Below are 105,419 nucleotides of genomic sequence, written 5' to 3' on the forward strand. Positions count from 1 at the left end.
TAATGGCCAAATTCAATATTCAAATTCAATGTGTGTGTGTGTGTGTGTGTGTGTGTGTGTGTGTGTGTGTGTGTGTGTGTGTGTGTGTGTGTGTGTGTGTGTGTGTGCGTGCTGAGACCCGAGCTCTCCTTGGCATTTAGGGTGTTTCTGTTGTTTTGACAGTGACTGTATCATGCATGACAAGTTGACTTGTCTTGAAACCAGATCTGAACTAATGGAGTTAGTTAGCTTCGGCTTTGATAATAGCACGTCCATGTCCATTTTCTGGTAAATAACATCACTTTTTTTTGCCATTTTGTTGTATTTAGTTGTTTATTTCAGTGGTTAAATGTAAATCAGATTAGTTCCACAGGTCTAGTACATTTCCAACCTGTATATCTCTCTGGCAGATTTTGAGCTGTTTGTTTTGCTTAACAGTGGACTTTCCAACTACTCTTATCAAGCCGGCTGGTTTCCCAACTCTACTGCTGGGAAGTAACGCACCCCACGGGGGATTCACCCCTGAAATTCCTCCCACAGAATGAGCTAATCCTAGACAGGATAAAAGCCAGGGATGGAGAGGGAAGGCACTATTACACACCGAGAATCAGCAGTGGAGATGTGGGTCGGCAACTTGCTGTGTCTGGCCGCTCTGGCTGTAGCCCTCTCCTTACCTACCTTATCTGATGGAGCTGCACTACAAGTGTTGTCAGCTCCTAACCTGCTGCGTGTGGGCAGTAATGAGAACATCTTTGTGGAATCTCAGGACCATGCAGGAGGTCCCCTGAATGTTAAGATCATGGTGAAGAACCACCCTACGCAGAGCAAAGAGCTAGTCTCTAAATCAGTGGTTCTGGATCAAGCAAACAACTTCCAGGCTATGGCACAACTGGTCATCCCAGAGGGGGACCACTTTGTGGATGACCCCAAGCAGAAGCAGTATGTGGTCCTGCAGGCCCAGTTCCCTGACCGCCTCCTGGAGAAGGTTGTCCTGGTCTCCTTCCAGTCTGGATACATCTTCATCCAGACTGACAAGACCATTTACACTCCGGCCAGCACCGTCCACTACAGAGTGTTCTCTATGACTCCTGGCCTGGAACCTCTGACCAGGGAGATATTTGAGGACCAGGAGGTCGCCAAGAACAAAGAGATCGCAGTCTCTGTGGAGATCATGACTCCTGAAAACATCACCATCTTCAGGGAGATCGTCAACCCAGACAAGGGAGTCAAATCTGGACAGTTCAAACTCCCTGACATCGTCAGTTTCGGGACATGGCATGTGGTCACGAGGTTCCAGAGCACACCTCAAAAGACCTTCTCATCTGAATTTGAGGTCAAGGAGTATGTTCTGCCCAGCTTCGAGGTTAGTCTGACCCCAGCTAAAGCCTTCTTCTACGTCGATGACAATGACCTGACTGTTGACATCACTGCCAGGTATCTATACGGTAAGGAAGTGACAGGGACAGGCTATGTGGTGTTTGGTGTCATCACAACAGATAACGAGAAAAAGAGTTTCCCTGCCTCTCTGCAGCGAGTAGAGATCAAAGACGGTAAAGGAGTGGCTTGTCTGAAAAAGGAACACATCACACAGACTTTCCCCAAAATCCATGATCTGGTCAAACAGTCCATCTTCGTATCAGTCAGCGTGTTAACAGAGGGTGGGGGTGAAATGGTAGAGGCAGAGAAGAGAGGGATCCAGATTGTCACTTCGCCATACACCATCCTCTTCAAGAGAACGCCCAAATACTTCAAACCTGGCATGCCCTTTGACGTCTCTGTTTACATTACGAATCCCGACAACTCTCCAGCCATTGGAGTGGAGGTTGAGGTGACTCCAGGTAATGCTAAAGGGGTGACCAGGGCCAACGGTTTTGCAAAAATACCACTTAACACTGTGGCATCAGCCAGAGAGCTGGTAATCACTGTGAAGACCAAGGACCCGGCGATCCTCGACAACAGACAGGCGGAGGCCACCATGAAGGCTCTCCCCTACAGAACTTCCACCAGCAACTTGCTCCATGTCGGGGTTGACTCTAATGAGCTGAAGATAGGAGACCCCATTAAGATCGATCTGAACCTGGGACCCACCACCATACAAAACCATGACCTTACATACATGTTCCTGAGTAGAGGTCAGCTGGTGAAAGTGGGCCGATTTAAAAGACAGGGCAACGCGCTGGTAACACTGTCAGTGCCTGTCTCCAAGGAGCTGCTTCCGTCGTTCCGCATCGTAGCGTACTACCATGTGGGAGCAGCTGACCTGGTGGCAGACTCTGTCTGGGTTGACATCAAGGTCTCCTGCATGGGCTCACTGAAAGTGACATCCACCAGGCCCAAGGCATCCTATGAGCCTCGTAGGGCTTTCAGTCTGACCATCACTGGAGACCCGGGAGCTAAAGTAGGACTGGTGGCTGTAGACAAGGGAGTCTACGTTCTCAACAGCAAACACCGTCTCACACAGGCCAAGATCTGGGACACCATAGAGAAGCATGATACAGGCTGTACAGCTGGAGGGGGAGCAGACAATCTGGGGGTGTTCTACGATGCTGGTCTGGTATTTGAGACCAACACTGCTAAAGGGACTGGGATCAGAACAGACCCCAGCTGTCCTGTTAGTTCTAGGCGGAGACGAGCAGTGACCATCAGTGACGTCATCACTAGTATGGCCAGTAAGTACAATGGTCTGGCCAAGGAGTGTTGTGTGGACGGGATGAGGGACAACACCATGGGATATACCTGTGACAGACGGGCCCAGTACATCACAGATGGGGACGTCTGTGTCAAAGCCTTCCTTGTCTGCTGCACTGAGATGGCCTCCAAGAAGATAGAATCCAAACAGGATGCACTGCTGCTCTCACGCAGTGAGGAGGAGGATGATGATGCGTACATGCGGTCTGAAGACATTGTGTCTCGTAGTCAGTTCCCTGAAAGCTGGATGTGGGAGGACACCAATCTTCCTGAATGCTCTGCCCAAAACAAGCACTGTGAGTCCACATCTGTAATAAGGAACAACTTCTTAAAGGATTCCATCACCACCTGGCAAATAACAGCCATCAGCCTGTCTAAAACTCATGGTATCTGTGTGGCAGATCCGTTTGAGATGATAGTTCTAAAGGAGTTCTTCATCGACCTCAAGCTGCCCTACTCAGCCGTCCGCAATGAACAGTTGGAGGTCAAAGCAATCCTCCACAACTACAGCGAAGACCCCATCATTGTGCGTGTGGAGCTGATGGAGAACGGTGAGGTGTGCAGCTCGGCAAGCAAGAAGGGTAAGTACAGGCAGGAAGTGAACATGGACCCCATGTCCACCCGGGTTGTCCCCTATGTCATCATCCCTATGAAGCTGGGCTTGCACTCCATTGAGGTCAAGGCATCTGTGAAAAACTCCGGCAGCAATGACGGGGTGAAGAGGGATCTGCGCGTTGTGGCTGAGGGAGTACTGGTCAAGAAGGAAACCAACGTACTCCTGAACCCGGCTAAACATGGTGGTAAGCAGACGTCACACATACCCAGTGGAGTGCCCCAAAACCAGGTGCCAAACTCTGATGCTGACACACTGATCAGTGTGACAGCTGGAGAGCAGACCAGTGTGCTGGTGGAGCAGGCCATCAGTGGAGACTCTCTGGGCAGTCTGATAGTTCAGCCAGTCGGGTGTGGGGAACAGAACATGATCTACATGACCCTGCCTGTCATTGCTACACACTACTTGGACAACACCAAAAAGTGGGAGGATATTGGCCTGGACAAACGGAACACAGCCATCAAGTACATCAACATTGGTTACCAACGTGAGCTGGCCTACCGTAAAGAAGATGGCTCCTACGCTGCCTGGATCAGCAGACAGAGCAGCACCTGGCTGACAGCATACGTGGTGAAGGTGTTTGCCATGTCCAGTACATTAATCAGTGTTCAGGAAAACGTGCTCTGTACTGCCGTCAAGTGGCTGATCCTGAACACACAACAGCCAGATGGCATCTTCAATGAGTTTGCTCCTGTCATTCATGCAGAGATGACGGGTAACGTGAGGGGATCAGACAATGACGCCTCCATGACAGCTTTTGTTCTCATCGCCATGCAGGAAGCAAGCTCAGTGTGTGAGCAGTCTGTCAACAGCCTACCAGGCAGTATGGCTAAGGCAGTAGCGTACCTCGAGAAGCGTCTGCCCCACCTGACTAACCCTTATGCTGTAGCTATGACCTCCTATGCTCTGGCCAATGCAGGGAAACCTAACAAGGAGACCCTACTGAAGTTCGCCTCTCCACAGCTGGACCACTGGCCAGTCCCTGGTGGTTACCAGTACACGCTGGAGGCCACCTCGTACGCCCTGCTTGCCCTGGTCAAGGTGAAGGCCTTCGAAGAAGCCGGTCCCATAGTCAGGTGGCTCAACAAGCAGAAGAAGGTGGGAGGGGGATACGGATCCACACAGTCCACCATCATGGTGTTCCAGGCTGTGGCTGAGTATTGGAGCCACGTGAAGGACCTGAAAGACTTTGACTTGAACATCAACCTAGAGGTGGCCGGCAGGGCATCAGCCACCAAGTGGTCCATCAACAACAAGAACCAGTTCCACACTCGTACAGACAAGGTCAACTCCATAGACAAGGACTTGACTGTAAAAGCCTCAGGAAATGGTGAGGCGACCTTGTCGGTGGTGACATTGTACTATGCCCTGCCAGAGGAAAAGGACAGTGACTGTGAAAGCTTTGACCTCTCTGTCACCCTCACAAAGATGGACAAAACAAGTCACGAGGATGCCAAGGAGTCATTTATGCTGACTATTGAGGTGTTGTATAAGAACTCAGAGAGAGATGCGACCATGTCTATTCTGGACATCGGCTTGCTGACCGGCTTCATTGTGGATACAGACGATCTGAATCAGTTGTCCAAGGGTAGGGAGCGCTACATAGAGAAGTTTGAGATGGACAAAGTTCTGTCTGAAAGAGGATCTCTCATCCTATATCTGGACAAGGTGTCTCATAAGTTAGAAGACAGAATATCCTTTAAGATTCACAGAGTGCAGGAAGTGGGAGTTCTACAGCCAGCTGCCGTCTCTGTATATGAATACTACAACCAGAAGCGCTGTGTGAAGTTCTACCACCCACAGAGGGAGGGTGGTACTCTGAGCAGACTGTGTCTTGGAGACGTGTGCACGTGTGCGGAAGAGAGCTGCAGTATGCAGAAGAAAGGTGAGCCAGATGTCCAACGCATAGACAAAGCTTGCGGCGCGGGACTGGATTACGTTTACAAAGCCACGGTGGTGGACTCGAAGCTGACCACACACACAGATACTTACACCGTGAAGATCGATTTGGTCATCAAGCCAGGTACTGACGAGGGAGTGGAGGGGAAGAATCGTGACTTCATGGGACTGGCTTACTGTAGAGAAGCTCTGGGTCTAATGCAGGGGAAAACATACATGATTATGGGGAAGTCTGAAGACCTGCACAGAGTGGAGGATAAAGGACTGTTGCAGTACAAGTATGTCTTAGGTGAACAGACATGGATAGAGTACTGGCCCTCACAACAAGAGTGCACATCCAGAGACTACAGAGAAGTCTGTCTGGGCATTGATGAGTTCATCAACCAGATCACAACCTTCGGCTGCCCTGTTTAGTTTCTCTTCTTGCTTGGTTAAATGTACATTTTTGTAACATTGCAATCCAGGTTGCCTGCCCTGTCATAACTCATTGTAACCTATAGAGTGTATGGAGATGAGCTTTCCCACTTGGAATATATTCTGTTAGAAACTGACCAGTAAATGATGTACACCGTGCATAACTCATTTTTTCTTTAAAGTTAACATGATGATGACGACTGCAAATGGCACATTTATACATTTAAGTGTACCATTTGCAGTTGTCATTGATTACTATGACATGGTCACAGTTCTATGGCTTTATTTTAGCACTAAAATGACCCTGCCTGCTGTAATAAGCATGAAAGAAATTAATTAAAAAACATATTAACTCTAATTCCTTTGTGTGCATATCACCAGTCATTATGGGGATTTAATTGTTTGTTGGTTTTAAACACTAAACAAAGACATTTAAGTTTAAGGTTGAGTGGGATGGTAACTATTTATGTTCACTGAGCACCAAAATGTCCAAATATCTCATTCCTGTCCATATGGCAAGTCAGTCAGAGTACTATATATCTTTCAGCACTTCATTGTTTTTACCAAATGCGATCAGGATTAGCAAACATTTTCTCCTGCCCCTTGTGGCACTAAGCAAATAAGATGTACTGTATACAAATCAGTCAGGGTAATAGACACGTTCATCACTGCTTTTACCGATGTGGAAACTTGTATATAGAAAGAAACAAGAATTTATAATCAGGGGTTAATTTATTATGAGCAAGGTTTTGGCATTAGGGGTGCAGACAAAGGACACTGACCCTTACCAGGAGGAAGTGTGTCTCCGTCATTGAGCTTTTGTTTTACAGACATGTCATCATGGGAGATATGCAGTATGTATTTTAGCAAACAACAGTTGTAGTGGGATCACACACACACAGACACACACACACGAGTGCACACACTCACACACACTGATGCAGAACCTTTAATGTAAGCCTTGGGGAAGACACAGCTAGAGGTCTCTGAGTGTTTGAAGGACATTTCAGTCTCAATCAGTGAATATGAAAGACAAAAATACCAATATTCACCCCACATTAACCATAGCCCAACATCCTCACTCTCTTCCTGAACCCAGATGACAAAGTCTGGTGCTAACATGCGTCCTTTGTCGTGATCTTGTCAACATTCTGATTGTGTCCACATTTTTTGACAGGTGTAGACAATCAAAATACATATTGTGAACTAATTGTATTCAGATCTTTCTGACCACATCCGGAGGTAGTCAGGCATGCATTGAATTTTTAAAATTATTTTTTGGACCTTTATTTAACTAGGCAAGTCAGTTATTAAGAACAAATTCTTATTTACAGTGACGGCCTACACTGCATTGTATCTGGACATCTTACAAGTGTGCAGATCTGGTTGGTCAAACAATTTAACTCATCAGTATACTGTAGCAAAAGTTAAATGAGTGCCTAAGCATGCCATTATTTTGAAACAATAACTCTCTTTAAATTAGATTTATTTAACAAGGCAAGTCAGTTAAAAACAAATTCTTATTTTCAATGATGGCCTAGGAACAGTCTGCCTTGTTCAGGGGTAGAAGAAGTGATTTTTTTTACCTTGTCAGCTCAGGGATTTGATCTTGCAACCTTTTGGTTACAACTCCAACACTCTAACCACGAGGCTACCTGCCCATGGAAGGACCAGGAAATCTGGTCACAATGCCGAGAGAATGGACAGATAACACATTGTAATACTCTTTATTATTTTAATAAACCAAACACAATGGTAAATTTAAGCGCAGGTAATATTGCTACAGGTTCAGGGTTGTGTCTATTTTCCCTATCACAAATATTGGCTCACTTGCTGGAGTTGGCACAAAAGAGCTAGGTTTTGATGAATTAACAAGTTGTGGGTGTGTCGAGGCTTGGCCCCTCACTGGCCAATCAGAACATGCTCCATGGCTAAATATGTGGTTGCTTGAGGTTGTGTATTTACAGTTTTTTTATGTATTGCCATGGAATCAACTCCAATTCTAATGTTAGTCCATTATAGTGTGTTAAATTGCTTACATAAACGAAATAAACTATAGACCTATCCTATCTTTGCCAAATAGGCTAACTAGAACCAGTTTGCACATTGTTCTAAGTAATTGCATGGGCTCAATCTCATTAACACTGAGATTGGGGCTAGGCCTACTGTAAACTGCATTATGGCTGAGCATGGACATGCCAAACATTGTCAATGCCAGGGTAGCCTAGTGGTTAGAACATTGGGCTAGTAACTGAAATGTTGCAAGTTTGAATCCCCGAGCTGATAAGGCACAAAAAGTGTTCAACAAATCTAAATATATTTTAGATTTGAGGTTCCATATTAGCCACCCTTTTCAGCTGTTTGAAGCTGCTGTTCAAAACCAAAAGTTAAAAACAAAACTTAAGCACGGGAAGCATAAAAATAGCGCACATATAACAGATCTACTGCTTCTTAGATTTGCTTTCAATGAGAATGACAGATCTATGACTCATATTTCAAAGTGGATTTGTTCATATATTAAGTTACATAATGCATTCCCCCCCAAAAAATGTGTCTATTAATGAACCCCAGCGTTAATAATGTCAAATTAGCAGAATATATACAGTGGGGCAAAAAAGTATCAATATCAATAACAAAAGTTTATCTCAATACTTTGTTATATACCCTTTGTTGGAGGTCAAATGTTTTCTGTAAGTCTTCACAAGGTTTTCACACACTGTTGGTGGTATTTTGGACCATTCCTCCATGCAGATCTCCTCTAGAGCAGTGATGTTTTGGGGCTGTTGCTGGGCAACACGGATTTTCAACTCCCTCCAAAGATTTTCTATGGGGTTGAGATCTGGAGACTGGCTAGGCCACTCCAGGACCTTGAAATGCTTCTTACGAAGCCACTCCTTCGCAGTGTGTTTGGGATCATTGTCATGCTGAAAGACCCAGCCACGTTTCATCTTCAATGCCCTTGCTGATGGAAGGAGGTTTTCACTCAAAATCTCACGATACATGGCCCCATTCATTCTTTCCTTTACACGGATCAGTCATCCTGGTCCGTTTGCAGAAAAACAGCCCCAAAGCATGATGTTTCCACCCCCATGCTTCACAGTAGGTATGGTGTTCTTTTGATGCAACTCAGCATTCTTTGTCCTCCAAACACGACGAGTTGAGTTTTTACCAAAAAGTTGTATTTTGGTTTCATCTGACCAAATGACATTCTCCCAATCTTCTTCTGGATCATCCAAATGCTCTCTAGAAAACTTCAGACGGGCCTGGACATGTACTGGCTTAAGCAGGAAAACACGTCTGGCACTGCAGGATTTGAGTCCCTGGCGGCGTAGTGTGTTACTGATGGTAGGCTTTGTTACTTTGGTCCCAGCTCTCTGCAGGTCATTCACCAGGTCCCACTGTGTGGTTCTGGGAATTTTGCTCACCGTTCTTGTGATCATTTTGACCCCACGGGGTGAGATTTTGTGTGGAGCCCCAGATCGAGGGAGATTATCAGTGGTCTTGTATGTCTTCCATTTCCTAATAATTGCTCCCACAGTTGATTTCTTCAAACCAAGCTGCTTACCTATTGTAGATTCAGTCTTCCCAGCCTGGTGCAGGTCTACAATTTTGTTTCTGGTGTCCTTTGACAACTCTTTGGTCTTGGCCATAGTGGAGTTTGGAGTGTGACTGTTTGAGGTTGTGGACAGGTGTCTTTTATACTGATAACAAGTTCAAGCAGGTGCCATTAATACAGGTAACGAGTGGAGGACAGAGGAGCCTCTTAAAGAAGAAGTTACAGGTCTATGAGAGCCTGAAATCTTGCTTATTTGTAGGTCACCAAATACTTATTTTCCACCATAATTTGCAAATAAATTCATTAAAAATCCTACAATGTGATTTTCTGGATTTCTTTTCTCTCATTTTGTCTGTCATAGTTGAAGTGAATCTATGATGAAAATTACAGGCCTCTCTCATCATTTTAAGTGGGAGCACTTGCACAATTGGTGGCTGACTAAATACTTTTTTGCCCCACTGTATATATATATGTGTATATGTAGGAATGTTTATGTATGCATATATAAGTATGCATGTATGTATGTATGTATGTGTATGTATGTATTTAGCCAAAGAAAATATGGGGGATTGGAAATGATGCAGACAATTACATTGATGGAAGCAACAATCTATCTGCAATATTAATTCTGATCCACTCCTTTACAAAAAAAATTGAATTAAAGAGGGTTAAGTTAGCGGGACATTTTGGAAGCAATTGAGAACATCTGTGTTGTTGATCTTAGCACTTATTGATGGTTTATAGATGCACTATGCAGAAATCGCTCCTTCATCTCCTTGTTGCTAAAATTGTAATAGTTTGCCTAATTTGAGTTTGTGACAATACATGCAAGCATAGCGTAGAGAATCATTGAGAATCATACATAATGCATCCCCCCAAAAATTATGTCTATTAATGAACCACAGAGTCAATCTAAGCAGCATAATAAAGTTATCAAAATCAAAATCTGTCAGTTTAAACTAGAGATATCTGCATTAAATGCGTCTCAATCCACCGCATCACCTATTGCGGCCCTACCCATCTGCGGTGGAAGGTGGCCGAGCTAGAGTGGTTTGTCGGACCCTGAGACATCCCAAAAATCGATCTTCTCACAAAAATGTCTGGAACGTCCAAACAGTTTGGCCTACAAACTAAGATGATCAGTCTATGGAAAGATGAGACTCTAATGAACACAATGGTTTTGTGGCTACCCAATAAAAAGGGTAAAATATGTATCCCCTAGAATTTTAAGAAATGGGCTATAGTAGTAATGGCCAAATTCAATATTTAATCAAATAGTGTATTTTTAAAACAGATTATATCTTAAGGGATCCTAAAATTTCAGAGCTATATAATAAAATATAATATAAAAATTGTTTTAATTTCTTTACACATATTTAACCACATTTTTTAGGTAGGTACAGAACTACAGAACATCATTATAGTTGTGTGTGTGCGTGCGTGCTGACTCATGATGAGATGCACCAAGCTCTCCTTGGCATTTAGGGTGTTTCTGTTGTTTTGACAGTGACTTGTCTTGAAACCAGATCTGAACTAATGGAGTTAGTTAGCTTCGGCTTTGATAATAACACGTCCATGTCCATTTGCTGATAAATAATATAACTTTTTTCTGACATTTTATATGATTAAGTTGTTTATTTCAGTGGTTAAATGTAAATCAGATTAGTTCCACAGGTCCAGTACATTTCCAACCTGTCTGACAGATTTTGAGCTGTTTGTTTTGCTTAACAGTGGACTTTCCAACTACTCTTATCAAGCCGCACCCCACGGGGGATTCACCCCTGAAACTCCTCCCAGAGAAAAAATTAGCCCTAGACAGGATAAAAGCCAGGGTTGGAGAGGGAAGACACTATTACAGACCCAGAATCAGCGTGGAGATGTGGGTCGGCAACTTGCTGTGTCTGGCCGCTCTGGCTGTAGCCCTCTCCTTACCTACCTTATCTGATGGAGCTGCACTAGTAGTGTTGTCGGCTCCTAACCTGCTGCGTGTGGGCAGTAATGAGAACATCTTTGTGGAGTCTCAGGACCATGCAGGAGGTCCCCTGAATGTTAAGATCACGGTGAAGAACCACCCTACGCAGAGCAAAGAGCTAGTCTCTAAATCAGTGGTTCTGGATCAAGCAAACAACTTCCAGGCTTTGACACAACTGGTCATCCCAGAGGAGGAATTCTTTTTTGATGACTCCAAGCAGAAGCAGTATGTGGTCCTGCAGGCCAAGTTCCCTGACTGCCTCCTGGAGAAGGTTGTCCTGGTCTCCTTCCAGTCTGGATACATCTTCATCCAGACTGATAGGACCATTTACACTCCGGCCAGCACCGTCTACTACAGAGTGTTCTCTATGACTCCAGGCCTGGAGCCTCTGACCAGGGAGATATTTGAGGACAAGTTCGTCGCCAAGAACAAAGACATTGCAATCTCTGTGGAGATCATGACTCCTGAGAACATCACCATCTTCAGGGAGATCATCACCCCAGACAAGGGAGTCAAATCTGGACAGTTCAATCTCCCTGCAATTGTCAGTTTCGGGACATGGCATGTAGTCACAAGGTTCAAGAGCACTCTTCAAAAGACCTTCTCATCTGACTTTGAGGTCAAGGAGTATGTTCTGCCCAGCTTCGAGGTTAGTCTGACCCCAGCTAAAGCCTTCTTCTACGTTGATGACAATGACCTGACTGTTGACATCACTGCCAGGTATATATACGGTAAGGAAGTGACAGGGACAGGCTATGTGGTGTTTGGTGTCATCACAACAGAGAGCGAGAAAAAGAGTTTCCCTGCCTCTCTGCAGAGAGTAGAGATCAAAGACGGTAAAGGAGTGGCTTGTCTGAAAAGGGAACACATCACACAGACTTTCCACAACATCCATGATCTGGTCAAACAGCCCATCTTCGTATCAGTCAGCGTGTTAACAGAGGGTGGGGGTGAAATGGTAGAGGCAGAGAAGAGAGGGATCCAGATTGTCACTTCGCCATACACCATCCTCTTCAAGAGAACGCCCAAATACTTCAAACCTGGCATGCCCTTTGACGTCTCTGTTTACATTACAAATCCCGACAACTCTCCAGCCATTGGAGTGGAGGTTGAGGTGACTCCAGATAATGCTAAAGGGGTGACCAGGGCCAATGGTTTTGCCAAAGTTACACTTAACACTGTGGCATCTGCCAGAGAGCTGGCAATCACGGTGAAGACCAAGGACCCGGCGATCCTCGACAACAGACAGGCGGAGGCCACCATGAAGGCTCTCCCCTACAGAACTTCCACCAGCAACTTTCTCCATGTCGGGGTTGACTCTAATGAGCTGAAGATAGGAGAACCCATTAAGATCGAACTGAACCTGGGATGCACCCCCATACAAATCCATGACATTACATACATGTTCCTGAGTAGAGGTCAGCTGGTGAAAGTGGGCCGATTCAAAAGACAGGGCAACGCGCTGGTGACACTGTCAGTGCCTGTCTCCAAGGAGCTGCTTCCGTCGTTCCGCATCGTAGCGTACTACCATGTGGGAGCAGCTGACCTGGTGGCAGACTCTGTCTGGGTTGACATCAAGGTCTCCTGCATGGGATCACTGAAAGTGACATCCACCAGGCCCAAGGCATTCTATGAGCCTCGTAAGGCTTTCAGTCTGACCATCACTGGAGACCCGGGAGCTAAAGTAGGACTGGTGGCTGTAGACAAGGGAGTCAACGTTCTCAACAGCAAACACCGTCTCACACAGACCAAGATCTGGGACACCATAGAGAAGCATGATACAGGCTGTACAGCTGGAGGGGGAGCAGACAATATGGGGGTGTTCTACGATGCTGGTCTGGTATTTGAGACCAACACTGCTAACGGGACTGGGATCAGAACAGACCCAAGCTGTCCTGTTAGTTCTAGGCGGAGACGAGCAGTGACCATCAGTGACGTCATCACTAGTATGGCCAGTAAGTACAATGGTCTGGCCAAGGAGTGTTGTGTGGACGGGATGAGGGACAACACCATGGGATATACCTGTGACAGACGGACCCAGTACATCTCAGATGGGGACGTCTGCATCCAAGCCTTCCTTGTCTGCTGCACTGAGATGGCCTCCAAGAAGATAGAATCCAAACAGGATGCACTGCAGCTCTCACGCAGTGAGGAGGATTATGATGATGCGTACATGGGGTCTGACGAAATTGTGTTTCGTCGTCAGTTCCCTGAAAGCTGGATGTGGCTGGACACCAATCTTCCTGAATGCCCTGCCCAAAACAAGCACTGTGAGTCCACATCTGTAATATGGAACAACTTATTAAAGGATTCCATCACCACCTGGCAAATAACAGCCATCAGCCTATCTAAAATTCATGGTATCTGTGTGGCAGATCCGTTTGAGATGATAGTTCTAAAGGAGTTTTTCATCGACCTCAAGCTGCCCTACTCAGCCGTCCGCAATGAACAGCTGGAGGTCAAAGCAATCCTCCACAACAACAGCGAAGACCCCATCACTCTGTGTGTGGAGCTAATGGAGAATGACGAGGTGTGCAGCTCGGCAAGCAAGAAGGGTAAGTACAGGCAGGAAGTGAACATGGACGCCATGTCCACCCGGGTTGTCCCCTATGTCATCATCCCTATGAAACTGGGCATGTACTCCATTGAGGTCAAGGCATCTGTGAAAAACTCAGTCAGAAATGACGGGGTGAAGAGGGATCTGCGCGTTGTGGCTGAGGGAGTGCTGGTCAAGAAGGAAACCAACGTACTCCTGAACCCGGCTAAACATGGTGGTGAACAAACGTCACACATACCCAGTGAAGTTCCAAAGAACCAGGTGCCAAACTCTGATGCTTACACACTGATCAGTGTGACAGGTGGAGAGCAGACCAGTGTGCTGGTGGAGCAGGCCATCAGTGGAGACTCTCTGGGCAGTCTGATAGTTCAGCCAGTCGGATCTGGGGAACAGAACATGATCTACATGACCCTGCCTGTCATTGCTACACACTACCTAGACAACACCAAAAAGTGGGAGGATATTGGCCTGGACAGACGGAACACAGCCATCAAGTACATCAACATTGGTTACCAACGTGAGCTGGCCTACCGTAAAGAAGATGGCTCCTATGCTGCCTGGGTCAGCAGACAGAGCAGCACCTGGCTGACAGCATACGTGGTGAAGGTGTTTTCCATGTCCAGTACAATAATCAGTGTTCAGGAAAACGTGCTCTGTACTGCTGTCAAGTGGCTGATCCTGAACACACAACAGCCAGGTGGCATCTTCAATGAGTTTGCTCCTGTCATTCATGCAGAGATGACGGGTAACATGATGGGATCGGACAATGACGCCTCCATGACAGCTTTTGTTCTCATCGCCATGCAGGAAGCACACTCACTGTGTGAGCAGTATGTCAACAGCCTACAAGACAGTATGGCTAAAGCAGTAGCGTACCTCGAGAAGCGTCTGCCCCACCTGACGAACCCCTATGCTGTAGCTATGACCTCCTATGCTCTGGCCAATGCAGGGAAACTCAACAAGGAGACCCTATTGAAGTTCGCCTCTCCACAGCTGGACCACTGGCCAGTCCCTGGTGTTCACCAGTACACGCTGGAGGCCACGTCGTACGCCCTGCTTGCCCTGGTCAAGGTGAAGGCCTTCGAAGAGGCCGGCCCCATAGTCAGGTGGCTCAACAAGCAGAAGAAGGTGGGAGGGGGATACGGATCCACACAGTCCACCATCATGGTGTTCCAGGCTGTGGCTGAGTATTGGAGCCACGTGAAGGACCTGAAAGACTTTCACTTGAACATCAACCTAGAGGTGGCCGGCAGACCATCAGTCACCAGGTGGTCCATTCACAACAAGAACCAGATCCACACTCGTACAGACATGGTCAACTCCATAGACAAGGACTTGACTGTAAAAGCCTCAGGAAATGGTGAGGCGACCTTGTCGGTGGTGACACTGTACTATGCCCTGCCAGAGGAAAAGGACAGTGACTGTGAAAGCTTTGACCTCTCTGTCACCCTCACAAAGATGGACAAAACAAGCCACGAGGATGCCAAGGAGTCATTTATGCTCACTATTGATGTGTTGTATCGTAATTCAGAGAGAGATGCAACCATGTCTATTCTGGACATCGGCTTGCTGACCGGCTTCATTGTGGACACAGACGATCTGAAAATGTTGTCCATGGGGAGGGAGCGCTACATAGAGAAGTTTGAGATGAACAAAGTCCTGTCTGAAAAAGGATCTCTCATCCTATATCTGGACAAGGTGTCTCATAAGTTAGAAGACAAAATATCCTTTAAGATCCACAGAGTGCAGGAAGTGGGAGTTCTCCAGCCAGCTGCCATCTCTGTATATGAATACTACAACCAGAAGAACTGTGTGAAGTTCTACCACCCACAGAGGGAAGGTGGTACTCTGAGCAGACTGTCTCTTGGAGATGTGTGCACGTGTGCGGAAGAGAGCTGCAGTATGCAGAAGAAAGATGAGCCAGATGTCAACCGCAACACTACGTTGGTGTCCTAGGAGAAGAGACATGGATAGAGTACTGGCCCTCACAACAAGAGTGCACATCCAGAAACTACAGAGAAGTCTGTCTGGGCATTGATGAGTTCATCAACCAGATCACAACCTTCGGCTGCCCTGTTTAGTTTCTCTTCTTGCTTGGTTAAATGTAAATTTTTGTAACATTGCAATCCAGGTTGCCTGCCCTGTCATAACTCATTGTAACCTATAGAGTGTATGGAGATGAGCTTTCCCACTTGGAATATATTCTGTTAGAAACTACAGTAAATTATGTACACCATGCATTAAAAAACATATGATGATGACGACTGCAAATGGCACATTTATACATTTAAGTGTGCCATTTGCAGTTGTTATCATCATTGATTACAATGACATAGTCACATTTCTATGGCTTTATTTTTGCACTAACATGACCGTGCCTGCTGTAATATGCATGAAATAAATGTATTAAAAAATGTATTTTCTCTTTCCTTTGTGTGCATTTCACCAGTCATTGTGGGGATCTAATTGGTTATTGGTTTTAAACACCAAACAAAGACATTTTAGTTGAGTGGGATGGTAACTGTTTTTGTTCACTATTTGAGCACCAAAATGTCCAAATATCTCATTCTGGTCCATATGGCAAGTCAGTCAGAGTACTATATATCTTTCAGCACTGCTTTTACCGACGTGGAAACTTGTTTATAGAAACAAGATCATTTATAATCAGGGGTTAATATATTATGAGCACAGTTTTGACATTAGGGGTGAAACAAGGGACACTGACCCTTACCAGGAGGAAGTGTGTCTCCGTCATTGAGCTTTTGTTTTACAGACATGTCATCATGGGAGATATGGACAGACAACAGTTGTAGTGGGATCACACACACGTGTGCACACACACACACCGATGCTGAACCTTTCATGTAAGCCTTGGGGATGACACAGCTAGATGGCTCTGAGTGTTTGAAGGACATTTCAGTCTCAATCAGTTAAGATTAAAGGCAAAAATACCAATAATCACCCCACATTAACCATAGCCCAACATCCTCACTCTCTTCCTGAACCCAGATGACAAAGCCTGGTGCTAACATGCGTCCCTTGTTGTGATCTTGTCAACATTCTGATTGTGTCCACATTTTTTGACAGGTGTAGACAATCAAAATACACATTGTGAACTATTTGTAAACAGATCTTTCTGACCACATCCGGAGGTAGTCAGGCATGCATTGAATATTTTGTATCATTTTTTAAAAACCTTTATTCAACTAGGCAAGTCAGTTATTAAGAACAAATTCTTATTTTCAGTGATGGCCTAGGAACAGTCTGCCTTGTTCATGGGCAGAATAACCCATTTTTTTTTACCTTGTCAGCTCAGGGATTTGATCTTGCAACCTTTTGGTTACAACTCCAACACTCTAACCACGAGGCTACCTGCCCATGGAAGGACCAGGAAATCTGGTCACAATGCCGAGAGAATGGACAGATACAACATTGTAATACTCTTTATTATTTTAATAAACCAAACACAATGGTAAATCTAAGCGCAGGTAATATTGCTACAGGTTCAGGGTTGTGTCTATTTTCCCTATCATAATTATTGGCTCACTTGCTGGAGTTGGGCTGGGTTTTGATGAATTAACAAGTTGTCGGTGTGTCGAGGCTTGGCCCCTCACTGGCCAATCAGAACATGCTCCATGGTGAAATATGTGGTTGCTTGAGGTTGTGTATTTACAGTTTTTTATGTATTGCCATGGAATCAACTCCAATTCTAATGTTAGTCTGTTATAGTGTGTTAAATTGCTTACATAAACAAAATAATAAACTATAGACCTATCCTATCTTTGTTGAATAGGCTAACTAGAACCAGTTTGCACATTGTTCTAAGTAATTGCATGGCCTACTGTAAACTGCATTATGGCTGAGCATGGACATGCCAAATATTGTCAATAGGCAAGATAAAATTCATTACTGATGAGGCCTAAAAAGAGAACAAATAATTTTAATCAAATTCTAATCAAATCTAAACTAATTGTTTTAAATAGGAAAATGGTATATTTGAATCAATGTCATTGTTTCAACGTCATAGCTTGAGTAAAATAACATACAGTACCAGTCAAAAGTTTGGACACACCTACTAATTCAAGGGTTTGTCTTTATTTTTACTATTTTCTAAATTGTAGAATTATAGTGAAACATCAAAACATATATGGAATCATGTAGTAGGCAAAAAAGTGTTAAACAAATCTAAATATATTTTAGTTTCGAGGTTCCATATTAGCCACCCTTTGCCTCGATGACAACTTTGCACACTCTTGGCATTCTCTCAACCAGCTTCACCTAGAATGCATTTCAATTAACAGGTATGCATTGTTAAAAGTTCATTTGTGGACTTTCTTTACTTCTTAATGAGTTTTAGCCAATCAGTTGTGTTGGGACAAGGTAGGGTTGGTATACAGAAGATATTATGGCAAGAACAGTTCAAATAATCAAAGAGAAACAACAGTCATTAAGACATGAAGGTCAGTCAATCCAGATTTTTTAAAACTGCTACCGGGCTGCCCTCAGGCGAGTCTTGTGAGGCTTGTTTTTTTTGGGATGTCTCATGGACTGACAAATACCGCTGCACTGTAGCTAGGCCACCTTCCACCACAGATGTCTCTAGCTTTAAAAGACGGATTTCGATTGGGATTGTTTTGGTATGCCAAATAGTTTTCCACAGGGCCACAGAAATTGACTCAAGACGGTTAAAGGAGCAGGACATTTTGGAATTAATTGAGAACATCAGTGTTATTGATCTTAGCACATATTGAAGGTTTAAAGATGCACTATGCAGAAATCTCTCCTCCATTTCCTGTTTGCTGAAATTGTAATAGTTTGCCTAATTTGAGTTTGTGACAAAACAAGTGAGTATAGTGCAGAAAATCATTGCACCATCTAAATATATTTTCCATATCCAGAAATATTGTATTTTCAGCTGTTTGAAGCTGGTGTTCAAAACCAAAAGTTCAAAACAAAATTTAAGCAAGGAAGCATAAAAATAGTGCACATAGAACAGATCTACCGCTTATAAGAATTGCTTTCAATGAGAATGACAGATCTATGACTCATATTTCTATGTGGATTTGTTTACATATTAAGTTACATAATGCATTCCCTCCAAAAAATGTGTCTATTAATGAACCCCAGCGTCAATCTAAGTAGCATAATAAAGAAATTAAATCAAAATCTGTCAGTTTAAACTAGAGATGTTTGCATTGATGCGTTTCAATCCACCACATACGCGTGTAGCCACACGCGTATGTGGTGGATTGAAACGCATTCAATGCCTTACCCATCTGCGGTGGAAGGTGGCCGAGCTACAGTGGTGTATGTCAGACCCTGAGACATCCCAAATATCGGTCTTCTCACAAAAATGTCTGTAGCATCCAAACAGTTTGGCCTACAAACTAATATGATCACTCTATGGAAAGATGAGACTCTCATGAACACAATGGTTTTGCAGTTTCAGTTGAAATAAATAGGTTTTGTGCCTGCCCAATAAAATGGGTTAAATAGGTATCCCCTAGAATTTTAAGAAATGGGCTATAGTAGTAATGGCCAAATTTAATCTAAAGGGGTCCAGAAATGTAAGACCTATATAAGAAAGCTTAGGAAATCAAATTGTTTTTATTTCTTTACACATATTTAACCCCATTTTTTGGGTAGGCACCTTTGTATTTCCATTCTTTTTCTTAACTGGTACCGATCAACTTCAGACGAGGTCCGTGATACTTGTCGCAGAGCAAAATAGAGGCCACCGTCTTGTTCGTGAAAGTCTCATCTTTCCATTGAGACAGACACTTCAAAACCTTATTCCATATGGTTCATTATTTTTACTGTTTTTGCCATTTATGAATGGGTTATTCAATTAGTTTCTATGAGCTATAGTAGTAAAGGCCCCCCCAACGGCTTGGACTTTTAGAGGTTAACGAGAGATCACCTCAAGATAGAACTGGGGCTAACATAGGCTCAACATAGGCCCTCCATGTTTTTGGTTCTTGATTTGAAACGGGCCTTCTAAAGGCTGTAACTTTGGCAAACATGGAGTCCAACTAATATAGACTGACATTTAAATGGGTATGCTTCGTGAAACAATTGGTTTCAGGCTACTAACAGCCTATCTATTTGCAAAAATATCTAAAACATGTTTTCACCTTGTCATTATGGAGTAATGTGTTTAGATGGGTGAGATTTAAAAAAAATGTAATCCATTTTGAATTCAGGCTGTAACACAACAAATGTGGAATAAATCAAGGGATATGAATACTTTTTGAAGGAACAGTAGTTAATTATAGTAGCCGTGTTGAGTAACCCCCACACATCAGACTTTGCCATATAATCCACCCAATCCCTGTCCCATCACTATCCAACAGTCCCTGTCCAGGATTGTTTAATTATTACATTGAACAGACCCTGCTAGTGCCAGGGGTGAAAAGGTGACGTTGACACAGTGTGTGTGGTTAGGTTCTTCTCGTCACTGACAGGAATAGGTATCTCAGTTTGGCCCATTATCAAACACATGCTGACCCAAAGATAGGGTCTACCCAGGGATGCAAGATTTCCAGGTGGATGTTTCTCGATAGGTCTTGTACTATGCATCTGTAGGCCTTACAAAAGTATTTTACCACGTGTGTGTGTGTGTGTGTGTGTGTGTGTGTGTGTGTGTGTGTGTGTGTGTGTGTGTGTGTGTGTGTGTGTGTGTGTGTGTGTGTGTGTGTGTGTGTGTGTGTGTGTATTCCACATCTGTTGCTATGGGGTAATTATGTTAGGGACAATACAGGATGGTTCACAATAATTGTTTTTCCAAAATAATAGTACGAAATGTACGTTTTGTAATGCCAATCCTGGTTATAGGTAACAATCCTTCGTATGAACTGCCTACATTTTTTTCCTTTTTTTTTTTCTCCCCAATTTCGTGGTATCCAATTGTTAGTAGCTACTATCTTGTCTCTTCGCCACAACTCCCGTACGGGCTCGGGAGAGACGAAGGTTGAAAGTCATGCGTCCTCCGATACACAACCCAACCAAGCCGCACTGCTTCTTAACACAGCGCGCATCCAACCCGGAAGCCAGCCACACCAATGTGTCGGAGGAAACACAGTGCACCTGGCGACCTTGGTTAGCGCGCACTGCGCCCGGCCTGCCACAGGAGTTGCTGGTGCGCGATGAGACAAGGATATCCCTACCAGCCAAGCCCTCCCTAACCCGGACTACGCTAGGCCAATTGTGCGTCGCCGGTTATGACAGAGCCTGGGCATGAACCCAGAGTCTCTGGTGGCACAGCTGGCGCGAACTGCCTACATTTTTACACATATTATCCGTTAGTTGTGGAAATGAAATAAGATATGCTTAAACGTTACACATGCTTAAACAGCATGATCATTACACAGGCGCACCTTGTGCTGGGGACAATAACAGGCTACTCTAAAATGTGCAGTTTTGTCACACAACAAACTCAAAAGGGGTGATGATATTAATTAACAATAATTTTGTTCAAATGTGCCAATTGTTCAAACAGACCCGCAAGGTAGATGGATACTTTTAAATATGTTATTGAACCATAAACAGATTTGGCTCATTAATCTATACGTTTCAAATCATAATGATCAATGCTTCTTTAGAAATATATATAATCAGGGCCTCCCGGGTTGTGCAGTGGTTAAGGGCGCTGTACTGCAGCGCCAGCTGTGCCACCAGAAACCCTGGGTTAGCGCCCGGGAGGTCCGTGGGGCGACGCACAATTGACCTAGCGTCGTTAGGGAGGGTTTGGCCGGAAGGGAAATCCTTGTCTCATCGCACACCAGCAACTCCTGTGGCGGGCCGGGCGCAGTATGCGCTAACCAAGGTTGCCAGGTGCACGGTGTTTCCTCCAACACATTGGTGCGGCTGACTTCCGGGTTGGATGGCGCTGTGTTAAGAAGCAGTGCGGCTTGGTTGGGTTGTGTATCGGAGGACGCATGACTTTCAACCTTCGTCTCTCCAGAGCCCGTACGGGAGTTGTAGCGATGAGACAAGATAGATTACTTTTACAGAATGTCCACGTGGGCAAGGATGTTGTAAAAAATAAATTGGATGACAACCTGATTTTAAACAGGACAGAATATTTTATAACTGACGTTTTCCGACATAACGAACTGTAGGTATAGCAGATCCACTTATTGTATGGGCCATTTTTTTATGTGCCTTTAGAGGCCATGAAATTCACTACTCATCTTTTAAACAAAAGCAATTTAGGTCAAAATAATTCAAAATTACAAAGGAAATAGAGGGACTAACAGTACAGATAGATAGCAATATAAAAACTGTACCACAGAGGCACAGAAATACATTAGAGGAAAAACAAAAAGAAATGGAGGTACTTACTCAAGAAAGAGCAAGTGTAAAATATTATAAAAAATGAAGCAAACTGGATGGAATGTGGGGGAAAATGCACCAAATTATTTTTTCATCTTCAACATAGAAATGCGACCAACATTTTTTCCTATTAATAATGCAAAATCAGCAGAATATACCGTATCTATTGTGAAACATCACAGCACAGTTGAAAAATATATGGCATATAGGACAAAAAATGCTGGTGTTCAGAGATAGATGGGAGGGTTTAACTGAAACTAAAGGGTGTGACTAACAATTACAAGATAACTAATGTTACCCGAGCGCTAGCTCAGGACAGACGGGAGGGAGCAAAGTACACCGGTCTATCCGGTGCCTCCATTTAGGAATGTGTAATTCAATTAGATTCTATGGGCTATAGTAGTAAAGTCCCCCCCCCCACCCCCCAACGGCTTGGACTTTTAGAGGTTAGCGAGATACCAACTCAAGATAGAACTGGGGCTAACATAGGCTCAACATAGGCCATTCACGTTTTTGGGTCTTGATTTGAAACGGGCCTTCTAAAGGCTGTAACATTGGCAAACATGGAGTCCAACTAATATAGACTGACATTTAAATGGGTATGCTTCGTGAAACAATAACCTGCCCAGGGACTGAGGTTGAAAATTAGCTGGCTGGCTAAATCCAGCACTTTTACTGAAACGTTGATTAATGTGCAATGACCCTGTAAAAATAAAATCAACTCAACTCCACAATGGGTTTCAGGCTACTAACACCCCATGTATTTGCAAAAATGTTTTCACCTTGTCATTATGGGGTATTGTGTTCAGATGGGTGAGATGTATTTCTTTTTTAATCCATTTTTAATTCAGTTTGTAATGCAACGTGGAATAAGTCAAGAGGTATGAATACTTTCTGAAGGCACAGTAGTTAATTATAGTAGCCTTGGTGAGTAACCCCCACTCATCAGACTTTGCCATATAAGTATTCCAGGTGGATGTTTCTCAATAGGTCTTGTGCTATGCATCTGTAGGCCTTACAAAATTCTGCAACCACTTGACTGTGCAGATAATGAAGTAAACATGGCAGTTGGTGTTCAGTAAATAGGTACATTGTTTCGGATTGTTTCAGCTAGTTGTTCAACGTTAGTTGATTGCAAGCACTTTCATAGCAAAGCCATGGTAACAAGATTATTTGAGAAATACATCATTATAGTACTGACTGTGTGTGTGTGTGTGTGTGTGTGTGTGTGTGTGTGTGTGTGTGTGTGTGTGTGTGTGTGTGTGTGTGTGTGTGTGTGTGTGTGTGTGTGTGTGTGTGTGTGTGTGTGTGTGTGTGTTGACTCATTATGAGATGCACCGAGCTCTCCTTGGCATTTAGGGTGTTTCTGTTGTTTTGACAGTGACTGTATCATGCATGACCAGTTGACTTGTCTTGATACCAGATCTGAACTAATGGAGTTAGTTAGCTTCGGCTTTGATAATACAAATCCATGTCTATTTGCTGATTAATAATATAACTTTTTTTTGCCATTTTGTATTATTAAGTTGTTTGTTTCAGTAGCTAAATATAAATCACAGTAGTTCCACAGGTCTAGTACATTTCCAACCTGTATATCTCTCTGGCAGATTTTGAGCTGTTTGTTTTGCTTAACAGTGGACTTTCCAACTACTCTTATCAAGCCGGCTGGTTTCCCAACTCTACTGCTGGGAAGTAACGCACCCCACGGGGGATTCACCCCTGAAACTCAAAATATCACTTAACACTGTGGCATCAGCCAGAGAGCTGGCAATCACTGTGAAGACCAAGGATCCGGCGATCCTCCACAACAGACAGGCGGAGGCCACCATGAAGGCTCTCCCCTACAGAACTTCCACTGGGAACTTTCTCCATGTTGGGGTTTGTTCTAATGAGTTGAAGATTGGAGACCCCATTAAGATCAAACTGAACCTGGGATCCACCCCCATACAAATCCATGACATTACATACATGTTCCCGAGTAGAGGTCAGCTGGTGAAAGTGGGCCGATTTAAAAGACAGGGCAACGCGCTGGTGACACTGTCAGTGCCTGTCTCCAAGGAGATGCTTCCGTCGTACCGCATCGTAGCGTACTACCATGTGGGAGCAGCTGACCTGGTGGAAGAGTCTGTCTGGGTTGACATCAAGGTCTCCTGCATGGGATCACTGAAAGTGACATCGACCAGGCCCAAGGCATCCTATGAGCCTCGTAAGGCTTTCAGTCTAACCACCACTGGAGACCCGGGAGCGAAAGTAGGGCTGGTGGCTGTAGACAAGGGAGTCTACGTTCTCAACAGCAAACACCGTCTCACACAGACCAAGATCTGGGACACCATAGAGAAGCATGATACAGGCTGTACAGCTGGAGGGGGAGCAGACAATCTGGGGGTGTTCTACGATGCTGGTCTGGTATTTGAGACCAACACTGCTAAAGGGACTGGGATCAGAACAGACCCCAGCTGTTAGTCCTGTTAGTTCTAGGCGGAGGCGAGCAGTGACCATCAGTGACGGCATCACTAGTATGGCCAGTAAGTACAATGGTCTGGCCAAGGTGTGTTGTGTGGATGGGATGAGGGACAACACCATGGGATATACCTGTGACAGACGGGCCCAGTACATCTCAGATGGGGACGTCTGCGTCCAATCCTTCCTTGTCTGCTGCACTGAGATGGCCTCCAAGAAGATAGAATCCAAACAGGATGCACTGCTGCTCTCACGCAGTGAGGAGGAGGATGATGATGATGCGTACATGCGGTCTGAAGACATTGTGTCTCGTCGTCAGATCCCTGAAAGCTGGATGTGGGAGGACACCAATCTTCCTGAATGCCCTGCCCAAAACAAGCACTGTGAGTCCACATCTGTAATAAGGAACAACTTCTTAAAGGATTCCATCACCACCTGGCAAATAACAGCCATTAGCCTGTCTAAAACTCATGGTATCTGTGTGGCAGATCCGTTTGAGATGATAGTTCTAAAGGAGTTCTTCATCGACCTCAAGCTGCCCTACTCAGCCGTCCGCAATGAACAGCTGGAGGTCAAAGCAATCCTCCACAACTACAGCAAAGACCCCATCATTGTGTGTGTGGAGCTAATGGAGAATGACGAGGTGTGCAGCTCGGCAAGCAAGAAGAGTTAGTACAGGCAGGAAGTGAACATGGACGCCATGTCCACCCGGGTTGTCCGCTATGTCATCATCCCTATGAAGCTGGGCTTGCACTCCATTGAGGTCAAGGCATCTGTGAAAAACTCTGACATCAATGACGAGGTGAAGAGGGATCTGCGTGTTGTGGCTGAGGGAGTACTGGTCAAGAAGGAAACCAACGTACTCCTGAACCCGGCTAAACATGGTGGTGAGCAAACGTCACACATACCCAGTGGAGTTCCCCGGAACCAGGTGCCAAACTCTGATGCTTACACACTGATCAGTCTGACTGGTGGAGAGCAGACCAGTGTGCTGGTGGAGCAGGCCATCAGTGGAGACTCTCTGGGCAGTCTGATAGTTCAGCCAGTCGGATCTCGGGAACAGAACATGATCTACATGACCCTGCCTGTCATTGCTACACACTACCTAGACAACACCAAAAAGTGGGAGGATATTGGCCTGGACAGACGGAACACAGCCATCAAGTACATCAACATTGGTTACCAACGTGAGCTGGCCTACCGTAAAGAAGATGGCTCCTACGCTGCCTGGGTCCACAGACAGAGCAGCACCTGGCTGACAGCATACGTGGTGAAGGTGTTTGACATGTCCAGTACAATAATCAGTGTTCAGGAAAACGTGCTCTGTACTGCTGTCAAGTGGCTGATCCTGAACACACAACAGCCATGTGGCATCTTCAATGAGTTTGCTCCTGTCATTCATGCAGAGATGACGGGTAACATGATGGGATCGGACAATGACGCCTCCATGACAGCTTTTGTTCTCATCGCCATGCAGGAAGCACACTCACTGTGTGAGCAGTATGTCAACAGCCTACAAGACAGTATGGCTAAAGCAGTAGCGTACCTCGAGAAGCGTCTGCCCCACCTGACGAACCCCTATGCTGTAGCTATGACCTCCTATGCTCTGGCCAATGCAGGGAAACTCAACAATGAGACCCTATTGAAGTTCGCCTCTCCACAGCTGGACCACTGGCCAGTCCCTGGTGTTCACCAGTACACGCTGGAGGCCACGTCGTACGCCCTGCTTGCCCTGGTCTAGGTGAAGGCCTTCGAAGAGGCCGGCCCCATAGTCAGGTGGCTCAACAAGCAGAAGAATGTGGGAGGGGGATACGGATCCACACAGTCCACCATCATGGTGTTCCAGGCTGTGGCTGAGTATTGGAGCCACGTGAAGGACCTGAAAGACTTTGACTTGAACATCAACCTAGATGTGGCCGGCAGGGCATCAGCCACCAAGTGGTTCATCAACAACAAGAACCAGTTCCACACTCGTACAGACAAGGTCAACTCCATAGACAAGGACTTGACTGTAAAAACCTCAGGAAATGGTGAGGCGACCTTGTCGGTGGTGACACTGTACTATGCCCTGCCAGAGGAAAAGGACAGTGACTGTGAAAGCTTTGACCTCTCTGTCACCCTCACAAAGATGGACAAAACAAGCCACGAGTATGCCAAGGAGTATTTTATTTTATCGCTACATAGAGAAGTTTGAGATGAACAAAGTCCTGTCTGAAAAAGGATCTCTCATCCTATATCTGGACAAGGTGTCTCATAAGTTAGAAGACAACATATCCTTTAAGATCCACAGAGTACAGGAAATGGGAGTTCTTCAGCCAGCTGCCGTCTCTGTATATGAATACTACAACCAGAAGAACTGTTCTACCACCCACAGACGGAAGGTGGTACTCTGAGCAGACTGTCTCTTGGAGACGTGTGCACGTGTGCGGAAGAGAGCTGCAGTATGCAGAAGAAAGATGAGCCAGATGTCAACCGCAACACTACGGTGGTGTCCTAGGAGAAGAGACATGGACAGAGTACTGGCCCTCACAACAAGAGTGCACATCCAGAAACTACAGAGAAGTCTGTCTGGGCATTGATGAGTTCATCAACCAGATCACAACCTTCGGCTGCCCTGTTTAGTTTCTCTTCTTGCTTTGTTAAATGTACATTTTTGTAACATTGCAATCCAGGTTGCCTGCCCTGTCATAACTCATTGTAACCTATAGAGTGAATAGAGATGAGTTCGCCCACTTGGAATATATTCTGTTAGAAATTGACCAGTAAACGATGTACAGTAAACGATGTATAACAAAAAATATATATCTTTAAAGTTCAAATATGATGATGACGGCTGCAAATGGCACACTTATACATTTAAGTGTATATCGTCATTGATTACAATGACATAGTCACATTTCCATGGCTTTATTTTTGCACTAAAATTACCCTGCCTGCTGTAATAAGCATGAAATAAAGCATTAAAAAAACGTATTGTCTCTTTCCTTTGTGTGCATATCACCAGTCATTGTGGGGATCTAATTGTTTATTTTAAACACCAAAAAGAGACATTTAAGTTTAAGGTTGAGTGGGATGGTAACTGTTTTTGTTCACTATTTGAGCACCAAAATGTCCAAATATCTCATTCTGGTCCATATGGCAAGTCAGTCAGAGTACTATATATCTTTCAGCACTTCATCATTGTTTTTACCAAATGCGATCAGGATTAGCAAACATTTTCTCCTGCCCCATGTGGCACTAAGCAAATAAGATGTACTATATACAAATCAGTCAGGGTAATAGACACTTTCATCACTGCTTTTACCGATGTGGAAACTTGTTTATAGAAACAAGATCATTTATAATTAGGGGTTAATATATTATAAGCAAGGTTTTGACATTAGAGGTCAAACAAAGGACACTGACCCTTACCAGGAGGAAGTGTGTCTCCGTCATTGAGCTTTTGTTTTACAGACATGTCATCATGGGAGATATGCAGTATGTATTTTAGCAGACAACAGTTGAAGTGGGATCACACACACACACGTGTGCACGCACACACACACACTGATGCTGAACCTTTCGTGTAAGCCTTGGGAATGACACAGCTGGAGTGGCTCTGAGTGTTTGAAGGACATTTCAGTCTCAATCAGTGAAGATTAAAGACAAAAATATCAATATTCACCCCACATTATCCATAGCCCAACATCCTCACTCTCTTCCTGAACCCAGATGACAAAGTCTGGTGCTAACATCCGTCCCTTGTCGTGATCTTGTCAACATTCTGATTGTGTCCACATTTTTTGACAGGTGTAGACAATCAAAATACATATTGTGAACTAATTGTATTCAGATCTTTCTGACCACATCCGGAGGTAGTCAGGCATGCATTGAATATTTTGTATAATTGTTTTTAACCTTTATTCAACTAGGCAAGTCAGTTATTAAGAACAAATTCTTATTTACAATGACGGCCTACACTGCATTGTATCTGGACATCTTATAACTGTGCAGATCTGGTTGGTCAAACAATTTAACTCATCAATGTACTTTATCAAAAGTAAAATGATTGACTAAGCATGACATTATTTTGAAACAATATCTTAACTGGGCAAGTCAGTTAAGAACAAATTCTTATTTTCAATGACGGCATAGGAACAGTCTGCCTTGTTCAGGGGCAGAACAGCAGTTTTTTTTTTTTTACCTTGTCAGCTCAAAATTCGATCTTGTAAACTTTCAGTTACAAGTCCAACGCTTTAACCACTAGGCTACCTGCCCATGGAAGGACCATCTGGTCACAATGCCGAGATAATTATTTTAACAAACCAAACACAATGGTAAATCTAAGCGCAGGTAATATTGCTACATGTTCAGGGTTGTGTCAAAAATATTTTTGCTATTTTCCCTATCATAATTGTTGGCTCACTTGCTGGAGTTGGGCTGGGTTTTGATGAATTAACAAGTTGTGGGTGTGTCGAGGCTTGGCCCCTCACTGGCCAATCAGAACATGCTCCATGGTGAAATATGTGGTTGCTTGAGGTTGTGTATTTACAGTTTTTTATGTATTGCCATGGAATCAACTCCAATTCTAATGTTAGTCTGTTATAGTGTGTTAAATGGCATACATAAACGAAATAATAAACTATAGACCTATCCTATCTTTGCCAAATAGGCTAACCTGAACCAGTTTGCACATTGTCCTAAGTAATTGCATGGCCTACTGTAAACTGCATTATGGCTGAGCATGGACATGCCAAATATTGTCAATAGGCAAGATTAAATTCATTAATGATGAGGCCTAAAAAGAGAACAAATAATTCTAATCAAAACTAAACAAATTGTTTTAAATAGGAAAATGGTATGTTTGAATCAATGTCATTGTTTCAACATCATAGCTTGAGTAAAATACCATACAGTACCAGTCAAAAGTTTGGACACACCTACTAATTCAAGTGTTTTTCTTTATTTTTACTATTTTCTACATTGTATAATAATAGTGAAACATCAAAACTATTAAATAACACATATGGAATCATGTAGTAAGCAAAAAAGTGTTCAACAAATCTAAATATATTTTAGATTTGACATTCCATATTAGCCACCCTTTGCCTCGATGACAACTTTGCACACTCTTGGCATTGTCTCAACCAGCTTCACCTAGAACGCATTTCAATTAACAGGTATTTTTATTTTATTTTACCTTTATTTAACTAAGCAAGTCAGTTAAGAACAAATTCTAGGAACAGTGGGTTAACATCCTTGTTCAGGGGCAGAACGACAAATTTTACCTTATCTTTCGGTAACAAGTTCAGCGCTTTAACCACTAGGCTGCCTGCCTTGTTAAAAGTTCATTTGTGGAATTTCTTTCCTTCTTAATGAGTTTGAGCCAATCAGTTGTGTTGTGACAAGATAGGGTTGGATACAGAAGATAGCCCACAAAGGTCTCCACCACACACAACCCAAGGGGGGGCGTCAATCCAGACAGGAAGATCACATCAGTGACTCAACCCACTCAAGTGACACACCCCTCTTAGGGACGGCATGGAAGAGCACCAGTAAGCCAGTGACTCAGCCCCTGTAATAGGGTTAGAGCCAGAGAATCCCAGTGGAAAGAGGGGAACAGTTTTCAACCAGCGATTGAGTTGTGAGACTCTGCTGTAGAGCTCATCACTCCCCCTAACTGGGAGGGGGCCAGAGACAATTACTCGATGCCGACACATCTTTCTAGCTGATTTACACGCTGAAGCTATGTTGCGCTTGGTGACCTCTGACTGTTTCATCCTAACATCGTTGGTGCCGACGTGGATAACAATATCCACACAGGAAACTGTTGAGCGTGAAAAACCCAGCAGCGTTGCAGTTCTTGACACAAATTGGTGCGCCTGGCACCTACTATCATACCCCGTTTAAAAGGCACTTAAATCTTTGGTCTTGCCCATTCACCCTCTGAATGGCACACATACACAATCCCTGTTTCAATTGTCTCAAGGCTTAAAAAGACTTCTTTAACCTGTCTCCCCTTCATCTATAATGATTTAACAAGTGATATAAGGGATCATAGCTTTCACCAGGATTCACCTCGTCAGCCTATGTCATGGGAAGAGCAGGTGTTCTTAATGTTTTGTATAATGAATACAGAACGAAAACTATTTTTACATTTCTATGTGGAATCTTCAACGCAATTTCTACGTATATACATTGTTCTGATGATTATGTTGGAATTAGATTGATGAAACAAACTGTTAGTCAGGTTAAGTAAATGTATTTAAGTTGAAGTTTATCCCCATTCAATGTTTACAACACCGGTTGAAATGAGATGAAAACAGTACTATTTGATGACTTTTTTATCCAATGTATTTCCCACACTGATTCCATGTTACAATATGTTGACAAATTACATTGAAATAATGTTGATTCAACCAGTGTGTGCCCAGGGGGGAAGGTCCAGGGGCTCAATCTGATGTGGTTAAGGAGATAGAAGGTACTTCCAGTTTCATTGAAATACTTGGCATCAGAGTTGAGTATGAGAGAAACAGCATGCTTGCTCACTATTCAAGTGCTCAAGTCTGAGGAAGTACATTTCATTTGCTACTCAACTGGAAGAGTAACTTGTCAAATATACTGCAAGCCTTGACCACCACTTCTATCATAACCATGACCACTTCCTGTCCCTTTGCTAAGTTTAGCCTCCCAGGGCTGGGCAATTCTAGTCCTCTAGGGCCTGATTGGTGTCACAGTTTTGCCCCAGTCCCAGCTAACACACCTGATTCCAATAATCACCTAATCATGATCTTCAGTTTAGAATGCAATTTCATTAGCTGTGTTTGCTAGGGATGGAGAAAAAGTGTGACACCAATCAGGCCCTCGAGGACTGGAGTTGCCCACCCCGGCCGGGAGTCTAACCTGACCCAGTAAGGTGAGCAGCAGGTCAGTGTGGGTAACCAGAAGTGGGTGTCACTCTGTGATTAGAATTTTCCTTTAAATCAGAATAGGAGATAACTCAGAGGCCACTGCCGTGGTGGATGGTAGTTTTGTTTCGCCACTCCCCTACTCCTCATTCAAACTCTCCAGGGTCCCAGAGCAGCTGTTCTCACATGTCACACAAACACTCTGTCACACATGGATACACATACATGCATCTTGTTGACCCCTTGGCAGTAAATTACTATGATCTGAGAGGTCATTGATAAGAATGGTAAGATGTAGTGCTGGTCTAGAAACATGAACAGAGCAGGCCACAGGGAGGAAGGTAAAATTATACAGTAACATATTGTCTTAAATGTTATTTATTTAATTTAAAGGACAGAGAGGGTAATTCAAAGTTCACATCCTGAAAGGTTTTTCAAACCATTTGAGAAATGTTTAATCTACTGGATCATATGGTTTCAACATTCAAACCATTTCTATCCAGGGTATTTTTCAATTTAAGTGCTAAATGTGGGTGGTGGTCCCTCAGACCACAGCATTTTGACAGTACACTCAATATGTAGTAATTGTATTTCAATGATTGTAGCTGTCAAGCCTACTCCTGCACCCTCCCTCCGGCGCTCGACGTCGCCGGTCTACTAACCACCAGTCCTGGCAACCCACATTCGCACACCTGCTCCCCATCGTTAAGCACACCTGGACTTCATTACTCTCCCTTCATTTAGCCCTGACCTACTTGAGTCATCAGGCAGTATAGGTTCTGTGTTCATGTCCAGACGCTGCTCTTGTTTTGTAACGCGCTATGTTCGTTATTATTAAACTCACCATCTGCTTCCTGGCTCCCTTTGTTGTCGTTACAGTAGCCTGCTACAGTACTAATGTGCAGTGCAATATGGTTGATACCCAACTATCCCTGGGAACTGAAAATAACCACAGCCTCTGGCAAAATTGAAGCCTGAGGCTGTGCTGGGCTAACGGGTGGGGATGTCGTAAACCGTGTCCACTGTCAGCGCCGAAATTAAGAGACAAACAGATCCAGCAAATCAAGGCTGTGTCACCGACTGAATTCGAGACGTGATATTGATTGGTATAGTGATTGGTGTAGAGAGTCAGTGACAACATTGAGCCGGTCTCCACAAGGGGGCAAAAAGGGGCTTAGCCCCCTCAGTTGAAACTTGTGCCACCTCCGTTTACATTTTCTGAAATCTGCATCTGTGCTGTATCAGCGTCGTAGAGAGTGTGTATGTTTATGTATAGGGGTGCTATGGAAAGCCACTGGGTGGCTAGGTATGACGCTGCTCATCTAGGGTAGGCTATGTGAATAACGTGATACTCCTCCGTTCCTGATGATCTTGGAACAGAGGAGCAAGCCCAGGTTAGCCTATAGAATCCTACTCTAGCCGCAGGTTTTCTGTAAAAAAAAAAAAAAGTTTCATTTAGTAGCATCTGGTTCATAGGAAGAGAGTGGCTGAAATACTCGGTTACTGCAGATGAATCACTTCTTGGTCAAAAGCACTCAATGGTCTCAGCATTTGAATTTAAATGTTTATTGTGGTATAGCGTGATGTAAGAAGAATTCAATATAATTTCAATGCAAGAACCCAAATGGGTATAGCAACATATCGGTATATTTCATCATAGAAATAGATAGCCTACATTTATATTTTTATGGTAGTCTATTGCTTTTCGTGGTTGTAAGTGGAACTGTACGTAATGGAAACATGTTTCTGGTAGGTCGCCATTGCTTAATTGATGACGTTGGTGGGTTGAATTTGATCCACAGAAGTGTATTGGGCCATATTACAATGTGTTGCTGAACTAATGAGCTGCATGATTTTCCATGTTTTAACTTTTTTAGGATAGGGGGCAGCATTCGGAATTTTGGATGAAAAGCGTGCCCAAAGTAAACAACATGCTACTCAGGCCCAGAAGCTAGGATATGCATATAATTGGTAGATTATATGAAGAAGAGACTTACTTGGATCAAGAAACAGGAGCAATAGACATTAGGCTGGTGGAAATCTGTCCTTTGGTCTGATGAGTCCAAATTTGAGATTTTTGGTTCAAACCGCTGTGTCTTTGTGAGACGCAGAGTAGATGAACGGATGATCTCCGCATGTGTGGTTACATCCGTGAAGCATGGAAGAGGAGTTGTGATGTTGTGGGGGTGCTTTGCTGGTGACACTGTCTGTGATTTATTTTGAATTCAAAGTACACTTAACCAGCATGGCTACCACAGCATTCTGCAGCGATACGCCATCCCATCTGGTTTGCGCTTAGTGGGACATTAATTTGTTTTTCAACAGGACAATGACCCAACACACCTCCAGGCAGTGTAAGGGCTATTTGACCAAGAAGGAGCGTGATGGAGTGCTGCATCAGATGACCTGGCCTCTACAGTCACCCGACCTCAACCCAATTCAGATGTTTTGGGTTAAGTTGGATCGCAGACTGAAGGAAAAGCAGCCAACAAGTGATTAGCATATGTAGGAACTCCTTGAAGACCCTGTCGAAAAGCATTCCAGGCAAAGCTGATTGAGAAAAGAGTGCCACTAGTGTGCAATGCTGTCATCAAGGTAAAGGGTGGCTATTTTGAAGAATCTAAAATATATTTTATATATATATTATATTTTATATTTTATATAAAAAATGTCTGTTTACTATATGATTCCATATGTGTTATTTCATTCTACAATGTAGAAAATAGTAAAAATAAGGAAAAATGCTTGAATATGTAGGTGTGACCAAACTTTTGACTTGTACGGTGTCTATAAAGCATATGCTTCCTTTCTCAACAACACCTGTCTGTTCTAACTTAAAACCAATATGCTTGTATCCACTCTATACATCAACCCCAGAGGTCCACACTCCTCATCAAAGAGTGCCCAAGAATGTGCCTGCATGAAAATTAACTCCAAAAGTTGTGTCAATGCTCCAGATGATACCTTTCTAGAGTCAGCTACTTTGTGACCACTGTGGTTGGGCCACCCCCATGGAATGTGGGCCCTGAGACCTCCCAATCAGCAACTCCATAACAACAGGCACTGTAGGGAGGTGATAGGTTCTAGTGTGAGTGCGTGCGTGTGTGATCGGGTTTGGGACAGCTGTTAGAAACCCTTGTCTCTCGTCAGAGCAGTTGAGAGGCCAGGTCAACTTGGAGGTGGAACAGCATCTCCAGGGATAAAGAAATGGGCTTATTTGGAGTGCCTGCCTTTCTGTGGCCTGCCATTAATGTGTTGCCATCAGATAGCAGCTGTGTTAAGGGGTCCTGTTGTTGTTGCTGAGCAGATAAAGGGTGCAATGTACTGTATTAGGGGTGTGTGTGTGTGCGTGCGTGCATGCGTGAACTTGCGTGTGTGTGTGCATCCCTTTGTGTTAGCGTGTGCATGCCTGTGTGTGTGTGGTCTCTCTAGTTTTTCATGGTTCAGATGCAGGCATGGCTTGACCCCTCACTGACCTGTCTACCTCGTTAAATCCGTCAGGCTCAGACGACACATTTGCGCTTCCACACCGTTTACAAGATTCCACGGGTCAAAAAGTGCAGGGGGTTTACGACAAGAACAGCAGCGGATGCAAGTTGCACCACGTCGTGAATGGGAAGTGAGGTAGACATGACTGCCAAAGGCATCGGGCTTTTTAACAGTAGTTGGATAGGTAATGGTAGAATAACAGACAACCAATGTTTGTCTGAGAATACCCAGATAAGATAACAAGCAAAGTCATAGAGGACTGAATTAGCTCGGTTAATTCCTGCTTTACCGTTCTCTATAAGGCTAACTCTTATGGCCTCTCCACCCTGTGAAGAGGAATGCGATCTAAGAATAGGGTTGATATGGCAACATCTCCAGTACACCTATCAGCAGGCAGGCTGGACAGCTCTCCGTCCGCTGATGAGGAGATAATAGACCAATAGATCAAAGTGATGTTGCCAAATCTGCACCGCCACTATGTCACCCAGCCCTGCTATCCCAGGAGTGAGTGGCATGCCCTAACTCTGACCGACAGGCACCTTTATCCTGCTCCATGTCCATCAGAGCCTCGTAAATCTAATGAACACACACTCTCTCGCTCACACACAAACACGCACAAACACCCACACCGCACACACACTCTCTCTTTCTCTCTCTCTCACACACACATACCTCCTCTTTTCACCCTCCATTCTCTGAGAATTTATTCAGCACCTTGGCATTGCCCACTGCCCCTTCCATTACTCATTACTTGTCTGCTGACATCCACCTAAAAATAGTTGCCCCTCGCCCTCTAGGCAGCACTATGGGCAAACTGGGTCTTGACTAAGTGGATGAAGAGAGGGAACACACTAAAGCTTGGCTATAACATTTCTATTGAAAGTTTTATGACTGTCTTTTAGATATGTTTGGGATTTGAATGTGTGAATCGCTATCTCTATGACACACACTCTCTTTCTCTGGTTTTGCTGGTAGGCTACATCATTGACTGAGAGCAATGGAGGCTGGCGGGAGGAGCTATAGGAGGACGGGCTTATTGTAATGGCTGGAATGGAATAAATGGAACGGTGTCAAACGTATAGAAACCACATTTGACTCCGTTCCATTTATTCCATTCCAACCATTACAATGAGTCTGTCCTCCTATAGCTCCACCCACCAGCCTCCACTGACTGAGAGAGTGAACATGTGTGGGCAAATGTGATCTGTGGTTTGACACCTCTGTGTTGCTGGGCTGCCCTCTGCTGGGCCGGATGAATACAGCTGTTAAATAGATTTTCTAGTGACTATTCTAATCTAAGCAACTGCGTCAGTCGGCTAGATCCCAGTGAGATAAGATTTATACGGTTAGATCATGTGCTCGTAAAAAGACGAGCCATCTAGTTTATACTCTACAGGGACACGTATCATTCTATCAATATTCACTGATCCAACTAGACAGGGGAAGTTAAGTCAATAAGAAAACCATTACATCATTGTTCCAAGACATGAATCAGGCCAAACCCGAGTAACCAAACTAAATGTGATTCTCAAAACATTTCAGTGACTTCGAAACACACCAGTAGTGCGGGGAAGACACCTCTGTGTTTGGGTTAATAAGTCAAACGTACTTCTCCCTAGCCAAGTCCATTAGTGTCTTGCATTAAGTCATTGTCATTAGACTCGCCAAGGTGCATTAGCAGTTATAAGTCGTATTAGTCAAATGAGAGTTGCGCGTGATGATCAGTACTGCATGCGTTTACGTTGGGGAGCGGAGGGACATAAATCGTGCTGGTAATATAGTCCAGCTGCTTTGCAGGGAAAACGAATGGCGAACAGCAAATGGCGAGCGTTCATCAACATTGTCAGCCCCCTCTCACCACCAGAATGTGGGAGCAGTGATGTGGTAAGAGCATGGGAGGCATGAACACCCACTGGGCCTTGGGAAAAGAATACCAAATTGAAGGGAACAGCTGAGCTAAGTCACTGTACCCCCCCTAAAAGATAGTCAGTCTCTGTCTCTCTCTCTCTCTCTCTCTCTCAAAACCATCTTCAGATCTGGTTTTCTGGTGGTTGTGTGGCATTGTATTTGGTTGCTCAGGCTGTCAACAGTGTGTCTAAATGAGTTGGCATTGGATTTTGAAGGCCAGCTTAAAAGGGGGAAATATTTCCTAAATGTTCTACTTGATGAAACGTCATACTCGTTTTGTTCGATTTGTCTGTTTCTGATAAATGACAGACATTCAAACAATCAATGAGCACATTCAACCTCAACATAGTCTACAGTGTGTCTGTCTTTTCAGTCTCGCCCGTTTTGTAACAAGTGTTTTCTTGGTCGTATTTTTGCTGGTTTCGAGTGTCATTCCAAATCTCATCCATCCAGATTTTGGACAGACTATATACAAAAGACAAGAAAAAAACAAAGGAAAACTAAACCACAGACTACTGGACAACAATGTTCTCTTTAATAAGACTCCCGATACTCCCTCTGACCCTTCAATACACAACAAGATATATTTATAGCATATACACACACCAGCATTTCATTTTCAAACACATTAGAATCTGTGGAATTTCGATGGGAGGTGGCAGCATATCATGCTTCTTGCTCAGGTTGAGAAAAAAACTAAACTGCACTGATTTTTAAAATGGTGGGATGGGATGCCCTTGTGTATATTCTGTTTCAACACTGATTAAACTGAATGGATCACTGATTTGACCCAAGGTTTACCAATCCTGAATCTGGAGTACCCATGTGTGTGCTGTTTTTCGTTCAACTGATCCCTTGTTCATTTCTATAGCGCTCCTTGGAGACAACTGACACTGTGCTGCAACAATGTAATTCTTACATTGTCAAAACGCTGTCAAACGTCTTCTTCAGTATTTTGGAGACATTCTATTTGCAGTGTAGCTCCATTTACAGAACATTTACAAATATGTTTATAGAGACCACATCATTACGTTTCCAATACATATTAGTTACTGGGAAAACCTTGAAAGGCAGGAGTTAAGTAAACATTGGGATTCCTTTCATAAATTCACACACAATTTATTCCACAGACCCCTCCCTCATTTAGTCCAACTCTCAAGTTTTCATTTACATTATTCACATACAACTGTACCCAGTCCTTACATTTCTCTTAAATAAACTAAACATTAGAAACAAAAAGCCAACTCACTTCTCTTTCAACTCGTCAGCATAATAATATCAACAATTACTCATTTGTGTCAAATGTGTATTTTTTTGTTACCCCCAGGGCTACTGAAATCTACCATGGATGATACTGCTGTGGATGAATTGATGCCGCAATATCTTCTACCATCTACAAATGGTAACACTGATGCACCCTGTCGGGTGGCGATGACGTCATATCCTGTTTTTGTGTTTTGCTTGTGTCTTTTTTGCAGAATGCAGAGTTGTTGCTTCTTCTTCATCTTCTTCTTCCCTCTTCCCAGGGAAAGTTTATGTTTTTTTGGGCCTAGAAAGCAGTCTGTGATTGGTTTGGCACAGGTCATTGGGGATGTGCACCTTCGGGAAGAGGGGGGCCCTCTACCCGTACGAGTGGAGGCTGGATTCGGGAAGGTGCGGGAGGGGGGGCCTAAGAATCGCCTTTGTGAGTGGCACACCTCACAGGACCTCTGGAGAGATAATAAACGGAGAGGACAAGATGAGGGTCAGTTTCAACACAGTGGTACACCACACAACAAGAAAAGACACCAGAGATCCTAAATGGTGTCCATTTAGAGCCGTTCTGAATGCGCCATCTGAATGGTGAGCCAAAATGGTTGCCAATTTGAGCATTTGTAAATGTGTGAGGAGGACCCACCCTCACTGTCCATGCTAAAGACGAGGCTTATAAACCCTTGACCTGGCAACAATACTACATTTTAAAAGGTCCTGAGTGCATGTCACAAAGGGCATGAACCCATAAGGCTTTATAGGCTTGTTTTAATAGGGAAATGAAGAGGCTAATCAAACCAAACAGCAGAGGCTTCAGGCAGAATCCTGACTCCTTTTAATGACGGACCATCAACGACCATTCAGTCGCCCATCATGTGAGTGAGTGATAGCTAGCTGGCGCTATGAGTGTGATAAACATAGTATGATTGATGCTAACAGTAGCAATAGATTGACAGAGGCACCTGTCAGGCAACTAAACGGTCCACCACACTAGCTCACGAATATCGCCATTTGAACTAGCCCCCGGTGGTATGTTTAGAAACAAACATGTCCCCGATTTCCAATCTATGGAACTACATCATAACATTCAATCAGTGTCTATATATGAATCTCTCCAGTCACAAACCCCCAGCCCCACGGCCATAAAACAAATAACCCCTCCAAGTCATCATAGTAAGACGGTGCGGGCTATACAGACAGGGAAGATTAGAAAGGTGATGGTAACTTGTGAAAGACTGTGACTTGAAGGCAGTGTGAGTGGCAGAGTGAATTCACTCTGATAAAAGTGGGTCATATTGTCAGAGATCGTCTGGCTGCAGCTGGGTGACCCTCTTCTGTTTGCTTTGGATATAATGTATGACCTGCTGGCAGGCTGACAGGTGGGGACTAAGCCCTAGGGGGAGGGGCAGTAATACTGACCCCGCCGGGGTGAGGGTGATGGGGGTACATAACCGGGGTCCTGTTTCCATTCCTGGCAGCTAGCTAGCTCCCCAACACTCAGGGAATTTGACACTGGGTGTTGAGCCTAGCGACCGGAGCTCTGGGAGTGAAAGCAGTCGGTATTAAGGTACCTCACTCCCTCCGCCTCTCTGTGTCACCTTAGGCACTCTAGGGGCTGGAGGATCCCCCCCCTGGAATCTAAAACAAAAATCCTGAAAATCACATTGTATGATTTTTAAGTAATTAATTTGCATTTTATTGCATGATATAAGTATTTGATCACCTACCAACCAGCAAGAATTCCGTCTCTCACAGACTTGTTAGTTTTTCTTTAAGAAGCCCTCCTGTTCTCCACCCATTACCTGAATAAAATACACCTGTCCACACACTCAATCAAACAGTCTCCAACCTCTCCACAATGGCCAAGACCAGCGAGCTGTGTAAGGACATCAGGGATAAAATTGTAGACCTGCACAAGGCTGGGATGGGCTACAGGACAATAGGCAAGCAGCTTGGTGAGAAGGCAACAACTGTTGGTGCAATTATTAGAAAATGGAAGAAGTTCATGATGACGGTCAATCACCCTTGGTCTGGGGCTCCATGCAAGATCTCACCTTGTGGGGCATCAATGATCATGAGGAAGGTGAGGGATCAGCCCAGAACTACACGGCAGGACTTGGTCAATGACCTGAAGAGAGCTGGGACCACAGTCTCAAAGAAAACCATTAGTAACACACTACGCCGTCATTGATTAAAATCCTGCAGTGCATGCAAGGTCCCCCTGCTCAAGCCAGCGCATGTCCAGGCCCGTCTGAAGTTTGCCAATGACCATCTGGATTATCCAGATGAGGAATGGGAGAAGATCATGTGGTCTGATGAGACAAAAATAGAGCTTTTTGGTCTAAACTCCACTCGCCGTGTTTGGAGGAAGAAGAAGGATGAGTACAACCCCAAGAACACCATCCCAACCGTGAAGCATGGAGGTGGAAACATCATTCTTTGGGGATGCTTTTCTGCAAATGGGACAGGACGACTGCACCGTATTGAGGGGAGGATGGATGGGGTTATGTATCGCGAGATCTTGCCCAACAACCTCCTTCCCTCAGTAAGAGCATTGAAGATGGGTCGTGGCTGGGTCTTCCAGCATGACAACGACCCGAAACACACAGCCAGGGCAACTAAGGAGTGGCTCCGTAAGAAGCATCTCAAGGTCCTGGAGTGGCCTAGCCAGTCTCCAGACCTGAAGCCAATAGAAAATCTTTGGAGGGAGCTGAAAGTTCGTATTGCCCAGCGACAGTCTCGAAACCTGAAGGATCTGGAGAAGGTCTGTATGGAGGAGTGGGCTAAAATCCCTGCTGCAGTGTGTGCAAACCTGATCAAGAACTACAAGACACGTATGATCTCTGTAATTGCAAACAAAGGTTTCTGTACCAAATATTAAGTTTGCTTTTCTGATGTATCAAATACTTATGTCATGCAATAAAATGCAAATGAATTACTTAAACATCATACAATGTGATTTTCTGGATTTTTGTTTTAGATTCCGTCTCTCACAGTTGAAGTGTACCTATGATAAAAATGACAGACCGCTACATGATTTGTAAGTTGGAAAACCTGCAAAATCGGCAGTGTATCAAATACTTGTTCTCCACACTGTACCTCCCTTTCTCTCCCCCTCTCTTTCCCCAGGGACGTACGCACGGGTGACGACTTGCATCTAAGACGACACTAAACCGACCGGCTCAGTTGGACGGGTCTTCGTTGCCAAGGACAACACTACGAACCCATGGCGCCACTTTATGGCACGTTGTGAACCCTGGCCCTAATGTGAAAAGTCAGTCACCAGAGCAGATGCGAGACCATTATTACTGCTGTATTTGAACCACAGCTTAATCTATAGTTAAGAACACTGTCAGGGGTTGAGGATACTCGGATAAGATTCCTTGCTTGAATCCCTGGAAATATTGGCACAGCTGATACAATATTATTAGGTTATGATGTCATTTGAGGGCGGTTTCCAAGACACAGATTCCAAGACACAGATTAAGCCTAGTCTTAGACTGAAAAGCATGTTCAATGGAGATTCTCTATTCAAATGCATTTTAGTCCAAGACTAAGTATAATCGGTGTCCAGGAAACCGGTCCTTGGAGTTCCCGTTCTCTCTGTCTATGTACCTGCGACATGCTGAGGCTTCATGGGGCCCACTTTTTTCAGGAAGGGCTCATCACTTTCAAAGGCCAGGATTGGTTCAGTGGGCATGTCACTCTCTGATTTCTCCCTCCCCCCGTTGCTGCTGTTGCCTTGATTGGCTAGCTGGATGACCTCCTCAAAGTGTGCGGTGTCCCCCTTGCTAGACAGGCCATTCTCGTGTCTGGCAGGCTGGACACCGTTGATCACATGGACCGTGGAGCTGTGGGAGGGTGAAACATGGTTACAGACAAAAGGACTATGGCCCCAAGTGGTTCAGTTGCAGATTTTCTCCTCGGGCCTGTTCAGGAAGATGTAACATTATACTGTAGCTATAACGTTGAACAGAAATGATTGTCAGATAGATAGAACGATGACAGCAACATTCATAACGTTTCACATCACTGAATACAACCCTGGTCTGCCCTCAGTGGCTAACTGAAGACCTCAAACCTTATATTACACTACCCCTCGAACAAAAAAACATATTTCAATAGATAAATAAACAATATCTCTTTTTCTACTGAAAGCCTATTTACAGAGACTCTCTGTTTTCTTTTGCGGTTTGAAACTATACAAATCGGTACAGGTCTTGGTTAGAAGGCCACCCGTAGCACGCGCTCCAGCAGGTATATTTCACTGGTCATCCCAAAAGCCAACTCCTCCTTTGGACAACTTTCCTTCCAGTTCTCTGCAAAAATCACTGAAGCTGGAGTTTTATATCTCCCTCTCTAACTTTAAGCATCAGCTGTCAGAGCAGCTTACCTGATCACTGCACCTGTACACAGCCCATCTGTAAATAGCCCACCCAACTCCCTCATCCCAATATTGTTATTTATTTTTACTCTTTTGCACCCCAGTATCTCTACTTGCACATCATCATCTGCAGATCTATCACTCCAGTGCTAATGATAAATTGTCATTATTTCGCCACTATGGCCTATTTATTGCCTTACCTCCCTAATCTTACTACATTTGCACACACTGTATATAGATTTTTCTAATGTGTTATTGACAGCACATTTGTTTCTGTGTAACTCTGTGTTGTTGTTTCTGTCGCACTGCTTTGCTTTATCTTGGACAGGTCGCAGTTGTAAATGAGAACTTGTTCTCAGCTGGCCTACCTGGTTAAATGAAGATGAAAGAAAAAAATGTATAAAATAAAAAGGCATCCAATACTTCTGGTTTGCTTGTTTTCTAGCGCGCATGATGGTCTTGTAATAACGGTAGTGCACGGCTTGCTATTTTACATTTCTAACAGATATTTTTGGACAAGAGGAAATAGAGGACACCGTTTTTGAGCCTTACCTGTCTCTCAAACCACTATGGTCGTTCTCTGTATTCTTGTTGATCTCTGGGCTTGGCTGGTAGTCAGCAGAGGCTGCGGAAACAAATCAAATCCACTGTAAAACACACACACACGTGCAAGCACACACACAGTTCACAGGGCCACCCTGAAGCAAGCACAGACAGTGCTATGACAATATGAAGGATGGATCCAACCAGTGCTGGATTCATGATTACATCCTTGGGCTGTGTGTGTGTGTATTGGTGCGTCCGTATTTGAGCATGTGGGTGCGTGCGCGCACGTGTGAGTGTGTGTTTGTGTGAGTGTGTCCAAAGGCCTGATTGGAGAGGAGCAGCGCCACACAACTTGCCTGGACTCCCCACCATAATGGTTTCCATCATACTGGAATCCACATGGACTCAAATCCCCTATCCCCATTTCCTACTCATCCTTCTCATCGGAAAATGTTGTGTGTGTGTGTGGTCAAATGGGGATGGGGATTGTATAAACACTGTGAACACTGTATTTATTGTGTCTTATGTACACCTGGCTGCACAGTGACTGTCCCTGCCGTGACAATAAAGATAGAATAAGACGGAATTAAATTGACCGGCTAAATGTGGCGAGTGGTCCATTTACAGTCACTAAGCCAACCCTGCAATGCAATGCACTGCCATGAGATATTCCCAGAAACAGAAAAGCCCCCAGACTGGGTTTGGACTGCAAACAATAAGCACACGCATGGGTTATACTGTCCTAAATGAAAGCAGTGGGGCTGGGATGCTAACAATAGTATTAAATAGTCTTCATATGAAAAGGGAACACAATGCAGACGGCGATGAAACCAAAGACAAAACATTCTAAATATCAGGAGGGAGGACAGGGACTGTTCACGGACCTTTTTATTCCATTTTCTCCGGAACTACAGCACTTCACGAGCAGCACTACATATTTATTTCATTCGTGCTTTTAGCCTAGTCTAATGAGATAATTGTGCTGTTTCTGACTCTGCATGTTCACATTGGAAAGCAGCTGCGGTCATCCCCCTCTTCAAAGGGGGGGACACTCTTGACCCAAACTGCTACAGACCTATATCTATCCTACCGTGCCTTTCTAAGGTCTTCGAAAGCCAAGTCAACAAACAGATTACCGACCATTTCGAATCTCACCATACCTTCTCTGCTATGCAATCCGGTTTCAGAGCTGGTCATGGGTGCACCTCAGCCACGCTCAAGGTCCTAAACGATATCTTAACCGCCATCGATAAGAAACATTACTGTGCAGCCGTATTCATTGATCTGGCCAAGGCTTTCGACTCTGTCAATCACCATATCCTCATCGGCAGACTCGACAGCCTTGGTTTCTCAAATGATTGCCTCGCCTGGTTCACCAACTACTTCTCTGATAGAGTTCAGTGTGTCAAATCGGAGGGTCTGCTGTCCGGACCTCTGGCAGTCTCTATGGGGGTGCCACAGGGTTCAATTCTTGGACCGACTCTCTTCTCTGTATACATCAATGAGGTCGCTCTTGCTGCTGGTGAGTCCCTGATCCACCTCTACGCAGACGACACCATTCTGTATACTTCCGGCCCTTCTTTGGACACTGTGTTAACAACCCTCCAGGCAAGCTTTAATGCCATACAACTCTCCTTCCGTGGCCTCCAATTGCTCTTAAATACAAGTAAAACTAAATGCATGCTCTTCAACCGATCGCTACCTGCACCTACCCGCCTGTCCAACATCACTACTCTGGACGGCTCTGACTTAGAATACGTGGACAACTACAAATACTTAGGTGTCTGGTTAGACTGTAAACTCTCCTTCCAGACCCATATCAAACATCTCCAATCCAAAGTTAAATCTAGAATTGGCTTCCTATTTCGCAACAAAGCATCCTTCACTCATGCTGCCAAACATACCCTTGTAAAACTGACCATCCTACCAATCCTCGACTTTGGCGATGTCATTTACAAAATAGCCTCCAATACCCTACTCAACAAATTGGATGCAGTCTATCACAGTGCAATCCGTTTTATCACCAAAGCCCCATATACTACCCACCATTGCGACCTGTACGCTCTCGTTGGCTGGCCCTCGCTTCATACTCGTCGCCAAACCCACTGGCTCCATGTCATCTACAAGACCCTGCTAGGTAAAGTCCCCCCTTATCTCAGCTCGCTGGTCACCATAGCATCTCCCACCTGTAGCACACGCTCCAGCAGGTATATCTCTCTAGTCACCCCCAAAACCAATTCTTTCTTTGGCCGCCTCTCCTTCCAGTTCTCTGCTGCCAATGACTGGAACGAACTACAAAAATCTCTGAAACTGGAAACACTTATCTCCCTCACTAGCTTTAAGCACCAACTGTCAGAGCAGCTCACAGATTACTGCACCTGTACATAGCCCACCTATAATTTAGCCCAAACAACTACCTCTTTCCCAACTGTATTTAATTTTTATTTATTTATTTATTTTGCTCCTTTGCACCCCATAATTTTTTATTTCTACTTTGCACATTCTTCCATTGCAAAACTACCATTCCAGTATTTTACTTGCTATATTGTACGTACTTTGCCATCATGGCCTTTTTTGCCTTTACCTCCCTTCTCACCTCATTTGCTCACATTGTATATAGACTTGTTTATACTGCATTATTGACTGTATGTTTGTTTTTACTCCATGTGTAACTCTGTGTCGTTTTATCTGTCGAACTGCTTTGCTTTATCTTGGCCAGGTCGCAATTGTAAATGAGAACTTGTTCTCAACTTGCCTACCTGGTTAAATAAAGGTAAAATAAATAAATAAAATAAAAATAAATGTATGTTCATATTGTTTTACTGTTTGCGAGCTCTTACGGGTTGTAGGTACTAAAACGGGTATTTTAGTACCTACAATTGGCTTAGATGAACTTGACTTGACAAAGTACTGAAGCTAAACTGTAGGGGTGAAAAGTAGAAGTTCAGTCCCTCCATTCTAAATCAATAAGATTCCTATTATATAGGAAGAGGTAGGGAATAGATCAGTGAGATACTTCTTTTAATCCTATATAATCGGGCCTAAACATAAACAACACAGTCAGCTAAATCCTACTTTAAACTATGGGTGTGTAACTTGGAATTTGGCAATGTAGGCAATGGGGATTTGGATTTTTATTTCGAGTGAACAAATGTCAAAGTTAACATTAAGACTGATACAGCCATCCAATCAAAGAAGCCAAATTATCCCACTGGGCACACACTGGTTGAATCAACGTTGAACGAACGTGGAATAGACATTGAATTGACGTCTGTGCCCAGTGGGAATTAATTTGTTTATTAAACCAGTAAGTATGTAGAGCTGAACTTCTCCATTAATGTGGCAGTGAAACACAGGCTGGAAAAGGACCAGGGACACAGCACACTGATGTTTGAATCCGTTCCCCCCGAGATATCATCGATGAATGAATCTAAATGAATACATTTCCTTTCAGGATTAATTGAGACAAATTGTTTGACTCCGAGTCCAAACGTCGATTTCCTGAACACAAGAGCAATATAATGACCAAAGATGGACGCCGGTTTACGCTGCATTTCATTTTCTGCTTACCTTTGTTGCTCTTGGCCTCTTTGCCATTGACTTGGGAGGGAGGTGGGTACTTGGTGTCTTTCTATAGAGAGATAGATTATCACATGTTACATGCATTTAAAATTGAGCCAATGTTGCAAAGGCATTGCCATTGTGCCTTTTTAACAAAAGTACCTTTTCCCCTCCGTCTGTCCTGCGTGTCCTCTTCATGATCTGCTCGAGACGCTAAGGAAGAAGGCACAAAGATGACAATGGTCAGAGAGAGGGAATACACTGAGAATGTTAACAAGGTGGAGGATGCAGATGAAGTACTCAGTCCCCATGGGTTGAATCACAGAGGAACACAGTAAATGTGCAGTAACTTAAACTCAATGGACTCCTTGTTGGCACCGAACTCTGGTGTGTGTGCGTCGGTGCACGTCCATGCATTCATGCGTGTGTGAGCGAGCTTCCACAGAACACAGAATCCATACTCAGTCAGGTATGTAACAGCAGCTGTGGACCAGTGTGCAGAGGTGTGTGACTAAGCAGGGGTTTGGGTAGAGGACATACTGTTCTTGTGCAGTAATACCACTAGAGCCTGGCTCAACACACAATGTGGAGCTGCTTTGGCCAGCTGAGCTGCATGGGCTGGCAGCCTCAGATAAGAGATGGGGAAAAAGAGGGAGGAGAGAGTGAAAGAGAGAGAAGGGAGAGGGGAAAAGAGAGAGAGAGAGAAGGGAGAGAGGGAAAGACAGAGAGAGAGAGAGAGAGAAGGGAGAGAGAAGGGAAAGAAAGAGGGAGAGGGAGAGAAACAGACAGAAAGAGAGAGGGGTAGAGAAATAATGAAGGGAGAATGGGAGAGCGAGGGATGACGGAGGACAAGAGACTGACAGGAAGGAAAAAAGAGAGGGTGAGTAAGAGAGAGAGAGCAGACTTAGCAGGTTGCAGCATGGTGTGACTGCGGGTGGTACACCAGGTGAGGGCAGAACACAAAACCCTGGGCTGCATACTGAACGGGGCCAGTTAGGACTCACTCTCCATCATTACTGTTAATATCTAGCCTGGGGTCTTGGACCTAGTTTATAGTCTTCCGCTCACACAAATAGAGACTGTAAGCCCTATTAAATCAAAACAAGTAGCCAGGGAAAGCCAACAACATCATTCTTTTTGGCGGCAAGAATGTGAAAGTTGATATTATCTTCAACAAATCCTGGTCTAAAGAGTGAAACAAAAATACACGTAATTAGAAGCCAAAATCAAGCATGCTTTCCTGTTGCTACTAGAACAATGTTATTTTTTGACTGATCCCGCAATAATAACCGTTTTGAATGAATAAGGACCCGTGGGAGCTTACTGTAATGTACACTAAACATTTCACTCTGTACTTTTGGAAGATGTACAGTACAGGCAACACAGAAGAAACACAGTAGTTTGCCAGTCTGTTTGGCATGACAATTCCATAAGGAGATGGCAATAGCGCAGAAACAGTCTGTTTGTGCTGTCTTGCCAACTGCTTTGGCATGACAATGGCTGGAATTAAATAGGAGTTGGCTACACAGCACAGATATGGATACCAGGGTATAGAGGACGCTGGTGGGGTATACTCATGTAGTGGAATGAACGCATGGACCTTTTCTTACCTTCTTCCTCTCCAGCCTCTCCTGCTCCTCCTTCAGGAAGTGTTTCTCTCTGTCCAGACGCTGTTTCTCGGCCTCCTCCTTGGCCTTAGCCTCAGCCTCCTCTCTCTGGAAAGCATACAGATTACAATGTGGTATGCTCTTCCCTTACAGAGAAAAATAAAAAAAAACATACATTTCCCATGTGTTTTTGGAACACTTTTACACGTGGTCAACATGTTTACACGCGTGTGTGGTTTCATGTTATCACACGTTGCTTTACAGGTTGTCACATGTTATCACATAAGCTGCACAATAAGATCACATGAACATGTGTTTTTTTGGAACACTTCACATGGGATCACATGTGAAATTCATGTGAAATCCGTAAGGGTTACCATAGAGATACATTATATTACTGACCAAGGTGGCAACCTTTTTAGTCACACCGCTGGGATGCCAACGTCCATTCTAGTGTTCCATTTAATTGTATGGATTTTACAATGCTAATAACATGTTACTACCACCAATAGTGTTGTTGTATATACGTTATCCTGAGGGAGAAAGTGGACTGTATAAAACTACAGGAAATACTATCTTTTTGTAGTAGCAGAAGTGAACACTTTCAACATGGTGAGAATTTTGTCATTGTATTACACCTGTCATTGAACACAATACCCTTTCTAGGCTCCTGTATGTTTAAAATACATAATTATTGAAACTACGAAAGACACTTCACTGACAACGCACTAGACGGTATCATAGGATCGCCAGCCAGAGAAAACAACCACTTAGACAGGGACAGAAACCACACAAACCCAGGGGCAGCTCCTATCTCCTATCACACAGTCTATGTTAACACTGCAAACAAACACTTCTGTGAATCACAGTGTTTTCCGGCTAACTGACTGACATCTGTTCCTCGGGATTCTCGACTGCTCCTGAGCAACAGCGGTAAAACCATTGGTAAATACAGGAAGTCGACAGTGTGTCAAACAGACTCAGGCCTTTTGTGCTGATCTCCAAAAAGCGAAAGGGGTAATTCAATGTGCATTAATGTCAATGTTTGTAGCCATTAGGAAAATATTGACTGATGCTAACGACAAATCACATTGGTTGAAAGGGTTTTGGACAAATATACGAAACAAGGTTGGTTATGAGATATGCCTTATCAATTGAGGTCAGGTAGATGACAAACTTGGCTAAAGTAGTGATATGGGACAGAGAGGGTGTTAAATACAGACAGGGTTACAGAAGGCTCTCTGTCACAAAGCAGGTGGACAATAAGAAAAGCAGACGGACATACGGACAGAAAGATGGACAGACAGCACCCTCTGTGTGTGTAGACCAGCCCCCTCTGTGTGTGTAGTCCAGCCCCCTCTGTGTGTGTAGTCCAGCCCCCTCTGTGTGTGTAGTCCAGCCCCCTCTGTGTGTGTAGTCCAGCCCCCTCGGTGTGTGTGTAGACCAACCCCCTCGGTGTGTGTGTAGACCAGCCCCCTCTGTGTGTGTGGACTAGGCCCCTCTCTGTCTGTGGACTAGGCCCCTCTGTGTGTGTGTGGACTAGGCCCCTCTCTGTGTGTGGACTAGGCCCCTCTCTGTGTGTGGACTAGGCCCCTCTCTGTGTGTGGACTAGGCCCCTCTCTGTGTGTGGACTAGGCCCCTCTCTGTGTGTGGACTAGGCCCCTCTCTGTGTGTGGACTAGGCCCCTCTGTGTGTGTGGACTAGGCCCCTCTGTGTGTGTGGACTAGGCCCCTCTGTGTGTGTGGACTAGGCCCCTCTGTGTGTGTGGACTAGGCCCCTCTGTGTGTGTGGACTAGGCCCCTCTGTGTGTGTGGACAAGGCCCCTCTGTGTGTGTGGACTAGGCCCCTCTGTGTGTAGACTAGCCCCCTCTGTGTGTGTAGCCTAGTCCCCTCTGTTTGTGTAGCCTAGCCCCCTCTGTGTGTGTAGCCTAGTCCCCTCTGTGTGTGTAGCCTAGTCCCCTCTGTGTGTGTAGCCTAGTCCCCTCTGTGTGTGTAGCCTAGTCCCCTCTGTGTGTGTAGCCTAGTCCCCTCTGTGTGTGTAGACTACCTCCCTCTGTGTGTGTAGACTACCCCACTCTGTGTGTGTAGACTAGCTCCCTCTGTGTGTGTAGACTAGCTTCCTCTGTGTGTGTAGACTAGCCCCCCTCTGTGTGTGTAGACTACCCCCCTCTGTGTGTGTAGACTAGCCCCCCTCTGTGTGTGTAGACTACCCCCCTCTGTGTGTGTAGACTAGCTCCCTCTGTGTGTGTAGACAAGCCCCCCCCCCTCTGTGTGTGTAGACTAGCTCCCTCTGTCTGCTGGCAGTTGGGGTGCTTGTTCACCTGTTTCTGTAGGCGCTCATTCTCCTCCTGCTCTGCCCTGGCTCTCTCCTGCGCTTCCTTCTCTGTGTGTAGACTAGCCCCCTCTGTGTGTGTAGCCTAGTCCCCTCTGTTTGTGTAGACTAGCCCCCTCTGTGTGTAGACTAGCCCCCTCTGTGTGTGTAGCCTAGTCCCCTCTGTGTGTGTAGCCTAGTCCCCTCTGTGTGTGTAGACTAGCCCCCTCTGTGTGTGTAGCCTAGTCCCCTCTGTGTGTGTAGCCTAGTCCCCTCTGTGTGTAGCCTAGTCCCCTATGTGTGTGTAGCCTAGTCCCCTCTGTGTGTGTAGACTACCTCCCTCTGTGTGTGTAGACTACCCCCCTCTGTGTGTGTAGACTAGCCCCCCTCTGTGTGTGTAGACTACCCCCCTCTGTGTGTGTAGACTAGCTCCCTCTGTGTGTGTAGACTAGCCCCCCCCCCCCCCCCTCTGTGTGTGTAGACTAGCTCCCTCTGTCTGCTGGCAGTTGGGGTGCTTGTTCACCTGTTTCTGTAGGCGCTCATTCTCCTCCTGCTCTGCCCTGGCTCTCTCCTGCGCTTCCTTCTCCTCATCCGCACGCTGGGCCTCGTCTCTCAGGCGCTGCTCCTCAGCCATGAGGCGCGCTTCCTCCTCTCTGCGCTTGCTCTCCTCCGCCTCCCGCAGCTTACGCTCCTCTCGCAGGACCCTGAGCAAAGGATGACAAGCATTTAGCAATCCTACCTATAATGCAGTCTCTTCCCCACCTTCGCTACTCGCTTGGAGTTTGCCAACAGGCACCTAAAGACTCTCAGACCATGAGAAACAAGATTCTCTGGTCTGATGAAACCAAGATTGAACTCTTTGGCCTGAATGGCAGTGTCACATCTGGAGGAAACCTGGCACCATCCCTACGGTGAAGCATGGCGGTGGCAGCATGATGCTGTGGGGATGTTTTTCAGCGGCAAGGAATGGGAGACTAGTCAGGATCAAGGGAAAGATAAACGGAGCAAAGTACAGAGAGGTCCTTTATGAAAAACTGCTCCAGAGTGCTCAGGGCCTCAGACTGGGGAGAAGGTTCACGTTGCTACACAACAACGACCCTATACACACAGCCAAGTCAACGCAGGAGTGGCTTCGGGACAAATCTCTGAATGTCCTCGAGTGGCCCAGCCAGAGCTCGGACTTGATTGAACATCTCTGGAGAGACCTAAAAATAGCTGTGTAGCAACGCTCCCCATTGAACGTGACAAAGCTTGAGGATCTGCAGAGAAGAATGGGAGAAACTTCCCAAATACAGGTGTGCAAAGATTGTAGCGTCATAATCACTGCCAAAGTTGCTTCAACAAAGTACTGAGTAAAGGGTCTGAATACTTGTGTGCAGTGGCAAGAAAAAGTATGTGAACTAGAGGTCGACCGATTATGATTTTTCAACACCGATACCGATTATTGGAGGACCAAAGAAAGCAGATCTCGATTAATTGGCCGATTTAAAAAAATATATATATATATTTGTAATAATGGCAATTACAACAGTACTGAATTAACACTTTTATTTTAACTTAATATAATACATCAATCAAATCAATTTAGCCTCAAATAAATAATGAACGAGCCAGGTGGCCCAAACTGCTGCATATTCCCGGACTCTGTTCCACAGAACGCAAGAGAAGTGACACACTTTCCTGTTGTTAAAAGAAATGCATGTTAGCAGGCAATATTACATAAATATGCAGATTTAAAAATATATACTTGTGTATTGATTTTAAGAAAGGCATTGATGTTTATGGTTAGGTACACGTTGGTGCAACGACAGTGCTTTGTTCGCAAATGCTCTTGTTAAATTACCAGTTTGGCGAAGTAGCCTGTCATTCTCCATGAGAATCAGAGGTCCTTCATGAAAAACTGGGTGGGGTTATATCCTTCCTGTTTGGCCCTGTCTGGGGGTGTCCTCGGATGGGGCCACAGTGTCTCCTGACCCCTCCTGTCTCAGCCTCCAGTATTTATGCTGCAGTAGTTTATGTGTCGGGGGGCTAGGGTCAGTTTGTTATATCTGGAGTACTTCTCCTGTCCTATTCGGTGTCCTGTGTGAATCTAAGTGTGCGTTCTCTAATTCTCTCCTTCTCTCTTTCTTTCTCTCTCTCGGAGGACCTGAGCCCTAGGACCATGCCCCAGGACTACCTGACATGATGACTCCTTGCTGTCCCCAGTACACCTGGCCGTGCTGCTGCTCCAGTTTCAACTGTTCTGCCTTATTATTATTCGAACATGCTGGTCATTTATGAACATTTGAACATCTTGGCCATGTTCTGTTATAATCTCCACCCGGCACAGCCAGAAGAGGACTGGCCACCCAACATAGCCTGGTTCCTCTCTAGGTTTCTTCCTAGGTTTTGGCCTTTCTAGGGAGTTTTTCCTAGCCACCGTGCTTCTATACCTGCATTGCTTGCTGTTTGGGGTTTTAGGCTGGGTTTCTGTACAGCACTTTGAGATATCAGCTGATGTACAAAGGGCTATATAAATACATTTGATTTGATTCAATGATAAATTAACAGGCACCGCATCGATTATATGCAACGCAGGACAAGCTAGATAAACTGGTAATATCATCAACCATGTGTAGTTTAGTGATTATGTTAAGATTGATTGTTTTTTATAAGATACGTTTAAGGCTAGCTAGCACCTTACTTTGGCTCCTTGCTGCACTCACATAACGGGTAGTCAGCCTGCCACGCAGTGTCCTCATGGAGTGCAATGTAATCGGCCATGATCGGTGTCTAAAAATGCAGATTACCGATTGTTACGAGCAGTGTCCTCGTGGAGTGCAATGTAATCGGCCATTATCGGTGTCTAAAAATGCAGATTACCGATTGTTATGAAAACTTGAAATCGTCCCTAATTAATCGGCCATTCCGATTAATCTGTCGACCTCTAATGTGAACCCTTTGGAATTACATGGATTTCTGCATAGATTGGTCATAAAATGTGATCTGATCTTTATCTAAGTCACAACACTAGACAAACACAGTCTGCTTAAACTAATAACACACAAAAAATTCTATTTTTTCATGTCTTTATTGAGAACACCGTGTAAACATTCACCGTGCAGGGTGGGAAAAGTACGTGAACCCTTGGATTTAATAACTGGTTGACCCTCCTTTGTCAGCAATAACCTCAACCAAATGTTTTCTGTAGTTGTGGATCAGACCTGCACAACGGTCAGGAGGAATTTTGGACCATTCCTCTTTACAAAACTGTTTCATTTCAGCAATATTCTTGGGATGTCTGGTGTGATCCGCTCACTTGAGGTCATGTCACAGTGTTTCAAAACGGGTTGAGGGCAGGACTCTGACTGGGCCACTCCAGAAGGTTTATTTTCTTCTGTTGAAGCCATTCTGCTGTTGATTTACTTTTGTGTTTTGGGTCATTGTCCTGTTGCATCACCCAACTTCTGATGAGCTTCAATTGGCGAGCCTTACATTCTCCTGCAAAATGTCGTGATAAACTTGCAAATTCATTTTTCCGTTGATGATAGTAAGCTGTCCAGGCCCTGAGGCAGCCCCAAACCATGATGCTCCCTCCACCATACTTTACTGTTAGGATGAGGTTTTGATGTTGTGTGCTGTGCCTTTTTTCTTCACACATAGGGTTGTGTGTTCCTTACAAACAACTCAACTTTAGTTTAGTTTAATCTGTCCACAGAATATGTTGCCAGTAACGCTGTGGAACATCCAGGTGCTCTTTTGCGAACTTCAGATATGCAGCAATGTTTTTTTTTGGACAGCAGTGTCCTCCCATGAACCCCATTCTTGTTTAGTGTTTTACGTGTCGTAGACTCATCAACAGAGATGTTAGCATGTTACAGAGATTTCTGTAAGTCTTTAGCTGACACTCTAGGATTCTTCTTAATCTCATTGAGCATTCTGATCTGTGCTGCTGCAGTAAACTTTGCAGGACAGCCACACCTAGGGAGAGTAGCAACAGTGTTGAACTTTCTCCATTTATAGACAATTTGTCTTACCGTGGACTGATGAACATCAAGGCTTTTAGAGATACTTTTGGAACCCTTTCCAGCGTTATGCAAGTCAACAATTCTTTATCATAGGTCTTTTGAGATCTCTTCTTGTTCGAGGCATGGTTCACATCAGGCAATGCTTCTTGTGAATAGCAAACTAACATTTTGTGAGTGTTTTTATAGGGCAGGGCAGCTCAAACCAACATCACCTACCTACCTTATCTCATTGATTGGACTCCAGGTTAGCTGACTCCTGACTCCAATTAGCTTTTGGAAAAGTAATTAGCCTAGGGGTTCACATACTTTTTCCAACCTACACTGTGAATGTTTAAATTATGTATTGAATATAGACAAGAAAAATACAATAATTTGTGTGTTATTAGTTGAATTAGACTGTGTTTGTCTATTGTTGTGACTTAGATGAAGATCAGATCAAATTTGATGACCAATTTATGCAGAAGTCCAGGTAATTCCAAAGGGTTCACATACTTTTTCTTGCCACTGTAGATGTGATATAAGTTTTTTATTTTTTATAAATTAGCAAACAATGTGTGTGTAAAAAATGATTAAATCAATTTTAGAATAAGGCTGTGACCTAACAAAATGTGGAAAAAGTCAAGGGGTCTGAGTTACTTTCCAGAAGGCACTGTATACATCTAGATTTAGAATAAATCAGTTAACATGTGCTCTGTCTTAAAGAGTGAATCGTTGTCTTTGTACAACATTGGCAATAGCTGTGTCAGGAAAATAAAAAGTTGAACACAATCAGGAAAATGAAACTATTTTAAAAGGAAATAGTTGCCTGCTGATAAAATGGAGAGGAACAGAGAGCAACAGGAGCCCATTGCCCAGCCTGACAGCTGTCCCGATATAAATACCCAGTGGTCACATAGTAACTGTGGTCAACATGACACAATAGGCTGACGCGGGAAATCCTTTTTAGCTCATAAACCTGAGCGGAGGGGGGCAACTTAAGGCGTTACACAAATGTCAACAGCTCCACACCTCTGGGGGTAACACGAGCACCACACATACTGTATCACAGACAGCGCTGTGTGGTCTAATTCTGCCCTGCATACGATACAGTGGAGAACTGTACTGTACTCCATATGCTGATGCTTTACACTTGAAATTATTCAAATTGTGATGTGCTGCCATGGTTACTTCCACCTTGTCCCTTCAAGCTGGTAAGAGATAGGTTGTCTTTACAGTAGAAAGGATCATGGATATAAGGTGTTTCTGGAAGACCTGGGAATATTGTGGAAATGTCAGGAATTTTGCAACCCGACTAGACGCTGCTCTGGCTCTCTCCAGTGTGGGTTTATGTACTGCAAATGAGGATAATATGATTCTCACTTCTCTCTCTCCTCCAGCTCGCGTTTCTCCTGCTCCTCCCGCTCCCTCTGCTCCCGGGCCTGCCTCCTCTTCTCGGCCAGGATCCGGGCGGCCTCCTCTGGGTTGTTGGTGCCCGCCATGGGCTTGGCTGACGAGGAGGCTGGGGCTGGGGACGATGCAGGGATACTTGGGGCTGATTGGGCAGAAGGAGGGACCTCAGAGGGAGTGGTGGTGGCCGTCGTGTTTGGTGTACTCAGCGAAGGGGGCGTGGGCAGAGCAGAGGATACCACGATTGAAGGAACGGGGGAGCCTGGAGAGAGAGTTGAACAGGAAAAGAGGAGAGGAATGGGAAAGTCCAATTTCAATAGACAAATCACTGTTCACGCTATCGTCTTCTTTATAAAACCTTGATAAAACTGTGTAATTACACTATGACACGTACACTGGACCTCTGGTCTAGATTCGTCTTGATTGATTCAAACAGTGGCAAAGCATGGAAACTTTGGCCATTTTTGGATTCTGTAAACTTGGGAGACTTGTAATTATAGCATTTTTCAGTAATTAGCACCACCTCTGCTGTTCCTCAATGAGTGTGAAGGAGAGCAAGACAGAGAAGCTGTGTAACTCACTTAACGAGCTGGTGTGCCTAATTAACTACGACGGTAATCATCCTCTGGCTGTGCCGACGCTACTGCGCACTGACACGCGTACGTAGGCATTCCCTTTTTCCAGTTTGAGTTTCAAGTTCACTCTTCTCAGCAAAGGGAACAACTGAGCCAAACCACAAAGAACTAAAGAAGTAAAGTATGAATCAGCCGTGGCAGGCATTGGCCTACAGAAAACAGACACACTGAAATCCAACTTGTGTCAGGGGGAAATTAAATTAATTGTATGGGTACACAGTGTTCTCTCATCCCTGTAAGAGGAGTACACTGTACTAACACATAACCCTCCACCTGGGGGTACTAACTAGCTACTGCATACTCACTCTTGCCTTTGGGCTCCTCGGGCGTGGCTGACCTACGGCCGCGGGTCTCCCTGGCCCTCTCCAGGGGTACGGGGGAGGAGGTGCGCCCGTGGTCCACCCGGGCCGGGGTCCTAGCCCTCTTGGGCCGGGCCTTGGGGGTGGAGGGACTAGCCCGGGCTGAGGAGGGAGGTTTGGGGGAGGCAGCAGGGCTAGGAGAAGAGGAGGAAGGTCTTGCTCTAGGAGTAGTGGCAGGTGAGGCAGCCCGCTGTCTGGATAAGAGACTAGGACTGGAGAGAGGGAGGAAGGGAGCGAGGGGGGCAGAGTGTGAGAGAGAGCTATTATGAAGAACATGAATAGATACAGTATGTCTGACAAATCATTAGAAATCCTTAGAAATATGTAAATAATAATAAGCAAACAACAGTTAAGTAAAGTTTAGTCGAACATTTAGTCATATCCAGTCCTAGGGATGAAATAATTGCCCGCCTCTATTTACAATCAAGCAAGGAGACTACCACTAGTACATCCATTGAATTAATACTATTGAACTGTTTCTGTTACATATGTGCCTCCCTAACCTCAAGTCTCAGACAGCAGTCAATAAACATGACCTCACCAGGTAGCAAGGGTCAGACACGACACAACACAACATAACACGTGTAACATTGTGTGGTCTGTGACAGAGCATTATGGGATGGTTTCCCAGCAGTAGACAGTGTAATAGTCGCCGTTCGGGGCTCTCTCTCTCTCTCTCTCGCTCTCTCTCTCAGCTCTCTCTCTCTCTCTCTCGCTCTCTCTCTCCCTCTCCCTAGACCCTTTTGTTAAGTCACAGCACTCATTTTTGTGTCTCTCTTCCCCTCTATCTGTCAGTGAGCCCATCCATTTCCATGTCCCGCGGCCGGCACATATCCGCACTGGATAAATATCCTTCGGCTCAGGGGCCTCATGCTTTTAAGTCTTAGCCCGAGTTCACTTAAACACACAGACACGCTGGTTTTACCATCTGCACTCACAGCCATGGTATCTTTGTCTCTTACTGTATCCCTAACCTCAAGAAACACTCTAAGCTCTAATTGTAGTATTTCACCCTATTCACACTATAATGTCAACCCAATCTATGTATGCTGTGCTGGCTTGTATATGTTCTTTACACATGATCCTTTCCTGCAAGTTTTCAACAACTATGGTGGATGTGTAACCAGGACAATACAGCACAGCCTTGGTTTGACTTGGTTCGACTCGGCTCAGTAGTGGGTAAAGGGTGTTCAATGCTTTACTGTGCCAAAGGCAGATACAGTAGATCTGTGTGAGGGTAGGTTACCTGGGGTCCGGTTTGTGTCTCATACTGGGTAAGGACTGTCTCTTCTTCAGCACCTTGTCTTTGCTGAGAGCACTCTTCTCCTTCTCGTTCTCCCGCTCCTTGTCCTTCTTCTCTTTCTTTTTCTTCTCTATCTGCAGAGAGACAAGGGCCAAGACACAAACCATCAGAAAGGTATGAATGATCAAAACATCTCTCTCGAAACACCAAAATTACACGGTACATTCTAGCTTATTGAAAAGTTTCAAACAGTGTTGCATTGCATTTAAACGGTAAGGGATGGTAGTAGGTTCTGGTTTAGCAGCGGCGCTCCAGATGTTGGACCATGCAGGCCTGCAGGCGACAGGTGTCGAAGTCCTGTCTGTCTGTGCCCTTCAACGTCTAGGACCCTCTTCGATTTGTATCTCTGCCATCTACTCTCCTCCCTATCCTGCCAATGAAATTGAAAAACACGAAAGGAAAGAAAAAGGGGTGGTTGACATACCGGCGTGGAGTCGCGTCGGCGCTGGGTGATGTCGGGCGTGCTGGACGTCACCCTCCAGCGGTCGGAGCAGCGGTGGTGAGGCCGGTGGGCACACAGCGTCAGCGGGCTGGCCGAGGCCGAACGAGGGCATAGGGGCGACTCTGGAGAGAAGGAGAGGCACATAGAGAGCAGGCGGGAGATAGAGAGAAGGGAGGTTGGAGAAATACATACGACACCCATATCTAAAAACACAAGCAGAGCCTAGCAAACAAAGGTATTCATTGCCGCACATCACATCACATACCCTACATCAGAGTTTCTCAAACCTCTTATCGTAGTTCATATAAGCTCATTCAAGGGCTTGATGATTAGTTGACAAGTGGAATCAGATATGCTAGCTCTGACTGGAGCAAATTGGTCAAATACATGGAACTGCTGGGGGCCAAGAGGATAGGTTGGAGAGATGCTGATCTAAATGACAAAGATACCCACTAATAGCAGGTCTCATCTATCCCAGTGTGACTGTGCTAACTACTTACGGTCTTTACCGTTGCTGAGCACGCTGGCGACGCTGCGACTACGGGCCAGAAAGGACAGGGTGGGCGTCATCAGTCGGTCCACAATGCTGCTCTCCCAAGGGCTCAGCTGGAGGCTACGGGCTGCTGGAGGGGACAAACATTACCAATGTTATCGCATATATTCAAAATCCTATGGTGGCCCAAGGGTTAAACCAGCTTCATTTCCAAAGCTGGTTTGCCTCTTAGAGACACCGTGAATGTCTCCACTTCTGTATCGCTACAAACAGCATTAAAATGCACCTTATACCCACAAACTGTTTGATAACTATTGCAAACCAATTTTAGTAAATGACTCAAATGTAATGATCCATTCTCGCATTCACATCGCAGCATCACAGAAAGGACCTTTTGCTTCTCGTTTAATATGAAATAGTGACAATGAGCTAAGCTTTGCTCAGTTAGCTTTCCCACCTTATTATAATGACAGATCAAATAACACTATCTCACCCGCAAAAACCCTTATGTCTCTAGTAAACATGCTCTATGGGGAAATGGTGGGTTCCAGATTAGACTGGGAAAACTTCCAGACACATAATAACATGAGAGGGAGGAAGAACACAACCTATATGCCAGAGCAGTATAAAGCAAGCACTGCCAGAGTTAGCAACATCCTTTATTTAGAAAAACACCTCTGGCTATGGAGGCAGCTGTTCAGAACATTGACATTGAAAACGAGGGAGGAGAGAGATGAAAGAAGTCCACTGCAGAGGTTTGCTCGGGGTCGTTTATGGTACACGTCCCACTTCCCTATTAAACCTGCCCTGAAGGATAATAAGGTTATCCGGCAGTGAGGGAAAGAGAGAGAGAGAGAGCGAGAGAGAGAGAGGGACTGAAATAAAAGAGAGGAGTGAGCTTTTGATAGAAAACGAGTGAAACAAAAGAACAGGGGGTAGACGAGAAAGATGAGGAGTAGAGACGAGAGGGAGGAAGAAGTGAGAGGAGAGAAGAAGAGGAAAAGAGGGAGAGGGTTTACGCTTTCACCGGAGTCCCCTTATTATATTTTCAAGCATCACAGGTGTTCCTGTGGAGTTTTCAGAATGCATTATCTCTCAAAATGCTGACTCATCCCTTAGTGGCTGACTTTTGAAACTTTTAAACACTAAAGTTCCTGTGTGTTTACACCGGCGCACTGCAACCTACTTAGACATGTACTTATGAAAGAACTCTGTACCTGCAGTGGTGTTCTAGGTGCACTGAAACACCTCTGACTTGTGTGAGTAACTCTGAATATGAGTTACTAGATTCAGCATAGTACAGTGTAGTTATTTCAGGTTAGCATAGGCCTGATAACCCATTCACCATCTCATCATCATCATCACCGTCACCATCACCATTCAAGACATCATCATCGCCATCACCATTCAAGACATCATCATCGCCGTCACCATTCAAGACATCATCATCGCCATCACCATTCAAGACATCATCATCGCCATTCAAAACATTGACCAAGACTTTCCAACGAGTGAAAAAACATCTACTGACACACAAACCAAAGAGCACGAAATGACCATCACCAGCAAATGAATAACCCAAGAGAACACCAAAAAAATGTGGGACATAAAATATGAAGACAGCGTAAATGAACCCATATATTCACACCAAAGTATGAAGTATATAAATGCAGGGACTGAACAAAATGCAGAGGGAGGGAGAAAAAGCATAACCCATGAACCACAGAAGAATAAAAACAAAGGTGGATTTGAATTTTGAAGGTGAAAATAATACGGTATCAACCATCGAACACAGACAGGCGATTGGATTGGAGACAGCGGTGGGGAGAAAAAAAAAATGTGGAGAAAAAAATGTGAGAGAACGGATATGAAAAGGGGGCGTTCCCGGAAAAGGGGGCCTGACGTGTCTTACTTCTGTTGGGGGAATTCCAAAGGGTGGCGGAGGACTTGGAGAGTCTCTTGTTTATAACCGAGTCCACGTGTTTGGGCAGGTTGACCGCCGACATGGAGCATCTGCCTGTGAAGCCAAGAGAGTAGTCCACAGAGATGGTGGGTCACACTGTTTCACACAGGGGAGGGAGACCTCTTGGATGTGTCACGGTGATATCTATCCCCCCCACACACGCGTACATACATACAGATACCAAAATGGTGTATTTCCAGAGGGCAACTATTTCTGATTCAATAAAGAAACAAAATAATAAAACATCTGTATTGAACTTTTCTCATCTGACAGTGTTATTTTACATTCCTTTGACATGGAGATAACGGGAAACAGAACTGGAATTCAAACTGTCATGTCAAAGTATACTTTGAGGAGCCTCCACCAAAAATCAAATACAATCTGAAAACAGACAATTAATGGTAGAGGGAAATAACAGTTAGGGGTCTTTTTCTACGCACAGAGCAAATATATTCAAATAAATATTGTGTTGAGTCTAGTGGGTCATGCATCATTCAGTTAGATCTTGATGTTCAAAATAGATACACTTGACAGTAGAAGACAAAAGTTTGGACACACCTACTCATTCAAGGGCTTTTCTTTATTTTTACTATTTTCTACACTGTAGAATAATAGTGACAACTTCAAAACCATGAAATAACACACAAGGAATCATGTAGAAACCAAAAAAAGTGTTAAACAAATTAAAATATATTTGATATTTGATACTCTTCAAAGTAGCCACCCTTGCTGACAACTTTGCAAACTCTTGACATTCTCTCAATCAGCTTCACCTGGAATGCTTTTCCAACAGTCTTGAAGGAGTTCCCACATATGCTGAGCACAAGTTGGCTGCTTTTCCTTCACTCTGTGGTCCAACTCATCCCTAACCATCTCCATTGGGTTGATGTCGGGTGATTGTGGAGGCCAGTTCATCTGATGCAGCACTCTATCACTCTCCTTCTTGGTCAAATAGCCCTTACACAGCCTGGAGGTGTGTTGGGTCATTGTCCTGTTGAAAAACAAATGGTAGCCCCACTAAGCGCAAACCAGATGGGATGGGGTATCGCTGCAGAATGCTGTGGTAGCCATGCTGGTTAAGTGTGCCTTGAATTCTAAATAAATCACAGACAGTGTCACCAGCAAAGCACCCCCACACCATTACACCTTCTCCTCCATGCTTCACGGTGGGAACCACACATGCGGAGATCATTGTGAAGCAAAATTACAAGATTATATTATAATACTGTTATTGCATCAAATGGTTGTTTTATGGAATAGAATAGAGTTCTTAAAACACTCTCATCTGTGCGTGGTCTTCTGAGTTGGGCCTCTGGGGCTTAATGCTGACAGTGGATTTACGATGCCTTTGGTGATTAAAAACCTAAAGACCGCATTCCATAGCATGAGTTGGTGTTTGTGTACAGGGAGGTAACAGGGTAGAGATGGCTTGGGTATGAATAATGATGAGGGGAACCTTGTTTTGGGGGCTAGACCCTGTTTCCACACAATGAGAGACGTCTCTACAGCAGATACTGGCTGCTGTGAATTATTATTTTCTTTCATACGAAATCCTAACCTTGTGACCCATTCCACACATCTGTTATTTGTCATGTAAACTGGGTGTATCTTTGCCATATAAAAGATCTTTGTATTCTTTGTGACAGGGCTCTCAACACAACAGTCAAGAGTGTTGTGTCATTCACTTATGTGTGTGGTGTGACATGCTTTCCTTATTAATATGTGAATAAATATTTAGTTTAAGTATAACTCTGACTTGTGTGATAAGTTCGTCTCTCCTCATTTGATAATAAATAAATAACCACCACAATCATCCGTTCACCTACTCTGTGTTTCACAAAGACACGGAGGTTGGAACCAAAAAGCTCAAATTTGGACTCATTAGACCAAAGGACATATTTCCACCGGTCTAATGTCCATTGCTCGTGTTTCTTGGCCCAAGCAAGTCTCTTCTTCTCATTGGTGTCCTTTAGTAGTGGTTCCTTTGCAGCAATTCGACCATGAAAGCTTGATTCACGCAGTCCCCTCTGAACAGTTGATGTTGAGATATGTCTGTTACTTGAACTCTGTGAAGCATTTGGGCTGCAATTTCTGAGGCTGGTAACTCTAATGAACTTATCCTCTGCAGCAGAGGTAACCTTGGGTGTTCCTTTCCTGTGGCGGTCCTCATGAGAACCAGTTTCATCATAGTGATTGATGATGTTTTTTTATGTTCTTGCCATAATATGGACTTGGTATTTTACCCCCTAATAAGGGTATCTTCTGAATACTACCCCTACCTTGTCACAACACAACTGATTGGCTCAAACTCATTAAGAAGGAAAGAAATTCCACAAATTCACTTTTAACACTACCTCATGAAGCTGGTTGAGAGAATGCCAAGGGTGTGCAAAGCTGGCATCAAGGCAATGGGTGTCTACATTGAAGAATCTACAATGTATTTTGATTTGTTTAACACTTTTTTGGTTACTACATGATTCCATATGTGTTATTTCATAGTGTTGATGTCTTCACTATTATTCTACAATGTAGAAAATAGTAAAAAATTAAGAAAAACGATTGAATGAGTAGGTGTGTCCAAACGTTTGACTGGTACTGTATGTCTAACCTGCATTGATATGATTAGAATGTAACTGTAAAAGAGTATACGTCCCGTCTTTGTCCCAACCTGAGCCTGCTGTACACAAAGTAGTAACAGTGTTCTTGTTACTACAACCTGCTGTACTACACAAACTAATACCAATGTCAGTCAACACAGCTGACACAAATGTAACACAACTGACAACCAGTGGAGTGAACTACTGAGACAACCCACTGATTAAACACCATTCCCCTCCAGACCCTCTAATAGAGACTAATCATGTGAACATTGTGCCGTTTATTAAATGCCACCAGATGGATTCTCAGTAGTCCACTGTATCCTGTTTATGCTTGTTACCGTTCAGTCTTTCTTTTCCTTCTTCTTTTTTCTACCTTTCAGTCTCTGACAGCACTGGGTCTGAAAGAGGAGGCTGGGGGGCAGGTTGATTTGGCAGACAACATTTGCCATTACTCATGGCTCATACGGGACGTAGTCTGGTCCCAGATCTGTTTGGCTGTCTTGCCAACGTCTATGGTCATTGTGACCATAGACGCATAAACAGATCTGGGACCAGGCTATTAGTGATTCCATGACTTAAGATAATATACTGTATATGAGACCCCCTGAGATTTAGACTTGCAAAGGTAGAGAACAGCTAATGACCCTGAATTAAACAACCAGTCAAGCAGTAGCCTACACTATGTGCCTGAGGTTGGTTGTGCGGGTAAGGCCATAACCCTGCTTGCGTGGGTTCGAATCCCAGTCAAACCCAGGACTCTTCTTCACACCACTTATATTCATTCTATCTGTCTCCCCTTCATTCCTTTCAACAAAATATGAATAATATAAAATCCTTTCAAAAAATTATACACTGTAGAATCACCAGAGACCGTACAAAAACAGGGGGAAAGAAAATAAGGGGACGACTGTTGAGTATGTCGGACAAACGCAGACCGGAAAACGTTGGTCAGAATTGTTTGTGTCTCGCAGGGCACCACTACATATCTAACACCATCACAGCCCACAACACCACACATATACACCTCAACCATGCCTGGACATCTCATATTCACCTCAGCCTTGACATTACCCGTCTATTTCCTCACAAAATGAAGCCAATGTTCCCTCCCTCTGCAGGGAAATTAGACTACTGTAGTGTAGCACATCCCAGCAAGAGCAGATAGGGATATCAACCCACCTGTCGTGTGTGTGTGTGTGTGTGTGTGTGTGTGTGTGTGTGTGTGTGTGTGTGTGTGTGTGTGTGTGTGTGTGTGTGTGTGTGTGTGTGTGTGTGTGTGTGTGTGTGTGTGTGTGTGATTTAATTCGAGATAACTATGTATCTGTGATGAGGTTGAGAGGAGCTGATTGATGCCAGACTGAATCATGGAGAACCACCTCTGCTTAAAAGGGTTGAAGGTGACTGGAATTCAAGTTTGACTGTTACTAATTGACTATATACTGTAAAGTGAGTGACCTAATTTATGGTTTACTTAAGTGCAAAACAACCGTAAGATTGTGAAAATATGTAGAATGTGAATGTCTGCACAGTAGTACCCTTTTCCCACTACTGAAGCGAGCCAAAACGAGCACTGGCCTGATAACGCATCCACCAAAGTTGCTGGAACTGTGCTGGGAAGGACCATGTGAAAAGAAATGATCCAAGCCAAAACAGTCGTTTGGCTCGGCAAGATAGTGTCAAATGTGTATAGATGAGGCAGTTGTCTTTGAAGGAAGGAGAGGCTTTGGCAGTGTCTGGGTCAGTGGGCTCTGGTTCTGGGTTCCTGTTTCAGCGGTAGGTACTCACTTTCTCTCTGGCTAGAGTTCTGGCTGAGGCCTCCGGCCCAGGACAATCTCTGCTGACGGATCTCAGCCCAGGTCTTCTTAGTGGACCGCTGGAGGGCAGCCTCATACCGCTCCTTCATGCCAAACATTGAGAAATACTAGGTTAGCACTAGTTAATAATTCTCTTACCCAATCTCTTCCTTATTCTCTTGTGTTGTTAAAGAGAGTGGAATTTAACCTCTCCTTTAGCATTTTCTGACCTTCATTAAGACAGTGTGGAAATAGAAATGGGAGACAGGTTAATAGAATCAAATGACATTTTCTTGGTCAGATACACATGGTTAGCAGAAGTTAATGTGAGTGTAGCGAAATGCTTGTGCTTCTAGTTCTGACAGTGCAGTCACACTTTCAGTTTTGCGCGAATGCTGCCATCAATCCATGGTTTCTGGTTAGGGAAGGTTTTAATAGTCACAGTAGGTACAACATCTCTGTTGCTAATAAACTCGCTCACAGAGTCAGCATTATACCTCAATGTTATTGTCTGAGGCTACCCGCAACATATCCCAGTCCACGTGATTGAAGCAATCTTGAAGCGTGGAATCCGATTGGTCAGACCAGCATTGGATAGACCTGAGCACGGGTGTTTCCTGTTTTAGTTTCTGCCTATAGGATGGGAGCAACAAACTGGAGTCATGGTCAGATTTGCCGAAGGGAGGGCGAAGGAGGGCTTTGTTTGCATCGCGGAAGTTAGAGTAGCAATGATCCAGAATGATCCCAGCTCGTGTCACGCATTCGATATGCTGATAGAATTCAGGAAGCCCTGTTCTTAGATTAGCTTTGTTAAAATATCCATCTACAATAAATGCAGCCTCAGGATATATGGTTTCCAGTTTACATAGAGTCCAGTGAATCAAAAGCGGCCCGCATTTGATTGTAAGGAATTCTAGGTCAGGTGAACAAAAGGGCTTGAGTTCCTGTATGTTGTTATGATTACACCGTGAGTTGTTAATCATAAGGCATACACTCCCGCCCTTTTTGCCAGAGAGATGTTTGTTTCTGTCGGCGCGATGCATGAAGAAACCGGGTTCCTGTACCGACTCTGACAACCTATCCCAAGTGAGCCATGTTTCCGTGAAACAGAGAATGTTACAATCGCTGATGTCTCTCTGGAAGGTAACCCGTTCCCTAATTTTGTACACCTTGTGGTCTAGAGATTGGACATTGGCGAGTAATATGCTTCGGAAGCGGTGTGCTCGCCTTCTAAGTCTGACCAGTAGGCCGCTCCGTCTGCCTCTCCTGCGGCGGCCGCGTTGTTTTGGGTGGGCCTCTGGGATTAGATCCCATGTCCAGCGTGGAGGTCCGAACAAAGGATCACGCTTCAGGAAAGTCGTATCCCTGGTCGTAATGTTGGTAAGTTGACGTCGCTTTTATATCCAATAGTTCTTCCCAGCTGTATGTAATAACACTTGAGATTTTATGGGCTAACAATGTAAGAAATAAAACATAAAAAATAAATAAAACGTAATAGTTTCCTAAGGACCTGAAGCGAGGCGAACATCTCTGTCGGCGACATCTTGCAGGGAAAGCAGGAAAGGCGGACGTGGGAATTGAACCCACAATCATCAGGGCTCTAATATTTGCTTGCTGTGAGGAGTGCTACCACCCGTTCTGGGGTGAAGTTTCCCTTAGGTACAGATTTAGGATCAGCTGTCCCTCCGCCAATACTAACCTTTGTCATTAGTTAAGAAAATGCTAAACTGACCTAAGATTAGCGTCTAGGGGTACTTCACCCTTCTACCTCACAACCCACCTTGTTCTTCTCTAGTTTTTGTTTCTGCCTCTCCTCCAGGGCAGTGCGACGTTTCTCTGTCTTGATCCGCTGCTCCTCCAGCTTCCTGCGCCGCTCGTCCAGCTGGCTCTCCCTCAGCTGCCGGGCCTTTTCCTCTTTCTCCAGCCATTGGGACTTCTTCGCCGCTACGGGAAAACCACATCAGGAGGGTTAGAGAGGCAAGATAACAAAATTGGGAGCAAGAGAGAACTCTCCCTCTCTCTCTTTGAGGCCCTGTTCAAATGTTTAAAAAGTGCATCCTTCATTTCTCCCTTCCTTGAGACAATCACTGATTGGAAATGACTAGACAAGTGAAAGCCATGTGGGGGAGCCCTCTCATTCTTCCTGTCCACTTATCAGAGAATCCTCTCTTTGAATACAATACCCTTGCAGCTGATAGGCAGAGCCCTGTTGCATTGTTAGATGTTGACCAACATTTTAACATTGTGTTTTAATCTGTTTCAATAAAAAAACAGTACTTCTTCCAAAAGCAAATCTGTGGTAAAGAGTATTTTAAGTACTTTTAAATAAAAAGACAAATGTCTCTTCACTCTGATCTTGACTGTGCTTTAAAATCTCAAATCCCTCTAAAGTGCGGGTGTGTGAAGCAGTGTTCCTTTTCAACAGGGAAATTCCACTTTCCCTCAGATATAAATTGAATTACTTCACTTTGCACAGAGCGACACAGAGGCAGCATTATGCAAGGTTCAGCTGATACCCCTGGACTGACACTTTACCACGTTAATCGCATCATGCGCCGGTTTCAATAAACTGCACGCTTTGATATGGTAAGCGTCCCCACCCCCTGAGCCATTCAAAGAGGGTGTATAAGGTAGTATTATGCCACCACCTCTATGACTGCTCCTGCATCTGAAATGGCATCTTATTCCCTACATAGTGCACTACTTTATGACCAATGCCCTATAGGGAAAATAGGGCAGTAAATAGGCAACAGGGTACCATTTGGGACACAGAGTGCTTCTCTCTCTTTGCACATAAGCCACTATATCCTTTGGGAGTACTTGCAGCAACAAAAACGACGGGTGGTTATCAGATTACGTTAGGGGAAACTGGGGTAACATCGGAGGCAAACGCTTACATTTATCGCAAGGTGCACAGCTGTGCTTTTATTTGAGAGAAGTAGGCTCAAAAAGCACCATTACAACATGCCACAGCAGGCCAGAGGGCCCCAGCACTAACAAAATGAGCTCCTACATCTTATCTGCTACAGTCAGTGTGCATTTCGGTAATTACTTTTAATAACAGTACTTTGAATCCAGTAAGGCAAGGGCATATTTGAGGTCTAGCAGTAGAGGTAATTGCATGCAGACTGTCTCGGGTTTCAACCTTGTGGAAATCTGAAGTATGGGGAGTGAGAAGGAGGGATTGTGGGAGAAGGGAGGAGGAAGGAGAAGCAAGGCTTCCAGTGTCCACAGAGGCTCCATGTAAGGGCTGTCTATGGATGGAGAATTATACAGCTCTCGCCTCCACTGACTCAAAGGCACACTGACAAGACACACAGGAGATCTTGGCATATTGGCAGGGAGCAGCACAGTGGCCATGCTAATTTAGAACATGCATAGCATTGAGGAGTAGGAAAAAGATCATGCTATAGGGAACTTTTATAATGCTGGTGTCAAATAGACAATTATTTTGTGAAATAAACACATACTTTCAGTTAATAACTGATCTTAGGTCATTTAATAATGTCTCCAGTGATCTGATTTCGTCGTTTGAATAGGATGGCGTAGTGCCAGTTGAGCCAATTAAAAAGTGTGTGTGTGTGTTCATATTGAAGAGATCAAAAGCTCTACATTCCCCTTGTGGATGTGACTTAAATATGGTCCTCCTTCCCTTCATCTCCCCTAATGTTTCCCTTCGTTGACACTCAACATCTTAGTCTGCTAGGCAACAACTAGAGACATGAAATAAACATTAACTGAGTCATGTTCCCTCCCTGTCCACATTAAGTATGCAGTACACTCTACAGAGAGCCAAGAACGGACAACTCATATGGTCATAGGGCCAAACAAGTCTTCTTGGGCCAAAGAGGACATTTCATGCAATACTCAGCAGAGGCCTATCAAAATACTAAAACATACAGGGAGAAAATCCGATCTCATTTGAGGAAAAGAAAGAAAGAAGGAAAACAATTTAACAATATAGCCTACATTTGAAGAAGACACAGTACGCTCCAGCTTTTGATACTTCAAAAGACTGGCCTTCTTAGCCCGGGTTTCCCTTCATAACTGGGATTGCGAACACAAATATAGATTGCATCTCAGTGAATGAAGGAATTAGATCCGGGAGAAACCCTCTGTCTGGACTCCTGCCACAGTGGAATGACAATTACACTGATCCATGATGGTATAACGTATTTATCCCAGATTTACTGCACTTTACTATGATGATGAAGGCTGAATTTACCAGAAGGCATATATATTACTTCTATGAGGTTCTTTACTTAAGCAGCTCTCAGCTTTGTACTCCAATTGTGACAATGGAACATATGGGACAACGAACATGACCTATATAGTAAAAACGAGTCTCTCATGACAGACTGTTGACATACATGTTTACAAATGAAGTAGCTAGCCAGGGAATGTGAAAATTGGATCAGGGTTCCGAGATTTAGTATAAACACATTTGCCATTCAGCAAGGGTGATGTGACTTTTGATTCCTATCCTCTCCTTATAATTCCTGTATAAAATGGCAAAATAACTGCATTTAGTGGTAATAAATGATATATTATATGATTATACAGGTAACTGATAAAATAAAGGGAACACCAACATAAAGTGTCTTAATAGTGTGTTGGGCCATCACGAGCCAGAACAGCTTCAATGCACCTCGGCATAGTTTCTACAAGTGTCTGAAACTATTTCGGAGGGATGCGACACCATTCTTCCACGAGAAATTCCCTAACTTGGTGTTTTGTTGATGGTGGTGGAAAACACTTTCTCAGCCAGCCGTTACATAACATCCCATAAGTGTTCAATTGGGTTGAGATCTGGTGACTGAGACGGCCATGGCATATGTTTTACATTGTTTTCATGCTCATCGAACCATTTAGTGACCACTCGTGCCCTCTGGATAGGGGCACTGTAATCTTATGGGGGGGGGGGGGGAATAGCCATGGTAGCCAAAATGATGGCAAAAATAATGGCCTGCCCAGCATTTTTATACATGATGGGATGCTATAATGCTACAACATCTGTGTGGAAGCACCTGCGTTCAATATACTTTGTATCATTTACTCAACATGGAAGGAAAACATGTGATGGAAGTAGACACTGGGCTGACGTCCTATGAAAACAAGGTGCACACACACAATGTGGGGCTGGTACAATTACCATATACTCATGCAGTTGAGTCCCTTTATGCGGTAACATGGACTCTTTACAACGTGATGAAACTGTGTTGCTCTTTGTTGAAACAAGCAAGGTCTTGTAGCAAATGAGTCGTCGGTTGGCTTGGCAACGCCCCCCCCCCGGCAGCAGCGGCACACATAGAAATAGAATGAATAGAACAGGCTTGGATCCTCTAATCCTGGCAATTTGGCTGATAAACTCATTGGTACTCGCACAATGGCAGCCTGGTACTGTGGTGCAATCATTTCCGTGGTCATGTAGAAAGTTCATTCAAAATATTTTTTTTGTAGAGAGGGTGATTGAGCGACAAACAGGCACAATTGTTAAAATCAATAAAGGCAACAGGTCAAAACTGCAGGTCATGACAACAAGAATCCTCACCACTACCACCACCACCACTACCACCATGGACACATCGGTTGTGACTTACCTTGTATCTGGCCGAGCTTGTCTGGAGGGGTGGGGGGGGTGGGCGAAAGAGAAGACAAGAGCAACTGTCAATCATGCAAAGCAGTGCACGTAGCCAGTGTGTCACTAGAGCCAAGGACAGCGTGACTTGTGAAATAAACAAACAAAACAACTCAAGCAGGTGACAGGCAGCCATCTTGACTGACAAAAGAAATAGAGCCAGAGAAGTGTTAAGGCAAGTGGAAGCAGGGCATTGGCATACGCTACTATCAATTGAAAACGATTCTTTACCAATTGACGTTGGGTTAAACATTAAAGTTCAGAGCTGGGGATCTTTAAAGCATTTGTGAGTTCAAACAAAAAGGGGTTGGCTAGGCTATTGTTTTAATAAAACGCACATGAACATTTATTTGGAGCATGCACGTTGAAAACTGTGTCTTGAAAGCCAAATACTAAATCATCATTGGCTTGTTTTTCGTTCTCATTGAAGTGCTCAGCTTGAGCCACAGCCTAGGTTGGTTTGACGTTCATTCAACGTTTTCTAAATGTTTTTGTGATACATGTGCACACCATCTGTAGGCCTGAAAACAAAGCCAATGCCGACACAACCTAAAACAAAATCTGCCACCACCCCTTACCCCCCAACACTAGATGGCATCCTCTCCTTGTTTACAGAGTTTTGTCCTCTCAACCCCCCCATCTCAGCTTACCCAGATATTTGGCCTTCTCCTCTCTCCGCTCCTTGGCCAGCTTCTGTCTGTCCTCTGACTTCACTGCGTCTAGGGTGAGAATGAGAGAACAAGAGAAAGAGCGAGAGAGAGGATGTGAATGTGACAGGTCATTGTACACAGAGAGAAGCCCCAATCCAGCCCCACATCGGCAGAGCGATGAAACGCTGGAAGCTGGCAGTCAAATCTGGCAACTATATCAGAGCCAGATAGACTCCACTCTAGTATCTAATAGAAGTGAATGAGCAATGTGGAAAACACTCTGATTAGGACTGATGGTTAGTCACCCCATGGCACACCTTGGCTACTGTGTCCTGGTGAGGATTCATGAGTGAACATGTAATTGCATTTAGTTAAGTAACGCACTTAATCCTAGACAGAATATGGCTATAAACAGGGATTATGTTCGTCCAGCATTCAATTTAGCCGTTATTGACTTATGAGGAAATGCATACCACATAAACAATCATGTTTGGAAGGTAGAGATGATCTTTGTCCAACCTCGAGACAAAAACATTGTACATCAGAACAATCCGTTTCTATAGAGGTCCTCGTCGATCTTCAGGCAGAGCTGTCTTGCAAGTTATTGTATATGTTGAAAATCCCTGATGGTGCTGACTGGAAAAAGGCGTGTGTATCTGTGTTACATTAGTGGAAAAAGGGAGAGGAGTGTTGATTTATCTTTTCCTACTGTAACATCTCTGGCATCTGCATTCCTCTGAGCATTCCTCTGAGCATTCCTCTGAGCATTCATCTGAGCATTCCTCTGAGCATTCCTCTGAGCATTCCCCTGAGCATTCCTCTGAGCATTCCTCCGAGCATTCCCCTGAGCATTCCTCTGAGCATTCCTCCGAGCATTCCTCCGAGCATTCCTCTGAACATTCCTCCAAGCATTCTTCTGAGCACCTTAACTCATGCCTGGGAAGCATAGTCCTACTGTTACAGGAATTCTATTGCACCCCTATGGATTGTTTGGTATAGATTCTTTGTGGAACATTTCCCCTGACCAATTGGTTTTGAATGATATGTTTTAAAGATAATTCATGTAATTAGATGATCATGTTGTATATGATTCATTGCATAAGTATGACCTGAACTCCCTGAATGAAAACACCATACTGTAATTATTACAATGTAATTCTCAAATGCCAAGCACCATTTACTACCTTTTCATGACAATTTATCGGCATTTAACCAGCCAAGTTGAATTCTACTGTATATGTGAAGGTTTCGGGCCTCATCTTCCACCCATTCCTTCCATAAACAGACCATATGTTCTACATCCATGTCACGATTCATACCTCAGGGGATTGTAACACATTATAACAATATCATCACAGGGCTGAAACAATCCACCAGATATGGAAGAAAAACAGAAGCCTCCCTATTACATCCTCTGACCCACTCTGATTATGTGTGTGTGTGTGTGTGTGTGTGTGTGTGTGTGTGTGTGTGTGTGTGTGTGTGTGTGTGTGTGTGTGTGTGTGTGTGTGTGTGTGTGTGTATGTGTGTTTGTGTTTGTGTGTGTATGTGTGTGTGTAGGCCCTGACCATCACGATGAGTCCCCCCACAGGAGCCTCAGAGACCGAAACAGAATCAAGTTGGCCCAGAAACACTGCAGCGTGTTTGGTTTCCAGACTGTTAGCAGCCCACTCCTCAAATCTCAACAATACGGTTCTCTCTCATCTCTTTTACTTGCCATTTTGAAAGGAATAGAGGAGAAGTTTTATACATAGCTCTCATGGCAGATTGTAGTACTAGCTAACGCACACAGGATTTGGTTCTGGGGTCCGAGTTTTAATGCAACTTTTGTCTGGGCATATCCAATGGGTATTCTTTAAATGGATACCTTCTCTCATTGGACAAAGATGGGCCTTTCTGGCTATACAGTTCAGAATGTATTCGTATCCCTTGGCAGCTTCATTAAATAGTACCTGCAAAACACCAGTCTCAACGTCAACAACTAGGCAGAGTTGAAAAGAAAAAGCTTTATCTCAGACTGGCCAATAAAAAGAGGAACCTAGAAGGCCAGCATCCCTGAGTCGCCACTTCACTGTTGACGTTGGAGCTTTTGTTTTGCGAGTACTATTTAATGAAGCTACCATTTGAGGACTTGTGAGGTGTCAGTTTCTCAAACTAGACACTCTAATGTACTTGTCCTCTTGCTCAGTTGTGCATCGGGGCCTCCCACTCCTCTTTCTATTCTGGTTAGGGCCCGTTTGTGCTGTTTTGTGAAGGGAGTAGTACACTGCGTTGTATGAGATCTTCAGTTTCTTGGCAATTTCTCACATGGAATAGTCTTTATTTCTCAGAACAAGAATAGACTGATGAGTTTCAGAAGAAAGATCTTTTGTTTCTGGCCATTTTGAGCCCGTAATCAAACCCACAAATGTTGATGCTCCAGATACTCAACTTGTCTAAAGAAGTACAGTTTTATTGCTTGTTTAATGAGAACAACAGTTTTCAGCAGTGCTAACATTATTGTAAAAGGTTTTTTTAATGATCAATTAGTCTTTTAAAATGATAAACTTGGATTAGCTAACACAACGTGCCATTGGAACACAGAAGTGATGGTTTCTGATAATGGGCCTCCGTAGATATTCCATTAAAAATCAGCCGTTGTCACACCTTGGTCATAGTATTTTGTGTTTTCGTTATATTTGGTCAGGCCAGGGTGTGACATGGGTTTATTTTTGTTGTGTTTCGTATTGGGGTTTTGTAGGCATTGGGATTGCGGCTGAGTAGGGGTGTAGATTAGGCTTGGCTGCCTGAGGCGGTTCTCAATCAGAGTCAGGTGATTCTCGTTGTCTCTGATTGGGAACCATATTTAGGTAGCCGGGGTTTCACTGTGTATTTTGTGGGTGATTGTTCCTGTCTCTGTGTAGTTTCACCAGATAGGCTGTAATAGGTTTTCGCGTTCCGTTTGTTGTTTTGTATTTCTTGAGTTATTTCATGTATCGCTATTTTTTCATTAAAGAACATGAGTAACCACCACGCTGCATTTCGGTCCGACTCTCCTTCAACAGACGAACGCCGTTACAGCCGTTTCCAGCTACAATAGTCATTTACAACATTAACAATGTCTACACTGTATTTCTGATCAATTTGATGTTATTTTAATGGACAAAAACTTGGCTTTTCTTTCAAAAACAAGGACATTTCTAAGTGACTCAAAACTTTTGAATGAAGTGTAATTCTTATCAAAATTCTTCAAGCTCTGTCTAATTGGTTGTTGATCAATGCTTGACAACCATTTTCAAGTCTTCATAGAGTCTCCATAGATTTTCAAGCAGATTTAAGTCAAAACTGTAACACGGCCATTCACTGTCTTCTTGGTAAGCAAAACCAGTGTAGATTTGGCCTTGTGTTTTAAGTTATTGTCCTGTGTTCTTCTCACTCTGTCAATTGGGTTAGTTAGTATTGTGGAGTAACTACAATGTTGCTGATCCATCCTCAGGTTTTTCCTATCACAGCTATTAAACTCTATAACTGTTTTAACGTCACCATTGGCCTCATGGTGAAATTCCTGAGATGTTTCCTTCCTCTCCGGCAACTGAGTTAGGAATGACGCCTTTGGGGTGTGTAGAATGTAGATCTTTGTAGTGACTGGGTGTATTGATACACCATCCAAATTGTAATCAATAACTTGCTCAAATGAATATTCAGTGTCTGCTTTTTTTTTTTTAACCATCTACCAATAGGTGCCCTTCTTTGCTAGGCATTCGAAAACCTCCCTGGTCTTTGTGGTTGAATCTGTGTTTGAAAATCACTGCTCGAATGAGGGACCATACAGATATTTGTATGTGTGTGGTAATAGAGTTGATGTTGTCATTGAAAAATCATGAGAAAACACTATTATTTCACACAGAGGGAGTTCATGCAACTTATTATGAGAATTGTTAAGCAAATGCTTACTCCTGAACTTACTTAGACTTGCCATAACAAAGGGAATGAATACTTATTGACTCAAGACATTTCAGCTTTTCGTTTTAAATTCATTTGTAAACATTTCAAAAAACATAATTCTTCTTTGACATTATAGGGCATTGTGTGTAGGCCAGTGACACAACATCTGACACAACTAAATGTGGAAAAAGTCAAGGGGTCTAAATACTTTCCGAAGGCACTGTATTTATGTCCATGGGAAATCCACAAGAAAGTGTTACAGTAAAAACCAAGTCTCCATAGCAACAAAGTGCCGTGGAGAGGGGTTTGGGGGAGCTGTGTGTGTGCGCGTGTGTGCGACATGCGTGTGTATGTGGCTGGCTGAACTGAAGCAGCAGGGCCCCCTGACAGTGACAGTGAAGAGTAAAATCCCTGGTCTTTTAAAGATCTCTTGAAAACACAGGGACACTGAAAACCTCTCAGGGGGCAAGGGACCGCCGGTGGCCAAGTTCCATGAGCTGTCAGACCCGAGTCTGAGATGTGAAAAAGTTTAATTAAGGCGGACATTACGGAGGTAGTGCTCCCAAACACATGACTTGCCATTTAACTTAGCTAATTAAGAGCTGCAGAGTGTTTCTCGTCCTTTTCCTCTTCCTCCTACCCCCAGGGTAAGATTAAAAACAGAGGTAAGCTTGCATGACTGAGCAGAAAGGCAACCTGAAGGAGAGGAAGTGACAGAACTTGTTTGAGAATGTGCTGTCTCAGAGGTTTGTTGACGTATTGGTGCTCAAATGCTTCTAACAGAGACATAACATTATACGCCTTATCATAAGACACTACAAATGCTTTCGACAGATTATAGAGCATTATACCTGTAGGCTTTAAGTAAAGTGTTACCAATATCTTTTACATTACAAAAGCTGATCTGAGATCTGTTGTCTATTGAAAGATCCTGCAGTTCAATTAGATTGTCACTAAAATGAGCTCCTTGATCGGACTATCTGATCCGGGAAACCAGAACCAGTCTTCTACTTTGGCGTTACTGTGATAATCAGTCAGTAGAACTATTTTGGTTCAGCTCTGCCACCTCACGCTACTGTTAAATAGACCATGACCACAGTCAATAGATTACTGGGCAAAGAATAAAATGGGCAGAGAGAAAATAAGATTATGTTCACAAAACCCCCCAAACACATTTCTTAGTGTTTGCATTAGCCAGCACTTGGGGTAGGACAAGTAGTGGCATTGTGGAAACAAACGTGGTGGTGGTGCAACAGCAGGTCAAGCTAGTCTAAATGACCCCCTGGCATCACTCAGTGAAATGTGATGCCCAGTCTGGTTAATTCCTCCAACTTTCATTTGAGACCGGAGGTGATTAGCGAGCAGGCTAGCTATAGCCCGTAAGCGACTAGCCTGTTAGCGAATAGCATTAGCCATCCACTCAACATTACATCAGAAATTACCCCAAAAATACAATTTTGGCTAAATTCTATAAACCCATAGCAACACAATTCCAGCTTAATGGATTTTGTCAAGTGAGCTGTAAGCGCTGTAACTAACCACCTGCAGCATGTCTATTGGATTTACCCCCAGCACTGAAAGCCTGTGGTCAGGATAATTCTGGACTGAACCATGTTGTTTTCCCAAGGGGTCGGATGACATCATCTGAGCACTGAGGTAATTGCTCAATAATCACAGGGCACTGCTGAAGATAGCCTTTATTATACAACCATGGATATCTAATGCTGTGTTCATACCCCTGAAAATGGTCATAAACTACTTCAAATGCTCTATGGTAGATAGAAACACATACTAATGGGTAGCCATTTTCACACCATTTCCTTTATTACCGGTAACACCCCACTATAGGGAGACTTACCTTTATTACGTTTGGGGCTAGAACTGGAGCCAGGCATGGGCGATGTCGGTGTAGCAGGTGACTTCGGGATGACATCCAGTTTCGTGGGGGTCCCCACTCTCCTTTCTTTGTCTTTTTTCGTGTAGGTTTCCATTATCTGGGCTGGGCCTGTTTTAGGGTGGCTTGTCAACCCCTCAGTGTCTTGCATTGTGGGGTTTGGGTCCTGAGCCGGGTGGGGAGCTGGTCAGAGAAAGAGACAAAAAGAAGCCAGGTGAGAAAATGGCAGAGTGAGAAGTGTAACACACCACATTATAGAGATGGAATTCAACCTGTCCTCATTCCAAAGCAACTGCTTGTCTGGAGGTGGGTCTGAGTGACGTTGTATTGCTCTACTTTATAGTCTAGGATGTAACAGGTGCAACAGGTGGAATCAAGGTCTATTAAGAAACCCCTTCTCCCTTCTCTACCTAACAGTATACTGTACATACATACCGTACCAGCAAGTCATAGTACGAGATCAACAGAGAACACGGGCATTGTGCATTGTGGTCTCCGTTGAGCTACTCAACTAACTCTCAGCCTCAATAATGTAAAGCTATAAACACACAAGAATGATAAAGCACAGCATGACAAGAACGATACATCTCACCCACTGTGGCAAACCTTAAAGTCTAAATGACTCAAGATATGCTTAGTCCACTAGCACTCTAATACAAGATCTCGGTTCTCTGGTCTGGCTCTCTAACTTTACCCCACACTCCTCTCTCCCAGAATGACCGGCTGATTTATCGACAGTCAGGGCTGAGTGAATTCTCTCCCTGGCAGAACAAAACAAGGTAATTGCCTCTCTGACTCTTGATGATTCTACTGGGGAGGAACGGATTGATTTAGTGAGAGGAGGGGGAAAAAATAATTGCAGGTTCCTCTCTTTATGACAAAGGTCATCATTAATTTAGCCAGAGAACATTTTAAAAGCGTACTCTGTAGTTTCATACTAAAAAAGTAGTGTCTGGTCTTGTTGAGTATTTTTTTGAGTAAATTGAACACTGGCTTACGTGGCACTAAGTGTGTTATTGTGTGTGTACAGGTTCAGTGGGCCTTGACTGTGTGTGCATTTCATCCTGTGACCACATAAGACAATGGGATCCCAGGTTGCACCTGCAAAAACCTTTAGGAATAGAAACAGTTGGACAGGGTGTTGGTTACGAGAGCTCCACGGCTGGGTCAGTACCTCAGTGGCAGTGTGACTCACACTTGGCAGCTTGAGCCTGAAGCTCCTTGCTCAAACATAACTTTGCCCAGGCTTTGGAGGCCTCACAAAGGCCTAGGGAGAAATGTTTGGCTCCTTTGTCCACTCAGCACTGTCGCCCTACATTCCCTCTGCAACACTCAGCATTGAGCCGAGTTTCTTCCACATAGTCTCTCAGGGTAAACACTGGGGCAACGTGCTTTAAATGACTCATCCAGGGCTAAAAACAATGACGGTGGAGCAGGTATGTCACAAAGGACCATTGACAGGAGATTTACTCTCTTCTGTGCAAAACAGTGGCAAGTATGATAATGCAACACAGTGCAGCAATGCTGGAAGAAGCAAATAGTGTATAACTTTGGAAATTCAATATGATGTACTTAGTCTCGAATCTAGCTGCATGTAGCCTATACAGTATAGCTAAATTGTTTTGAAGAGTACTCTGATACTGAACAGTAGGTGTGTGTATAGAAATTGAATGACTAGAACAGACACGCCCATCTAGTCATTCTATTTCTATGGGAACAGGTCTCCTCCATATTGACATTGTCGTTCTCAGTCACCTGCCATCTGTTGTACAGTCTACCTGGCACAGAGAGACACACACAGCTAACCAGACCTCCTCCATCACATACACTATGCATTTTTGTGGGAAGCTGGCATGCACCTGGCAGAGTGAAACCTGTGTGAATTATACATGTTATGGTCTGCTTGAGGTAGTGATGGAAATAAGACCGGCATTCAGGCAACCTGCTGCTAACCTCTGCAAAGAAGAGAGAGTGGGTGGGCATGGGTGGCCAACCAAGTCAACAGGGAGAACCAATGCATTATTACCACAAAAAAAGAAGGACCCACTCACGCATGAAGCATATTGTAGCATATTGAAGCATATTGTATATCAATATCAACACCATTTGACATTTAAACTTTTAATTTTAATTGACTCACATCATCCGAGAGTGCTACATGTACTTATGTTACGTTAAGCAAAAACGAGAAGCATTCTAGTCCCTCCTAGCTACTCCTCTAGTCATAACTGACTGAGCTCTCCTGCATCCCTCTGTTGACATAGACATCAGACCGTATGGAAAAGACAAGCCAGAGCTCAGCTCATGGAAAAGCTCATATTATCAGTTCTGGAATGAGAGCATTTACTCTGATGACTCTTAGTAGGACATTGGCGCCATGGGCTTCCTTGAGAGGTGAGACTGGGGCGAGAGAAAGACAGCGACAGAGACATCGATGGAAAGAGAGAGAGAGAGAGTGCTGGCATGCGAGATGAGCTGAGACGAGTCTACAGGGGAGCTCAGCTGAGACGAGACAGATACACAGCGGTCCCCTGCTCAAAGCCTGCCACTGTTAAATAAGTACTGGGCCAGCGAGGTGGATGAGCTCAGTGATGCACTCAGAGAGAGAGGAGCCATTGTTGGTGTCTCTGTATGGCAACGGGCCTGCTGCCAAACACACTGCAATGACAGGGAGAAGTGTCAGAGGGGAAGATATATAGAGAGGGGGAAACAGGAAGAGGGCAGAGAGAGAGAGAGAGAGAGAGGACAGAGACAGGGGGAGAGTGAGAGAGAGAGAAGAGATATAAAAAGGGGGGGATATATGGAGAAAGGGAGAGAGAAACAGAAAGAGGGAGAGAGAGAGCTTGTGCAGAGGATGGCAACTAGAATCTATGACTAGGGTGGCTGGATGGCAGGAAGCTTGGCCCCAGTGATGTACTGGGCCGTACGCACCACCCTCTGTAGTGCCTTGCAGTCGGAAGCCGAGCAGTTGCCATACCAGGCAGTGAGGCAAATCGTCAGGATGCTCTGGATGGTGAAGCTGTAAAACCTTTTGAGGATCTGAGGACCCATGCCAAATCTTTTCAGTCTCCATAGGGGGAAAAGGTTTTGTCGTGCCCTCTTCACGACTGTCTTGGTGTGCTTGAACCATGTTAGTTTGTTGGTGATGTGGACGCCAAGGAATGTGTTGGTGATGTGGACGCCCCATCGATGAGAACGGAGGTGTGCTCCGTCCTCCTTTCTCCTTTGTCTTGGTCACGTTGAGGGAGAAGTTGTTGTCCTGGCACCACGCGGTCAGGTCTCTGACCTCCTCCCTATAGGCTGTCTCATCGTTGTCGGTGATCAGGCCTATCACTGTTGTGTGTTGCAGTTATGCCTGGACGTGCAGTCAAGAGTGAACAGGGAGTACAGGAGGGGACTGAGCACACACGCCTGAGGAGCCCCGTGTTGAGGATCAGTGTGGCAGATGTGTTGTTACCACCTGGGGGCGGCCCATCAGGAAGTTCAGGATCCAGTTGCAGAGGGAGGTGTTTAGTCCCAGGGTCCTTAGCTTAGTGATGAGCTTTGAGGGCACTATGGTGCTGCACTCTGAGGGAGCATATCATAGCATACTCATTAACACCTGAGGACTATGGTCATAAAGAACACAATGGGTAGCAGTACTGAGTGCGACCACTCTGATAATCTGCATGATATATACAGTGCAGTGTCTATGATATACATTTGCAAGAAAGCCCAGTCTGGAGGCACATTGTGTATGCTGAATACAAATTAAACCAACCAACAATTAAACCGTATACTACTAAGCGTAAGAGTTAGAGGAAATGAGAAGAGGTGTTGTTTTTTGTTGTGCTGCAGTCTAGGGGAGGTTTGGCTGATTAATATTCCATGGTGTTTTGGTGCAGTGGAGAGAAACGAGGGTCATTATGGATGTGATATTCTGGCTGCCTGCAGCCCTGCACTTTCGGACAACAGAGAAGGGATTGCTGATACAAAGACCAAGAAAATAGACACTCTATTTCTCTCACTGAATAATATTCTATGTTAGTGACATTTAGTCATCTGTGCCCGTACTCTCAGAGTAGGAGTGCTGTTCTAGGACCAGTTTGGACTTTAATATGATAATGAGTAAGATGACATGGACAAACAGGAGCTGATCCTAGATCAGCACTCCTACTTTGAGATGCTTTATGAATACAGGTACTGCGCAACAAGCCTGGTAACCCCATGCCAGTTACCCTGACAGGATTGGGGCACAGCACAGCACAGCAACAAAATGTTAACATGCTAGCTGCAATTTAACACACTGTGGTTTTCAAAATGCAAATCTGATATTTGCACCGATGTACTCAATGAATTCCAACATAACCATTACTCGACTTACTGTCGAATAACCATTCAAATACTGCCTTCTGGCGTCGAACAGTGACCCAAGTCTTCTGAGTGTAAAAACGGCTAAAAACAACTTAATTCAAGAAGTGAATGCAATAGGCATGCTATGATGTAGACACTGCTGTCCAGCTGTGTGTATATTCAAGTGCCAAATGTCTTATAAATAACTGTTTCACAATCATTCAGTCACATTATTACTCACAGAATAAACTGGAACTCTGTTGAGTGAGCAGTAGGCACGTTCTTTGGTTGATCTCTCTACATTTTGAAGAGACCAAATACAGTGCGCATATACACATGCAAACACACACACCGACTTAATGTGTTTTTAGGCTTCTTGGAGTGTTCCTACCACTCCAAATGCCGCCTTGCACAGACCTTGAGAAGTGCCACTAGAATCAATCTAAATAATGAACACTATGACACTGCAGATTTCCATGTTGAAGAGGGTCGCTACTTTCTATCAAACCTGGGTTCACATACTATTTGACATTTTTCAAATACTTTGAGAATTTACTTCAGCCTGCCTGGAGTGCAAGATGGGTAACCTTTACACTGTCGTGACTATTCTAATGGTCCCATTGTACCAGACAAGCTGAATAAAACACGGATAAAGTATTTGAAATGCTTTCAAATAGTAATTGAGCCCAGGTCTGCTGTGGGTATATAGAGACAAACAGTGAGAAGCAGAGGGTTGAGCAGGCCAGGTCAAGGCCCAGAAAGTGGGACAGACCAGCTTCAGGAATCTGAGGCATACTGGTCCTGTACACTGTCCAGTTCAGTTATTTTATTGTTGCTCTTTAATTATTTGTAATTAATTTTCTTTTTTTCTCTTTTTTTACATAAGTTTATTTAGTAAATACTTTCTTAACATGTATTTTTTTCTTTAAACTGCACTTTTGGTTAAGGGCTTGTAAGTAAGCATTTCACTGTAAAGTCTACACCTGTTATATTTCCATGTGACAAATAACATTTGATTTGATTTGTATCACAGTACCCCCGAGACTGCCTCCCAGGGACTGCCGTGCAGAAGAAATATCAGCCCACAGAGGGAGTGCAAATGCGAATTTGAGTTATTGCACACGGGCACTTCATAGAGTAGGTATTCCCTAACGGAAATATGCACACGCACGCTAGAACATGTCAATAGGATCTCACTAGATCGTGCTTGAATCTGCCCACCTCATTGCTTATTCTGCCCACTATGATTCACTTGTTCCCATTGGAAAAGGCATGCTGTGGTCTATCTTTGGTTAGTTATAAAAATCTTAGTTGTATCTGTCCCATTCTGGCATCTGTGAGAGCATGGGCAGAGCCATTGAGGTCATCTCCATTTTGAAGTAGTCCATTTTCTTCTAATACTTCTATGAGTTGGTAAACAAACTGAAAGGGAGCATACTGCCACCTTGAGTGAATTTTTTAAACAGTTATATAGTTGGCGATTTACTGTCGCCTGCAGTTATGTTTGCTCATGACACGAGCATAATTAATTGGCTAATACCTCCTGATGAACTGGATGGAAGTATGTGATCCTTCCTTAACTCATAGCAAATCGCACCAAGTTAACTATTTAGAAATGGTGAAACTCCTCAATTGCGCTGCCATTGCTAAGAGAGGATGGATTTTTTGTAAGGTAGGATTTCTTTCGCTTATTGCTATGGTCATTAATTGTACTGCACAAATAGTACAGGAATCTCAGAAGATTGATTTGGTGGTAGCAGCAGCAGAGAAGGTTTTGGGTGTCAGAGATTTTAGCACAGAACTACAGGGGGTTTTAAGAGAAGGGGTTCCATCCTCCCAGGCCGACGACCAGGTGTTGGATCTGTTAGGGCCAAAGTAGTGGGAAGGGTTGATGGGTTTGTTGGGGATAGTGGCAGGGTTGCCATGTCTGAGATTTTCACAGAAAATTGGGCTACTTTGAAAACGATCGCGGGTGAAAACATGTTGGACGTGGAATGCTGATTTTTGGACTATACTCATTTGCACCGCGGCCGCCTTCAGGCAGTGAGGCAACCTGTTGCTGTGCTACTTTGAACTGGACTGTGTTTACAGCATGAGTGGTCATGAGTAGATGAGCTTGTTTTGTGATCAAAGTGAAAGCTGCATTTAGCCACGTGTGCACATTGTGTTCATATCCTTGGCTAGTTAGTGAGTTATTAGCCCAGTTATAGATACTTTGCAGGCAGCAATAGGGGAGTGATTGCCTTCTACAAGAGCCCAAAATGTGTACATTTCTAGACATCTTTGAAAAGTGAGTCAGGTAAAGAGCTTTTTTTGTCTTAAAGGGGCAGTGTAGTAATTTAAGACAGGCTTGAATAAGCTAAGTAGCCATTAGGCAGAGGGTAGCATAATTTGTCTGATTCTCTGTAATAATGGTATGGGAATAATAATACATTATATTTTGTAATTTTTGCATCAAACAACACAACAACAAATCTGAAGGACAAGTGGATAAACAGGTTAATGTCAAGCCCTGCAAGTTTTTTTTAAGTCTTAAGGAATGTAGGCCAATATTGAACACCACACATTGGCTGCTGCTAAAAGGCTGAATGTCAGCTGGTCAGCACATGCCCTAAGTACGCGTCTGGCCCAACTGCCCTGTGAATGTTAACCTTTTATAAGGTTTTACTCACATCGGCTATGGAGAGTGAGATCACACAGTCATTGAGAACAGCTGGTGTTCTCATGCATGGTTCAGTGCTGTTTGCCTCGAAGAGAGCATAGAAGGAATTTAGCTCATCTGGTAGGCTCGCTTCACTGAGCATCTCGCGGCTGGGTTTCCCTTTATAATCCGTGATAGTTTGCAAGCCCTGCAACATCCAATGGGCATTAGAGCCAGTGTAGTAGGATTAGATCTTAGTCCCGTACTGACATTTTGACTGTTTGATGGCTCGTCGGAGGTCGGATTTATTATAAGAGCTCGGAATAGCGTCCCGCTCCATGAAAGCGGCAGATGTAGCGCTTAAATCAGTGCTGATGTTACCTGTAATACATGGCTTCTGATTGGGATATGTACGTACGGTCACTGATAGAGTTATGATCAGACTTGCCAAATGGAGGGTGAGGGAGAGCTTTGTATACGTTTCTATGTGTGGAGTAAAGGTGATCTAAAGTGTTTTCGTCTCTAGTTGCACAGGTGACATGCTGGTAAAAATGAGGTAAGACAGATTTCAGTTCATCTGCATTAAAATCACTGGCCACTAGGAGCGCCGCCTCTGGTATCAGAATACAGCGATATGGTCTGTTTAAAGAGGCTGAGGATATCAGGGCTTTGCTGCACTGCATCTTTTCCAGGTCTAGAGGTAAACTGTAATTTCACTGCTCTAGCTCTTCTAAGTGGCTTTCCATATCATGGTCTGAAATACAGCTGCATATAGTAGGTGATGAGGCCACTGACATAAGTGCAAATGGCAACATTGCAACTGAAAATGTCAGTAATTACATTTCTCAAGAGGAGACACCACTGCTTTTTTCATAATCAACTCGCTTCCTGGGGTCTGGTGAGTCATACCAAATAAATGTCTCAAATCAAAGCACTTTACATAAAAATGACTGATGTGATATCTTTGATTAGAAATTACACAAAAAGCCCCACGGCCTGACAAAAAAATGAACATCTATTTGTATTATCAAAAAAATTTGGCAGCCTGAAAATCAATAAATACAAAAAACATTTATGCTTCTATTTTCAAAGCCCAAAATACATATGAAAGCTGTAAATGCCATCAAACCAAAAAAACATGTTATCATTGTGTCCTTGAGAAGTTGATCCCATTAGAATGTAAGGTATTTCATATCTCAACACTGTTCATTCAGGCCTTAAGTAACTGCCTAAATGCGCTGTGCCAGTCTGGTTACCTGATACCCTGGCAGTCGTAAGAAGTGGGGAATTCGGACTTGGGTTTGTGTGTGTGTGTGTGTGTGTGTGTGTGTGTGTGTGTATACCACACCCCTTTCTGTTGGCTACCTGTTCTTCAAACTCAAACCGCTGTGAGGCGGTGTCATCATACATGCATTGAGGAACAAAGAGTGATGAGGTTGTCTCATCCACAACGCAAACATATGACTCAAACGCCAAAGTATGACTAAACATTACTCAATTACACCTGAGAAGGGATTTTGTCTTTGGAAGCAAACCATCAACTAAGGCAATGGGAATGTGAAACTAAGAAATCCCCTAGCCTGGTCCCAGATCTGTTTGTGACGTCTTTAGTGCCTTGCCAACTCATATGGTCATTGTCACGCCAAACAATGACCATAGGATTTAGCAAGAAAACAGATATCAGACCAGGCTTGGATTCCCACTATCCACAGAAAAGCACATGGGTAAAACCCATGTAGATCCTGGTCCCAGGACATCAACCAATTAGATCACTTACAAACACAGTGAGTCACTCATCTGCACCCAAACATAAAACCATGGGTATTATCATTGGCACTGGCATGGCCCAGGACATGATGGAAATAAAGGACAGGGAGGGAATGAAATATTCATAGATCCAAGTATTGCTCTCTCAAGCACATCTCTCTTCCCGTCTCCTGCCAAACCAGGCAAAAAAGGACCGAGCACAGAAAGACAACCACTGGTAATAGTGGCTAGTGATATGTGGACTTGGAAGCCCAAGCATAAAAATAGACTTCAAACTGAACTTGACAGAAAAAGAGCACTGAGTAAACAGGGTGGGAACTCTGTATTGGTTCTCTTGCAAAATGGAAATGAGGCAAACAACAGGCTAGGAAATAGCATCAGGTCCCGAGCTGTGAAATCAGAGAGTGGAAAGGGAAAAGGGCTGCTCCGAAAAAGAGTAAAGAGGAACTCGGGAGGCCGAAAGAGAATAGGTCTGCATCTCATTTGAGCGGGACAGGGAACTAATGAATTACCTCACTGTCACACCCCTCTCTCGGCCCTCACACTCTCACCCCGAATGGGGTGATGTAAGGGGCTATGGTGGGGCCCCAGACACACTGGAAACGCAGTGTAAACAACAACCACCAATTCTGCACCAAAAGGCTCTCACTGTGTGTATTTGTGTGTGTGTGTGCGTGCGCGCGTGTGCGCGTACTCATGCCAGGGTTTAAAAGTTCCAACTATCGGGCTTGCCAGCCTGTGAAATGAGTGTATTTGTACTTTGGTTTCAAGTTCCTAGAGTACAAGCGAAAACGGGTGTGAGAGAGAAATAGATAAAACAGAAATATCACTAATTCACGTGTAAACAGTTTCACTCCGCATTAGCACAATCAACACAACATTGCAGGTTACTTTTTAACTCCACAAAATATAATTGCTTGCTTGTGAGCATTATTATACATACAACAAATGAGAGAAGAGATGTGTGCAGGGTTTACAATGTAACTAAACTGAGGTTGAAACATTATTGGGCATCCAACATCTAGAAATGGCAATTTATGGCCATTAAGCAACATTATTCTGATTTGGGGCCGAAAACAACTTTTAACACGGTTACGCGCATCTGCGCGTCATTAGACTCACCTGGACTCCATCACTTCCCTGATTATCTGCCCTATATGTCACTCCATTTGGTTCCTTCCCCAAGCGTCATTGTTTCTGTTTCTGTGTCATGTCTGTGCTTTGTTTGTGTTTTGTATTATGTTACGTTTATTTATTAAAACACTCACTCCCTGAACTTGCTTCCCAACTCTCAGCGCACATCGTTACAGGCGGTTTCTCATAGCATAAAAATGTGCCTATTAATAGTCATGTCTCTGTTAGGGTCTCTGCCACGACTTTTCTACTCTCACCTGGCCTGGATATGGAACAATGCCTGGCATTTTGCTAGCCGCTTTCCTCCCAAGCGCTGTCAGCCTTTTCAAAGCCATCGTGGTGATGAAATGCCCAGCAGACGCACACACACACACAAAAAAACACACACCAGTATTTGATTGGTTGAGACACCCAGCAGTAATAGGGAGTGATAGAACCTTCACACACAAGCCACCCTCAACTGGATATCTGGGCCATGCAGCTTGGCTGCCATCCATTCATAACTGAGCACTCTATCCGGCATACCGACCAGTCAGCCGTGGCAACCTGCTCCACCTCCCCCTTGGGGGTTGGGAGCAGCAGCCCAGTCTAATCCTCCACTGGTCTATGTGAGGTGGCCTCATGGCACTAAATACACCCCTGTCACAATGTGTTTACACGGCGGCAGGACGGGGCATTAGCTAGGAGGAGTAACTGTTGAGTAGCTGTAAATGGTGTGGATTTAGGTTTCGATGTGTACAAACCCTCTACAAACAAACTCAACTGATTGTGCCAAAGTCCCCTTAATTGAACAATCAATATTTAATGGAGCATTTGGAAAACAGTCCTCGATATGTATCTGACTAGCAGGGATTTCATTGACAACTTCACTGTTGTAGGAAGTGAGTAGTGACTGGCTGGGTAATGGACACATCAAAAACAATACGAAAAATAAATGAAAATGGAAAGAAATGAAAATAAACAGTAACAAAGTGCAATGCAATCGTGAAATTACCGTAACATCACATTCCAAGACCAACACAGCCCTAGAAGAGTAGATAGAGGGGGTTTACATCCGATAATCAGATACAGTTTAAACAGTCATGCTTACAATAGAGAGACTTCAATCGCATGACCTTGTTGTTGGCCAGATGCCCATTACAAAACACAGCTGTGCCTGGATGGCTGGTTAGTCATGACAAAACCACATTGAACATCTCTGCTATCTGCTATTCCTCTTCTCTCTGTACATCACTAACGAGTGACACAGCCAAAATTCCTATACTCTCCCAGAGGGTTAGGTTTCTAACTCAGGAGTGATTTGGAGCCAGCAGACAGAGAGATGAACAAAAGAGTTTGTTCAAACTGTTTCTCTGTGGAAAACCGACCTAAAACGCCAAACTCCACAAGCTTGCATATGCTGTAGCTAGATCATACATTGATGAAAACCAGGCACCACTATTGGTGTAATTTTGTGTCATTATGACTTTGTTGACAGTTTCTGGAGATAGGGATGTCTGGGACTGCATGTGTTCCTGCGTGAGGTACTGTAGGTGGGAGGATGACGGAGGTTGTTTTGTCAAACATAGGCATTTTCAGGGCCATTACTTCAGGCAAACAACATCAGGTTCCAGCAGTAATCATGTGAACAGTCTCAACACCAAACATACAATTAAGGAGAGTCCCAAAGTCCTTGTTTGTTACTGTATAGTATTTGGGTTTTTAAGGTCCCACCCAACCGTTCAGAGATTCTCTGCATAATGACAAGAGCTCTAATTATAGCTTCTACAAGAACACAGCAGACCATAAGAGTAATGTGTAATCTCTCAAGGCCTAGACTCTTAGAAAAAAAGGGTCCCAAAAGTGTTATTTAGCTGTCCCAATAGGAGAACCCTTTTTGGTTCCAGGTAGAAACCATTTTATGTTTCATTAAGAACTCTCTGTGGAAAGGGTTTTACATGGAACTCAAAAGGGTTCTAACTGGAGCCAAAAGGGTTCTACTTGGAACCAAAAAGGTTTCTTCAAAATGACCAGCAAAAATGTGAGGTTTAGTGCCAAAAGGAGTAGTGATGCACGATATATCGGTGAACATATCGGAATATGGCCTACCTGGTTAAATAAAGGTGAAATTTAAAAAATAATAAATTGGGCGATAATAGCTAAAAATGCCAACATAGGTATCGGCCGATGTCTCGTTTAACGCCCGATGTGCAAAACCGAAGTCAAAGCTGATATATATAACGAAGTCCAGCAGTCATTTGAAAAAGTAAGAACATTTCAGCGAGACAACTCAAAGGGGAAATCCATTAAAGCCAAGATATTGGAATTCATTGCCCTTGAAAATCAACCATTCTCTGTCGTTGGTGATGTTGGCTTTCGCCGACTGGTCGAGCACCGGTTAACACTACCAAGTGCTCTATTTTTCCAATGTTTCCCTTCCGGAGTTACACAGTAATAGCTTCACTGCTATTAGCTTCACGACATACATACTATGGAACGCCGTTTGGGTCTTTGCGTGTCAAAAAAGATACAGTAGCACTGTCAAAGCTGTACAAAAAAATCTGCAAACAAGCCAAAACCGTCCAAGAACGATGTGTTTACAATACCGCGTTGGTAATAAAGCATAATTTGTTCGACCACAACTTCTGGGGTAGCTAGCTTTAGCTTGCAGTCATTTTCATTATTCCTAGCAATGATTTAGGATCCCTTGTGAGTAAGTATTAGCTAGGCCTATTGAAATTGAACTTCAGTTCATGAAAATAAATAGCTAGACAGCTACTTAACCCTGTTGCCCAAAGCTAATCTTATAAGCAGCCAGCTAGCTTCATCTGGCTAGTGAAGCTCGACAGGACCGGGTTATGTGTTGTGAAGCTAGCCACAATAAGGATTAGGCACAAAAGTGGAATTTGTGGTTTGCCTTCAAAATAAAAGTATGTCATTGACATTGATGCAAATGAATACAAATAGTAGAATTATGCCATACTTTTATTTTGAAGTGCACTATTGTGGCTAATCCTTATAGTGGTTAGCTTCACATAGCTGGTTCATCACAACAAATCAAATTAAAGTTTATTTGTCACGTGCGCCGAATACAACAGGTGTAGACCTTACAGTGAAATGCTTACTTACAGGCTCTAACCAATGGTGCGAAAAAAGAAAAAAAAATGTGTGTGTGTGTGTGTGTAGGTACGTAAAGAAATAAAAACAACTGTAAAAAAAAACATTTGAAAAAAGAGTAGCAAGGCTATATACAGACACCTGTTAGTCAGGCTTATTGAGGTAGTATGTACATGTAGGTATCGTTAAAGTGACTACGCATATATGATGAACAGAGAGTAGCAGACACATGCAAAGAGGGGTTGGCGGGTGGTGGGACACAATGCAGATAGCCCAGTTAGCCAATGTGTGGGAGCACTGGTTGGTCGGGCCAATTTAGGTAGTATGTATATGAATGTATAGTTAAAGTGACTATGCATATAAGATAAACAGAGAGTAGCAGCAGCGTAAAAGAGGGGTTGGTGGGGCACACAATGCAAATAGTCCGGGTAACCATTTGGTTACCTGTTCAGGAGTCTTATGACTTGGGGGTAAAAACTGTTGAGAAGCCTTTTGGTCCTAGACTTGGCACTCCTGTACCGCTTGCCATGCGGTAGTAGAGAGAACAGTCTATGACTGGGGTGGCTGGGGTCTTTGACAATCTTTAGGGCTTTCCTCTGACACCGCCTGGTGTAGAGGTCCTGGATGGCAGGCAGGTTTGCCCCAGTGATGTACTGGGCCGTACGCACTACCCTCTGAAGTGCCTTGCGGTCGGAGGCCGAGCAATTGCCGTACCAGGCAGTGATGCAACCGGTCAGGATGCTCTCGATGTTGCAGCTGTAGATCCTTTTGAGGATCTCAGGACCCATGCCAAATCTTTTTAGTTTCCTGAGGGGAATAGGCTTTGTCGTGCCCTCTTCACGAATGTCTTGATGTGTTTGGACCAATTTAGTTTGTTGTTGATGTGGACACCAAGGAATTTGAAGCTCTCAACCTGCTCCACTACAGCCCCGTCGATGAGAATGGGGACGTGCTCGGTGCTCCATTTCCTGTAGTCCACAATCATCTCCTTAGTCTTGGTTACGTTGAGGGATAGGTTGTTATTCTGGCACCACCCGGCCAGGTCTCTGACCTCCTCCCTATATGCTGTCTCATCGTTGTCTGTGATCAGGCCTAGAGGTCGACCGATTATGATTTTTCAACGCCGATTCCGATTATTGGATGATCAAAAATGCCGATACCGATTAATCGGACAATTTATTTTTGATTTTAATTTGTAATAATGACAATTACAACAATACTGAATGAACACTTATTTTAACTTAATATAATACATCAAAAAAATCTATTTAGCCTCAAATAAATAATGAAACATGTTCAATTTGGTTTAAATAATGCAAAAACAAAGTGTTGGAGAAGAAAGTAAAAGGGCAATATGTGCTATGTAAGAAAGCTAACGTTTCAGTTCCTTGCTCAGAACATGAGAATATATGAAAGCTGGTGGTTCCTTCTAACATGAGTCTTCAATATTCCCAGGTAAGACGTTTTAGGTTGCAGTTATTATAGGAATTATAGGACTATTTCCCTCTATACCATTTGTATTTCATTAACCTTTGACTATTGGATGTTCTTATAGGCACTTTAGTATTGCCAGTGTAACAGTATAGCTTCCGTCCCTCTTGCTAGTGTGCGCTAACTAGCCAGCCATTTCACTTCGGTTACACCAGACTCATCTCGGGAGTTGATAGGCTTGAAGTCATAAACATTGCAATGCTTGACGCACAACGAAGAGCTGCTGGCAAAACGCAGGAAAGTGCTGTTTGAATGAATGTTTACGCTCCTGCTTCTGCCTACCACAGCTCAGTCAGATGCTTGTATGCTCAGTCAGATTATATGCAACGCAGGACACGCTAGATAATATCTAGTAATATCATCAACCATGTGTAGTTAACTAGTGATTATGATTGATTGTTTTTTCTAAGATAAGTTTAATGCTAGCTAGCAACTTACCTTGGCTTACTGCATTTGCATAACAGGCAGGCTCCTTGTGGAGTGCAACGAGAGAGAGGCAGGTCATTATTGCGTTGGACTAGTTAACTGTAAGGTTGCAAGATTGGATCCCGCGAGCGGACAAGGTGAAAATCTGTCGTTCTGCCCGTGGACAAGGCAGTTAACCCACCATTCTTAGGCCGTCATTGAAAATAAGAATGTGTTCTTAACGGACTTGCCTAGTTAAATAAAGGTATATGAAAAAAATATATATATATTTTTTTTTAAGTCGGCAAGTCAGCGCCCAAAAATACCGATTCCCGATTGTTATGAAATCTTGAAATCGGCCCTATTTAATCGGCCATTCCGATTAATCGGTCAACCTCTAATCAGGCCTACCACTGTTGTGTCGTCAGCAAACTTAATGATGGTGTTGGAGTCGTGCCTGGCCATGCAGTGGTGGGTGAACGCAGAGTACAGGAGGGGACTGAGCACGCACCCCTGGGGAGCTCCAGTGTTGAGGATCAGCGTGGCAGATGTGTTGCTACCTACCCTTACCACCTGGGGGTGGCCTGTCAGGAAGTCCCGGATCCAGTTGCAGAGGGAGGTGTTTAGTCCCAGGTTCCTTAGCTTGGTGATGAGCTTTGAGGGTACTATGGTGTTAAACGCTGAGCTGTAGTCAATGAACAGCATTCTCATATAGGTGTTCCTTTTGTCCAGCTGGGAAAGGGCAGTGTGGAGTGCAATAGAGATTGCATCATCTAGGGGTCTAGGGTTTCTGGGATAATGGTGTTTATGTGAGCCATTACCAGCCTTTCAAAGCACCACATGGCTACGGACGTGAGTGCTACGGGTCTGTAGTTATTTAGGCAGGTTGCCTTTGTGTTCTTGGGCACAGGGACTATGGTGGTCTGCTTGAAGCATGTTGGTATTACAGACTCAATCAGGGACATGTTGAAAATGCCAGTAAAGACACCTGCCAGTTGGTCAGCACACACGTCCTGGTAATCCGTCTGGCCCCACAGCCTTGTGTATGTTGACCTGTTTAAAGGTCTTACGTCGGCTACGGAGACCGTGATCACACAGTCGTCTGGAACAGCTGATGCTCTCATGCATGCCTCAGTGTTGCTTGCCTCGAAGCGAGCATAGAAGTGATTTAGTTCGTCTGGTAGGCTCGTGTCACTGGGCAGCTTGCGGCTGTGCTTCCCTTAGTAGTCTGTAATAGTTTGCAAGCCCTGTATGATTCAATCTTAGCCCTGTATTGACGCTTGCCTGTTTGATGGTTTGTCGCAGGGCATAGCGGGATTTCTTGTAAGCTTCCGGGTTAGAGTCCCGCACCTTGAAAGCGGCAGCTCTACCCTTTAGCTCACTGCGAATGTTGCCTGTAATCCATGGCTTCTGGTTGGTGTATGTACGTACAGTCACTATGGGGACGACGTCCTCAATGCACTTTTTGATAAAGCCAGTGACAGATGTGGTGTATTCCGCAATGTCATCGGAAGAATCCCGGAACATGTTCCAGTCTGTGATAGCAAATCAATCCTGTAGTTTAGCATCTGCTTCATCTGACAATATTTTTTATAGACCGAGTCACTGGTGCTTCCTGCTTTAATTTTTGCTTGTCAGCAGGAATCAGGAGGATAGAGTTGTGGTAGGATTAACCAAATGGAGGGCGAGGGAGAGCTTTGTATGAGTCTCTGTGTGTGGAGTACAGGTGATCTAGAATTGTTTTCCCTCTGGTTCTACATTTAACATGTTGATAGAGATTTGGTAGAACGGATTTAAGTTTTCCTGCATTAAAGTCTCTGGCCACTAGGAGCGCCGCCTCTGGGTGAGTGGCTTCCTGTTTGCTTATTTCCTTATACAGCTGACTGAGTGCGGTCTTAGTGCCAGCATCTGTCTGTGGTGGTTAATAAACAGCCACGAAAAGTATAGCTGAGAACTCTCTAGGCAAGTAGTGTGGCCTGCAATTTATCACAACATACTCTACTTCAGGCGAGGAAAATCTAGAGTCTTCCTCAGATTTCGTGCACCAGCTGTTGTTTTCAAATATGCACAGACCGCCCCCCGTCGTCTTACCGGAGTGTGCTGCTTTATCCTGCCGGTGCAGCGTGCATCCCGCTAGCTGAATATCCATGTCGTCATTCAGCCACGATTATGTGAAGCATAGGATATTACACTTTTTAATGTCCCGTTGGTAGGATATTCGTGACCGTAACTTGTCTAGTTTATTGTCCAATGATTGCACGTTGGCGAGTAATAGACGGTAACGGCAGCTTTCCTAGTTGCCTTCTGCAGGTCTGGATGAGGCATCCGGCTCTTCGTCCTCTGCGTCGCTTCCTTTTGCGAATAATTGGGATGTCTGCCCTGTGGGGTGTTTGGAGAATATCGTGTGAGTCCTGCTTGTTGTTGTTGTTGTTGAAGAAATCTTTGTCTAATCTGAGGTGAGTGATCACTGTCCTGATATCCAGAAGCTCTTTTCTTCCGTAAGATACGGTTGCAGAAACATTATCTACAAAATGATTTACAAATATCGCGAAAAAAAAAACACATAACAGATGAGATCATTACACTGCCTGATACACCAGAGCGTTCTTTGCGCTTAACTCAGCGGTGATTTAAAAAACACCATGGACTCAGTTATGGCTATCATAAACTTTATGCAATCAACATCTAGCTTGCAACATTGCTTGTTGCTTAGTCTGCTGAGCATCATGATCTACTTTTATGCAATGATGCTCGGTGGCTAAGCAAGGGTAACAATGGTGTCAAGAGAGCAGCCCATGTGAACTTAAGGAGGAGATAAGTTTCTTTTCACCGTGATTGCCGCCACAAGAACGCCAACACATATCTAGCGAAAATGCTTGATGAGGAGTTTGAATCAGATGTTTTTTTTTTGTGACATCTTCAAATCAATTGGATGCACTTCATTTGAGACTACAGGAGAGGGATAAAACAGTCATTGACATGATTGACATGCATTATTGTATTTTCTCTTTAGATTTGAGCCCCTCCCCGCAAAAAAAAGACTCAAATTCTCTACACTGCGCAACTACATTCAGTCATCATCAGTACAGATCACTCCTATGATGTCTGAGTTTTTAGATAAACTGAAAGATAAACTCTTCAAATGTCGTTGCAAAGTTAAGTCCCCACCGAGGTTGTACTGTTCGTTATAGAGACCAGTTCTCTACTGATGCGGAGGTCGAGAGACTTCTCCGCAAAAGCTAGTCAACTGAGATATGCCATGCATAAAAAGGTTTCTATATGTAAAAAACAACAACATCTAGACAAAGAAAAGAACAAAATGATAAAGAAATAGAAAACAGAACAGAACATGATGCTGGTCAACTGAGATGCCATTCATAAAATGTTTACTATGTGTAAACGAAAACAAAAGATGAAGCTATGTTTGTAAAACGGACAGGAAAGTAGAAATTATTTAATGTGATGCAGGTTAACTGTTATAAGTACAAATGTGTTCCGTTATTTAAACAATTTGATGCACTGAATAAGGCTAATCTTAAAGCACTTAAAATGCATCATTTAGCATCATTTAATTTGAATAAAAGTGCTTTATAAGATTATAATTGTGTTAGTGCATAGTTTGTTATACCGGTTTTAGGAAGATTAATCTCATGTAGAAAATATCTGTCCCCCTTGTAAAAAAAAAAAACGTTTTCAAATCTGGCCCCTGTAAGATTATGGTTGAATAGCCCTGGTGTACATCCTCCATCATCCACAACATGGAAGGCTAGTGAAACTCATGACTATTTTCGGTCAGTTTACTGCAATGACAAGCTTGGCAACTATCTTCCATGGAGCTAAGGTTCAGGACTATGAACCTGTGGATCAATAATACAACAGGACACTTGGTGGACAGTCAGAGGTTGAGTTCAAAGTGCTTCATTAACCAATAAATGACTACCACAACATTTGGTTCAAGATATTTCTGACAAGATGGCCACCACCATCAAGTGATCTTTCTGATCGGTGCAGAGGGGAGAACACATTGAGGTGGCCTATAATAACAGTACCAATTCCTTTAACTGAACGGGGCCTGGCTCTAATGTTAGCTGATGGGTCTGGTGACTGGGACTTTAAGAAGACCAGGAGAGCATAAAGCAGCCTGTCTGGGCTATTTTGAGAGGAGTGGAAATGGCAGGATAGGAAGCAGCTATGGAGTTCAGAGCTAGTTTCCTACCATAGCCCTTCACATTCAGCAACGACCTAGTCCGGGAAGTGGGGTACAGCTGTTTGGTGATATAATTAGGGCACGGCACCACGCCACGGGCTCAGAGTTATTCTGAAGTTACAGAGGAGTGACAGAGAGAAAGAAAGACAGAGAGAATGAGGGGGTGGGAAGAGAGAATAAAAAAGAGGAAGGTTTGTAAATAGCTGACGTGTGCGTTGCAGGGCCCCTCGTGTTTTGAGAGTGAGGGGTCAGGCGGTCAGCTATTAGACAGCATGTGGCTCTGGTATTTGGTCACTTCCTCTCTGTGTCCTTTTGGTTTTAAATTCCTGTGTAGCACTCTGCCGAGACCCCACTACAGTGTTTGTCCAATGTTTTGGATGACAAATTCATGAATGGGTGAGCTCTTCAGACAATCTCCATTTACAAACCTGGGTGTATACAGCAATGACCATTACTTTATAGGGAATCACTCCACCATAAATTAGCTGTTGGTATTAGATTATATGTTACATTTAACTCAGCCACTCAACTTACTTCAAAGCACTTCGTTGTCATCTGCTATTAGCCTTTAATCACTATACCTGGAGCTTTGGAGTTACAGGTCCACATAAAGGAATTTATAGGTCTGGAACCATCTGAAACATCAATGGTCTCCTATTTCAGAAGGCTAATATTATGTGGGGAAGACCAGAGAGATTGAAGAGGCTACCGCAACTACCAAGCCCCATTGAAAGCGTGACTAATAACATATTTAATGGAGCTGTGAATGGATATGCATACAACTTAAGTGCTTAAGACACCAAATTAACATCATAAGCATGGGCGACAAAAACGATCACATTCATTTTAAAAGCAAGTAACATAAACAATGACTGGTTATAGTTCTGGCAGCAAATTTCTGAGCATAAAAGGTTGAAAGGTAACTATTTCCCCCGTTTTCTGTCTAAACATCTATGTTTTTGTTTACCTTTGAGGCGGAATTCCACAAAAGTGCTTCAATAAAACCTATTATCAGCTAAATGTAACGACGGTTAGTCATTACCTTAAGTGGGGTCAAAAGTTCACAAAAATAAACAGAAACTGGGTCTGATTATTTCAGTTAAAACGTTTAAATATCCACACACAGCCTCGTAAAATATTATGGAACCTTAAGAGTTTGCACACTTTGAGTGCCGGTTCCCAGTGAGGTGGGCTGGAGGGCCTTCCTCCACTCCCCTGTGAGAAGTCAGTGTCTGAGGTAAGTGTGAGTGGTGTGATTTACACCAGCTGGGTGCTGTAGAGGGGACCATAGCTGACATGATGCTATCTCTATGTGTGGGGATTCGGAAATTTAGCCCTGGGGAAGATATCTTTTCACTGAGCTCTCCTTCATCTCTTTACCTATTCTCCCCATCTCTTTGGCTCGTCTTTACCTCTTCTTCACCCTCCCTGAAACTCTTCCTCTGAGGGAGAAACACCCCGCTGAAAACATACACATAAGCACATGCCCACTAGCACACACACACACACACAAACAAGGAGGCCCCTGCACCGGAAGAAAGAGAGAAATGCCACCCAAACATTGTCAACATTAGCCTCTCTAGCGACATAGACTTGCCTGTTGTTTAAAGACCTGACTCCAAACACTACGAATCTGGCATGACGTCTGTCACTCTGTGGCCTCTCCCTCTCTTTTCTTCTTTCTCTCCGGTCCTCGTTCAAAACCCACCTCAGCTGTGCAATATGTTGAGCATGGACTTTTTGAACACGTGGGAGAGGAGGACAACTTCCTAACCCTCTATCCTTCTAAATCCTCCTCCCTCCTGCACCAACAACATACCAGCATTTCCCTGGTTAGTTTGAGTGGTCTGGAAAAACTCCCGTTCCTATACTACAAACTTAGAAGGGTAACCCATTCCGTCAGCATTCGAATAGGATAGCCTATTAAAGCCTACTAAGTAAAGCCTTCTCCTTATTCTGCTGATTTTTATTTCCAAATTCTATAGAGGATTTAGGATTTGCCTAATCCTTTTAACCATGCAAATGCTTTTTAATTCTTCCCAAAAAGTCAACCGGATTAATATGTTGGGAAACGGGGCATTTGATTGGCAACATAATCTTGGGTAGAAGAACCATACATATGGAATTAACTGAATTATACTGGATATAAAGTCTTCGTCCTTCAGGTGGGTCTTCCTTCTGCACTGTAACCGGTAATACATCAATTAGATTATAAAACAGAGGAATGAAATTATGAATTAGAACAAGACTTTCTATTTGCTCGCCATCTCTCCCGTCGTCCCTCAAATCAAGCACTAGAAAATGGGCCCCCTTTTGAAATCTCACTCTGCGAGCAAATTGAAATCTTCCGAGAGGATGAATTATTTCTGTGCTAGCTGGAAGCTCATCGACACACACAGCAGCAGCAACCCGCCTTTTCTAGGCCAGCTTTGATGTTGATGAAGAGAAGGAACACTGCAACCACTAGGCTATAGTAGGATGTACAGCCTACATTGTCTCAACCACACACTGACAACTGTGGAGGGAAAGTGTATGGTAATGTCCGTATGTCCAGTTGAAATAAAGTATTTTCTGAAGAAAGTTATGCAAAACAAGTTGATCCAACAAGGACATTGTTAGAAGCTCAAGATGATCAGTAAGATGATCACATCCCCACAAATATTACCCCATATATGAAATCTGACAGAAGACCAATCTTAGGCTCCATCTCTATACGACAGCAATGTTTACATTTGTGATCACCCTTATAATTTTTTTTATTTTTAAATCAGGTGGAGAAAAAAACGTGTGGCGTTTCACATTTACATTTTTGTGGATTTCTTTTCCCCCCAAACATTTATTTTTCACATTTTCACCCCTTTAAGCTACATCTGGTCTCTGGTTCAGGGCTGACCAGAACCAACCCTGTTTAGCTTCAGAAGCAGAAGGCCTGGATGCTATGTTGCTGGAAGGAATGTTCCAAAACAGGGAAAGCAAAGGCCAGGGTAACATAACCAAAGATAAGTCAAATTGCAGGGAAGAGGGAGGCATTTTATTTAGTTGTGCATCCATTTACAATTCATTTAAAGGTTTCGCATTTAAAAAGTATTTCCTTGCTATACTATACAGTGTTTGTTTACATTTACTTTGTTTACAAACATTAGAGTTTTCTTACATGTGAAACTGCAAATTGGATTTTCACTTTCTCATGTGGAATTGCAAGTTCACATGTGAAAAACAATCACATGTAAAAATCTAACTTGCAGTTTCATATGTGAAAAACGTTCACATGAAAATAGCGCTTTCACATGTGGAATTGCAAGTTTGATATGTTATATTTGTGAACATGCGATTCCACATGTGAAAGTGAAGTTTTCACATGTGGACTTTTCTTACACGTGAACCTGAAATTTGACAAATCGTTCATTCTGAAGTTTTCACATGTGGACTTTTCTTACACGTGAACCTGAAATTTGACAAAACGTTCATTCTGAAATAGCTGAGCCTGGAAAGAGTGTCAACTTTCCAATTCGGGGGGCTCCTGAGGGGCGCAGTGGTCTAAGACACTGCATCTCAGCGCAAGAGGCGTCACTGCAGTACCTGGTTTGAATCCAGGCTGCGTCACATCCGGTCATGATTGGGAGTCCCATAGGGCGACACACAATTGGCCCAGCGTCGTTCAGGTTTGGCCGGGGTAGGCCATCCGTGTAAATAAGAATTTGTTCTTAACTGACTTGCCTAGTTAAATAAAATAAAGAAATAAAAATGTGAGACTCCTAGCACTAATTCACTAATGCAGCTTTCTCTCCAGGACACTGGCTTCACAATTCACGTAGTCTCCTAATTATGTAAGAGCCGTGCTTGTATAGCTAGCTGAGTGATCCTGTTCACTGCAGGGCTGACAGGGGTGGTGGTGCTTGGGCTCCCTGACTGGGTTACACAATAGAAAAAGTCCTGTCAGACGCTACAATTTGTTTCCCTGTCAAGTCTGCTAAGACTCATTATCCTCCGGATGACGAGCGTGTTTGTATAAACTAGGGTTAGTAACAGTAGGCTGCAACATGGAACTCAGTGAGCAAGCTATGAAGCTTTAGGCAGAAGACAGAAGACACTTGCTCAGCTAGGCTCAAATATCTCCATAACAAAGCAAGTACAGTCACAGCAATATTTTATATTGATTAATGAGGCAACTTACATGTATAGTGCCATTTGGAATAAATGCACAACAAACAGTATTGACCTTAAAGTTCATTGATCTGTTGGTTAGATCTATTGACCATTACAGTGCATCAGCAAGTGACTCAATATTACCCATTACCCAATATTACACACGTTGTCAAGATTTAAAGTAAGCCTAAACTGTGATACAATGGCCGACCCTCAATTCGTTTAAAGGCAGTTACCATTAGCTGTGCAGTTACACACTTGACATTTACAGTAAATATGCCAGTATATGCCAGTAAACATGCCAGTACGAAACACATCTATATTGACATGATCTGCCTCCAGAGTTCAAACGTCAAGATGGCTTCTCTTCACTTTGCTCCTCACAGGTACCTGACAAGTTATTCAGAAGGCCTGAATTCTATATGATATATCCTGTACTGTCTGTGACGTCTACAGTAACCATTTCAGACATTTCAGTGTTATTTTTATAGCCCTCTGATGGGTAGGGCATACTCTGTGTGTGTGTGCGTGTGTGTGTGTGTGTGTGTGTGTGTGTGTGTGTGTGTGTGTGTGTGTGTGTGTGTGTGTGTGTGTGTGTGTGTGTGTGTGTGTGTGTGTGTGTGTGTGTGTGTGTGTGTACGTGTACGTGTTTGTGCGTACACGTGAGTGCGTTCGTGTGCATTTGTGTGTGTGTGATGGTTAGAGTGCACTAGCAATGTATAGCTAGCCTCGAAAGAGAAAGAAAGCTCTAGATTCCAGTCAGCCTGCCTCAGATTTGCAGGTTAACAACAGAACAGATTAGAGAGAAAGACCAAATGGTTGCCGACTCGAAGGGCATGGAACGAGTGGCGGACTGGCGGTGCAGAGAGAAGGAGAGCTCAGAGGGGCGAGTGCCTGAATGCAAATCTAGGCTGCGTCCCAAATATTCCCTGTATAGTACCCTACTTTTGACCAGAGCCATATAGTGCACTACATAGGAAATGGGGTGTCATTTGGGACACAGTCCCTAAAGAAAATAAGGATTAGAAGATGTTCTTCAAAAGTCCTGACGGAGGCAGAATTCCACAATGCCTGGACCGGACTAAAGAGACTAGTACAGCAGCCCCACTGCAAGGGCCTCTGATTCACAGTTCACACCAATGAGTGGATCCTATCAACGGTATTCTACGCTAGTAGAACGTAGTAGCGTTAGCAAGCATAAACAATGCACTTCAGAGGCACACTGTTCCAACCTGAATGGGTAACTCCCTGATTCTTCTGAAGGGAGGACACAGAAAAACATGTCTGGCTTTGGGTTAGCAACCAAGCTGGTCTGTCCTCCAAGGTATGAATGAATGACTGCCCCAATAACCCCTTCAAAATCCTTAGATATCGAAAAATTCTCTAACCAGAACAATATAAAACAACGATGGCATTAAAATATTGATTAAGTGCCCTACTGAAGAAAATCCCTTCTATAAATGTTCTCACATGACAACAGAGTTCCACTAAGGCTTGACAAATAGGTCACCCTTCATGCTTGAGGAATGTGACGATGAAGATTGACTAAGATCTTTAACAGGACCTGTCAGTCAGAGAGGGATGCATGCATGAGTCGTCACTTTGGTACATTTTTAGCTCATGTAACATGCTCCACATGAATCCTTACAGACAGCTTCAGAAACAGCTTCTGATCATTGTCAAGGGGCGGAGATCATAGAAGAAGAATACTGTTGGCTACAGTGCACATAATGAGGATGGCGCGTTTCCTGGACACAGCCTTCAATGACATAGCCCGGTACCAGATTGGTGTGTGCTGTAGCCAACTCCTATTGTCATTATCATCCAATGACCATATGAGTTGGCAAGACCACACAAACAGATCTGGCACCAGGCTATCAATGACATAGCTGCTCGATAGATACAGCAGAGACCGGTCAAGGTTCCCACGGTCAACAGGGTGGAGCTCCATTCTTGTGAATCTCAGCCAAAACAAGTAACAACCCACCCATCCAGCAGCCCACAAGAAAAAGGAAGGAAGCTCTTGGTTGGACATTGTTGTCCATGGTGTGTGTGTGTGTGTGTGTGTGTGTGTGTGTGTGTGTGTGTGTGTGTGTGTGTGTGTGTGTGTGTGTGTGTGTGTGTGTGTGTGTGTGTGTGTGTGTGTGTGTGTGTGTGTGTGTGTGTGTGTGTGTGTGTCCATCCTACTAGCAGAGCGGGGTAATGGGTCAATGCAATGGTTCTAGCTCTTAGACAACCTCAGTCCTAACCAGTGAACATCACCTCACCTGCATTATGACACAACCACCTCCTCTCATGAATTGCCTGAGAATCGGAGTAATTCCATCGTCCTTCTGGGGAGGATTTGTTTTGAGGACCTTAGTTATCCGCCCCCCCAGCCGCCCCTATTCATTACTGGGAGTACTATTACTCACACAGAGGTAATTGGCCAACAAGGCTATTGATTATCAGGTATGTCTGATTCAGAGAGAACGTGCACTGTCCTCTATTTCCCAATAAACCTATCTTCATGTATTCAAATAGAGCTGCTTATCTGGCTGTGTAAAGCGGAACATTTAAATAGCCACTGACACTCCCTGAACTGAATGACATCCATGGCTGTGCTCTGGTCTTCAGTCAAAAACGTCCTTCACTCACTCGTAATTATACTTCACAATAGTCCTTATGCATTATGACGACACATGAAAAGCCATCGAGTCGAGGACGCATATCCTGAACAATGCAGTGTGTCTGTGTGTGTGTGTGTGTGTGTGTGTGTGTGTGTGTGTGTGTGTGTGTGTGTGTGTGTGTGTGTGTGTGTGTGTGTGTGTGTGTGTGGTTGTGTATACGGCACTTATGCCTGAAGGGAATGCACAACTGCACTCATACTCCTGCCACATCCGTTTTGACCGGTCACTGTTAATTAAACACTCTTATGCAAAAGCCTACTGACAGAATGACAGCATACTGCTTATGATATCCAGTGGATAACTTTGTCCTTGAACACTAGCTCTCCGGGACAACACAGTCACAGATTGTAATTGCACATATAAAAGCATAGCGCTTCAAGAGTAAATCAATCAATCTGGCCAGATGATGAAAATGGCACCTGCCTGCACTTTGGCTCTACACTTCTGATTAAAGGGCATCTGATCTCAGTAGGCTAAATCACAGTGTATCTATTTACAGATGAGAAGGCACCTGGATTAAAGATATGTGATCCATGAATCCCTGCATTAGAGCTAGGCTAGTCAATATCAAATGGCACAGAACAGAAGTCGTTCATTATCCCGGTTGATGGCTGCTCGTGTGATAAGCCGGTTGAGGGGGAAACCGAACGGATGCCAGACCGGTGACCGCATAATGTAAACATGTGAGGGGGAGGGGACAGAGATTACCTCATCAAGCGCCGCTGTAATTATTTATTATTAATTCAGTTTTGATCGAATGGGCAGTGTTTGGGTCAGGCTGTTAGAGACACTCGTCATACATTTGTTGAGAAACCTGTTGAGGAAAATCCAATGATTTAAAACAAGCATATTCCATGTGTTGTTGTTGTTGTCATACGGATTAGAGAAGAATTCGCAGTGTGGCAGTAGACTAGGCTGTACTGTGAGGCTTTTGGGACGGAAGTCAATCCGGACAAGTCTATGCTATTATGAATTGTTTGTGAATGTGGTGAATGTGAAACTCTGCTTCCTTCCTTTTTTTAGGCTAATAATCAACATTTAGACAAATAATCGACAAGTGTTATTACACATTTATAGCGTGGAAATATCCCTTATTAGACTACTCCACACATAGCCTAACAATGATACCGATAAGAGGAAATAAAGCTCGTTTGATCTGTAACAATTTCACATTCACACGCACAATAACCGTGCAAATGACCGGTACGATGATCATTCGATCAAAAGTTTTTGTCGGGAGATACGTGAGAAAGGCCACCAGAAACTCCTCGAATGCACTGACAGATCGAACAACAAACGTTTCAATGCGCGTGACATTTTAACGAGTTTCAAATAAAATAATAGGAAACTTACATGTTGTAGCTTCGGGCAACACATTTCCCACCAAATCGGTGTCGAGGTCTTGGCTTTCCATTTTATTCATTCAATCGTGCGCTTTTCGGCTCGTCCTCTCCCGACCGTATGTATACTCATTCCTCAGACAGAAGGGAAACTTGGTTGAGTCACTCTACTTGTTCACCAGCGCGCGCAGTCTACCCCTATTTCCAAATGGAAAACGCTGGAAACGCACCGGGTAGGTAGCGCTCTTTCAAAAAAATAAAAGCGGTGCCACACACAGAGCAACGATATGTTTGGTTGGAAACTATTTGGGCTGCAATTACCATCAACGTTCACAAATTGCTTAGGATCAAAAAGATATTGAGGGGGAGGAGAATGGGGAAATAAGTTAAACCCACACAACAGCTGACGGTATGCTCATTTTACAGACCGTCGGATGCTGGCCTCCGGATCGGACTGTTCCATAGCCAGAAGGGGTGTGAATATGTTATGGAGCACGTTTATTTTCAATCTTTATACCGCATTATCTAATTCACAACGAATAACATATATTTTTATTATTATGTTGTAATTACTTATATTTTAATATGTACATGTTTAAACGTGTTTAATCAAATACTTCACATATGATACAAATGTATACCCCTTTCATTCCAAATGGAGCCATCCGTCTATAAAATACTACAACCT

General features: G+C 43.9%; 3 protein-coding genes and 1 pseudogene across 10 annotated transcripts; 3 read left to right on the forward strand and 1 right to left on the reverse strand.

Moving 5' to 3' along the window:
- The first annotated feature begins 486 nt into the window (after window positions 1-486).
- Window positions 487-5,951, forward strand: LOC109902154 (complement C3). The gene has a single exon (XM_031786592.1). The coding sequence runs from the start codon at window positions 554-556 to the stop codon at window positions 5,591-5,593; it is 5,040 nt and encodes a 1,679-aa protein (XP_031642452.1). The 5' UTR covers window positions 487-553; the 3' UTR covers window positions 5,594-5,951.
- Window positions 5,952-10,991: 5,040 nt separating this feature from the next.
- On the forward strand, window positions 10,992-16,107 carry LOC109902151 (complement C3-like). The gene has a single exon (XM_020498266.2). It carries the CDS (start codon window positions 11,027-11,029, stop codon window positions 15,632-15,634), a length of 4,608 nt encoding a protein of 1,535 aa, XP_020353855.2. The 5' UTR covers window positions 10,992-11,026; the 3' UTR covers window positions 15,635-16,107.
- Window positions 16,108-23,749: 7,642 nt separating this feature from the next.
- Window positions 23,750-27,408, forward strand: LOC109902153 (complement C3-like; annotated as a pseudogene).
- A 9,861-nt stretch (window positions 27,409-37,269) lies between these two features.
- LOC109902150 (MAP7 domain-containing protein 1) lies at window positions 37,270-105,139 on the reverse strand. Of its 8 annotated transcripts, none has more exons than XM_020498262.2 (19): window positions 104,745-105,139; window positions 77,468-77,686; window positions 71,686-71,754; window positions 70,998-71,018; window positions 67,178-67,341; window positions 65,390-65,501; window positions 60,954-61,058; window positions 59,049-59,171; window positions 58,531-58,670; window positions 58,050-58,180; window positions 56,750-57,015; window positions 55,783-56,071; window positions 50,940-51,120; window positions 48,109-48,213; window positions 46,661-46,711; window positions 46,508-46,568; window positions 42,944-43,016; window positions 41,623-41,858; window positions 37,270-38,465 (listed from the first exon to the last, which is right to left on the reverse strand). In XM_020498262.2, the coding sequence occupies exons 1-19, from the start codon at window positions 104,812-104,814 to the stop codon at window positions 38,455-38,457; spliced, it is 2,427 nt and encodes an 808-aa protein (XP_020353851.1). In that variant the 5' UTR covers window positions 104,815-105,139; the 3' UTR covers window positions 37,270-38,454. The 8 variants fall into 8 exon arrangements, with proteins under 8 accessions (XP_020353851.1, XP_020353853.1, XP_031642458.1 ...); XM_020498264.2 differs by having other exon boundaries at window positions 59,058-59,171; window positions 104,745-105,137; XM_031786598.1 differs by lacking the exon at window positions 60,954-61,058 and having other exon boundaries at window positions 59,058-59,171; window positions 104,745-105,137.
- Window positions 105,140-105,419: the final 280 nt, after the last annotated feature.

Source organism: Oncorhynchus kisutch, linkage group LG13, assembly GCF_002021735.2.
Source record: "Oncorhynchus kisutch isolate 150728-3 linkage group LG13, Okis_V2, whole genome shotgun sequence".
Taxonomy (NCBI): Eukaryota; Metazoa; Chordata; class Actinopteri; order Salmoniformes; family Salmonidae; genus Oncorhynchus; species Oncorhynchus kisutch.

Excerpts from the sequence above, each read along its gene's own strand:
- LOC109902154 (XM_031786592.1), top strand. The coding sequence starts at position 554 with ATGGAGAGGGAAGGCACTATTACACACCGAGAATCAGCAGTGGAGATG.
- LOC109902151 (XM_020498266.2), top strand. The coding sequence starts at position 11,027 with ATGTGGGTCGGCAACTTGCTGTGTCTGGCCGCTCTGGCTGTAGCCCTC.
- LOC109902150 (XM_020498262.2), bottom strand. The coding sequence starts at position 104,814 with ATGAATAAAATGGAAAGCCAAGACCTCGACACCGATTTGGTGGGAAAT. Across the intron at positions 71,755-77,467 it reads TAGCCCCAAACGTAATAAAG|ACGCAGTGAAGTCAGAGGAC; the intron begins GTAAGTCTCCCT and ends TTCTCACCCTAG. Across the intron at positions 56,072-56,749 it reads CGAGGAGCCCAAAGGCAAGA|GCTCCCCCGTTCCTTCAATC; the intron begins GTGAGTATGCAG and ends CTCTCTCTCCAG.